The 128,391-nt window shown below is 38.6% G+C and overlaps 3 protein-coding genes across 7 annotated transcripts; 1 reads left to right on the top strand and 2 right to left on the bottom strand.

Moving 5' to 3' along the window:
- Positions 1-441: 441 nt before the first annotated feature.
- Positions 442-1,453, bottom strand: mespba (mesoderm posterior ba). Its single transcript, XM_060883296.1, has 2 exons — positions 722-1,453; positions 442-483 (listed from the first exon to the last, which is right to left on the bottom strand). The coding sequence occupies exons 1-2, from the start codon at positions 1,451-1,453 to the stop codon at positions 442-444; spliced, it is 774 nt and encodes a 257-aa protein (XP_060739279.1).
- A 5,386-nt stretch (positions 1,454-6,839) lies between these two features.
- Positions 6,840-26,160, bottom strand: sv2ba (synaptic vesicle glycoprotein 2Ba). The gene is made up of 13 exons (XM_060884706.1): positions 26,026-26,160; positions 22,850-23,526; positions 18,991-19,171; positions 17,895-18,046; positions 14,664-14,797; positions 13,813-13,902; positions 12,436-12,549; positions 12,255-12,343; positions 11,964-12,128; positions 11,144-11,277; positions 10,846-11,049; positions 10,037-10,196; positions 6,840-9,042 (listed from the first exon to the last, which is right to left on the bottom strand). The coding sequence occupies exons 2-13, from the start codon at positions 23,310-23,312 to the stop codon at positions 8,859-8,861; spliced, it is 2,070 nt and encodes a 689-aa protein (XP_060740689.1). The 5' UTR covers positions 23,313-23,526; positions 26,026-26,160; the 3' UTR covers positions 6,840-8,858.
- Positions 26,161-31,930: 5,770 nt separating this feature from the next.
- On the top strand, positions 31,931-109,724 carry LOC132855584 (A-kinase anchor protein 13). Of its 5 annotated transcripts, none has more exons than XM_060884659.1 (38): positions 31,931-32,144; positions 41,177-41,220; positions 44,315-44,465; positions 50,552-50,839; positions 53,037-53,220; positions 55,087-55,282; positions 55,821-57,699; positions 59,616-59,692; positions 69,371-69,455; positions 71,507-71,622; positions 73,730-74,031; positions 75,559-75,606; positions 75,846-75,911; positions 77,304-77,472; positions 78,272-78,374; positions 80,330-80,372; positions 80,935-81,046; positions 82,722-82,884; positions 86,241-86,302; positions 86,405-86,474; positions 86,567-86,714; positions 87,411-87,517; positions 87,766-87,909; positions 89,380-89,630; positions 91,682-91,807; positions 91,945-92,062; positions 92,667-92,918; positions 93,055-93,131; positions 93,822-94,003; positions 94,320-94,402; positions 94,538-94,720; positions 94,932-95,084; positions 95,890-95,951; positions 96,215-96,259; positions 96,788-96,838; positions 97,210-97,626; positions 106,223-106,538; positions 108,061-109,724. In XM_060884659.1, exons 2-38 carry the CDS (start codon positions 41,188-41,190, stop codon positions 108,117-108,119), a joined length of 6,921 nt encoding a protein of 2,306 aa, XP_060740642.1. In that variant the 5' UTR covers positions 31,931-32,144; positions 41,177-41,187; the 3' UTR covers positions 108,120-109,724. The 5 variants fall into 5 exon arrangements, with proteins under 5 accessions (XP_060740642.1, XP_060740651.1, XP_060740633.1 ...); XM_060884668.1 differs by lacking the exon at positions 31,931-32,144 and adding an exon at positions 35,407-35,557 and having other exon boundaries at positions 96,791-96,838; XM_060884650.1 differs by lacking the exon at positions 31,931-32,144 and adding an exon at positions 35,407-35,557.
- The last annotated feature ends 18,667 nt before the right edge of the window (positions 109,725-128,391 follow it).

Here is a 128,391-nt window from a genome sequence, read left to right as displayed (position 1 = left end):
TTTTTTGCTTCATAAACTTAAGGGACAGAATTGCATTACCCGAGGTTCACTGCTTCAGTATTGCTTCAGAACGTAAGTGCACTCAGGCTCGTTCTCAGTACTAAACATAACTTAAAGTCTTGAAACGTTCACATTTCTATACATTAAAAACAAACAAACAAACATACACAAAAAGCTAGCAGTCAGGATTGTTTAGTTAAAATACAGGCTTTATTATAAATACATATTAAAAATAATTTTGTATTTATTTTGTATTTACAAAAGACAGGCAGGTAACATACATATTTATATAAATTAATAGAAAAATTAAATTATAGTCTCGAATCTAAAGCTACGGTTTTAAACATTCATTTTAATGGACAGCATGTTTGATTTCACAATATGAAGGAGTCCATGAGTTTGGTGTGCCAGTGAGTTTGGTGGTAGACAGTACCGCAGTGTTTAGCTCCAAAAGGCTGGAGGCACGAGCTGATAGCCGTAAACCTGGAACAGAGAGCAGACGGAATATTAGAGATACTATTAAAACAAATTTCTATAAAAAAGAGTATGAACTGATTTTCTTCTGATACAGCAAGCTTTCAAATCAAGCACTTCAACAGTGCAAGAATCGATGCAAGGTCAGATGCGTTTCTCTGAGTTATAAGAGTAGTAGTGAAGAATGGAATTGTGTTTTAATAAACAATCATTGATAAGTGATAACTGATTATCATCGCATTCATACCTGACAGGACTGTGTGAACTGAGCACACTGCTGTTGCTGAAAAGTGTTTGTATCTGGGCTGTAGATCTGTTCCGTTATCTGATCTGAGAGTTGTGTGCTGTACTGATTCATGTCCACTCCCTGCTCTGAGTACTCCAAACTGCTCCCAGTCTGATGCTGTTCTGTATAATCACCATATCCATGGCTTTCTCCCCAATCTGTGCTTGTAGATCTACACTGAAAGTAGCCCAGAATTTCCGAAGAGGGTCTCCATCCATCACCATTACTCATCTGCTTTCTCTGAGACAGATATTCTTCACTGAGCCCGAGCTGATCTGACAGGTACGAGATGTAGCGAATGGTAAGGCGCAGAGTCTCAATTTTGGTCAGTGTTTGTCCGACAGGAGCCACTGATGGAGGCAGGTAGGTCCTGAGATGGTGCAGAGCTTTGGTTAGGTCCCTCATTCTGAGCTTCTCTTTCTCACTTGCGTTCTGACGCTGCTCGCTCGGGTTCTTCAGCCTAGATCTTCGTGTCCTCCTGGCAAGGCCTAACGGAGAACCGGGTGCTTTGGTCAGTCTGGAGCTGGCTTTGTGAAGATTGGTGAGCTTGGGTTGGTAAGACGGTGAGCAGTTGAGGTCCATGGAAGCTGCTGGAGAGACAGTCTCAGGGGAGGAGATGCTGTAGAGCTCAGAGTCAGAGCTCGGGCTGCTCCACCGTCTGTGAGGATGGTGGATAACGCTGGAAGTATCCATACTCGAGAGTTGGAAAGCGAATAAAGGCAGGAGCAGCAGGCTGGAGGTTTTTAGGCTGGACGTTTGGAGAGCAAATGAAGCTGGAAGGTTTTTATGCTGGAAGGTAGGAGAGAGAATGAAGGCAGGACCTGGAGGCTGGAGGTTTTTATGCTGGCCTCGGAGGTGTGAGTTGACACCTCTGCAGCCTCCATGCAGCAGGACTCTGTGTGGGAAAGAGCTGAGGAAGGCTGCAGGAGCAGAGGTGTGAATTCTGACTCCTCTCCCAAACAACAACCCAGCCCAGTTCAACTCTCAGGCTGAATTCACTTCTTTCAATATTTGAATATTAAACCTATGTTTATGTTTGTGTTTATTTTATTTGTGTATGTGTGTTTTTTATATGTTGTTTAAAATAGCAAATACATACAAGGTTAAATTGGTTTATAGATAATCATGTAAAAACTATCCAGTATCCAGTCTGCTAAATGCCATCAATGTACAGTAACTGTGAAAGTATTAACTGAATTACAATGCTTTTAACTTCTTTTAAAATATATTTAATCATCTCAAAAAGTTTTAAAAAGTTTTAAAGAAATAAAAGTAAAAAATATTTTATCCTCCCTACTTTTTAACTCCTTCTATTTTTAAATGAAATGGATCACAAATCGATCATCTGAAATAGAAACATTAAAAAAGTCAGAATAATTCCTGAGCTTTGAAGTTGGTCAGCAAACTTGACCTTAATGAGGTTTAATAATGCCTAATAACCTCCATTAGTGCGTTACACTTGAGGTGTGACATTTACACTGAATAGTGAACAGGGCGTCTCCAGATCTATGAGTCAAGTAGCCATTGACACTGAAGCTGTGAAAACGCAGCGTGCATGGCCAGTCACGCTCCGAATATCTCTGCCTTATTTCATGTTCCAGCACAGCCTATTGAATCTGCCCATGAAAGCATTAAATTACACCGTGTGACATTGTTTCCAATTATGATTCTTATCCTGATGGGCAATTTGTCACTTTTGGAAGTGATAGATTGGATAAAAAAATACATGCTTTTAATTACATCATTGGTTGGTAAAAATCGTAAGTATATTTGAGTCGTAGCTCATATATAAAATGATATCTAAGACTATAACATTCAGATGTATCCAGGGGCTGGAGAATTTGGTCCCTGCAGGATTTTGCGCAGGCATTAGCAAAAAATCAGGGAAATTCTCCAGTATTCAGAGGAACTTGCAATTTGTCCAAAATTACTGATTCTGATTTGGGGATGAGCATTGAGATGAGCATCAGACTTTCGAGAAAGAAGGATTCCTTAATTTAATATTGCTTTTATACAGTTGTAGAAAGGACATTATTTATAACTCTCTGAAGTCACCAAGATGAGGATGCTTCACTTTTAAGTCTGGTTCCTCTTGAGTTTTTCCTTGCCACTGATGCCTCTGGCTTGCTCATTTCATTTTAAACTTGGTCATTTTTATATTTCTGCAAAGCTGTAAAATATAAGTCTAATATTAATCTTGAATGTTTGTATTATATTAATCTTTATATAATATTACACTCTTTCTGTACACTTATGTTCTGACAAGCTGCATTGAGACAATGTTAAAAGCTCTATACAAATCAAATTAAATAGAATTCAATAGAACTGAATACAAATTCCCGCCTCCACCTTGTGTGTGTGGAGTTTGCATGTTCTCCCTGTGCCTCAGGGGTTTCCTCCGGGTACTCCGGTTTCCTCCCCCGGTCCAAAGACATGCATGGTAGGTTGATTGGCATCTCTGGAAAATTGTCTGTAGTGTGTAATTGCGTGAGTGAATGAGAGTGTGTGCGTGCCCTGCGATGGGTTGGCACTCCGTCCAGGGTGTATCGTGCCTTGATGCCCGATGACGCCTGAGATAGTCACAGAAAATAAATGAATGAATGAATACAAATGACCTTTTTAGGTTAATAACATATTTTACACTAAACATATATGTTTATGGCTACCTCCTGGTGGACCAGCAGTCAGATCCTGTGCTCTCAGTGCCATGGCATGGGTTCGATTCCCGGGCAGGGTGCTAACCCAGCCACTGAAGTTAACTTCCAGTGTCAGTCCCGAGCCCTTCGGAAAGGGCATCCGGTGTAAAACCTGTGTCAAATCTAATATGCAAACCACATGAGCCGCTGTGGTTAACCCAAACAGGAAGCAGCCATTTTTAATGTATAAGAAGTTAGCTATTTTATTTAGAGAATTTATACACACCCTGATCTGAAGACTTTACTGACACGAGACTGTAAAGAAGTCAGAGGTAATGAGTAAAGCTCTCTCAGTGATTCTCAGTGACCCAACCAAACTCTGACCTACGCTGAAAGGGTCAAGCATTAAAGGCCCAGCGTCTCTCACGCTTCTCACACGCTCGGCCTCGGTTTTCCCGAAGTCTTCAGCAGCGTTGAGAAATGTGGAGACCTGTTCATCTGTGCAAGTCATTTTTTTTCAGGAATGGTCCTCAGCCTTTCTCTCGCAGAAAGGGTGAGAGAACGCTGAGGAGATTCAGTGTCGTGTTGGGTTTGACACCTCCATGTTTTGGAGGGAAAAGTGAAGCTGGCACCTGTGTGTGTTTTTCCAGTTTTATCCTCCCTCAGCAGCTCATGGCAGCAGTCCTGAGTCAACACACCAGCTAAATGGCCAGGCGCATGTGAAACACGTGTATGCATGTTTGTATATCATTTAGAACCGAGTTTTAATACTGTAAATATAAGCCAATTACAGGTAGCTTAAAAATCACCAGCTTTGTGCACTGACACTCTGGAGTAAGGTAATGTGGTCTGATACATAGCAGATTTATTCCTCTTATGCCGCTTCACATTTTCCAACATCTATTTTTTATTTACTAAAGAATGACATCATTTTCTTAATCCACTTAATGTTCTGACACTTTATTACTTACATTATAGCAGCTATATACAGCTGTTCGCTCACCTGCCTCTATTTTTTATTTAAAAAATAAAATCTTTCTCAGGAAGTTTATAGAGAAAAAAAGGAACTTCTCATATAACTAATAAGTCCTCTGGCCTGAACATTTTAACATTACAGATTAACCCTTTTCACCAGTACACTGGCATTCTGTTCTGTCAGAATGGAAATCAACTTCACTCAGTAAAGGAATCATTTTATTTTAAGTTTGATATAAAAGTTGTCATGACACTGTTGGGTTTCAATTCTGAGCCATTTTTCCCTCTGTTGGGATACATTATAGTGGTGGAAAACAACACCTTCACATTTTAGATGCTGATGAACAACCACTTGGGGCATCTCAGAGAGCAAAAATGGGTTCAATACCACCATAAATATCCACACACCATTATATGTACTGTATATAATAATACATACTTACAACAAACAAACTAAAACTTCCTGAGTGTCTATTTTCATTTCAAGTCTTTAATTACCACTGTGGAGTATGACATGAAATTCAATGCTGAATAGGTGCACAACCAATAATAATATATAACCAATAAATTAACATTTTTTAACAGAAAACTTTGCGCTATCAATGAGTACATGTTGTTTATCAGTTTTTGTGGAGCATCAGCCGAGTGCCATCCTGTCTGCCGAGTGCCTCTGTAAGTTGTGACTATAGAAACGTTAACGTATCAGAACCAGCGTGTAAATATCAGCTTTGAGCTGATTTTGCTGTAGAAAATTCATCGACACCATCTGGCCAATCATAATTAAGAAGTCAGCAGGTATAAAAACAAACAAACCAAACATGCAAACTAGCTACATCTACAGATACAGACCAAAAAAATTGAATCTCTTGTAATTTCACACACCACTGGTCATTTGTGGTTGGTGAAAGTAGTAGACACTCAGGGCTTTAAGAGTCTGCAGTGATTATGAAGTATTTCTGTTCTTACCCAGCCTACTTTAGATAAGAACAGAATATATTCATATAAAAGTTCACAAAATAATTTTTTTTTTCAGACAAATGTAAACGGTGAGACACCTTGTGTTTGTACATCTAAATTCTGTGTAAAGTTATCCTAACATACCTGTAGGTAAAAATGTCACACACTAAAAGCCAACAGTGTCCTGTCTAATTTTATATCAAACTTGTGGCAGTAAAATATTTCATTTGTTCATACTGATTGAAAATGTCTGATGAGTCGATTTCCATTCGAATGCCAGTGTACTGGTAAAAAGGGCTAAAATGCCAGTTTATTACTCATTTAAGTCATTTGACTTAAAGCACATTATCAAATTACTATAATGAAAGTAATAAATCATATGGGAGTTCTGAGAATTAGGAAAATAAGTGTTGACCTGCTGCCATGTCCTTATAGTTGAAGGGAACAATTAGCACAGTTTACACCCTCAGATAATGATAATCCATCCATCCATCCATCAATTTTCTACCGCTTATAATGATAATGATTATGGTTTATCATCATCTTCATGGATGCTATTGAGTATATCTGCCTAACAGATTTCTCTCTTCATTAAACCCTCAGCTGAGCGTGTAATCCTCAGTAACCTTGTGAGACCTCGTGCTGACCGCTGCTCCTGTGGGAAGTTAGGAGTGTGTGTGCAGCATTTTACACCCGAGGTGTGAAGCAAAACAACCTCTTCTCATCCCAAGCATTGCTTCGATTTCACCTATGGTTGCAGTCTACTTTTTAAACTTTTGAACTATATAAGATTTGATTACTTGCTTATTGTTTGTCTTGCTATGACTCCACATTATTCAACTACATTTTCAGTGATTATCAGACACTTTTATTGCAGGACGCTAAAGCGGAAAAAATACGTATCTTCATTCTATTATAAATAGACTACTCTAGATGGTCTAATTATCCCTTGAGGCTAAAACCCTAGGAGTCGGTGTGAGCGGCGATACAGTAATGAGAGTAATACAAGTCAGGTATGAGACGTTGTTGAACCCTTTTAAAGATCCTCATGTACTTTGCTCACTTTTGGGACTCAATATTTTTCTCATTACATTTACTGTAGTTATGGAATAATTCCTAATATGCTGAAAGATTACCTCAGTAATCAGCTGGAACATTACAGGGTTAAATCACTAACTCTATAATGATAACATACATCTGTTCAACATATAGCTGAACATCTAACTGTCACTGTAACTATTTGCATGGTGGTAAGAAGACTAAAATATATAAATACTGTTGGTAAACTTGGTATCCAGATTTCATTTCACACCTCAGCTCAAATAAACAGCTGGAGGCTGAAGTGTGATTTGTTCGTGCGTGTGTGCTGCTGTGTTTTTCCACCTGCTGACTCTCTCTCTCTCTCTCTCTTACACACACACACACACACACACACACACACACACATATACACACACACACACAGGCTATACAAGAGTCAAACTTTAGGCTCTTTATTTTTATATCTGAAAAGTAATAATGAGTTTTGATAATATTTTTAAACTTAAAATATAAAAACAGAGACGTAAGCTGTTTTTTCTTCAGATTTCCCTGCATTCACACCCAATAAACGGTTCTATCTATCTATGCACATAGTATAGTGCAATAACATGTTTCTCTGTATACAAATCATCAGCAATGACAACTTTTCTCATGACACCTAAATATATTTAGTCCAGATCTGTTGCAATACATCTTATACATGTTATACAAACTTTCACATGTTTATTATAAACCATAAAATCCAGTCAGCCGGCATGAATAAACATAAAGAATATAACTGTATGTGAATAATGATATAAGAAATGATTACGATATATTGGTGCCCAGAGTATTTTACATGATGTCACACATTAGGAGCAATTAAGTGGTAATTAAATGCATGTAATATAAAGGCATGAACAAGGATGTTTGGAACATATGTAGTGTGTAGTACTGGATATTGTGTAAGTTCAGTAAAATAAAGTATGTCGTTCTAATTTTATTCTACAAAATTGTATAGAAATGATTATATACATGAATGTAATAGCATTAAATAGCAGGATTTTCATGCATAAACATTTGTGTCTGTTGTCATGTACTAAAGCTATGATGCAGTCACTTTTACACTTTAATACTTGGCACAACAACCAGTCCAGTCCTCCATACCGGTGGAAAATAAACCCTATTATTGATTTTAAATGTTCAGAGAAAGAAAAAAAAATGCTAAGTTCATCAATCGTACATCCAGAACAAAATTACCGCCTTCATAAGCCGACTTTTTATATTCAAATAAGAAGAAATTGATACGCAATAAAATGGAAATCACAACACATAGACTTATGTAAATGACAGCAAAAATACAGATGTACTCTAATAAAAACAAAACACCCACAGAACAGAGAGGAATTATTTCCTGTAATATTATAATGTTATAAACTGGATTGAAGAAATAAAATAAAGAAACAAAAGGAAAGAACAACAGGGGAAAAGGTCAGTGACTTTCTATGAATATTTCAAAACTCAATACACACTGTTCGGTTTTTAGTAAAAAGAGGAAGGAACAGTCAGGATATTGTTGTCGAAGGGACAATCTTGGATGCGTTTCCATAAAGATTTGTAATACTAAGCACTTAATCTGTACCTGGTAGTAACCTGACCCATATTAGTATTAGTAACTAGTTGTTGTAGTAACTATTTTCTACTTTAAATGTTCAGTGTAAATAATGAACTCCTTGTGCTGCTCAGTTGCAGACTTGCTCTTATGTAAATGTCTTTGTTAAGCTGTTTGCTTTTTTAGATTATTTTTTAATTGTAAACCACTGCAGTGATAGCTGGAATGAGATACTGTAGATCTGTGCTACTGCCTGAAGTTTATGAGTTGATTTCCCAGGCAGAGGCAAGGTTGTGCTTATAATAAATGAAGACCTTTAACTGCTCAGCTTTGTGTTTGGATTGGATTTTTATAAATCTCTAAGGACTAACTATCTGTCAAAGAAAAAACAAGTACACTATATGGCCAAAATGATGTGGAATCCTGACCATCATAGCCATATGTGCTTATTTTTATTCCCTTGTTGCTGTTATAAAAAACTCTACTCTTCTGGGAATGTTTTCCACTAGATTACGGAGCGTGGCAGTGTGGATTTATATCCGTTCAGCCACAATTAGTGAGGAGGTTTTGCTTTGTGCACAGATGTCATGCTGGGACAGGTTTAAACCTGTTCATGTCAGTAAAGGGAAATTGTAACACTACAGCATAACATGACATGGTATTTAAATGTGTACTTCCAACTATGTGGATATAAAACACATATTGCCATTATGTTCAAGTTTCCACAAATATTTTGGGCATAGAGTGTAAATGTAATTGAGGTGAATATAGTTTTAACATGTACCCAAATACTCAAATCACTTTTCCAGCAGTCTCAGTGTAAGAAAGTCCAGTCTCCAGCTGGACCAAGCTCTGCTATGAAGCCATTGTTTGGCTTTTTGCTTGTTAGCTGAGTTATTTACTGCAGAATGACTTCGCGTGTCTCAGGAAGCTTGAACGCGAGCAGACCTCCACACGCCATGGCTGAGAAGGACAGGATGATGGGGATTATCTTAGTGATTCCAACAAACTTGGAGAAGACGAAGGTGCTAATGATGGCCGCCAACTTGCTCAGGCTGTTCAGCACACCAAAAGCACTCGCTCTGCAAAGAGAACGAGCGTGACGAAGAGCTCAGTCAATGAGAAATCGCTTAAACATTAATAGAAAGGAGAGAAATAACAAGGAAAATAAGATAAGATATTTATTATGTAATATTATAGAGTATACAGTCTATTATTTTTTTCATTAAGTACTTACAGCAGTAAGTACTTAATATATATATACAGCAGTAACATATTCAGGTTCTGCTGGTATATTCTGTATAGTGACATCATATCTCAAATCTGATTGGTTTAAAGGTGTTGATTTTTAAATAGTTTATAACACCATACAATTCAAATGACAGGTTTATATTGATGTGTAATTGTTTCTATAAAAATGACTTACAAAGGGATTTTTAAAGTGGACGATCCACATAAACGGATTAAAAATCTCTTGGATATTATGGATACCGTTTATTTTTATGATTGCATACACGTTCATGGAGCTTTCAACATTAAAGCTAACTAGAAACTGATTTTAAAAATATATCATGTTTTTAATGAACTAGAACAATTGTTGTTAGTAAGCTGCTGTGGTATGAACTATAAAACACTTCAGAATGCACTGTTTTTGGAAAGTAGGTAACTTTAGGATTATTAAAGCATCACAACCAAATCATCTATAAAAATTAATTCACTAATTAATTTGTTATTATTATTTTTTGTAGTCTGTGTAACTCTTTATAAATTAGTAGAAACTACTGAAGGATATATATATGGCAATAATTTAAAAGTAGTATTCTACAATAGTTTAGACATACAGTATGAACCCAAGAGAGGCTGAGAATTCTCCACAAGTAGCTGATGCTTGCACTCTCACATTGTGTGTTAATGATTGTATATGATATAATTAAAGGTCCAAAACACACCCAATGTAGCCTAAAATAATCAGGCAGACTTAACCTGCGTTCTTAAGCCATGATGAGGAGAAATATGACTACGTAGTTGACGCCATATATTTGTGCTCTACATAATACTCTGTAAAATCTGCTCTACCTTTTAGAGGCTGGATAAAGCTCCACTGTTATAACTTCAATTCCGTTCCAGGCGGCTGCTGATGCTGCGTAGAACAGACACTGGAAAGTGATTACAGCACCGGGACTGAAGCAGAGGAAGAGGAAGAAAGTACAGCCAGAGGACACCAGCATGGCGCTACCTGTGACCACACACACACACACACACACACACACACACATTTAAACATTACCGTATCTATTAATGCAGCTTATTAATGCTTTAGCCACATCAAAAACCATATACTTAACCCCAGTAACCAAACATACTGCAGTTTCTGTAAGAATAAATAAATAAATAAATAATAAAAAAGACTATTTAAGTTACCTGATGTTGAACTGTAATCATTTAAAGTCAAAAAAGTAGGCCAAGAATTTTAGAATCTTGTTATTTTTTTAAACTTGAAACAAGACAAATGTGTTTATTAATTTCAAAGAAAAACTATGATATTTGTAAGTTTAAAATAATGTAAATAATTAACAATTGAGTAGTGAGTAGTTATGACAAGTTATGATCCTCTGTGTTTTAAACTTAAAGCAATACTAAAATGTTTAAAAATGTATTGACTTACAGTATATTTTGTTTACCCTGCCTTTTAACTAAACCTGAAAATTAATGTCTTGTAATTGTTAAAAATACTAAAATATTTGTTAAAATACATTCTAACTGGACAGGATAATTTCATCAAAATGAATTAAAATAGTACCCTTGTTAAATATTTTTAATATTTGTTAAATGTGTTTTATTTTTAGACAAACTACAACCAGAGAAATAATTGACACCAGGGTCACCTATTATTTTAATCCGGCCTATTTTATCCATCAGGAAGCCTGCGATGATGTTGCCTGGTAGCACAGACAAGCTGCCTAGAAAACTGACTAAATAAATCAAGATGTCGTTTTCCTCCTGGAAGTTAAGATGGCAGCCCCTTTTGGGATGAGAAAATGTGACATTGATAAAGTTACAGTCGATGAACTTGGTGTCGGGCCATAAATCTGTAAAGAACGAAGCAGTAAAAAGGACAGAATTAGCGAGCAACTCGAATAAAATTGTCTGATGTAGTTGATATTCTGTAGTGAGTTGAAATACCCGTGTTGTAGAAGAAACTGTTTACGAGGGTGCAGTTCTCAAACATGGTGTCTATTGACTTGATGTCCTCGAAGTAGCAGTCTTCAAAGTGGGCATCTATAAACCTCACATTTGTCATCTCTATGCCAATAAACCTGTACGCACAGTGCCCAGTAATAAAGAATCAGTGAACGATCAGGCTTGTAAGCTTCTTAACTTTATCACATTGCTGTGCTATCATATAAAATTTCTATTTCTGTTTGATTGGTCAGAAAGTATTGATTAATTTTCTATAGCAGCAATAAAATAACTCTGTCTGTCACAACTCAGGGCTCTCTAATCCCAGCTACAGACAACTCTGTAACCCTAATCCTAGTTTGTCAGATAATAAATATAATTAAACACCAATGATAACTAAATTAAAAATGTTACGTAATACATCCATCCATTTGCTGCACACAGAGTCAAGCACCGGGAGCCTGAAGCACCTGGAGAACATCCCACACACACACAGGGTGGAGGCAGGAATCAATCCCCCAAACCCTGAGGTGTAAAGCATGTGTACTAACCACTAAAACGTTCAGTAAGGTGTTCATTTACTCATTTATGGAAGGAGTCTCCAGTGCCAGAGCATTGTATTTGACTGCAGAAGGTTTTACGGCTACTGAGAGTCTTCAGACTTTAATTATTTTCTATTAAAATGACAAACTGTGAAATCTTTAGCATATTAACGACAAATTTTGTTGTTCCTTTTAGTCAGAACTTATTTGTTATTTGCTAGGTTTGTTCTGTACGCTATGTAGCTTGTCCTGTGGACAAATAGAAAGAAACAAAAACATACTGGTCACGATAATAATGGGTCTCCTGGTGAATCTGATTTTTCAGAGAAAAGTTGAAATGAAAGTATTCAATCTTGTCCTTGTGAAATATCTTGGTGTTCGACTCGTACTCTTCATACTGCAGGTGTTTTATCTGGTCAGGAAACCACACTGAAAGGCCGTAATAGCTACATTGCAAATGGAAATATGACAAGATAACAAACATGAAGAAACCTGTAATGGATTATCATTGTAAGACATCTGCCCTGAAGAGCAGTAATTAATAAACTAGTGCTGGGGAAAAGCAATTGTACCCAAAAGCCATTGTAAACCAGACAATGGCAATGAACAGTCCATGGAGTCTCAGTTTAGGGCCTGCAAGTGACATCAAGTTCCTCATCACCTTTAAAAATACATGACGAAAAAAAAAATCACTGCATGGTTTTATAGTCAGGATGTGTGAAGCCCTGGTTTTAGGCTGGATTTACATCATACCTGCTTGACCAGGGTCATTTGTCTGACCATGAATCTCTGAAAGGCAGTTCCAGTCTCGCTCTGGATCTCAATGAAATCATCTTCCTGAGTTTGAGAAGCCTTAAACTGGGAAACCTGACAAGTAAAAGAAAGGGATAGTTAGCATTTTGCTTAAATACAGCACAGCATGTAACCAAATGCAGTCAGGTTGATGGTCCTGAAAAATGCTTAATGCTTAGATTGTTAGCAAGAAGGATAATTTACAGTAAAGATAAATCAGGATGAAGTTTTGGCTATGTTGTAATTAAATATTTGATTTTTGGGACATGTTCTGTTATCTAATTTTTTTTTAATAATTTTTACAACATACTGTTTTACTATAATAGCTTTAGAGAGACCTATACGTTGATTTTAATGTAATTCAAGCATCCTGGCTTCTTTTAAAAGACCATGCATCTGTAAAAACTTCACAATGATATGCAGTGTTATACAGTCCCTCCAGGATTTAGTGATTTTGTGATCACAGAAATAAACGCAAAATCAAGCAAACACTGCGGGAAATTGGAGGAGCTTGAAATTTTTTTAAATGACTACAGATTTTCCGCAGATTTTGGCCAAGACGTGCTGCATGACGTCATCACAACACGCATTCAGCCAAACTCCCTCTTCGAGTACAGCTATCATAGAAAGTCAGTACAGAGGTGTTTTCATGGTAATACTTTAAATAAAGAATCCTGTACTTGCAGTTTTACCAGTTGAAAAAAGCACAAAAAATAATTTAGAAAAACTTTGAAGAAGAAATTGATATAAGCTGCAAAATCAAGCATTCTTGGCTAGAACAATCAGAAAAACACTCCTAGAGAGAATGAATAAAATACAATGAAATATCTCCAATTAAAGTGACTTGTGTTTGGACAGATGGATGGAATGATGAGATTACTGAACATTAATTAGGACTAATTAGGACATAACTTTTTTTTTTATCTACATTCTAATTACCTCTAAACCAATTATGTCTACATCAATGTCACTTACTGTAAAAGAATGCAATGTGCTCAAATTGCCTATGCATAAAAAGGTTTATGATATGATATTCTCTATACTGCACTGTAAAATCAAACCAACAACATACACATCACTGTCTCATTAATGAGAAGAGTATACAATAATGAATGATTAGTGTTAACATACATACTGTGTAATACTTATATTCCTCTTATTCCTTCATCATCACATGTCTGTTGATTCACTATTCTGGTTCTGGTAATATTTAGGTTCAAATGCACCAAATGCTTTCTTCTAAAATGAGTGAAATACACTGAGGTCTCAGCTGATTTGAGCTATAATCTGTGTTAGGGAAATTCTCTCTATTGTTAGTGTGTGCTGTGATTCCCACACCTGAAACACTCTCTCTGGTTCACCTTTCGCTCTCCAGTTGGTGTCATGGACACGTCGCAGGATCATCCAGGCCTCGTCATGCCTTGCATTCTGAAAACACGGTTAGAGTTTAAACTGAGGTGTTACAGATATCTTATAGGCCATATAGGAAGAAAGAAAGAAAGAAAGAAAGAAAGAAAGAAAGAAAGAAAGAAAGAAAGAAAGAATAAAATTCAGAAAAATATACACTAAACTAATAAATAAGGTCGGCATATATTAAGCCGTGTTTGTACATGTGTATATTGTATTAAAAATAACTGTACTAGTAATGACCATAAAAAATTGGCTGCCTGGTGGTACAATCAATTTGATCCTGAACTTCAAATGTACGGTCTTAAATTAACATCCTATAGTGTTTATACAGTACAGTATATCCACTTGGACACAAAGGAACTCTTCCCCAAAATCTGTTACTGTGTAGAAATCCATCCACTTTCTGTACTGATTATCCTACACAGCGTTCCTGGGAAATCCTGAAGCCTATCTTGGGGCTTGGGGCACCAGTTGGAGCACACCTTAGACTGGGTGCCAACTCATCACGGGGCACAACTGCATTCACAGACTTACACATCCATTCACACACTTCAGACATTTCACATATGCCTACAGCACATGCCGTTGAAATATGGAAGGAAACCAGAATGCCCAGAGGAAACTCTGCACACATGACAGTTGGGAGTTGAAGCCCCAACCCTGGAGGTGGGAGGCAAAGTGCTGTGTATAATCTTGCTAAAAATGTACTAATCACTTCGATGTACAGAATCACTGTGAAACTGAACATTTTCTCTACTCTGCCTATATAACATGATTACCTCAAGCAGGTAGCGTGGGCTCTCAGGCATAAACACGAGTCCAGCAAGAGCAGCCACGGCGGGCAGGAAACACACCAACACAAACACTCTCCAGCTGTGGAACTGGAACTCAGAGCCCATACTGTAACCCCATCCTGCAACACAAGCAGAAATATCACCACTTTACTTTTATAACAAGGCTTCTTCTCACATCTGATCTATCTCTATGTATCGCTAATGTTACCCTAAACATGCAAAGATATGGTTCCTTTCCGTTAAGGAAGAAGACATCTTTAATAATATATATATTTTTAATTGGCAAATCATAGGGTGACTAGTAATGTGCACTTTTATTATAATAATAAATACAATAGGGTTCCAGCACATTGGGGGATCGGACCCCTAAAATCTTGACCTACTTTTCAAGTTTGATTTAAAATTGAATAAATATAAGTTAGTAAATATAAGCACAAGATATCAGAGAGCCATTCATTTCATTTCTCATATCTTTAAGAGATATTCATTAAATTGTTTGATAAATTAGGTTGGCTGTTTTATACTAGAATTTAAAACTCCCTGAGGTTTAGACGTTCCTCCCTTATAAATTACATTTCTTTCTAATTCGAGGCTTATTTTTTTCCATGTATGAAGCTGCAAATGGCGAATAAATAAAGAGTGATATTTTGTAAGGAATACAACATGATGGGGCATGAAAACACATTCCGATAAAACAAGCCATGTTTTCTACTTGAGTGGAGAGATAAATAAAAATAAAAAATATTGATTAACAATTTGAAATAATGCCTTCTGGCACAATTATATTGTCAGATATTTGTCAGACTTTGAAGAGAAATATCGTAATTCTACAGTAAAATTTATCTTTTTTCTAGCTTATTACATTTTTTCCTCTTTAAACTTATTTTCCCCATTATTACAATGAGAAGGGTTATAAAACGGTTTAGCCTTTATATTGTGTGATTCGTTTTGTTACTTTTAATAATTGTGTACGATCTTTTTGTAGAAAAAAGAACTGCAGAAATTTTACATATTTTAATCCACAGTAAGGACAATACATTTTTATACGTTCATCAACACACGAGTCGACTTTCTACTGCCGTTGCCTGCTGTACTTCCTTTATATCTTGAGTGACAGATGTATCGTCCAATCAGAAGTAAGACTTCCAATCACAAACTATACCTACCTTTTCAGGTTTGTCTGAAATGTTGTGTTTTCTAAAATGTCATTGTTTTTTCTGATTTGTTATTTTGTTTTCTGCTTTGTTATTTTGTGTTTGAATTTATTTTGTTTTCCGAAATGTTATTTTGTATTCGGAATTGTCGTTGTGTTTTCTACTTTTATCTTTTGTTTTCTAATTTGTTGTTTTGTTTTCTGATTTGTTATTTTGTTTCCAGATTTGTTATTTTGTTTTGCATATTTGGCCACTGTAGCTTTGAGTGATGAAAACAGAAATGATGGTTGAGTTAAGAAAGTTAGTTAGTTACACAGTAACTAAGGGATAATTACTGTGACTAAAACAGAAGTGTCTTATTCCTACATTTAAAATTGTAGAATTTCTGCTACCAATAATGTTAATAAAACTATAAACAGTTGTTTATGCAAGATCCACATCAGCCGCTTGAAGTTAACAAGACAATAAAAAAGTAGCTTGTCATGTTACTAAGAATCTGGAAAACTGTGCCAAGCAACTGACTGTTGACAAAGCTGACCATGGAGATTCCGTGATATAAAATGTATATAATGTCTATGCACAGAAGACTTTATCATATCAACGTTTTATATTCCTTTATGTGGAGCATCCACCATAAAGGTACCTGTTTATAAATACTAATAAAATGACTCTTCAAAACTGTTTGCTTGTCGGTTGCGTACTTGGGAAACGCACTTTTAACCAATCAACCAAACAAACCACCAAGTTTGTTCTTAATTGGTTGTTAATTGGTTTAGTTAGAGAAAGAATGGCAGAGTTTATATCCAATTTGGTACAGAATAGCTATGGAAAAAGTTAGGAGCTGTTCGTTTGCCGCACGAGAATGATGTTCAGTTTGAGATGGAAGGAGGGACAAATATTAGTTGCTAAGTCAGCAATTTTTTATTAGAGATTTTTCCCTAATTATTAGAGAAATTTGCTTTATTAGAGGCCTTTGCTTTTGTTTTCTTTAATTTTACTCTGGATAAGATTAAAATTGCCTTTTGCTTGAAGTTGATTGCGAGAGTGTGTTTGTGAGTGTTGTTAAAAGGGCATTTACCTATAGATATTTTGTCAGCTTGTTTTCTTTGTTGTTGGACAAAGACTGTTCGAAGGACCAGAAAGCATTTCTAAATCCCGGCGTGGTATAGTAATACCCCTGGAAATGTGGGAGAGGGCGTTTGCTACTGTTCCTCGCGTGTCGTAAAATACTGTTTTTCAACAGGTTTGGCTGTGTGTCACCAGGTCTGCGAACAAACTGAAGGAATTGTTTACTTGTACTTATGTAAAAGTGATTTGATTGGCTCTTTGAGAGTGAAGATGCCATTTGTGTTTTTTTTTTTCTTTTTCTTTTTAGGCCACAATGCACCCAAGCTACATCTCAGACCTGCAGTTTGGGGTTGTGACCTTGTATGTGGTCCCAGTTTAGTTTAATGGTTGTGAAGAATTTTGTCTGCAGTATTTAAGTTTCTGCATATTTCAAGTAATTTAACTTTTCTTTTTTTAATTTTAGATGTACTTAGTATTTATTTAGTATCCGTCTATTTAAGTTTAAATATTTATTTGTTTTGTTATTCCATCTCCATTTTTTTGGTAAATACAATTTTTTTTTGTGTTATTCACTAGTCCAGTTGATTTATCGTATTGTAATATCTAGTTATTTTGTTGGTGACAAACCAAAATAAACTCTCAGTAACCTGGTGCTCTGCTGTGTATAGTGAATGTAGGCTCGGGGTGTTTACAGATAGAAATGGCAATATCAGTAAGATGCTTTAATCTAAATGTGAGGTAATCTAAATGTATTATTACGCAATAAATTATATACGTATTATAAAATGTACAGAATTACTGTTCACATAAGAAAGGAAACGATTCGTTTTATTGCTCATACTCATCCCTGTTCACATCCTAATTCATATTTACCCTCTCACTTACCTAAACGGATGCTTCCAGACTTGCCCTCTGATTTTTAAATGATAATTATGGTCTTTATCACCGTGACGATGATTAGCATAAAGATGCTGAAGGTTAATACTGTTATTACCATAATGAGGGATGATTCCCCAGGCACTGAAGGAAGCATACAGGCCTCCCAGCATCCAGAACAGACACAGCCAGCTTAGATGCTCGCCCCGTTTATCCATATGCAGGAACTCAGCGAAGTATGTGTACACTATGGGGATGGAGCCTCCTATACTGTAAATAACAGAGAAGCACTGGGGATACAGTACAGTACAGTGAGTGAACACAGTGATACACAGATGTTTTCTATAAGGGGAATGTGAACTCTAATACACTTATACATGTAGTGTAGTGCTGTACAACACTTGATGAAGCTGTTAACACTTTTGAAAAATGTCTTATTCTCATTGAGAGTTTTGGGGTGTGAACGTGTTAAAAGCAAAAGTATTTCACCACACGTATGTCTTTACTATCAGTAAAAGATTTCAAACTGAAAACAAAGTGTTGCATTTAAACTGATCAACTTAAATAAAGACTTTATGTCTGCTCCCAGAGCTTAATAATGCCATATAATGTATTTCACTCTAACAGCAGGTTTCCTCATTTGAATGAGTGGAAACAAACAATTTTATTTATAAAAATAAATTCTAATCAATCTTTTATTTTCAATAGTGAGAGCCAGAAATCATTTTACCTGAATTTATAATGTGATATAATGTTTTTTTTTTTTTTTTTTTTTTTTTTAATATATATATATATAAAAAAATAACATTTATTCCTGTTTAGGAAGATATTAGAGGGAAATTTGTTGGTGGTACAATATAATGTACTGAAAAGAAAAAAATCTAATTCATTTATAATGTGTAATAAATTATATGTATAATTTTAGCGATTTAAAAATGGTTCCACAAAATTATTTCTTTAAAAAATCAAACAATTTCAAATAAATCCTCACCAAGACACTTTAAGTAGATTAAATGTATGTTTTTTAATTTGTTGAAAGCATGTGTAATAATATCAGCAATCATCTGGCAATGAGTGACTGAGATTTGTCATTAAAATCTACCTTCTATACCTGTAGTGCCTTTGCTTTATATTTCACACAAGCCCAATATTGTATGATCAGTGAAATATATGCATACAGTAGGCTTCCATTTCTAAAGGAAAGCTCGAATTACCCAATTCCTGAGCAGAGTCTGCAGAGGAGGAAGACGCCGTAGCCCTGGGCAAAGGAGGAGAGGAAGGAGAAGATGCAGTTGATGCCTAGAGCATTAAGGAGACAATGACGGCGTCCCAGTTTATCAGCCAGACCACCCCACACTACAGCTCCCAGCATCATCCCCACGTACACGATCAGACCTACACACACACACACACACACACACACACACACACACAGTGTGCATGTATGACATGTTACATCTTACATTTAGATACACAACACAGATATATACCATTAAATTAACACCGTTTCAGTGCGGTTAGAAGAACAAAAACTGTACAAATTGTACCGTATAACTTATTTAAACAAAATATGAATCCTGAAAGAAATAACATTAAATTGGTAATATAGAAAGTATTATTATTTTTTTTATATTGTTAATTGAAATCTTAACTGAAATTTACACAGTTAAAAGTAATCAATCAGCCAAAAGACATTTTCTGTCCAGTCGATGCTTCTTTAGTTTTGCACTTTATACGCAACTATTGCTGTGGCTCAAAGGTCAGGAAATTATAGTTTTTAGAATGATTATAGAAACCGAACCCCAACCCCAGAGGTGTTAAATGCTAACCACTAGCCTACTTTCAATATAAATCAAAATTTTAAGTAGCTCTGACAACAGTGATGATTGTAGCAGTGATCCAATTTCAATAGAGATGAAACAGCTTATATTTTGTGGACAAATAGGTTCTGTTGACATTTTGCACCAGTACAGTACATGCATGGTGCGATTACTGAAAGTACTTCCATTCAGTAAAATCTGTCATGTCATATATACGTCCATCTTTAAAGTTCATTGTTTCTCTTTTTCATCTATTTCATCTTCTGAATTGTTCACAATACTGAGAGCATGTCAAGAGATAACTGAAGGCCTAGTTCTGTAATAACACAATTGATGAAGCGAGAGGGCAGATTTTAACCACTAGAGGTCTCACTTTCACATGGTTTCTTTTCTCACTCTTGTGGAAATGTAGGAGCTGGAACCATTATTTCATGAAATACAGAATTGTTCACTGCATTTCTATTATATCTAGCATTCTATTATATATAGCATTCTATTATACAGCAGATATAACTCCAAATGTAGTGAATCAATCAGGGCCTCTTTGGTGTCTGAATTTTGATTAATTACCTCTAGGCTAACGCATCATGCAAACTGAACGCCTTAACATATCATTTGCTCATAAATATAGTATTACCCAAATCCATTTTGTACAAATCTATGTTGTACCTGATGATTTGTGTGGAATGACAACAGAATGTGCGCTGAGGAAAAAGTGAGCCAGATGTCAACATGGCTGTATACTGGCTTCTTGTCCATTTTTGTAGATACTACAAAAAACAGTTTGAAGGAATTCTCAGGTAAAGTAGGTGCAGTGATCGGTGTGCGGGGAATGGGGGTGGGGGGTGGGTTTGCATGTTCTCCCTGTGCCTCGGGGGTTTCCTCCGGGTACTCCGGTTTCCTCCCCCAGGCCAAAGACATGAATTGGCATCTCTGGAAAATTGTCCGTAGTGTGTGATTGTGTGAGTGACTGAGAGTGTGTGTGCCCTGCGATGGGTTGGCACTCCGTCCAGGGTGTATCCTGCCTCTCTCTCTCTCTCTCTCTCTCTCTCTCTCTCTCTCTCTCTCTCTCTCTCTCTCTCTCTCTCTCTCTCTCTCTCTTCTTCTTCTTCTTCAACTTTGTCTCTGCACTCGTCATTACTCTGCTTTCACTGCAGTTGTGACACTTCCATTAACCTTTCCTCGTAAGTGCACAGGCCAAAAAAAAAAAAACCCTTTGGTCCCTCCATCAGTCCATCGTTGTAGCATTAGTCCACTCAGACGTTCACAGAGATGGCTTCTAAAGGTGCTTTTATCTGGGCTGTGTTATCAGGTCACTTTGTATGAAAAAAGAGAGACTCTTTTTCAACATAGCGCTCCAGAGACAATTTCTTCTATGACAGTAAATTACTTCTGTGTATTACTACATATTAGGCACAGTAGATAAATAAACATGAGTGCATTTTTCTGAATACAGATATTCACAGGTCAAAATTCTGATATGAAAGTGACATTGGAGGTAGACAGGGAAATAGTGGGAGACAACAAAATAAAATGTGTGAATGGAATTGGTGAGTTTTTACTTTCATGTTGGACAGGCTCGGAGAAAACGGTATGTTGTGAACCCATCCTTCATCATTAGTAGTTGCAATAATTCACTAGAATGGACTACTGGGACAATATATTTTGAGAATAAAACAACTGAATTAAAATATAGACAAGGCATCACTCATCGATTTGAGATCAGATACAAAGTCTTGTGATGTAGCTGAAGTTGAAGCATCACTCAGAGGCAGAATTCACACACCATAATGACAAAAAAATCAGGTTTAAGGCACCATCACTTTGTGTTTTAAATCTGAGTAAAGATAAAGATCCATATATCTATCACATTAAACAGATGCAGATCATGTCTGTGTGTTACACCCTAAAAATAATTACATATATATGTACTGCATAATTTTATATCAGTGTTGTAGTGTCTCACTCTGACTTCTCCACCTGCCTCCATCTGTGCTTTACTACATGCTAATGATTAAATGAGATTGACCGTTAGAACCTCTTTCAGGATTAAACTCTCCCTAAAACGATGCAACCGTGTAGCCTGTCAAACCTTTAAAACAGTAAACCTCTCCTTGATTTCTCATTGCAGATCTTTATTCACTCTGCAGTATTTGAATGTTCTAACATTAAACACAACCTGAAGTCCTCAAACTCCACTAAGCAACTGAATGGCATATGCCAAGCATCAGTCAAACTCGAACAAGATTAGTATGCTGTATATATCAATTATACACTGGGAATTCATTTCATGCTCTTACTTTACAGCTTAATGGCTGTTAATGGCTGTATGGGTGCAATAGCACTAAAAAATAGAATGGACTACCTATATATAAAATATATATATATATATATATAAAGAATAAAAGATACTATATATATATATATATATAAAGAATAAAAGATTTGTTTAAGCCATGTACTCAGCAATTGGTGGCTGTGAAAACCTGTGATATGGAAAACTGTTATGGTTTGGAGAGCTTGTTTGTGTTTCCATGGGCTGCTTGTCAGCCATTTTTAGAAACTCCTAAATGCCTCTTCACTCCATCCCTATCTCAGCCTAAAACTGGTAAGCACCCAGCACTGACTGATAAAACTACAGTATTATTAATAACATTGCCGTACAATGTTAGAATGTTAAAACAAGCAGGGAAATGGCAATATTTTATAGTCTCAAACGCTAATTATGCTAATATCAGCGCTTAAAATCCTCAAAAAACACATTGCAGAGAAATAAGGGCAGTACAGTTCTCTTGAACATTCTTACAAAATATCGGACATGTTTATAATCTTATAACTTTGAAACAGAGGAATGTTTGAGTGCTCTTTGCAGTGATGTCATGACAGGGCTCGCCAATGCTAAAGCTAGCATGCTAAGTCTAGTTAAATCACTGTAGATTCTATGGGTAAAGCTTTGTCTGCATTGGCAAGTTTGGTAGGTTGTAAACAAAAAAATATTAACCTTATTCTAATTTCACCTAAGAGACCTAAAATTTAAATCTGGACAAAATTATTTCTTTTCATAAATTTACCTTAAAGCTTAAATATACTATATGGATTATAGTTATGGTTTTTATTCACTCTTTAAAATTCTACTTCTAACTTGAGGATTGCTTTACAATGAATGAATCTTTAAATATAAATCTGATTCAGTGTACATACATGAAAATAGAAAAAAAAAGTCCTGGATTCTATTTCCAAAATTTTCACTTACCCAGCATTCCCTTGTTGGCATTGGAGAGGCACATGTCCTTCTCTGCACTAGGCAAAGCAAAGGCCACTACAAAGCACTCCACACCATCAGCCATGAGTGCCAGGCCCAGCACTGTGAAGAGGGTCCACTGGAAGCGTCCATGGCCACAGTCCTCCATGATGCTTTCATACTGCTCAGCCAGTGTCTCCTCAGATTCTAAGGAGGCCAACTTGGCCTTCAACCTGGCCTCCCGACGAGCTGCTCGGCGTGCCTGCTTGATTTCATCTGGGTGAGGAATGCCCTGATATTCCCCATCATACATCTGATCATCCTCATCCTGCCCTTCAGTGACATCACTGGCTGCATCCTCCTCCTGGCCAGGATAGTCAGATTGGTAGGGGTAGCTGTCCTCACCTTCCTCTCTGTAGGTTTGCTGGCTTTCTCCTTCATTGCCTTGCATGTTGTTTGGGTAATGGCCATCCATTTTCACCACAGTTTTGAACTGCCTTTGTATCCTTCAAATCCCAGCTGGCTGTATTAGCATAATCCTCAGAAGGCACTTTGTCTGGATCTCCGATTCACTTTTCCAGATGTTAGTAGTGATCACAATATCCTATTTATGGGTTTCCTGCTAGAATCTGCAGTTGCACCATAGGCCTCAGAGTCAATTATGGATGTTAAGTACTTCTCTTTGAAAGCTTATATAGAAAGAGAGAGAATATTATTGAGTGTGATCAGTTATTAAAAGAATGTACTTTAATTGGTAGTAAGGTGCCACTATTCACATATAATAGACGTGTACAGTATTGATCCAGTTATACAGATAGTCACAAGTTACTTGCATGTGCGTATAACAAAAGAGTATGTAATACTCAGCTCTATAATAGTCAGCTCTATTGATGACAATCATAATGACCTTCAATATTAAGGAGTTAAAACATGTCAAGGAATTAAAGAAAATAAACCATGACTGGGTCGTGCTATGCGACATAAACCTGAGTTACAGTTCCCACCTAAATCCATGTAATCAATGTCATGAATACAAATAAAGAAATGTGTCATTAAGGTGTCATTTCTGTAGACTCTCCAATTACATCATACACTCTGTAGGAATTTTCTAATACTATGGTGAGACCTCAAAGGAATTAAGGTCTAACCATATGCTGTACACAACATTATACTTTTATTATAATGTTATTTTTATATTTCCTTGGACAAAGTGCAGCAAAATGATATTTTCTTTTGTCATGAAAGAAATGCAGTTTAATGCACAATTCAATCTGTTCATGAAAATGGCCTTGTTACAAATATCACCCCTTGAAACAAATCCTCAGTAAGACATTTTTTTCCGAGAACACTGAGAAGGTTCCCTGCTCTTCTTAGACTATGATATGGTTAAGAAATTGTGTCAAGAGCTGTTATTTAATCCATCTGTACTGTGCGGAATTTCATTCTGCTGAGTGATACAGAGTGCAAAAGGAAAGCGAGTACAAACAGGAAATGGAAATAATGATGCTGATAATAGTCAAAGACGAATAAAAAAGGCAGAGAATTATACCAATAGGATGTCGAACTGCAATGCTTTATAAATCTGATTCTGAAATGAATTTGAAAAGTTGCATGATTGTATAAGTGCTCCACACTTGCAGTGTATATTAGAATCTAATGGAGTTACATTCAACAGCAGGTCTGACTGATGCTACAGTACAGATGCTACAGATGAAAAGGGATTACAAAACAAAATCCCCTGTTTTTACTCTGCAGCCTGTTTGTCTCTGGTGTTTCAGACTTTTACATTAGTGCTTTGAATGACATTAGAGCTAGTAACAATATTTAAGTGTGTTATAATGTATTTTATACAACAGCACTAATAAATTGGTCAGAAATAGTAGGTTTGACTGCAAGACAAATCACAGATCTATATAAAAGCACCTGCTAGAATATGTTATCATTTTTACAGTAACAGCTCATTCCTAGTGTCATACTCATTATGGCACTTGTGGTTAGCACGTTCGCCTCACACCTCCAGGGTTGGGGGTTCGATTCCCACCTCCGCCTTGTGTGTGTGGAGTTTGCATGTTCTCCCCGTGCCTCGGGAGTTTCCTCCGGGTACTCCGGTTTCCTCCCCCGGTCCAAAGACATGCATGGTAGGTTGATTGGCATCTCTGAAAAATTGTCCGTAGTGTGTGATTGTGTGAGTGAATGAGAGTGTTTATGTGTGTGCCCTGCGATGGGTTGGCACTCCATCCAGGGTGTATCCTGCCTTGATGCCCGATGACGCCTGAGATAGGCACAGGCTCCCCGTGACCCAAGATAGTTTGGATAAGCGGTAGAAAATGAGTGAGAGAGTGAGAGAAGTCTTCAATCCCAGTCAGGGGAGTTGTAATGTTTTTAAATTAAGTTTCTTGTTAATATGATGCATTTATTTGCTGAAATAAAATCATAAAAAAGGGATGGAAAGAGTCTTCATAGCTGCTGTAATGTACGTGCTAACAGAAACATGTTTCACCGACATTCCATAAGGATGAAATAATCCTACAATTAACGATTAAAAAAACTGTCATTCTATAATGAATAAAAATATCGCTGTGCTATAAGAGGAATAAAACACTTTGAAAGGTGTGGTACAAAACAGTAGCAATAACTCGACTTTGTTGGGCCGCATCACATCACTCGTTCCTTACAGACATGTACACCACATATAATGTCTGGATCTGATTCGAAGTTGCTTGAATAGATAAAGTGAGTCTGCTTTTGTCTATGGACACCATGAAGGACATGTTTGCTTCAGTGAGTCATCTGTCAAAATACCACAGTGCCTCTGATGTTTAAAAAGAGGATTTTGAAGACCCCTTTGGGATATAATTATCTCTAATATATTCTTAAAATAAGCAGTATTTGGACATAAGGAATTATATATAACTACTGCTTATTTTTAGATCACTGTCTGGATTGCAATATGTTGGATTATTTCTAACACTATTGATCAAGCCAGAAAATTAAATAAACAATGCAACTCGACATATTAAACAGACATATCACCTTTACGAAGGGTCAGATCTACTTAATGCGCCAGTATTGTGGAGAGATACCGCTTTGACATTGCCTTTGCGTTGGCCGCAGGACATACTTTTAATCCTGAAATCCAAAAACGAACAAACGAACAAATCCGAAAAATGAACAAATATACAACTTACCAGCATGTCCATTTCGTTTTGCTACTAAGAGGTTTTCTTAAAAATAAATGGAAGAATAATTCCAGGATCGAAAATTTTCAAATGCAAACCCTGTCGGTTTAGCAGAAAGTGATGGGACAGACCAGAGGATTAGGATGCAATCTCACAACCAATCCCCCCCCCCCTCCACCTTCCCCCACACCCCCAATCAGCTCAACTCTAGAGAATTTCCCTCCGCCTGGAGCTGGCAGGCTGAATGATACACTCTGTTCCAACCAGAAGAACATTGAACTTTACAACATGAAAATAGTACAGAAATAAAACAAAAGCTCTATTGCTACTGTTCTCAAGTCATCTCCAAAAGGTCATTTCTTTTGTGTGTAGTTACTATGTGCCAATGTGTTATAATGGAGGTCTTTGCAGTATCTTGGTAACATCACAAGCTGCATTATTTCTTATGAGTGACAGAAAAGTGAGCCCTGGTAAGGCAAATGCATCTTATCATTGTTATAACATATATATGTAACCATAAATTGAAAATAAGCACATGTTTTTGATAGTATTGACAAATTTCAGTGCTAGAAAAGGATTTAAACCCTTTTGGATGTGCTGTTATTGAACTTTGCATTGTGTTTCACCGATCCATCGTTGATATTTTTTCCTATAACAGCATGCCTCATTTGTGTTACTCCTTACTTGTCTTACAGTAGGATGTGAATTGTAGCTCTATCATACTACTGTATTGTGTTGAATGTTACAACTTAGATGCAAAAGCATGACATTTCATCCCTTTGTTCGTGATATACTTGAGCACTGGCTTTGCATTTGAACCAAGACTTTCAGACTTTGACTCAGACCGGATGTTTATTGCTCCATGCTATTATTATAGGTGCTTCACAACCTACAATATTATATCCTGCTGCAAATCATTAAGGCCACCAAACTGCCGCCATTCCTTTGCACAACAAATTGAGTAGCAATTTAAAAACTTTAGGTTAGACTTCAATGAACTCACTTAGGCTAGGCTTCTGAGCTGCTAATTTGACTTGAAAGAAAATCTATATCAATGCAATGCTGCTCAGTAGGAAATATGTACTGGCCTGGAGCAAAGCCTGTGTTTTTGGTCAGAACGTGCTAACATCTTTCACCTCACACTGTTTACTAGGCAAAACAAATGAACATGCTGTCAAGTGTCCACTCATATCTATTTGGTTTGGCTTGCTAAGACATAACCATGGCTAGGTGATGCCTTGTGCAGAGGTAAAGCTGCCTAATCCCTCAGCCAGATAATTCTACCAAAGAGGATTAGCTCCACCCAAGCAGAGGCATTGGCTAAATTTAGATCACACATTCCCCCTGTTTGCACCACCCCTCTGTTTTTTCATGGTGGTGTAGTTTATCCAATCATCTTTCAGTGATTTAACCAGGTCATTTGTGCGATGTATAAGGTAAAGCCTAAAAAATGGTGCTTAGTGGAAGATGGTTGGTCACATTCAGTATGTTCATCAATAATCAGTGTCTCACACCAAAAATGAGTCTTTTTGTTCCTAAAAACGTTAGTTAGTTAGCTAGTTAGTTAGTTAGTTAGTTAGTTAGCTAGTTAGTTACAGTAGTTAGTTAGCTAGTTAGTTAGTAAGCTTTATAAAAATCTCAAATCATCAATCTATATATCTAGGAATAGATATATAGTATTTTAAATTTTAAATTAATATTTTTAAATGAATTTTAAACTTAAACTGTATGTATTCATTTATTTATTTTTATGCTTATTTTTTTTTTCTTCTTCTTCTTCTTCTTCTTCTTCTTCTTTTATTATTATTATATATTGATTTCTTTTTTCCTCTCTTCTGTTTCAAATACAAAAACAAATACAAATAAACTGAAAAAATTTAATCATTGAGATTAAAGCTCTTTTACAAGAGTGATCTGACCACGAAGGTCACAAAATACACGACAAAAATTAAACACACAATAACAATGAACATAATATAATCATAACAATCTATAATGATATATCACACAGATAATCATTTATTTACAAGTGCCATAAATTCATCCAGTAAAGTTATTAAGTTATAAGTTATTCCACGTTGATGAGGCATTAATGTAAAACTTTTTCATCTCAAAGCCAATGCAGGAAACATGAAATTGAATAATATCATTCGAACAAAGATTGTAATGTTTGTCTTTAACAGAAATAATTGATGATGAATAAGTATTTAACATCCACATGTTGATTTAGAAATAAAACAATACCAGTGTGAGAGAAACCCAGACGATTAGCGTAGATGAGTTTGAAAGCCATAATGAGTTCGAGTTTTATTAGCTTCTTAGATTAAACTGTATCTTGGCGATTTTTTTTTACTTCGTTACCTCATGATTGTGGAGAAAAACTAAACTGTGAAATCACTTGCAAGTAGAGGAGGTGTACAGCTTTGGATAGATAGCTCCATCTAGTGATTCTTTAGGACAATTCTGTCAATTTAGCATGTGAATGTGTCCTTATCTATATATATATACACAGAAAGAAAAGAAATGCTATAAAGACATGACTCATGGTGTATTCATATCCTGCTTTCTATTAAGTGCTATACAAATGAAATTAAATGTAATTAATTATAACCATATTATCATGAAATCAATTTAATGTACAATTCTGATTGAGTTTTTTGGCTGTACCTGCTACCTCATGATAAGACAGTTACGCATGTCCCTAGCTGTAAAAATGGGTAAAAAGGACATTGCTTGAATTTGCTAACATGCAGTATATCTATAATACAGGAAATAAAATGGGAAATTTAACTGATAGTATGATAGTACGATAATATTAGTTTTGCATCCAAGTAAAGAATAAAACAGGACTGGGCATGCTGTAATAGGAAAATAATCAATGTTTGGTTGGTATGATGTGGCTGGAAAACAAAGGTTATACACTAGTTTTATAACACTAATCAGAAGGTGGGGGTTCATGTTTCATCACGGCCAGTTTGCCACTGTCGGTCCCTTGAGCAAGGCCTTTAACCTTATCTGTTCCAGGTTTTGTAACATCACTGATCCTGTGCTCTGGATCCGGATTCCTGAAGCTGGGATATACGAAGAGAATTTTACTGCACTGTAATGCATATGTTACAAATAAACATGGAGACTGCATCCAAAAAAAAAAAAAAAAAGATAAATAAATAAACATATTTTATAACATAAATCATATAAATCTAAAACCGCACCATATCAATTAAATTAAAAATGTTTTATAGACTTTAATACAGAAACAAGTATGTATTTCAACACACAAATTAATACAAATCTATGATTTAAACTATTAATGCCATTATTGTCTGAGCTGCTGTTGAAGAAGATTAATCTACACCTTTTGTATTGTTTGGAGCTTGCAGGTTCGAATCCCGACGATGCCACCTGTAACCAGGAGCCAAGCGAGCAACATTGGCTGTGCTCTCTGGGTAAGAGGGATGGTATGCTTTCTCTCCCTTGTGGCACTAAACAATCGTGGGCATCTATGAGCTCATGTGTGCCCTGAGATACAGCATGAGCTACAGCTCAAAATGAGACAGTGGTTCATGTGTCTAGCTGGATGTCATAAGTGGGAAATGGCAGGTGACTAAACTGGGAAAAATTTGTTTTCATTTATACTGTAACAGAATTGTTCCTTTATCACACTTGGCTTGGATTCAGCAAAATGAATATATGACTAGAGTTTAATCAGCTGTTACACTCAAATGACACTTGTTCATTAAATCTAGTTTTATGACAGTGTAAATGATCGATTAGTTTGATCTATTCTTGTCTGTGGGTAAAAATTACTCGTGAGGTCAGCTGCATGCAGCAGTGTCTTTTCTGCACTTTGCTTTGAGTTCTTAATGCTTTGTGGCAAAGACTCGACCCCCGCCAGCTGCACTTCCTCCCCCAGCAAGCCCTTCAACTTACAAAACCGCTTTTGTAGCAGCACAAAGGCTGCATGTACTTCTTTGTGGCATGCTTGCTCCTCATCTCCCTACTTTTTTGCAGTTCTGCAGACGAGACGTTACAATTCTACACACGTTTCTTCTCCCCTGGCGACAAACAAATGTGTTCAAGTGTGGCTCGGCATGGCTGATGGAAGAGATGCCTTTCTCCTGCTGGTTCCTATTTATCTAACACCAGAACTGCTTGCTTGGGAAGACAGTGGCAATGAAAGGATTAAAAAAAAAAAAGAGCTCCGTCCCTGTGGCAACACTGTATTACAGACAGGCATGTGCTGATACTATATTTCAATCACATGATAATTACTTAACTGATGGTTAATTGGTTAAAGGGTTCAGAAATCTACAATAGACCCTTATGACACTTATCCTTGCCTGAACCCGGAGTTTTCTGATTTTTTTTTTGTTCTCTAAAGCATCAAATAATAACCAAGATACCCTGAAAATAATATTTATTTTAAATTGACAGCTTTTTATTTCCCTTGCACTGAGCTCTGACAAGGTGAAATCCACAGCTGCTTGTCCACATACAGCTCAAATCAGATTCACACCGCATTTGCTGGCATTACAACAAATCCAGATGTCCTTGTGAAACTCCATGTCATTTCACTGTGGCAAATTAAGGAAGCTTAAACAAATAAGGATATTACTTGTTTATTCCTCAGCACATCATTAAGGATTCTCAGTAGGTTAACATTAGGGGCACACAAGCAGACCTCAGGGCAGTGGATTTATATTGAAGTCTGCTACTATCCACTAGAAGAGCTGTTCACTGTCTCTGAATCAACCTTACTGTAGGTCTCTTACCTTTAGTGATATTTATATTTCTAAATACTTCTTGGTGTCTTCCATGCTTTTAATTTTACTCTGATCAAAAATATCTTGTTGATAAGTCAGATTTTGCTTGTAGCTACTAGTATCTTGTATCAAAGTCGTTAAATCATTTTAAACAGATTGTCTGTATGGTTTTGTGACACTCTATTCATTTGTACCAGTGTGCACAAGCAACAGTCTCAGGTTCAAGTTTGAAGGCAGCAGCATCATTAGCATATAAACCATATAAATCAGGTAATTACATCTTATTCCTAATAATTAATCTGTAGTAATGATTGTTTTTGTTCACCTGTTTGAATTTCTTAGCAAAAGGAAGTGTATAAGAGGACAAAGCAAATCTGTGAACATTTACAAGTTAGAAATAAGAAGTGAAGAGAGAGAGAGAGAGAGAGAGAGAGAGAGAGAGAGAGAGAGAGAGAGAGAGAGAGAGAGAGAGGGAGACAGAGAGAGAGAGAGAGAGAGAGAGAGAGAGAGAGAGAGAGAGAGAGAGAGAGAGAGAGAGAGAGAGAGAGAGAGACAGAGAGAGAGGGAGAGAGAGAGACAGAGAGAGAGAGAGAGAGAGAGAGAGAGAGAGAGAGAGAGGGAGAGAGAGAGACAGAGAGAGAGAGAGAGAGAGAGAGGGAGAGAGAGAGAGAGACAGAGAGAGAGAGAGAGAGAGACAGAGAGAGAGGGAGAGAGAGAGAGAGTGAGAGAGACAGAGAGAGACAGAGACAGAGAGAGAGAGAGAGAGACAGAGAGACAGAGAGAGACAGAGAGAGACAGACACAGAGAGAGAGAGAGAGAGAGAGAGAGAGAGAGAGAGAGAGAGAGAGGGAGAGAGAGAGACAGAGAGAGAGAGAGAGAGAGAGAGAGAGAGAGAGAGACAGAGAGAGAGAGAGAGAGAGAGAGAGAGAGAGAGAGAGAGAGACAGAGAGAGAGAGAGAGAGAGAGAGAGAGAGAGAGAGACAGAGAGAGAGAGACAGAGAGAGAGGGAGAGAGAGAGACAGAGAGAGAGAGAGAGAGAGAGAGGTCTCTCTGCATTTTGCTTGTCTCTCTATCACTTCTTAAACAGTCGCGTGCCTCCTCCTCCTCCTCCTCCTTCTCTTCCTGATGTTGCCATTAGAAACGCGCGCGCCGCCGCTGGAGCTAACGAGCTTCCTGTAAGCGCACGAGCGCTGTTTCTCATAACAAAGATCAACAGTGCTTTTTATTTTTAACGACTTTAAACAGCATTTCTGTAGCTTTGTTTTGGAAACTGTGCGATATTAAAAGTTTGTCAGAGCCATGTTTAAGGATCGCCTATGTGTCTGAAAAAGGGAAACATTTGTGATACAATCTTCTGAAGCTGAGGTAAGTTAAGCGATGCAGCAGGAACTAATGTAATAACTTCTGATATACAACTAAACACAGTGAAATGTTCAACTGTTTAACAAACAAACTCACAACTACTAAACTTCATAAAGGTTTGTATCTATCCAGAGTAGAGAGAGAGAGAGAGAGAGAGAGAGAGAGAGAGAGAGAGAGAGACTACATATATATAGAGACAGAGAGACTACATAGAGAGAGAGAGCGTGTGTGAAAGAGAGAGTACATAGAGAGAGAAACTACATAGAGTGTGTGAGAAAGAGAGAGAGAGTACATAGAGAGAGAATACATAGAGAGAGAGAGCGTGTGTGAGAGAGAGAGTACATAGAGAGAGAAACTACATAGAGAGAGAGCGTGTGTGAAAGAGAGAGTACATAGAGAGAGAAACTACATAGAGTGTGTGAGAAAGAGAGAGAGAGTACATAGAGAGAGACTACATAGAGAGAGAGAGCGTGTGTGAGAGAGAGAGTACATAGAGAGAGAGAGCGTGTGTGAAAGAGAGAGTACATAGAGAGAGAAACTACATAGAGTGTGTGAGAAAGAGAGAGAGTACATAGAGAGAGAGCGTGTGTGAGAGAGAGAGTACATAGAGAGAGAAACTACATAGAGTGTGTGAGAAAGAGAGAGAGAGTACATAGAGAGAGACTACATAGAGAGAGAGCGTGTGTGAGAGAGAGAGTACATAGAGAGAGAGAGCGTGTGTGAGAGAGAGAGTACATAGAGAGAGAAACTACATAGAGAGAGAGCGTGTGTGAAAGAGAGAGTACATAGAGAGAGAAACTACATAGAGTGTGTGAGAGAGAGAGAGTACATAGAGAGAGACTACATAGAGAGAGAGCGTGTGTGAGAGAGAGAGTACATAGAGAGAGAGAGCGTGTGTGAAAGAGAGAGTACATAGAGAGAGAAACTACATAGAGTGTGTGAGAAAGAGAGAGAGAGTACATAGAGAGAGAGCGTGTGTGAGAGAGAGAGTACATAGAGAGAGAAACTACATAGAGAGAGAGCGTGTGTGTGAGAAAGAGAGAGAGTACATAGAGAGAAAGACTACATAGTCTGTGTAGAGAGAGAGAGAGAGACTACATAGAGAGAGAGAGACTGTATCCATTCTACATAAGTCCCATAATACTGTAATACTATAGTATGGTTTACTTTAGTACTTTTTCTGAACATACTATTTAGTGTTTATTATTATTGATATTTATTTTGGAAGCGATATTATCATTTGAAAGTTGACAGGTTTAAAACGTTTCAGAAATTCGACTAATTCATATATTGCAACAAATAGAGCTGAACTTGAGGTCCAAATTATTTGAATACATTATTTTGGACTTTTACCAGTTGCAGGTCCTGAAATGTTGTACATTCATCATGTAATCATTTCATATTGACTTATGTGCACTTTAAATGTAAAAAAAACGTGCTTTTGAAATATTTGTGGGCTTTTATTAAAAGCCACCCCACTAGCAACAGGAAAACTTGCACTTTATAACTTATGATATTTAAATTTCACCAGTTCATATTTATATGAAGCTTTCAGGATGCTGTTGGCAAATAGTTACATTCCCAGGAGCTATCAGAGCCTTTCATGATCACTTTTCCTGTTCCTGGGCTGTGTGAAGTTACACATCTATGGCAATGTCCATATGGGATTTCTCTCTGCTTTCGTTCAACGTTTGAGAAATACAGCAGTAGTTGGACTCACGACTCTCCTGTGATGGAATGCCGTCCCATCCAATGTGTATTCCCGGATCAGGAACAGCGTTCCCAGTATAGGCTGCAGATCCGAAGTGACACTGAGTGAAACTGCGTAACTGAGTTATTTCTCACAGCTTGGTAAAAGATGCTGGTAGAGATCATGTCCGTATCAGATGCCAGGTGATAGACAGGTTCTAATATCAGCATCACATTGAAGATTTTCCACATAATACACAGACATGCAAGTTCTAGCTTCACGACCTATTGGGACACATTTTCACCCCCTACAGACAGTACAGCTTTTCACTTGTGTTTGGTGGCAGTGATTGACATTTCAGCCTACATCAGACATTTTTAACCTACCCACACTTCTAGGACAGAGCTGCAGTGTGGGGGGTTTTGTTGCTGTTTTCATCTTACTGTAATATGAACAAAAGCAGATTGTCTTTCATGGCAGGTTTAAAAACAAAAAAACAAAGTAGGAATCCATATAAGTTTGGGTCAATGAGATTAAAAAACAAGCAAAAAAACCCCCAAAAGCTAAACAAACAAACAATCAGAGGCCAAATTGCCATTTGTACAAAAGTCCACAGCGGGAAGATAACAATGTTTGTTCTAAGCTGTTGTGAGGAAGCTGGCTGATGTGATTGCATGTTGTTGCAGCTAAACACCTTGCACAGCAAAACGTCTGGCGTTAAATGAATACTTCTAACACACATTTGTAAACAGTGCTCTCCTTTATGCCTTGTTCACCGAAGGCGTCCATTCAACATAGACGGTTTGGTTGTGTGCTGTATACCTGTCAATAGGTCGTAAACAAACCAGTGTAAGCCAAACATACTCACAGGAAATGTTAGCGATCAACAAAGTGGTGTGATGGCTTATTATTTTCCTGTAACATGTCCTGAAGTGTTCTATAATATCATAGCAATTTGATGAGGCCTATGATTAGGCCGAGATTTTGGTTGCTTATAGCTACATATACACAAGTTGGTTCCTGCTATCACTTGTATTGTAGCCCCTATAAATATTCTGACGTCCCTATGAATTAGCTGTTACTATAAAAATTATATGCACTATAGAGAAATCATGAAATTTGTCCTTCTAGAAATAACACAGTGTAGAAACGAATAGTTATATCTGGTACAGAGCCAAAGCCTCACCTAACGGCTCGGCTGTTTTATTTATTGTGTTCATAAACATAAGCTGATCTTATTGTCAGTTTGGCTAGTTGCTGAACTGGTATTTATTAACAACAGCAATGATGACACCTGCCCTCAGTTGAAGTCTGGGTGTGAGATGAAAAATGTGACAGCAAACTAGATGTAAAGCATTAAGCTGTAAAAAAAAAGAAGAATAAGAAGGAGGTCAATGATGCGTTGCGTTCACAAGAATACAAGCGGTAGGTGAACGTCATAGCAGAACATTAACCTGGGAGGCCTCAGAGAGCAACAAGCAGCTTCAGGGATACAATACGCACACAAACACACACACACCTGAAGTGAATGCTGCTCCTCCCCCATGCAGCGTCACCTCCCTTATCTCCTGCCTCGAGCACAAAGCCGCATTTAGCTTCCAGTAATAACAGAGGGGTGACATAACGTGCCATGCATGGGGAAGACACAAAGACAATCTTTAAGTCGGACTTTTGCGATCAAATGCTGAGTTGTTGGCTCCAACTGGGGTTCTACGCAACACTTAAGGTAAGAGTTCTTTAAAGACAGAAAATGAAAGCTCGTGTTTGAAACTGAGATAGAAAAAAAGAAGTGTGTGTGTGTGTGTGTGTGTGTGTGTGTGTGTGTGTAAGAACTGGTATATAAAATGAACTGCTTGTTTCAAATTAAACCACACTGACACAAAGCGTATGAAGATGGCTAAAAAAAACCTGGAGCCTTTTTGAATGTGAAACCTTTTTCACTTTAAACTGTAGCAACGAACGAACGATCACACAGAAACACGTGCTGAAACCGTCGGGTGAACGCTTAGCTTACGTTAAATGTTTAAAGCTATTAGAGGAAATTGGTGAATGCAATGAAATTGTATTTGTAAATTCTTCTTTATTAATTCCCTAGCTTTGTTTAATGACTTTAACAAAGGATTACCATCACTATCATAGTACCCTGCACTCTTTAGTACAGGAATTAAACCTATATACAGTAAGAAGTCTCAGTCTTACACGAAAATGATACAGTCGCTTATCATGAGACGTTCAGCAATCTGACTCAAATCAGGAGGAGTTTCTCATCAGGAGGAAAAGAGTTTAGAGGAGCTTGAAGCTTACAGATCAGCCTTGTCTGTCTCGCGACGCTCGGCCTAATTCACCATCTGATCCCCACGCCTATTGGGTTACACTACAGCCGAATATCTACTAAACAAGCAACGAGACGGTATTTGCAGTATTTGCACCATTTTACCAGTAAATATTCAGTTCCTTCCTGTTTGCTTTTAGTTACAGGAACACATGATCATGACTTGGCCTTGAAGCAGTGACTGCTGATCGTTATGATCAGATTAGATGGACACACGCTCTAAAGTAAGATAGGAAGCTGCGTTCATGATCTCAATAATCGTTTGCATTCATTACACTTATTTCTCATCCGTCTTTTCGATCACTGCTGAAGAGGTGTTACAGATGTTTCTAAAAATCATCTGGCCAAATTGAGAGCAAATCTATATGTAGTATAGTATAGTGTTTATCTAAGGGCCTTTTTACACCTGGTCACTTTATGTGTTTTCTCTGATCCGATAGCTATCTGATTTGTTAAAACTGTTCCATTTACATTAGGCCACATAAATGCGTCTTGGCGAATCGGATATCAATCCGATCTTTCTACTCCCGCCCAAAATGCAAATATATTTTACCTCATTTCCGGGGTAATTGAAATGGAACACGCTTTGGTGTATGCAGTTTTCAGAATGCAATCAAAAAGAAGACGAAAAAACTGCTACAAAAAACAGCGTTTACTGTTTGCTGCGTTTTCGCTGGTGACAGCAGTGCATTTTAAGACCCAACGAGACACCTGGGTGAAAGGTCACTTGCGAGTGACGTACTTCTGTTTGGGAGGAGTTTAGCGCTGACGTATGTGGCTTGAACAACCACATTCATTTACACCTGTCCAGTTTCATCTGAAATGCGTCCCAGACCACCTGCTGATGTGGTTTGAACGATCAGATTTATATCCGTCTCGAAATCGTTTCGGAGGGCATTTAGACCTGGACTTTTTACCATCGGATAGCTATCAGATTACAGAAAACACATGAAGTGACCAGGTGTAAAAAGCCACAGAGTGTCATGATCTGATATGACACTCACTGATGGGCTGCATGAGCCTGGGCTGGAAAGAAATCAGCTACAGAGTCACTTGTTCATACCAATCGGTGTATTTTTCTTCTGCCCGTTGGTGATTCCTTTGTCTTTTGTGCTACAAAAGTGCAAAAATGACATTTGTTATACGCAAATATTCTGTTATTAAAACAAATCCATATACTGCTGCTTTTTAATCATTCAAAAGACACTGATTTATGTCAGTTTGTGATAGCTCAGAACGTTACTGCAAAAAAAACCTCCCAGACACAACTGTGATGATTAGAAGTCAGTACATGAGATAATTGTGGATAATGATATACTTGTTTAATGTAGCATTCAATATTAGATGTATATAACTATTGCATGTAAATGTTAGGCTTTGGGAAATGATGCAGTGTAAAAGAGCTTCTTTTTATTTTACAGCATGACAGTAAGGAAAGGTGTCAGTAGTATAGAGTGAGGATGATACCTTAATGCTCACAGCAGTAGAAGTTGCTGCTTAGACTCGGAGATGATAACGTTTAGTTGTCCTTTTTGTAAACTCTTTGCGTGAAGGGGGGAGTCACACCTGAGCCACAGAGCAACAGTTAAACAAACTCTGTGGTTAAACATTAACCCCAGACCTTCACTGAGCTTCTACCATTAAACACCACACACACACCCACACACACACACACACACACACACACACACACACACACACACACAAAAGCTGTCTCTCTGTTACCCTCTCTCTCACACACTCTCTCTCTCTCTCTCTCTCTCTCTCTCTCTCTCTCTCTCACTTTCTAACACACACACCACACTACTGTATCTGTCTCTTTATGTCTCTCTCTCTCTCTCTCTCTCTCTCTCACTTTCTAACACACACACCACACTACTGTATCTGTCTCTTTATGTCTCTATCTCTCTCTCTCTCTCCCTCTCTCTCTCTCTGTCTCTCTAACACACACTCTCCACATTATCTGACTCTTTGTGTGACTCTTTCACACACACACACACACACACACACACACACACACACACACACACACACACACACACACACACACGCACACAAAATCTGTCTTTCTCTGTGACCCTCTCTCTCACACACACTACCTGTCTCTTTCTGTCTCTTGCTCTCTCTCTCTTTCTAACACACACACACACCACATATATCTGACTCTCTCTGTGACACTTTCTCTCACACTCACACTCACACACACGCACACACACACACACACAACCTGTCTCGTTCTGTCTGTCTGTCTGTCTGTCTGTCTGTCTCTCTTTCTCTCTCTCTCTCTCTCTCTCACACACACACACACACAGATTCAGTCAACTGCGACTAATGTAGCTTGAGTGTCGACCTAAGAGCCAAAAGATCTGTGAGACTGAAATAGATCTGAGGCAGTAGGAGGTAAAGTAAATAACGCAGTGAATTATAATATACAATCCAGCACTTCTACATAAGTGAGTGTTCCATAGCAAATCAATTCCTCTTTCACAGAATTACGCCAATTCACATCAACATTTTACAGTTAGTTTCTGGCATCAGATCTTTCTTGTGTATTCCGTATATAGGGCTGTTTTTAAATAATCTGTCTGGTTTAGCTCAGGAATCGAAAGGCCACTTTGGGCCACATCCTTGTTTTTGTTGTCAATAAGGAAAAATGAAGTGTTGGGTGGAGCACGGGATTGGAGAGGTGGATTAAAATTAGCTTGGGTGGAACTGGGAGAGATGATACTGTGCAAAACAATGCTATGGTTTTTAGTGCAGTGAAGTATCAGCTAACAACTTCACATTTTTAAGCCCCACAGCAGAAATACAGGGGTTAAATTATTGATTAGGCAGACTGCTCAAATATTTAACTAGAATAGAAAAGATGGCTTCTTTGACTTCCGTCTCATGGCATTCAAAAAAAAAAAACAAAGAGTGATAAAGATATACAAGGTAAAGGAACATCCAGTATGCTATTGGGATGATCGTGGGTCCACTGTACATAAAAACGTACAACAGTGAAGAATACGTATTAAAGAAGTAGTTTCACCTACATTAGACAGACTTGTGTTATCAGGTGTCACTGAGAGGCACAGGGATCAGATGACTCCGAGTTTTAATGTTAAACGTGCTTGTGGCCCTGCCAGCTCAAAAAATCTCCTCATTTGTGTAACAGAGAAACATTCCTAGCAAATAAATGAAGCTCAAAAGTAAACATGATGTCCTGATTGGTGGGAAACACGTGCGTGGTTTTCTGAAGACGTACAGTAGCGAGCGTAACAATAAAAATATACCTACAACTAGTTTACGCAGAGTGGATCTATGAACCATCCAATCAGACAATCATGCAGCAGCAGTGAAGAAGAAGAAGAAGAAGAAGAAGAGAAGAAGAAGAATGCCTTTGTTGTCATTGTATTTTCCTGCATACAATGAAATTAGGTGCGCTGCTCCTGATCGGTGTAAGAAAAACAGACATATAACCACAGACAATAAATTTGACTATAAGACTGTACAGTACACATTTACACATAAATACACCAAGTGATATTCACATACATGTTAGGATCTTGTTAAGATCCATGTTAATAACTTTTGTTAAAGTCCACAACAAAGAGAAGAACAGGAGAAAATGCTATGCGAGCGACTTTGACAACAGCATGGGTTTTAGAGACAAGCGGTCGGGTTTCAGAAAGCTGCTGATGTGCTGGGTTTTAACCAGTCTCTAGTTGGCCAGGCAGTGTTTTTCTAGTCTTGATCCAATGACACTATAGACTCAGATTCCTGTTCTTGACTAACACAAGTGGAATGCAATGTGGTCTCCTGCTGCTGTATTCCATTAACCTCAAGGCTTGGCATGTTGTGTATCTGACTTACTTTTCTGCTCACCATTGTTGTAAAGCATGCCTGTTTGAGTTACTGTAGACTTCCTGTCAGCTCTAAACAGTCTGGCCATTCTCCAGTCATCCACAAAACTGCTCCTAAACCTATTTTCCGTCGCAAAACAATATTGAGGATGAAAAGCCTCAATCAGCAATTTCCCAAATACTCCAACCAGCCCTTCTGGCAGTCACAGTTCCTGTTTTCTTTTTCCTCGATTCTTTAGCTCTTCACCTGTATCTGCATGATTTTAAGCATTGCACTGCTGCCACGATTTATGATTAGCTGATTCAGCAGCTGTACAGCTGTTTCTTTTTCTTTTACATCACAGCCAGTTCCGATCGGTCAGAAACTACCGAGTCACTATTTATTTTTATAACATCAGCTTTGACAGCAGTTTCAGCTGCAAGGTGTTAGTCTACTAAACATATCGCAAAGCATGTTGTTGATGCCATGCGTGACCTTTTCTAACACCATACACAGACTCTAGTCTTTAATAAACCCAGAATTGTTAGCATTAACACAATTTCAGTACTGTTAGAGGAGTTAAAGGCTTTGCGTTATGCTTTATTTCTTAATTATTTTACGCAGAAGTCATAAAGAAATAAAAAACTTTGTCTTGAAATCAGCTCCCGTGCAAGGACTCGGTTCTCCTAGACGAATGCACGTAATTATTATTATATTTACATCTGTATGACGGTACATACTGACACATAGTGTGTTTAAGGGAAGAGGATTATGACAGCAGTATTACTAGAGCTGCCTGAATAGCCTTTTTACGTGACCTTTAATTCCAAGGTTTGGTGATAATTTTACAGTTCAGTAAGAAAATGATAAAACAAAAGTGAACACTACTTCACCCTCAGCCCAATGAAGCAGTTTGAATAAAGCTCCAGAGAAATAAGAGTAGTGTTATGAGAAAAATCTAACGCCCTGTTTTTAGACCAGCATTTATCCCATAGCAGGAAGTTGCCTTGTTTTGTATTGAAGCGGGTTCGCTTTTTTCATTTTATGTATCGACTACTTTTCTTGTCAAGCTTCATGAAAAGCAGAACAGCTAATAGAGAGCTGCAGAAACACCGGCTCGAAGTATTTGGACCCTTACTGGTGCCGTACCTCAAGCCTTTCTCTAACATTGTTTTACTTTCTTTGCAGTGTCCAGTGTCATGAAACTTAATCCACGTCAGGCTCCGTTATATGTAAGTATAGCTTTCAAACTCCTTCTGTGCACCTGCTGCTTTAGAAGTCAATGTAAATTTATAAATGTATCACCAAATATCAACCTCTTTACGTCTTTACTGAGTCTGACTCTTGATTTCACCCGAAAGACGATCAGACACGAGATTCTAGATTTCTAACCCTGTATGCTTTGTTGCAGTTTATCTAGTCGCATGTGTTTAGGTAAATAGATTAACTGAAGGCAGATACTCAGACCAGAGACCAGATTTTGAGAGACTTTTCAAAGACTTTGCTAGATTTATTTATTTATTTTGATCAGTGAATCTCAGGCGTCATCGGGCATCAAGACAGGATACACCCTGGACGTAGTGCCAACCCATCGCAGGGCACACACACACACATTCACTCACGCAATCACACACTACGGACAATTTTCCAGAGATGCCAATCAACCTACCATGCATGTCTTTGGACCGGGGGAGGAAACCGGAGTACCCGGAGGAAACCCCCGAGGCATGGGGAGAACATGCAAACTCCACACACACAAGGTGGAGGCGGGAATCGAACCCTGACCCTGGAGGTGTGAGGCGAACGTGCTAACCACATTCGGTCATTTTAGTTGCTTAATCCTAACCTTTATAAGCAAGGGATTTTGTGTAAATAGACTTTTTGATATAATTTATTTGAATATCCTTGTTCTTATCAGTTTTGCCACATCACACATCCAGGGTTGTGGATTCAGTCCTGAGCTCAGGTTAATCTCAGTGTGGAACTTTTTCACGTTCTGAAAGGAGAATGAGAGCGCAAATGGGCGCGTGATGCCTGGCGCGTGATTCCTTTGTCCATAATTTTATCCTGCCATGTTTCCTGGATGGATCCACCTCATGTAAAAAGCGTTTACTGAGAAACAACAAATGAGTGTACCATTATTGCAAGCAATTCAGAGTTTAATAAAAACCACGAGGACTAAAACACTATTACGATGCTATTGTAAGTCATAAAGGCATAAAAGACAATTACGGGGTTTATTATTCCACTTTCTGTGAGCAGGACAGAGCATAATATTTAAAGGTACAGTAGGTAGAGACTGGAATGAGCTCCATTCTAGAGGTGAAGCAGCAGTGTGTGGATGCTGGATGGGATAATGAGTCTCACCTAATGCATGGAGTGCATCAACAAAGACACGGTCGTATGCACAGGGGTTTCCCAGCTGCTCTGAAATCTGATCCGGTATCAAAGACACCTCACACAGTGCAATTATACAGGTGAAAAGCTATCAGTTCACTCACAACACTGAGAGAACAGCAACGACGACACTGACAGATCACCTCCACTCGTCCTCCTGTCTTTCTCTCGTGGGATCATTCCAATACTGAGTGATGTTTAGTTTCACTAAAGACTGTAGCTGGTTGAGAAAAAAAGCAAGGTGTTTATATGTAACCAATGCATTTTCAATGAGGAAATGAATATAGCATAGTGAATAGAATAGAAATAGTGAATCATATACGTTAACAGCCAACCGATTCATTTGTGAACCATTATTAAACATGGAAAATGATTCAAATCATTATGAAAATCAACAGCTGAGGTTTTTTTGTTTGGTTGGTTATAAAGGTAAAATGTGTATACATTTTGTGACTATATTTCATTCAGTGGTTTATCTTCTTTCCCTAAATCTAGTTTGAAAATCTCTTTTCTATCCGAGCTGTTTGTTTAATCTCTGTGGTGAAAGGTGAAATGTGGAGCTGCCCTCGACCAGAAGCGCAGACGGATGTGTTGCTGTTGTGCATGAGGTTTTGTGCAACTTCTCTTTGTGGTAATCTCTTCAGGTCAACAAGAACACGATATCCTGTTGAACACCTCCTCAGATAACGCTCGTTTCTTTGCTGAATTTTGCCTAGAAACTGGAAGGCTGTTAGGCTAATATGCTGTTATGCTATATAGCAAAATGCCTAATCGCAAAACATTACGACATTGAAAATCTGGCTCATTGTTTAGCTTTTTTTTTCTTACTGTTTTCGCAACCTAGAATCATATTGACTCTACAGCACAGTGCTGTTGAATTCTCAAATCTGATTGGTCACGTGGAGAGTTGATTTCTTGTCAGAAGCAGTACCTCTGGTCAGTACTTTTGGCTTCAAGGGTTGTTTTTATTAATTCACACAGTCTAATAAACGATCATTTCTACATTGTAAAACATTGACAGCAATTTACTGACATTTGATTTAAATTTATAGTAAAAACTGTACAGTAAATATCTTGTATGTAAAATACAGTAATGTTTTACATGATCTATAAAACATAATCCACATAATACGTTTGCTTATTGTTTTTAAGAAGACCTTACATTTGTGTTTTTGAGGACCCAAGCATGCCATCTCCTTGGTTCTGGGATGCTGGAAACACACTTTCTGATTTGTAACTCAAAGCTTGAACCACTGAGTCACTATTAGCAGCTCGATTAGCTTTTGATTCAATCCAAGCTAGCACTGAATTAACTCATGCAAATATATGAACTAGCATCAAAATTTCAACTCAAACAGCATTTTATATTCGCTTAAAATAGCTATAAAGGAGAAGACACAAAAATGATTTACTTTTCAGCTCTGAAAGAAAATATTAGCTATCCCACAGTACATTACTGGAAACCAGTGCACTTGTCAAACTTCTGAATCTGAAACAAACATTTTATTTTGCACTGACTCAGATGCTCCTCATCCAGTGATCAAATATTCACAGGTTCGATTTCTGTAAGCGGACATTTATTCAACGTTATTGGAAGGATTGTCTACTGCCATCACTTTGTTGTATATCAGTCTGTCATGAGCTACGCGATAACCAGGATATCAATACGACTTCTCAGCAAAATGCCAAGCTACACTATTTTGTCGAAGGGACCCTCGTTAGTGTGTATGACTTGTTCTGTCTTAATGCTGCATAAAGTTGTAGAAAGTTTTTTGCCTCAAAATGGAAATGCTGAATTACTGCCATTATCATTTTCATTGTAAAGCAACTTTGGCTGTGCTTTATAAATAAAATTGATATAATACTACTACTACTACTACTACTACTAATAATAATAAGATATTGTAAACCTGTGGTGTTGTGCATTAGGGCAGTTGTGTGCTCACCGTTCAGCTCGGCGATGGCGAGCTGTGTGAGAGAGAGGATGCCGAGTTCTTCCTGATCTTCACCGGATCGACTCAGAGGCATGTCAGCAGCACACTGAGGATCAGCCATGACACCCTACAGCTGGTGTGTCCAGGTAGGTACTTTTCTTTTATTTATGCACAAAGCACAACAAACAGCATTATATAAACTACAGACAGAATTCAGATCTGAGGAAACTCGATCCTTAGGCATTTAGACGTATTCGGGAGAAAAAGCCAGAAAATAAAGAGATCCCTATAGAAACAGAGGAACTTAGTGAATTACTAAACCAGGAAACTAGAGTATGATGACCATACAAGAAGCACATACCTGGATAATAAGATAATAATAAGGCTGCTTGCAATGGCATGGCGATATATCAACCGGTGAATGTTAATAGGGAACAAAGGCCATGGCAGAGACGTAGCTGTAAATAAAATCATTTTGGACGTATTTTTGTAAGTGTGATGAATGCGTGCAGTTTTGCTGGATGCCAAGCAGTAGTAGAATATTTGGTCGATGGTATGTCATCATTTTTTGATGAATTATTCAAAGCATCAGCCAGTATTAATAAAGTATAGTCCAATTCCACTGAAAACCATTCAAACATCATGTCAGTAACAAAAAAACCCTTCTGCTTCTCTTCCTGCAGTAAACCTTAGTTGTTCATCAATCCTTTTCCTCACAGTGTAGCTACTCAGTGATCTCACTTGGTTAATAGTGTTTTTCACCATAGTAGCTGGTGGCCAATTAAATGCGATTCTACATGTAAAGGGACATCGGCATTTGACTTCGCTGTCCTTTTATGAACGTCATTATAAATATAATGAGATTACTGCCCAAAACAATGTTTTTTCACATGCATACAATCAGATGCTGTGTGTTATATTAACCAGCCACAAGTTTGGCACCGTTATTAGAAAATTCACTGGAGGTTTGAACCAAAAATCTAAAATTATTTATTGTGAAAAGTACAAAAAACAGCTCATGATCATGAAAACAAGAACAATAATATTGAGCATCAGAGTCAAGGCAAAAAGAGCCAAACTACAAGTGAATTTATAGCACAAAAAGACAACACACAGCAACAAAAGCTTAACAATTAAACACTCAGAAATTAGACCTTATATATGGGTGGTAAAGAGGAGTAAAATGAAACAGGTGTGAGTGACCAGTGACATGTGATCTGATCATGTGACTGGGTTGGACTGGAGGGCAATACCTATAAAATAAAGGGCAATTTGGTTCTGCTGAAAAAAGTCTAATACTATACAAATATAAAGTACAAATTAATTTGTACATTTGGTAGACAGCCTTATCCAGAGTGATGTACATATGTTTTTATCTCTTTTTATACAACTGAGGGTTAAGGGCCTTGCTCAGGAGCTCAGCAATGGCAGTTGGTGGACATGGGTTTCGAACTCACAACCTCCCGATCAGTAGGCCCACAGCTTAACCACAAAGCGACCACATCCTCCAGAGTACACATTTGTGAAATATATGTTTCACTGTTATTTGTTGACGCTAAAGCAGGGGTAAAAATGTTACCTCCACAGGCATGGTACACTTAATTAATCATAAGATTAGATTTAATTACTATTTCTCTGTTCAATATTAATTTTGAGTTGTTACAGCTTTTCACTTGGTTCATGAAAAAACAAGTTTGTGGTCAGAATCCCAGAATCAATTGTATGTAGCACATTTTATGATCGCTCACAGAAGAGTTCACCTGGAAAGATCCAAATCAAATCCCACATTGGTGGTAGGAAGTTGTAACTAAGAGGAAATCTTGATTGTGGACATGAGCAGTGAGGATTAGTTGAAGTTGAACTCTGTTGTAAACTAGAGGTATTTAGAAGCATTGTTATTGCGCTTCCAGTTTCTCCCACACAGATAGATGGATGACAGAAGTGGATTCAGTGCTCTGCTTGGCATGAGATCAGATGAATTAGATTTCATCTCTGTAGAGCCCCAGTGTGTGAGGGCTGCGGAGGAAGACCTGGGAGGCACGGGGAATTTTAGCCGAGCTCCGGCTGGCGTTTATTCAGTCCACACTTTTCAGCCGCCTTTTAAAAAAAACACAACAAAGCAAAAACAACACAACAACAGCATCCCAGACGGGTCAGCTTTTGCTCCATTGGGTTCAAGTTCACACTCCTTGGCATGTTTATGTGTGTGGGTGTGTGCATCTCACAAGCACTGTTAAGCAGTATGCAGTGAGTCTCTCTCTCTCTTTCTATTCCTCTCTCTCTCTCTAGTAGTCACTTAAAACAGAAAGAGTCTCTCAATAGACTCACTGGAATAAGACACAGGTGAGTATCGTCACATGTCCCCTGCCAGGCACTTGACCATGCTCTACTCTGATTGGCTGTTTCTTATCATTCTACTTGCAGCTAGTCGCAGAGAGTTTCACACTGTGCCAAGTAAATGCAATATAATTTAATGTATCACCGTGTAATCACCATGGGAACAATGACCAGAATATTTCAGTAGATACTAAACAGAATTAACCGCTCCATAATGGGGAACCACAGGAACTTAAAAAAAGCCCATATATATATATAAATATAAGCCCATTTTTTTTTGCTCCTAATTTGTCTATAAAATTGCACACATTTTTTTGTTAGCATTCCACAACCAGAATGGCAAAGAAACAAATTGCTGGAATAAACACACACACACACACACACAGGCAGATTTGCATCGGCTTATCCATTCCATTCACATTAGCTTAACCCTTTTCCGTTTCAACTGAAAGGTGTCCAGAGGCATCGGGATCTGTTTAGTGAGAGAAAGGTTGTTTAATGCAGAAACCCTGCAGCTGAGGCTAGAATACGTCCAAACTCTATGTTTGTGCAGTTGCATCATATCTCTGACTTTTCAGTCCCACTTGGCTTGATTGTCAACAATGTGGCTCGACCATCCTGCTCATATGTCTGCCTTCTCACACCAGCAGAGACGCAGCAGCACTCAGGATGTCAACACAACATGCTCAGTGATCTGATTAAAGGCTCAGGTGGATTGGAGCAGGAAGAGTAGGGCACAGGGACATTTAAAGCCCACAGGGAATACACTCACGTTATTTACATTATCTGGCTGGGTGTATTCGAGTGTTACACAGAAGTAGCAAGGCTAACGTGAGCTTGAAAAGCATTAGTAATAAATCTGAATCAAAAAACTGCCCCTATCTCCTGAGCATTTTAAACATAAAGTCTGTCTCACTTTTTTTTCTTTCTTTTTTTTTCAATGCATTGTTTCATAGTCAGATTTGAAGGAAGTATCATCTTGCTTTTTCACTGAAGGTTTGTTTTTAAAAGCTTTATTCGGACTGTTTGTGAATTCTCTATTCGTGCCTTTGCAGGCAATTGAAGGACAAATCCGGATCAGTTGCTATCTCATCAGTGTCCCAATAGAAGTGCTTAGACAGAAGCAGTTGCGGTTAAGGAAGTTTTAATAACAAGGTGCCAAAAGGTCCAAATCGACAGGCAGCAACAAACAGCATAGACGAGGGCAAGCAATAGCAAGACGAGAAAACCAGAAACAAGATCAGAATAACGATACTATGTGATTTCATTGGGTGTGAGTGAGAGCCACCTTAAAGGGAGACTGTTAGTGAAGGTGGAATTGGGAACAGGTGAAGGCGAGCAGTAAACTGGTGTCTGTGAATGAGGAAGTGAGTCTGTTGCAGCCATTTTGTAGGCCACATTCAAGCCTCTGGTGATGACATTTACTCATGAAAAATGGAGCAACTCGTGGTGAACCAAACAGCATCAGTTTACTAATTATACTACAGTGCTGTTGACTTCTCAAATCTGATTGGTCAGATAGTTGATTAATATTCTTCCACATAATCTAAGATGTACAATAAATATATTAAAAGGCATGTTCTTGTTTAACAAAGAAAATACACTGAAGTCTTGGAAGGAGACTCTGGTGTCAGTGCCCTAATCATCAGTAAGTTTTCCACTACAGGAAAAGACAGAGGTTTCCCAGGAACTCGAGAAGCTGGGAGAAAAAAAGCATGTCTGCATCAGGAATGATGCTTTCTAGTCTTGCAAATGTCACTTAACAGTTAAAAACGTAAAGAAAAATCCTAATCATTGGCAAATTGCTGTGATGTAAGAGGAATAAAGCACATGTCATTTTGCTTGTCAATAATATTAGAAAATATTTTAAAAAATACTTCACATGGATAGTATCATAATAAAATATAGTATCATATATAAAATATCAGTACATGTCTAGTCTGCACACTTCTCTACCCGGCCGCTCAGCCACACATTTCTGTGTAGACAACCTCAGAAACTGTGCCAGCCAGAATGTTTTAACTTTGTGGTCAGCTTGGCTGGTCTTTATGACCCGTGTCAAATGATTTAGCACTAACGCTAGTCCTGGCCCAACACGCCTGGGTGTGGTGTAAAGTGGTTGATGGGCATGGAGAGGAATTTCCTGGGTGGACTTATGACCCCAGATTTAGTTTTTCTGTCTTTATGGGTTTGCTGGTGTCATATTTTGTCAGTTATGAGACGTGTCATTTATGGCATGTTAATGATTGAACATTCTACAGTATGTGTTCTCATTTCCTGAGAGCTGTTGCGTTATGATGACTGATCGCTTCGGTGTTAAACACCATGTCATGTTAGTTCCTTTTTGTTATTGGGTTAGGAATCAGCAAGCTCACACTGTGTGTAACTGCAGACTTGCTCGGTTGGTGCTTGGTTGATATAACCTTGGACTTTGACAGGGTTGTGTGTTGCTGTGTAGGGTGAGACTTGGCTGCCACATTTACAGGAACCACAGGCTCCTTCTGTAGTGGTTATGGGCTGGGTGTGGGTTGCCATACAGATAATGAGTCCACTTTACTGCTGTGAGGAAGCAGATACTTTAACACTGTGAGGTTTATAGGAAAGAAAAAAAAAGCATTTCCCTGTATAACATGCGTCTTCCAAAAATGTTTGTCGGTTTGGCATATGGCAAGTAAACTATAATGGTCTTTTGCAGTAGGTGGAGCATTTTTCATTATATTTAGTCATTACAGCACAATTACAGGTTAGTTAAGAAATTACAATCACATTTCATTATATACATGAAGTCACAGTTGCTTAATAGGCCTTTAATGTTATAACAATTCTATGGCGTTGTAATATGTCTGAGCAGTATTGTCATAAATTGTGGCGCAATACCTCTCATTCATCAGAATAGTGCAGACATACAAGGCATCTCGATCTGAATTATGAATCTGTTGTATGACAACAGCTATTTGATTGCAAACGATGGAGCAGTCTCATCTGTGTGGACGTAATGTAAGCCCATTTAATTGTGGCGACACTGAGCCAATCAAAGCCAAACATTCAGGATGCTACAGATATCTAAGATCGTAGGAAATAAGTGAATAGACAGGGAAAGCAAATCTGTAAAGCTGAGAGATGCTTGTGTATAAGGTTTTTGCAAATAAAAACAAGGTAGTTATTTTTCACAATTGTCTTCCGTGCCATGAATATTTTGGACCTTCACTGAGATGAGGGCGACTCTGTGAGGATCCTGAGGCATCTAGAGATTTACCAGCTCCAGTTAGACTCTGCTATACTAAAGAGGGGACGCCACCTCCACGTGGTCTTAGAGGACAACAATCTCCTCATCCTCCTCATTTATCCAACTGTATATTTATAATCACACCCTCCGGTGTCACTCACATGAGGATGAGGTTCCCCTTTGAGTCTGGTTCCTCTCAAGGTTTCTTCCTTCACCATTTAAGGAAGTTTTTCCTCGCCACAGTCACCTCAGTCACCTCAGACTTGCTCATTGGGGATCAATACAAACACATTTAAATATATCTAATATTAATCTTAATATCTAATATTAATCTTTTATTAATTGTGTATTATATTATTTTTTTTTATATTATTCTTTATAATAACCTTTTGTTCTATGTTTATGTTCTATAGAGCTGCTTTGAGAATGTCAATTGTAAAAAGTGCTTTACAAATAAATTTGAATTGAATTGAATAGAATTGAATATTTATCTGAAATTCTATTTTGGAGCAGATCCAGATAAATCTAGCTCTAATTAAGATTTAAGTTTTTCATTTTGATGAGACGGGTTTCCATTTTCTACCAATTTGATTTGACATATTTTGAGGTTATAAGAATAAAGAATGTCTTTTTGACTCATCTTTCTTTCTGTGTTTTCTCCCTCTCCAGCCCATGACCGCTGCGAGTCGGTGGTGGTCAGTCTGTATTCTGGGAGTTCGGATGGGCTTGTTCATCACCCGTCCTCAGAGCAGATGTGTTTTGTCCAGGACTTGGCCTTGGACATGGCTCAGTTCCTGTTGGGCACAGTTGGTGAAGTCAAAGGGACGGAGGGCGCACTTCTGCTGAACGAGTGTCATATCCCTCTGCAGGAGTGTGAGAAACTGGACCAAAGTCTGGCGCTCGCCATCAAACATCTCACGCTGCCTCCTGACTGGAGTCTTTTAGGGGATAGTAATGGTAAGCAACACTTCATATACAATGTGCGGATCCAGTTCATTTTTGGGAAACCCTTCACACTTATATCGTCATATACAGTAAGACGTTCTGCACATATCTCAAGCCTAAGTGCCACATCCAAAAGTGAAAAATTCTGTATAATGGGATCTAAATTCATATTTCTTTATGTAGGTTTGACTAACAAACTATCAAAGTAATAAAAATACAGTATAAAACAATCTACACAACAAAAGCCAAAGGTAATACAGAATACATGCATTATAGGCTGATATGACTTATATTAGTTCCTTTAAAAACCTGTAGAGGGCGTTTGAGAATCAGAATATGAGCAATATTCTGTTTACTGTTATTATACAGCTCCAAAAGGAAATGTACTTGAGAAAAATTCTGCAAGGATCCTGTGGATGCCAACATCTTAGACCATCCAGAAGATCTTTACTGACTTTTTCTGAAGTACCATCAAAACACTGATGTTGTTCCTATCTTTATCACTGTTTTTTTTTTTTCTACCCATTTAGCAGTCCCATTTGATTACCAGGGTTACCATCAAAATAACGCATGCCATTCTAGGACAAACATTGTGGGTGGATTATGATAACAACACTGCATCCAGTCTTTATGCATGGCGTTTTAAATCTGTGATGCCAAATTTTATGTAAACTCCATCAGTCTAATTGAATGAGATTCTTCTTCTTCTTCTTCTTCTTCTTCTTATTATTATTATTATTATTATTATTGTATACTGTCCATTTGCTACATCCACAATTACATACACAACCTACAGTATGTACTGATGTTTCTAACTATGTCTATGATGTTTCTATAAGCCACAAAAACAGAAGTGGGACAAACTTTCGGTTCCTTAAGCAGTACCTCATGACAAATACTTTCACTCTTTACCAAATGATGAACCCTGAAATACAACAGTTTTAGCCTTATTTAAAAAAACTTAACAACTGCATATTTATTTTGAAGGTGCTTAAAGCATTCAGTAGTAGGATGTGAGTAAAATCATGCACTCTGCTCTTTAGTAGGTGGAGTTAAGTCATAAATTATAGTGGGGTCAAGGTTTGGGCAAAGAGAGTTAACACAAAGAGTGTGCAAAACAGGTCAAATAAACAGGTGAAAACAGTTGAGGAAGATGTAAATAAATAACTAAAAAAAAACTCTGGAAGGTTAACATGGACAGCATCTGACGAGATTTAGTAACCAAACAAAACAATAGGGTGTAAACAGACAAAATGATCACACAACAGAACAGGTACACACATTTGTGTTACAACACAATGACATGATCAGGGAGGAGACTGGAATAAAATGAAAGGTACATGGCAAAACATAAACATCAGGAACACATGCACACATGCAGCGCTCGATGCACTGGGAACTGTGCCGCATGCTGAGAGGCAGAATTGTGACAATGTTTTGATCCAAAGCAAGTTACAGTTCAAGGTCTTCAAAGGTCAAGGGCTTTGATTTTGATCTCCTTCTAACGATGTAGCTCGAAGCCTTCTCCAATGAGGAGAAGGATAAAAGGAGAGAAACAACACTATCTGGTTAATAAATAATAATCCAGCTACATGCTGACAAATTGTTTAAGTGTCAATTTGCAAAAGTATCTGAAAGATCTTAAAAGAAGGGAAATTAGTGCATTGATGTATGAGTTTTCAAACCAGTTAAAAGAATAGATGACGATTTCTTCACCCTGTATAACATCTCCTGTATGTAAACCATTGTGCTGAACGCTATTGAACTTTATTCAAATATGAAGAGAGCGTGTGTAAGAGGCAGAGAAGGTGAGAGAGACAGAATGGCCTTTATGTTTGTATTTTGTAAGAAACCTTTAGTGACCCGGACTTGGTGCATGTCAGGGCAGCGCTGCAATTACTCTTATGTAACCTTTTTTAATTCGAAGATGAACACGTGCATGTGCCATCCATTCATCATTGCACTTACATGCCCAGTGAAAAGGGACATGTTGCTTTGTTGAGTCTAGGCTAAACCTGCCTCCAGCGTCCTGCTCTTTGTGCTGACACAACGGTTACAAATCACACATCAAATGTGTCGACACGCTTCACTATTCGTGAGCCCAGTTGATATTAAAGTGAAAGCAACAATACTTTGACCTGCTGCAAAAGACACTGTGACACTGTGTCGAACTATCTGCTCTCTGAGCATGCTAACATTTGTGTTGTAGCTCTGGAGCCTCAGGAGACGCTACTGCACTTTGCGGCTCGTCGAGGGCTCCAGCGAGTGGCCTCCTTCCTCCTGAAGCAGCCCGGAGCGAGACAGGCACTGGCGCTTCCCAACAGAGAAGGCGTGACCCCGGCTACCCTGGCACAGGGTTGTGGACACAGTGCGATGCTAGAGCTACTTACACAGTGAGTGTTTCGTCACAGCAGAGAGCTCCTACACTCATGGGGTTTGCAAACTAACCCTCGGATTATGTTAAAGCAAACTTTCTCATAATTACGCAATCGCAGCGTACAGGAAATATATACCAATTAACAGGATACAGTTAGCTTAAGGACTTATTAGCTGGGCTTCATTATTAGCAACATAAAGAGCTTTTTTTTTAGTGTGTTGCCCGAATACATGCATGAAAGATCCAATTAGAATAAAAAGCTTAATTTGGCTCCTTCCAGCCTGGATTAATAATTAGCATCCTACACATTTTGAAACCTTTTTTATTTACTGTAGCCCAAAGCTAAGTTTTTTTTTGGCTTACCAAAAAGCTCATTTAAATTTGTGTTGGCTGACTAAAGCCGTTCCTGCTCATTTACAGCCTCAGTCATTCTCTCAGAACCTCAGCACATCATCAATGGGAAAGCTGACGGGAAAATTCTGCAGTGTGTTTTTTACATGTATATACATATTTATTTCACGTCACTTAATTATGATTGGTCAGGAGGTGTTGACTAATAATAAAAGGATACACAACATACACACACATACACATACACATGCTACAGTATGACCACTTTTTTAGGTACTGCACATTCCTGCAAATATCCAATCAACCAATCAGGTGGCAGCGGTTTCACAAATACAGGTCAAGAGCTTCAGTTAAACTTCACAGCAAATATCAGAATTGGGAAAATACAGTATTATCAGCACGTTGTGTGTTCTGAGACGCTTTTCTGCTTGCTGTAGATATAAAGAGTGGTTATTTGTGTTAGCTTACTGTAGCCTTCCTGTCAGCTCCAACCAGTCACCATTCTCCTCTGACATCTCACGTGAACAAGGTGATACTTCCTGCACAACCGATGCTCACCGAAGGATCATTTTCCTCCCTGCACCACTTTAAGTAAACTCTAGAGACTGTTATGTGTTAAAATCCACACACCGGGAGATCAGCGGACACATCTGCATCATTATATCCATTGCACTTGATCCACATAATTGGAAAATTGCACCAATAAGCTGGTGTACATTAGTGACCTCTTAAAGTATTCAATGTGTGTATTTGCAAAAAGTGAATACATGAAGCAACATTTTTAATGAAATAATGCAGGATGAAGGCTTTTTTGTGAGATGCCTTGTGAGAATATTTATAAAGAATTGCACAGCAGGGTTTCCCTTTGGCTAAAGTGTATCTCGGGGGATAAGCTAGAACAAGCGTGGGTTGCATTCTGCTATGTTATGTCCTACTTCCTCCTCCACATGTAAAGAGAGGCTTCTGGGATTATTTTTGCAGCCCGGCATGGGAATATCCCACACAGTATAGTAACACAACAATTTTTGAAGATCCATTTTGCAAGTGCAGAATTATTTATTTAAGTTTTGTGAAAATTCTCACCTGCTGTTCAGTTAAATCTGTGACTGCAGGCATTCAGACTGCATCATTGATTCCTTTATTAACAAATAATTGGAAGATTTTCACACCGACACACACACACGCACACACACACACACAAATTAGTCTTGCCTCCTTTGGTGACATCAGTTTGATTTAGGGCCATACCACTTACTTTCATTCGGTCCTCACTAAATAAGTCCACTCCACCCAGGATTGCACAATCTCTGAGGTCAGACGGAAAGAGTTTCACCCACTACACCTCATATAGAACAAACTGACTTCAGCTTTGGTTGTTGAACTGAGAGCAGACTTGTGATTCAGAGAACTCTATCTTCAGTGTAACTGATTAACTGCGTAATGTTTACAGAGAAATTCTGTTTTGAGTGTGTATAGGAGGCACTCGATTTGTTTGGGTGTGTTTTATAATCAGGTGGTATGTTTTGAGCAGGGAGGAGACAAGCACTCAGGATAGCACAGAGACATGTAAACGGCACTGCTCTGGTGCCTATGTGGTACAGCACCACCCGGATCTGAACACCTACACCCTGTCAGTGGTCACCGAGCAGGGCACAACGCCACCCAGCCTGCTCAAGGACGTGCAAGACTTACGCCACGTGATTCTACAAAACACAACCCAGGTTGAGGTGAGCCATGTTACATTCAGTTTAGACCAAGAGTCTGATAATATCATGAGATTCAAGATTCTGACAATTTTACTAGTTTACATGCAAGCAAATGTAGGATATTGACCATGTTAACTGAGCCGTACGAAGGTCAGGTTTTCCTCATGACTACTCTCTCTTAACGTTTTGTACAAATTTGTGCACAAGTTGTTGTCAAGAATTGCATTTGTAATGAAAATGTTTGCATTCAATTAGAAAAGAATGTCAAATAAAAGCATTTTCTTTAATAGTCCCAGAGTTTTAGACCCCATGTAGCTTTTTGCTTAAATTCTGTCTAACTTTCTTACTCATACAATTGTAGTATATCAAGACAAGCAATAAGTGTCTTAAGTGCCCTTCTGATTTGAACCTTTCATAATGTGTAATCTGCAAGAATGTGAGATATCGAGACAGTGTTTTATATAACTGCAAGGACTGCTGCTGATAAGATTTAAACGACATCACATAGTTGACGTTCCATTACCGGAGAAGCTATACTTTATGTTATTCTGTTATTCAGCTACCACAGATCGGGCAAGAACGTGCAGACGAACCGGAGGCCTGTTACGAACACCCACGGTACAACTCGGTCAACACCGCAGAGGAAGAGTTCATGCCTGATCGTGAGAAAAGAAATGAAAACAATCATCCAGGTCCACTCCAGTGCCAAGAAGCTGAAGGAGGTCGTTGTTTAAGCGCAGAAGCTTCTGCGTCTATCTCAGACAACGGCAACAGTGACGAGGAACGGGCTTGCTCTTGTGAAAACATCGACCGAGATTATGGAGCACAAGTAGAGAGCGTAGCTGCTGGCATACAACGAGATAGCAGTGACAGCTTACAGAGCAGCTCTGAGGGAGAAAGTGCAGCCCCATCCTGTGGAAAGGAGCAAGAGGAAACTGATAGAGCTCACGGTCTGATCTGTGAGGCACAGCAGAGTGCAAAGGGGCCTGGAAGGGAGGTCCGGGAAGAGGGGTGCAGCTTGGTGAGAGCAGATGAAGACCAGCATATAGAGCTATCAGAGTCAGCAGCAGGAGATATGGGAATCACTCAATCTGTAGACACACCTGAATGTTCTGACCTGGAATCTTGTTCCCAGGGAGAAGAAAGCAGGGATAGTGAGAGTGAGGTGGGGAATAAGAACTTCGAAACTCCTTTGGAGCAGGAGGAGACGGAGGGAATAAAAAAGACTTTAGCAACGGAGCAGTCGTGGAATGACGAGCAAGAATCAAACGAGGCTGATTTACAATCGGCAAGTCCATTTGTTTCAGCAGACATGATACATCCAGTGGATGACAAGCATGAAATAAATGCCAGTCAGACACTTGACAGCTATGAACTAGGAACCAAAGAAAAGGAAAGCACTGAAAAAGACAATACTGACGCACAGGAAGAAGATACCCCTGATAGTTCTTGTCATGACGCCGAAACAGAAAGTAGTCCTGAACAATTTGAGACAACGTTCCATCACAACGAGGGATCTGACATCACTCCAGATGAAACATGTCAAAAGAACGATATGGTTGAAGAGCTTCAAGCACTCTTAGGTGCAGAGACTAATCCGTGCAGTTCAGGTTTTGAACTTGCTGATTCATTTTCTGTGACAACTGATATTATTTCCCACAACAGCGCTGACTTACCTGAGCCAGAACCAGACACAGACAACAGGGAAGCAGACTCAACAGTCATAAGTGAAACAACAGCAGGAAGTGAGAGTGAAGGACAAACTTTGGAATGCAGCACTGACGTCTCGCTGGCTACGCTTGGCTCACAGCCTGAATCTTCCACACCATCCAGCGATGACGCTTTAGAACCTGAGGAAACTGAGTTGGTTTCCGCAAACATGGTACAAAGAGTTTCTGCCAGTGACCCGCAGGAAGTCTCACAGCAAAACAGCCTCACACTCGAACGCAAGCCTAATCAGATCTCAGAATGGACAGAAGACAGTGAGGAGAGAAATTCGTTAAAGACCAATGACCGGACAGAAGAAAACTCATCAAAAATTGGAGATGGACCCCCAGAAACAAGTGACGTTCTTTGTCTGAGGAATAGTGAAGTTAATGACCAAGAAGACAGAGCTACTTCTCCAAACTCTCTAGTTTCAGAAGAAACCGTGGAATCAAGAACTACTGAAGGCAGACTCATAATTATCAAGGAAGACATCCAGCCTTGTTTTGACCACAATGAGTCTGTGCTTTGTCATTTCTCTACCGCAAGCCCAGCTGATACCGTAGATGGTTCACTTTCACCCGATGAGTCGTCGAGACACAGAAATGAGGACGGCACTGAACCTGAAGTAGTGCACACAGATTCTGCGGTTAAAGAGTGGACTGAGACGAAAGAGACAAAGGAAGTTGAGCACAAAGAGGAAGTCGATGGACAAATCAAAGCTCACCGGGAAGGTGAGATGAAATTTTCCATTTACACCTTAAAGATGCAATGAATGATATGCAGGCTTGTTCTGATGATATTCTGTATACAGCTAGCTGTGGATTTCTGAATAGCTGGAATGACTTTAGGTTGTGCTTTTATAGGAAAATAATCAGTGATGGAAGAAGAGTTGGCACCTGAGAGTTGATTTCAAAACGATTTATTCCTCTTATACCATTTAACATTTACTATAATTTCTGCAAAACAAGTTAGTTTTTATTTACACTATAACAGATATGAACATGTGTTAGCTGTTGAAGTTAATAAGATAAATAAAAAGCCAATTTGTCAAGTTAACAGGAGGTTCTTCATCACAAAGCCTTTCCTTCATCAGAAAACCTTAACTCCAAAGCTCAAAACACTGTGGACTCCTTCCAAAAATACTACATGAATAAAATAAACCCTGAGTGTAACAATGATGACCCAATCTGTTCATGTAAAGTGTCAGAAATCCATAATAGAATGGACTGGAGTTGCTTTTGTAGAACAGCTTTTGACCAATCAGAATAGAGACATCAAACAGAGTTGTGCGCTAATTAGAATTGTAGCACGTACGTAAAGATCGTGTGCTCGATATCAAAACTATGGTTATTTATCACAACTCTGTGAATTTATGGGAAATTTTTAATTGGATTTTATTGTTGTTTGTTTTTAGTTGAATTTAAAATTTTCTTTTACATCGCTGCATATAGTCCTTAAGGTCAAAGTGTAGCTTATAGTCAAAATAAAATGGCACATTAACGGAGGACATTTTTAGAGCGATAAATACAAACATTGTATACTGTATAATAAAAAAAATGAATATACCAAATTGCGTTTGTAGAGATCATAATTCTTGTTGTAAAAATCTTGTTGAAAGTGTTGTTGCATCTTACTTATTTGTTTCCGAAAAAAAAAAAGCTAGAAGATGGTCAAAGTGCACCGTGATTGGTCAGTGATTTAAAGTATATCTTCCAATGTTAGCTATGTTCGCATACTTTATCTCAGTATCTGACAATATCACAGTCTCAGGCCACTCTTGATCACTGTAATGTACACCACCCATGTTACAGTTGTTAGAAAATAACCCACCGTATAGAGTCCGTAGCCATGTAACGTTCTGTAGCTACTATTCTTTTGTATAGTTTGGTCATAAAAACACAAACGAGGCTTATTAATTCCTGCATAAGGCAACCATTTATGAACTGCGTCATTACTGAGATCATAAAAGCAAAAACATCCTCCTCCTGGCTGGATGCTGATGGAGAGAATGTAGTAAAGCCACTATTAGATCATCTCTGACTCGGCAATGGCAGGAAGAGACCAAACGGCTTTCTATGATTAACTGAAGCACGGTAATTATTTCTTCCCAAACCCAAAGGAATCATTAAAAGTAGCATTTGTAACTCAATCCTGCCCAAGCCAGAAGGAAATGGGGCGTGCTCCTGGATCCAAGGTTATATATTTACAACAGAGTGTAACTTAGCAACTGGCGATGTCATCGAGATAACCAGGAAAAGCAAAGACGACACTGTCTTCCATTCAGCCCTTTTCCTGACCGATTATTTTTGTTCTTCTCTGTCAAAGCAAAAGCACACGTTTACGCCCATGAGGGTTATTGTTACCTCTGTGGAATTACATAATACATCTGACCTATCTGGCCTGGTTGTTTTCAGAAAAGTCTCTGTTCCTTGTATGAGCGGAACGGCTGGGGTTGTTTTTAAATTCATTAATCACTCCCTAAAAAAAAAAAAAAAAAGAACAATATTTTCCACTCCCAGTCTCACCCTCAGGAATCTAAAAATGGGCCTTAGCCCAGAGTACTGCCATGTTTATTTAGCAGACTATGTAACTCTGTTTCTATGCTATAAGACTGAGTGCTTGTCCATGTCAAAATGTGCCTTTCCAGAGCTAAGCGTTTCCCTGGACGTTCAGGTGGACTTGCAAACCGAGACGTGTCTACGAGGGGTGAACACAGTATCTATGGTGAGTACCAGTTTTCCTCATAGCAGGAAGTCTCCTCTTAAATCCAGGATGTGTTAGTCACAAAAGATTTGGGTGTGTGACTGGATTATGCACGGATTAGGATCTTTTCCAGCTCTCCTATGAAAGATTGATCAAAACGAACGCACTTAATATGGAAACCCTGGCACGGGTCTCATCTCATAAACAACAGTTTAAAGTATTCATTTTTGGGATATTTTATTGAAGCTTCTGGCTGAAGTATTTTCCAACAGTATGTTTTTTCTTCTTTAATCTGCATTTAAGCAGGATTTCTTTTCAACGAAAGGAAGGAGAGCATAAAAATGGTACGGCAGGTGACCATATATAATATTTATAAAATTGCACGTCCGGTGTCCAACTGGTGGCAGCATCTGCCCTTGTAAAAGCCACTGAAACAGAACCACCACCATTATCTCAGCGACGCAGCGTCGCGCTTGGCTCCCTCTAGTGCCACTCTTTATATAACTGACACCAGATGTGATTTCTGCATTTTTATTGTTGTCTTCACGTTCGATAAAAATGAAATATGAAAATGCTCAAGCTGCAGTTTAAACAAACAAACAGACAAACAAGCAAACACAACAAACCTGGTTCCATCCATGCAGCCATTTTGTGTACAACGAGACACTGAATGTTTTTTTAACCCCCCCACACATTAGCAGATGTATACACAATACAATCTGATCATGTGCTCTCAGACAGGACGTTAATAAAATCTGCTTCTTATGCTCCGCTCCTCTCCATGGCGACATTTCCCAGTGCTGGGTTGTTTACCTAATGTGCTCCTGAGCGCTTCACAAGTGTACATGAGAGTGTTCCAGAGCTACTGAGCAAAGCAGCTTCTGTTGTCTGTGCCCAGTCAAAGCAAAGCTAGCTGACCTAGCGCTAGCATGTGAAGTTAAGAAGCAATGTGGAAGTGTTTACTTTTAGGAGAGTTCAGACTGGTGGGGGTGGGTGAGAAGACAGATAACAGGAAACCATGTGGCACTGTGTATGTGTGAGAAAGAGTGTGTGTTGTTTCTGTGCTCCATGTGCACATCGCATGTGCATAAATAAAGGACTCGGAGGAGAAGACAGAAGCAGTGTACTCCATCAGAATGCTAGAGCTCCTAAGGGTTTTGTTTAACCACTTTTTGAGGTTTTTATTATGTGGAAAGAAGCAATAAAACTAAAGGAAAGGTTAATTAGCTTTTCTATAAACATGTGAACCAAACCACCAACCGCCCGCTAAAAAAATCTGTCATCCATTGTACATTTGCATCAAGTATCGTCAACTTTGCCTGGAAGCATGACAAACAATCCTAATCAAAATGCAACTATATTCCTGAAATTTGAAATATTTGACCTTATTACAGATTATTATTATTATTATTATTATTATTATTAATCAGATGAGTTATGAGCGTGTAGTGTGACATATTGTGCACATCGGAAATCAGACCTCAGATGTAACTACACACTGTTGTGAAGTTGTGTAGGTTGGGCACACGAGGTGGACTTTGCTGGAAACACACGGGTGTGACTCAGTTATGTGAGGTTCTGATCTTTGATCTATTTTGTTTTATCCATTTTGTTTGATCTGTTTACTCAAATATCAAACTTAAAGCATAATAGAAAAAAAAACCCCCACTACATTCTGTGCACACATTACGATTTCATGCCTTTGATTTGAAAATGAAATCCAAAATCATGTCATGTGCTGCATCAAGTGCTATTTTAGAAGCTGCTGAACACTGAACAATTGAAGAATTTGCACTGTTTCATGCACTGATATATATATCAATGTTATATATGTTCCAATATAATGGTGTATACTACACTACTACTGTTTTTAGTCCACATTTCATTTTCTACAGCGATTTGTCTCAAGCTTATAAGTAAGTGATTGTGTTTTAAAGGCAGTGCTTTAGATACTGGTGAATAATTCCTGTCTTGGATGTTTCTACACAGGGATAAATAAGGCAACCTTACAGACATGAGTTACACACATGAGATTTGCATAATCAACTTATCCAGAAAATCAACTTAAGCACATGCACGTACCTCCCGACTCTGTATACACAGAACTTTGTGTAAATATTGGTATCAATTTTGGATTTAAGTCATGGACACTGAATATGCATAATCATAAAGAATCCAGTTGAACCCTCAGGTGAAACATAAACAGAGCTTTTCTGCCTGAACAATAGCCCAGCCTTCAGTTTGCTCTCCCTCAGGGTGGATTCAATGCTTTCTTGCATGGGATTGTCAGTGTTATGCGTTGACCTCAGGGCCAGCTGTTTTTTCACGCCGTTCCAAGTTTGTCCTGAAGTTTGTATTAAATTGCGTGCAGATTTATCCTGCCAAGCTGAAACTGGGGTTCTTGCTTCTCTCATCTTCAGGGATTATAAGCAGATGGGGAAAATCAGCACAAAGTGTTGCCTTGTATTTAAGCAACCCCTGGGCTGTCTTATCTGCTGCGCTTTTAAGGGCGTGTCTTGTTGTGTGTGTATACACAGCACGCTGCCTAGAGAAGACAGAAGTGCAATAGGATGTCCATTTCAAACATGAGGTCATGCGGACCTGTTATCAATCAGCAACACTGCACAGACTTCCCTGCAACTCAGGAACTGAGCTCATAGGTGTGATTCAAAGGGGTGGGGGTGAAGGGGGAGTGAATACGGGCATGCAGAAGGTGGAAAAGGGTGTGTATGGGTGGGTAGGTTTAGAAGAAGAGGACTTGCAACTGTGTGTGTGTGTGAGAGAGAGACAGAATGAGAGAGAGAGGGGGGAGCAGAGGGCCGAACGAAGTTGAGCGAGTGAAAGGGGCTGGCTCTTCACACAGATGTGAAAGATTAGGAGTCTCTCATTTTTCCAAAAGCTCCAGCAGCAGAGACGGTGCTCGTAAGGGCCTCATGTTGGAAATAAACCCCATTTTACGGATCAACTTTTCCTTAATTTTTTGGGGAAAATGTACGAGAGACACAAGCGGAGGTACAGTTTGTGTGCTAAAAGAGGACGAGCAGTTGATGTGGTTTTAATTAAGGTAAGCAGGATCTGATTATGGTTCATTATTTCTGCCGGATCTGTTCGGTCAGTGAAGCAACTTTCCGTTGATCGGTTCAAACTAAAATATGAACTGTCATGGTGTCTTTTGTGTCCGGTTTAGTGGAGGTTTTATCCAACTGAAGGGTATCCAGCAGAATCACATGTCATACTGTCTGATGTTTTGTGTGTGTTTTTGTGTGTGTGTGTGTGTGTGTGTGTGCTCCACAGTGTTTGTGTAATGAGGGTGAATCAAGCCTGGGAACCTACTACTGTTCACCATGAGAAGGCCGTGTTGTAGAAATGATGCATCATTTGAGTCATTCGTTTTTTTTGTTTTTTTTTAACAATTCCTGTGAATTAATACACACATCAGTAGTGTGTTCTTATATCATGGAGTTTGAAAGGAAAATTACAGATGTTGTGTAAGTTCTTGTTTTTCTTATGCACATTAGCTGATAGTTTAACACACAACAAAATTACAAGCTTTTCTTACAGTCAGCTTGGTTAGATCATCGTGCTTTCCTGTGCAGATGCCTGTGATTGAACAGAGAAGGCTATAATGAACCGGTCAGTCAGTAGACATTCCCCAGTTTGGTTTTGAAACCCGCAACACTTAATGACTCCTTAAGGCAAGATATACTTTTCACTTTGGCTGTGCTGCAGCCTTGCTGATGGCTCGAACACAGAACTGTGGCAGTTATCTATGTGTGTGTGTGTGTTTGAGGAGACTGTACGGGCAAAAGGGGCGAGGGGAATTTGGTGGCAGTCTGGAAGCCAATGTCTCGATCTTAACGGTTTCCTTTGGCCCGCGGCCTGGAGAGACTGATGGAAACGGGGCACTCAGCCAAGTGACTTCATACCACTGTACTTCAGCTGAAATCTCTATGCTTTCAGCGCTGCTGCAGATTTAAGACCGAGCTTGGGAACATTTTAAGAATGCTTCTCTAACAACGTAGCAACAGTGTGGTTACTGGAAGTGTTTCTAGCAACAAAACTGACATTCTTTTTTTCTTTTTTAATTTTTTTTGTTCCCAGGCTTTTGAATAAGACGTGCATCAAGACCGAGGCCTAGGACCGTTTATTTTTATACCATGTGTGTTTTTATTGGGTGCATTTCTGAGTGTTTGGCTTGTGACCAGGCCTGCTAGGCCCTGCACACTCCTCTCCCCAGCACTAAAGATCCGTAATATGAACAGAAGTAGTGCCAGGTTCTGGTGAGAGACCTCAGGCCATATCTGGCAACATGCTGGGTAACAGAAGCATGTACTATGTGTTTGGTTGAAGGGTCTGTAACTGAACACACAGGAGATCTGAAAAAGTTTAAATGAAATAACAGACAAAGCAAAATCATTTGCTATAGTTTACTCTTACCACATATCCCGAAGTGTTTTCTTCCTTTCAACCCACACTACTGTAATCTGCCAACAACTCTATTTTTTATTTATTAATGACCTTAACCTTAATGAGCTTTTTAACCATTTATAGCTATTGTTAATATATTACGATCTGTGAAAGGTCATAACTTCCATTGTAGCAGTTATAAACAATTTTTTTTTTCATTTAATTTTTTTCCCCTCTGCCTTGAGCGTAATCGGATAAAATCCCGAGAAGTCTTCTGTCCTGTGCTGTAAGGCTTTTCCATAGCAGACAACTTCCTGATTGTTACTTACAGTAAATAAACCATTAATAAATAAATAATTTATAGAAATCTTCTATCAGTCATCACCAGCGTATCAATGATTATCCCTCTTTTTTTTTTTTTTTTTTTATTAAATAACACCTCTTTTTACATTTATTTCTTAGAATTAAACTGGTGGCTGGTTCAACATACAAGCTCCTGTGAATTAGTTGCTTCTATAGAAACAATCATATACACCAGCAATTTAAATTAAAGCTGGCAAATCTATCAGAGCTGCCCATCAACACCTACTGACCAATCAGAACACAAAATATTATTGGCAATAGAGTCAAATGACCATAATAATAATAATAATAATAATAATAATAATACTCACTCTCACTCTCTCATTTTCTACCGCTTTTCCGAATAATAATAATAAACTAAAAAATATGTCACTATGCAATATTCTGTGAAATTGTAGACATGGTGATATCTTTTTACAAAATATTTTATATACATACATTTTTCAAATTCTTACTAACTGATAGTAGAAAGCTAAACTGGTGTTAAATCTTTTTACTATATCTTTTGAAATAAAAGTTAGAATCTTATAAACAAATGCATCTATCTACATATCATGAAACATCACCATGTGTCATAGAACAGTCTTCGAGAATCCTGATGATTTTGTCCCTGTCCTAATTGTTAGTGTTTCAGATGATAAGCACTACCCCTGTATTTCAGTATTTTATTCAGTAGGAGCATTTATGGCAACAGTACGACTCCTGAGATAAACTCTGCCCCATTTGGATGCTTGCACAGATGTTGTATAAGGTCATGGTTCTCAAAGTCCAGGGACATGCCGAAGACTGCGATGCTATTAATCTGTGCTGTGGTCCAGTATTTTAACATCTCTGAGTAAAACTTTCCCTGGCTTAAGGTTTGAATAGTAAGAGAAAGGAATTACAGATTCTAAAACATATTGTAAGGGAAGAGTAGATGTGATGCTGCTGAGGTTCTTTTATGGCAATGAGAATGAACTAATTAGATCAAGATAAAGTTATCCAGGAAAACATGCACAATATTGTCAGAATGAAGGATACATAGTACACGGTACACAGGCATGTCACATAAGACTGTTAATCTGTTTACAGTTTTGTATATTTTCAAATGTGTGTGTTCACGCACTGCTAGTTAATTTCCCTAAGTGCATTAACCCTAACCCTAAACCTAACCCTAACCCTAACCCTAACCCTAACCCTAGCTACATATAAAGTACATTTTATTTTCATTGCGTCAGAATCCCTTGCTTTCATTGACCCATACTGACTTATCATCAAGAATAACATATTGGGGAAGCATTGTCATTTTCCTGTACCTAGCGCTGACTGTGGAAAGCTTTCCCAACTAGCCAGAGCTTGCTGCGTTGTGTTACTAGCAATGAAATTGCACTGAAGGTGTTTCATCAGGCTACATGTCTGGAACGAAGATGCTGTAGTTCCTTGTCTCGCTTTACTTTGATTTCCATAAGAAATATTGAAATAATATTCTAAACTATTAAAATGTTAGGGAATTTCTGATTGACATCTGCAACATGTCTATTGTATGGTACTTCTACCATGTCATCACTTCAGGTTTATTTTTAGTTAAACATGCATACACTGCTAAGTGTAATCATTTTATCACTTAAGCGTCTGTATTTTGGGTTTTCCCCTGTGAGACACACTGTGAGATATTAGCAGTGGGAACTGCTGAGAGCAGGCCTGTGTGTGTGTGTGTGTGTGTGTGTGTGTGTGTGTGTGTATGTATGTTTATGTGTATATATGTGTGTGTGTGTGTGTGTGTGTGTGTGTGTGTATGTGTGTATGAGTTCCAGGGCTATCTACCCTCTCCGGAGGCACTTCCCAAGGCCTGTGTGTGGGACAACAGAGGGCTGTGTTCTCTCTCTCGCCTGCCTTCTCAAAGACACACACAGCAGCTACTCAGTAGCACAGTGGTGAAGGTTCCATCAATGGAGCGTTGTGTATTGTACATAGCTTTTAAACAGTGCAGGGATGCTGTGCTTTTTTTTGTTTGAAGCTTTAATGCTGTAAACCTAATTAGCCGTCAACCAAAATAAGGAAACTGTACCTGCGCTCAACCGTAACATTTCTCAGAGCACATTAGAACATTTGCAATCATGGCCGAGCTTGCTTTTATTTATTTTTTTATTTGGAGCGGTCTCTCTCTCTCTCTCTCTCTCTCTGTCTCTCCTCCCACCCCTTCATACACAAACACACACGGTTGCTCTTTTCCATTTTTCTGCTGCCTTCATTCTCTCATGGCTGCTCTTTGTTGTTCTTCAATCCATCCTTGCTCTTGAAAAACCTGTTATCAGCCCTTTTAACAAAACGCTGTTTGCTTGTAACAAAGCGGCAGAGCTACGGCGGTCTGTTCTGCGTCCAGGTGAACGCGCACTTTTGCCTTTATTCTCACTTTCTGTTTTGGGAAGCTTTGTTCCTGTGGCTATTAGTAGCATGTGTAACATGATAGCTGTGTAAACATTACTAATGGATTACACATATTCAACTATTTCACATTATAAGGATCAAACGCTATTAGTGGTATATCACTAAACCTGGTTTATTACGACTGATGCGTTGGATTTCTGCTTAGAATGTGGGGTGAATTTCCAGGTGCTCTATGATGCTAATAGTTACTGTAAGGGTTACTCACTATGGGCAGTTTTATATACAAAAGGGGAACAAAATATGAGATATTTTTTTTCTAAAACTAAGTATTTGAGTCATATCTCTTTCCTTAACAGCACTCCAACACGGATCATCAGGTTTCACACTAACTGCTAGAGTTCATGGAAGGTCAAGCGCATAATGTCATTTAATCGATAGCATATGAGTATCAAATACTAAGAATTTCTTCTTAGGATATTTGTCATAATGTAATTTGTAATAAAAAGAAACATATTTACAGGCAAAAATGAGATACCAACAGAACCAAGTAGCCAGAATAAAACTACAGAGGCAAGTGTCCAAAAAAGTACAATATTACTACACGTGTGCATATTTTAGAGAACGTTTGTGATTGTTGTGCACAAAAATGTTCGATTCGGTTGCTTTTTTTTTTTCTGCAAAATTTATGATTCAACTTGCAGTTTTTTTGTGTGGAAAACTACTTTGATCAGAGAAATTGTGTTGCACACAGCCTCAGAACATGGGCTTCATCTTCTTAAAATCTTCTGATGATAGAGTGACCGCTTTTCTGTCGTGTCACTAATGAGTCAACACTGATTGTGTCGAAACCACATGGAAAGCACGCTGTTGGTCAACATAAGCAAAATGACAGATGGATAGCAAATCTTTTTGAAATCATTTATATTTCTACTTTTAATAGGATATTCGGACTCGCAAGCTGTTAATAGGTCAATAACTGGGTCCATACATGTAATTTTTTTTAGCTTCACAAAATGAATGCCAGTTAAGATTTCTGGTTTTATCATCAGACGCTTGGTCCACAGCACACTGAACGTTTATCGGACACAAACTTTAGACTCTTGAAAAGTACAATCGGATGTCCATGCTTCTATGTATAAGCACTTCTCTGCGCTGTTGACCAACCAGGAAACGGATTTTAAACACCGTGACACAATAAGCTTTTCTTTGCAAGATATGGTCACCAGATCGGAAAAGGTTTCAGACATCACGCCTTTAAATGTTAGCGATCGAAACACATGATTGGCAGTTTGCAACGTCATGTCAACGTCAAGATGTAGGTAGTACCAAAATGTTGGTAAATATGAACACCCTTAACCAGTGTTGGGGAAAGTTAATTTTTTCTTACCTGTCTGACGTGGCGTGGTCTCGTTCAGGTGTTTTTTATTTTGACTGAGACATTCTGCATCGAGCAGCAGCCTATATAACCTACACCTTCATTTTCTTTTAAAAACACATATATAGAATAATAATATAGAATAATATATTCGAAGAACTTGATGAACATAGAGCTATGCATGGCATATAAAAGATCCCTAAACATTCAAAACTCAAATATTTGTGTTAATTTCTAAAAAAAAAATAACTTTGCTCATTACTTCACAAAAATATTAGAAATAAATATAGGAATAAATAATAAATTAAATAATATTATTACCTAACTCTAGTTAGTTGTATTGCGTTACCTGATTTTTTATAATTCAGTCTGGTGTGAGGTGATGTGTGTGTGGACTGTGTCTAAGACAGAGCTGCTTTGGAAGCCTTGGACGAATAGATTGACCTGAACCTCTGACCCTGAGTCACAAATTAAGCGTGGTTCAGGGCAACAATGCCACTCATAATGACCAGAATACCCCAGATATTTAGTGTATTTAGGGCAAATCTAGGTTCATTTGTATATCTTGTGTGTGTGTGTGTGTGTGTGTGTGTGTGTGTGTGTGAGTGTGATTTGATGACCATATAAACACATGTTATGGAAGACATTTCTTTAGCTAATAGATTTATGATGAAACTGAATACGAATAAAAATACCGTGACACTGTGAGTTTGAGATCCTAAATAAATACCCCAGAAAATCAACTTCAGAGGGCAAATATTGGCCCTTAATTACAAGTTCATTACTGACGCTGGTCTGCAGCCATGTGTGAAGGATATATGGGTGAGTATGTGTGTGTGAGACGAGTCGAGGGCTTGTTAAGTGACACGCTTCTATAACCTGATAACATCAAACCACGTCTATAATAACCGTTTCTGCTTCCTTGTGCTATCACCATTCTTCCACTGTCGATTGTTAAGATCCAAACCTGTTGATCTAGTGCCAGAAATACAGAAATCTCTACTATCCAGGCATTATTGCTGCATATTCCTGTACTGTGTACAGTTCCTTCTAAGACAACTTTACGGTACGATGTGTCATTAGCGTCTGTGTGTGTTTATGTGTGAGCGTCGTGTATGTGTGTCAGCCCTCTCTTTCCACTTACACACAGTCACATGCTTAATATTTCTTCCTGTTTCTACTTCCAGATTCACAGAGAAGGGCACTCGTTGTGTCTTGACAGCTCTACACACAGCAGGACTCTAGAAAAGAGACACAGCTCCGCGTCCACCGGTAAGACTAACGCTTTTCTCATTGGACAGTCAGTTCTTTAACTTACAGAGAGTGCTTTTATGATATGACATATATATTATAAGCAAATACTAGGGCATTTGTGTCTAACAGTGCTCTAAATCGTATGGACGCTCATGTATTCAGTCAGATTTTATAGATCAAATACAAGAATGTACATTGATTAGTTTGTATTCGGGATGTAAACACATAGCTGGCATGTCTGTCTGTGGTTATCTGATGTAGCCTTGTCAGTTTAGGCAAACCTGTTCAAGACAACCTTCAGGGTTAAATCCTGATACAGCTACACATACAGATAGTGTTACAGATAGCTTTACAGCCCTCATTTGTATATTCATCAACATGGACGTGACAAGCATTTGCATGTTCTTCTGTTACGTTCTGTATGTTACTCCATTTTTCTTTTTAAAATGACTTTTTATATAAGATGCCATTTAAGACAATCGAGCATAAATGAAAGATTAGTTTTATTTAAATCTCAAAACAATACAGGCGTTTGTTTTTTTTCTTTTTGTCATTTATCTTACTCTTCTTTTTCAAAGTATGTGGCTTAGTGGTTAGCACGTTCGCCTCGGTAGGTTGATTGGCATCTCTGGAAAATTGTCCGTAGTGTGTGATTGCGTGAGTGAATGAGAGTGTGTGTGTGCCCTGCGATGGGTTGGCACTCCGTCCAGGGTGTATCCTGCCTTGATGCCCGATGACGCCTGAGATAGGCACAGGCTCCCCGTGACCCGAGGTAGTTCGGATAAGCGGTAGAAAATGAGTGAGTGAGTGTGAGTGAATTCAACTCTGGACAATTAAGCAGTTTAAGGAAATAGAACACAAACGAAAGGTTGTTATTTTTATAGATATCTCAAAAGTAAACATCTGAATTGAAAAAAAGCATCTTTTAAGCAAACACGCCTTTACTGCAAATTTGCAAGGATGTATGACATCACTGACATTTCCTGCCAATGACAGAATCTATAGAGTGTCTTGTAGCTGCTAAGTAGACATAAATGAGTCAGCTGTGAAGTGTGTGAATGGCGAGGCTGTGCTTACTGAGCCGGGCCTGAGATGCTCAACAGAATGCGCTCATTGTTTGACACAGCTCATCTGCACCAGCTGTGTGTAGGTCTTGTTTCTTGCTTTGATGTTTGAGCGTGGCATGACAGGATGCGTGGCAGGATGTGCTATAGATAACTGATGTTTCTGTTAAAGGGAAAAAGTGTTAAGCCTTATTAAAGGTCGTAAAACAATGATACGGTACACGATGCAGGATCTATAGGCTTCCGCTTTTTAAGCATTATAAGCTTAAAAGTAGTTTTTGCTCCACTCCACGATGATAAGAATAGCTTTGTGTGTCTTTTGCATCAAAAAAAATGAATCAACAAAATGAATCAAAAAATGAATCAACAAAAAAACAGTGCTTTCATGAAATATGGACAAAATGGCAACTCCTGCTGTTCACAAGGCACCTGAGGTGTGTGTGTGTGTGTGTGAGAGAGTGAGTGTGTGTGTGAGAGAGTGAGTGTGTGTCGGAGAGTGTGTGTGTGAGTGAGAGACCGATTGAGAGATAGATAGAGAGAGAGAGAGAGAGAGAGAGAGAGAGAGAGAGAGAGACAGCTGATGAAGCTCTGTGTTGATGCTGTACACGTGAGCCAGGATCTAGCTGTGTTCTCTCTTCAACCAACATTAATGCTGTAGAAATGAGAGACGAATGTAAATAACGAAACTCATATTTTTTAGTGTGCCTGATTGTGTGATTGAATGATGCAAATATAGTGTTGATATTAGCACTGAGGATTCTCATGAGGAGATGTTCCTTTGGGAAAAAGTGATGAACCTCAACAACAAAAAAGACCTTCTGAAGAAGCGATTTGGATTTTTAGCTAAACCTTCTGATTAGAAGTGAATGTACAAACCTAGTTTCAGTGCTCCTCTGCAGGGTATTTATATCGGACTACAAAAAATATCTGAGAAGTGAGAAGTGAAAGTAGCATAAATACACTTTTATGTGTGTGTGTTTGTGTGTGTGAATGTGTGTGATGCAGAGAGTCCTCGTTCTCCAGCTCGACACAGTACAGGCAGCACAACCCTCCGAGATTCAGGCAGTGACACAGATGGCTTCATCAGCACTGATACGGGAGATGACAGCGTCTTCAGAAAGGTGAGAGAGACACTGAGACAGAATTGGATATATGTGGAAGAAAGATGACTGAAAATATGTTTACATCACGTACTTTTGCTTTCTTACAGTTTAATCGAATGAGGATTTCGATTTCAGCCACTCAGCATGTAGTACATATAATACCAGTCAAACCCGATTGGGTGAAATGTGTCTAAAGCAGCAGTTGTATTAAACTTTTATCACTACTATATTATTGCTCCTGGAATGATGGGACTTTCGAGGAGGCGTAACGATTTATTAAACATTTAGTATTGAAGACCGTGAGACTTTTACTGGTTTGTGACAATGGCAGTAAGAGACACAGTTTCTGAACCGTTTCTTCATTTTATTTTCCTGGAGAATTAGAGATCACATTCACATTCACATCCCTCTTGTTTTGTACAGGGTTTAGGGAGGAAGGTCATAATGAAAGCATTACCAATAACTGTATGCCGTATGAGTAGGCTTCAAATTGGAAGCAGGATCCTGGATATAAGAAAACTAGCAAAACCTTGCGATGATGTATAGATAAAGGAGCAGTTGAAAACATTACAGACCGCATCTTAGGCAAAGCCAAAATAAATCCTTGACGTAATTCCTTTTCTTATCCTCACATCTTTAACCATGGAAAGGAATCTTTTTAACAGCTCAGTCACCGTTCATGATAAATATAACTAGAGCAATGTATGAATTTATTCATTTTTATTTACATATCGCATCATTCCAAGCTAGTTCACAGTTTTGGTTCCATCGCTGTGGATTATAATGGAAATAAAGCTTTGAGTAGTATATCTAGATGTCTAAAATTCACTAGAGAGTCTGGCAGATTTTAGCACTAAACAGGCAATTAAGCTGCCGTGACAGATGACTGACTTGTTTAATCAAAACGCTTCAAACAAAACACTTTAACTTTCCATAAACGCATACATGCATGGGATTATGGCGAGCCAATCAGATTGAAGGTTAAATATTCTAAAGCTTTTGGCCAGAAAGTTGCACAAAACATATCAGACACTCTGATGCATGACATTAGCCAAGATCTGTTCATAGTCACTTTTTGACTTTTTTTTTTAATTCTACATGACATTTGTATTTCCTTTAGCATTACCTGCATTGGTAAAATGAGTGGTTATATGTTTCTGGCCGAGTTAAAGCTCGCCCACACGCACGCCCTCATCATAGTCTTCGTTTTCTTTACACACATGCGATGGAAGTCATTCCTGGGACACATGAATAGAAAGCTTTCATCCCCCAGAGTCCCCAACAAAACCCCCACTATGTGTGTGTGTATGTGTGTGTGATGTAGGCCTAAAACCCTTCACCACCTCCACACTCTCTCTCACGCTACTTCTGCACTGCACAAGGGACTGGTCAAAGCCTCACACCCAGCACCATGGGACTGGTTCAGGCTTAAAGGTCTTTGTGAAGTTTGGAATACAGTTTCTGTTTTTATGTGGTGTGTGTGTGTGTGTATTAATGTCGACTTTGCACTGCAGGTCACTAGCGACCGTTGGAAACTTTTCCCCTATAGTCTTATTTCACAGGCCGGGTTACTGTTTCTGTTGTTTCCTGTGCTTTCCTTTACACTGTCCTGATCCAAAAAGAGTAAAACTGTGATTTGTTAAAGGAATGGCTTTACCAAATTATTTCTTCTCTCAGTCATTAGCACTGGCATCTGAATTATTCCATTAAATACACAATATAATATTCTTTGTCAAGGGAACCTGGTCAAATCAAATTGCACCATCAAATTGTTGGCTGACGATCATTTTCTATTCTGAACAGAGGTTTTTTCCAGTCTTGCTTCAGCGTTCATGCTTCAGCGCTCCACGTTCCCCCATATGTTCTTCAATGCTCTTTAATATCATATGTGAAGTGATGACTTCTGTGTAGAAATGTAGGTGTATGTACGTTTATGTTTAGGCTAACTTTGGTGAGACGAATAGAATATATAGAATTATATTTTTAGCCTCTTAATTTGATTCTGTTCAATGAAAGATTTATGTTTTCATTGTCTATACTGTAACTACACACTGATATCTTACAACACAAAAAACTCTCAGTAGACCCGAATCTGTCTCACTCTGTCTGTCTCTGTCTTATTCAGGGCCAGGAGGTTCTAGGCGTGAGCGACAGTGCCAGCGAGGTGTCCGTCTCTTGCTCGTCCACAGACGACACAGCCAGCCTGTGCCACCCGAGTTCCTCCGCCGAGAGCTCAGAGGAAGTACGGCGTCGAGGAGCAGGCGCAGGAGGAGGAGACACAGAGGAGGAGGCCAAAGACCACGTGACCGAAGTGCCGCCGCATTCAGCTCTGCTCCGCTCTTCCGTCCGCTCACAGTCTCCGTTCCGTCGTCATAGCTGGGGGCCGGGCAAAAACCAGGCTGGAACGGGAGACATGAATCAGCGCAGGTATGTTAGAGGATGGAACTTACATGTACGTTGAATTCTGCGCCCTTAACGTCAGCAAATGTGTCTCTGTTCTCAAAGTAGAGTGAATACAAAACCCAGAAAGAACATTTTGGGCATTCTAGCCATACAGGTGCTTTTGTAGGTCACAATAACAGTCGCTATGGTAACGCATCACCAAAGGAAATGTAACACCAACCAACTAGATTTTATTTGGGTGATATACTGCACCATTTTTAACTCGCTGAGATGGTATTGTATATGTGTGTATTCCTGACTTAAGTAAAGCAGTGGTACGAGGCACAGCAGTGTTATTATTGTGCATCGATCCAGCATATATGTGGTGGTTTGGGAAATGTAGGGTTAAAGAAACTTACAGGGTTACGGGGAACATACTACATTTCTGTAACTTGGGCACAATCACACACACTCCCACACCCATTCACAGACAATTTAGTGATGTCAATCAGCCTACAACGCATGACTTTTTAACTGCTGGTGGAAACTGGAGTATGCACACAGGTTCGAATCGAAGCCCCAACCTTAAAGGTCTGTTAATCAAACCCATGCACTTAAATCGTTATGATTCCCAGTAACACATTTACCCATGCCACGACCATGCCAGCGTCACCGTTGTGCTGAGAGACGGTCCGCCATTGATAGACAGACAAAGGGCCAGCTGGCAAACTGCATTGCAAGAGTTTATAATTACTCCAAAATGTATCTTGAGCCTCTTTTCCACTGCTAGGCTGAATAGTTACAGCTGCATTCCACTGTTTGATTCAGCGCTCAAAAGTAAGACCAATATAATATCCCATGTTTAGAATAAAAATGCAGCTGTTTTTTAGAATCTACATGATAAAGTATGTCAGTGTATTGACCCAATATTCAAACCTGTAATTGAGAACACCACTGCTGGAAATGGAAGTGTACTGTATATCCAGCCAGGCTACAGTATTATTAAAAGAAATGGCTGTAATAAAGGAAACCGTATTAAAGCCGTCCTCCGCTCATTTGTTTTTGGAAGGACGCAGCAAATAAATAATCTCCACATAGGAGAAAACGAAATTTAGGGTTTCATAATAGGATTTATCTAACAGCTAGGAAGCATTTGTCTCCATTTTAGATCATTATTCTTGAGGACGTATAGTAATATGAGCTGGGTTTAATGTAGGGTTCTGTGTAGGATTAAATAAATAAAAAGATATCGGAGTTAGACACACTCATAGATCATGAGAGGAAATGAAAGTGTATACATTATCCAACCATACAGTGGGACATTGAGTCAGATGTTATGAATCATCAGAGGACACCTTTCACCCTCCTTTCTTTTCCAAACCTTTTTACTCTCTTTTGCTTTTGTCATCTATAGAACAATGTTCTCTTAAACTCTTTGACTGCATGCTCAGTAATTATTATCGAATGGCCTTTTGTCACCTGCACAGGCTTTTAGTTGTAATAATCTTACTCACTTAGTTCTGCTTTCTCTCATTTTTTTATTTATTTTTTTCTTCATCCGTCCATTTCCAGTTCTTTACGAAGTACCGGGGACCGAAAGCCCATCTTTCATAGAAGAAGGTATCATCTCTTTTTTTTCATTAATACTTCTGTTACTCATTTTCAATTTTTATGAGGGTTTGAAGATAATCACCTTAGGCCTTAGCAATCCTTCCCGTCTTTCAAGACTTAATTCCATTAGCTCATTTTCATTCAGCATGCCTCAGATCATAAGCTTTGAAAGCAAATAATTTTTTTTCTCTGCTTTCACTAAACCTCAAAGTGTCTTGGGTTTTGGTTCATCCTCATCCCTTTCTCAGTCTTAGCTGGTGTCCCATTGAGATCCCCTTCAGTTCTAACCTGGATGAGATTAGCCAGCTTCTCAGGTACAGCATTTGTTTTGTGTGTGTGTGTGTGTATGTGTGTGTGTGTACATGCATATGCTCAGGAAAAGAGCCAGCGTCTGTCTTGTGCGTGCAGCTTTTGCATTGAGATTTGCATCACCTTTTTTTTTTCTTTGCCGTGTAAGACAAAGAGAGTTTGTGCAAATTTGGTTTGCTTCGGCTGAACTCAGTTTAAGTGCAGCGTAAGCTTCAGAGAAGGAAATACTGCTGGAACTTTGCAGCACAGGATTTTAAACAGGATGACTAATATAGTCATTGTTATAACTTGTGCAGATGACAAGTAAGTACAACTCTTGAACAGAACTGCATCTATACACCGTTGTCTGAGCTGATATTGCATAAGTGTGTTCTGACACTATGTCAACCCTTTCATGCACTGTGTACACACTAACGTACACTAAACTTAAGGATGCTTTTAGGAAAAACAGAAGATGTAAATCACCTCTAAATCACTTGGCTGGAATTGACCACAACTCTTGTTACTGATTTCTGTTTTACACTGTTTTTCAGTGCAGTGCAGCATGTCGCTGGCATATCATTGCAAACTTTCTACACAGTTTATTCACACATTAAATTCAAAAATAATTTGTGACCAGTTCAGGTAAATTTAAATTGTTCTAAAAACATTATTATTATTATTATTATTATTATTATTATTATTATTATTATTATTATTATTAATTTATTTATTTTTTTATTTTATTTATTTTATTATTATTATTATTGGAGAGATTTTTACCATTGCATAATGCAACAGAACTAAACTGTGTACATTTTGTAACTTGTCAAGCATATGGCTATATTTTCTTCAAAAATTATATTTTCTATAAATGTAGTCATTTAATATTCTATTCACGTTTTAATAAAATAATATTTTATTTTTCAAATAATACCGGTAGATTTCTTTTAAATATTAGGTTGGTTTATATTTCCATACATTTTCAAGTGATATTTAGAAAAAAGTCAAATGAAAACCTTGGTCTGAATGTATACAAGGGTTTATTTCCATTATATACGATTAGATACTGGATGTTTACAATGCAGTAGTTGCAGGTGTAGTCGTGTGGCCATGATACACATCAGCTGTTGTATAGTGAGATGTTTATATATCGTATGTGATTCTAAAGATAGCACATTGAAGATGCCATGAATAACAACTATACAAATGCTCTTAATAGAGAAGCGATAAGTCAGTCCATTGGTGCACTGTGTGTTTAATGTGTGTATTAATATCCTTGTCCTGCTATACTTCGCGCTTCCTCTTCAACTCTTAATACTAAGCGTTAAACACTTACACTACGCTGTGTATGCTAGCACTCTGGTGAATGTTCAGGAAGCGAGGCGGATTTAAAAGCTTCTCTTGTACACCAACAGTTACAGTTTAGAGGGTCTGGCAGCAGAGAGGGATGATGGGAAACGATGGCAGGTGCAGGGAGCATGTTCCTCTCAGGACCAGCAGAGCGAAGACACAGGCTCCCAGGTGTCTCTCACTGAGGAAGGGCAGGACTCAGACCTGGGAGACAGCAGCAGTCTGGACAGTCAGGTAGGTGATAGTTTTGGTACAGTTTGTTGCCCACCAGGGATGACATTTCCACTCAGCAAAAGTTGTTTCTTTTTCTACTCTAAAAATAATGGATAATGGGCTGGTGAGGTAATGCAGATGTGCTAGGGCAAGGAAACATGCAACGTGTGTGTGTGTGTGTGTGTGTGTGTGTGTGTGTGTGTGTGTGTGTGTGTGTGTGAAAAATACCAGTCTCTGCAATATTAAATAAAGTGAGCAGGGAAGAGGACAAGAGTAGGGTCCAGTAAAACAAAACAAAACAAAATTTAATATATAAAAAGTGACACACACACTCGTTTAGCGGGAATTTAGGAAAGAAGAAACTTGAATTTTTCTAAATAAACAGTCCTAATGTTGCCCCCTTATTTGTGTTTTGTATGGTTTGTTGTTTTTTACCACAGGCATCTCCTAACAATGACAATTATTTTATTCAGTTAATAAATGAGACATTTTATTTGTTTATGCATAGTGTTAAGGAATGTTGGTGAAACATCGCTTATGTATAAGAGCTATTACTAAAAGGCAGTCTGTCATGTCACAGAAAAAAAGCTATATGTCTTTAAAATTTCCTGTGTTCCTGTACATATACTGCACTCGTATTAGATCGAGCGCATTAATCCAAACCTTGCAGCCAGCACTAATATCTGACCAATCAGAATCAAGAACTTAGCGCTCTGACATAAATATTATATTAAGGGATAGTCATTAAAAAACAACAGGTAATAATCAGTATACGTTCTGAAATGGTCAGTGATCCAGATTTAATTTTTTTTTTTTTTAGAAATCGAGAAGATATCGTCCCTTCAGACGCAGCTGTAAGTCTATGACTCTTCCCCTCCGAGAGAGTGTCTCCATGTTGTCCATCAGTCAGAGGGACATTGATGGTGAGTCATCTCTGGCTGTCTGTATCTATTGGAGTATACAAGACAAAATGTTGTAGAGCAAAGAGGTTATTCTGAATTGATAAACATTCTGTTTGATAAACATAATTGGAAGGTCAGCAATGCTCATCATGTATGGTAGAGACTAGTATTACCAAAAAAAGCAATTTTGGTGAAGCACCATATTTTCTTCCTCTATGTACCACTTTTGTGCCTTTAGAGAAATAACTGCTGTTAATAAACTGCTGTTATGGTTTCTTTTATGCTCTCAATTGCCATCGTTCAGCAAAAGCAAGGTTTCGGCAAAAGAGACGGATTTCTTTTACCTTGAACATGGCTCCACTTCTTCAAAAATCGAAGCGTGATTTTACAGTCAGCTCTTCATCCAGTGATGAGGAGGACTCTGTATGTAAGTTACAGCTGTAGAGTATGAGAAAAGTGAAAAGTTTACAATCCCCAAATAGAAACTAGTAGAAACATTGCAGCTAGCTACAGAACTGTAGAATTAGTTATAGCTAGATCAGGCCTTAAATATTGTAACAATACTGGCTCTTCAGGAATGTATTTGTAATTTTAGGCAAGAGCATAAACAAGAAATGTAGGCTTCAGGAGAATCCAGTTTGTTTAGAAAAGCCATTGTAAAGATCCTGTTTTTTTTTTTTTAAACATACGAAGAGAATCACGATTGTATACACTGACTGAAAGGATTTATGTCGTATCATTAGCTATGGATTATATTATCAACTTTAAATCGCTTATTTATTTCAATTGCACACACAAATGTATTACAAAATTTATAAAAGGACTAGATATTCAATTATATATACAAATAATAGAGTCCCACCATTCAAACTAAGGTTTGTTTTTCATCATTTTTGACCTCCAGCTCAAAAATCAAAGAAAATGATCTTTCAATTTGGACTTTCTGCTCAGGAACTCAGGAAGGTTTCAGCAAGAGACATCAAATCAGCATGGCTACTTATAGCATTGACAGGAAACAAAGCAGCAGTTGTTGTTTTTACAAATGAGTTATGTGTGCGCTAGTATTTGCGTTAGACCAATCAACGTAAGGACAGTGAGATTTTTCCCACTTGTGTGGAGGTCAAAAATGACATAATTTGGAGTTCTGAATTCACACTTCCTCAATATTATATTACTGTATTACTGCATTTCCTACATTAAGATTTGGAGCATGCCATGTTTTAGAGGCATTTTTTACCATTTAGTTGTCATTTTGTCATTGTCAGGTCTGTGGTCTTTGCCCTTTATGGGGTATTTTGGGCATCACTAAAAGCAAATTAGCCACGCGATGAATGTAACCGTGAATGTACGATTAAGAGGATTGGCATTAATCAGCAGTAAAAAACGAGTATGGAAACAATCAGCATTACCAAAAGTTAAATCAGTTCAGGTTTGGCCTATGAAATCAATTACATAGCACTTTTAAGAATATTGATAATTGAAACCCACCATTTGTTCGCACCAATCCAGAATAATGAACACAATCAGAGCGTTCAGAGACCACGCTACTGAATCCGAACACAGCTGTGAAATTTTGTTTTTGAGCCCTGCAGTTATTTTTGCCCTCTCGAATCCTCATGCTTTTACTGTGGGTTAAAGATTAGCACGTACTAAAATGTTTACAATATTTTTTCCATCTCCATGGCTGAGTTGCTAACAACAAAACCTTGCCAACTTTCTCCACTTTGTCTTCTTTTGGAACTGTTACTCTCAAAGCCCCCGAATTACCGTCTTTCAGTATGACTGTAAAACCGAGACACTTTTTATTTTTTGCAGGTTTCATATTTTCACTAGACAAGTCCCTGCTTTCCCATGACTCTTCACAAAAGAATTTAAGAATTTTATCTTTCAACAGTGCAATTATATAAGCCTGCATTATTCTGGCTAATACTTTTAAGATTTAACTTTGATTTGATTTGCTTTCTTGCTCTTTCCAGCTATGAGATCCTGTGGTAGCACTGCAAATTCACTGGCCTACAGGTGAGTCTATGGTAATTATAGTAAAAGTGCCAGTGATACTAACATTGTCCTCACACTGCATATCCTAGGAACTTTACATAGTGAGGACAACAATAATAATCAATCATATGAATATTACACCAACTGTAGCATTAATGGCCTGGGAAACTACATATTAAGAGCATCCATTTACTCTATAGACTGAGTTGGCAGATTAGTACGTATTACAATTTGCATATAATCCTGGACATACATCTTTTTTTTTTTTACATAAAAAAGATGTACACATTACATAAGATTTTGTCACCCCTGCACACAGAAGGCCCTTTATATGTCAATATTAGCAAAGAAGTTAGCAATCTGTAATTACTTATCAAGTAAAGTCATTCATTAAACAAATTAAAACCAGGTTTAGTTTCTATTTTACTGTACAAAAAAAAAAACAATAGAACAACAACAAAAAAAGAACTTTCACCGAGGAGGCTTTTTATGAACTTAAGCAAAATTAACTAAAGAAAACAGAATAACTGTATACGCACAAAGCTTTGTGTATGTAGTAAGAATTTTTGTGTGTCTTTTACAGTATCACAGAAGAGGAGCCTGGCCCTTTAAGAGGGGACTTTGATGGGAAAAGTGAGAACAAAGTGAGCCGCACGTTCAGTTACCTGAAGAGTAAAATGTACAAAAAGTCTAGGGTAAGTTCTAACCTTCACGTCTGTTCACTCACAATTCTGACTCAGACGGGTTTATACTTACATGATGATTTTCAGTCTGATTTTTTGCTGTCACAGATAAAAGTCCCATAGAATCTGTTAGTCATGAGTCGAGGCAGGTGGTCTTACAGTAGAGCAATGGCTCACTAGTGTCGGGGATTTAGTGTCACTCTGAGTAAACATAGATGACAGCACATTTCTAACAGCATTTAAAATGCACGAGCGTTAGGTTGACATGAATGAATATTACGATCCCAGCCTACATTGTCAGGCCATTGGACAGACAGTTTCAAAGCAACCACATATTACAACACATTTTGAAGTATGGGCTTTCCATATTGTCCTGTTAATCTACTGATGATTACTCCATGTAATCTGACACAGAGGGGACATTTTATCACACAGTTTGTTATATAATTCTCATACAGTACAGTGATAAATACAGTAATAATATCACTTTATTCACTGTGTTGATTTTTATGTGTATTTTTTCAAAGTACTTATGTAACGCTAATGTGCTGTGCAACCGAGTGCTTATTTACTCCACTTAAACAGCACATCAACTGCACCACTGTGTACTTCTGTAAATGGTGTTACTTTGCACGACTAAATAATAGCCGTGTGAGTCAGCTGTCCTGACGTCAGGGAGCTCTGGTTTAAACGCTTGTGAAAGCTTGAGAACTCTTAGAGTCTCACCCGTCTGTTTCGAATAGGAAGTCAGGCAGGAAGATAAGGCACTGTGTCATCCGTTCGCTTTGTGCTCTATGTAGAGAAGACCTGTTGTTTTAGCACTTTTTTTCTAGAAGGTTAGCATAAATATTGGGGCATGCTGGATATCAGATTTAACTTGAAGCCCTTTACCTAGAACAGAACAGAAACCCAATGATGTCATGAATGTTGCCTTTTGGCAGCATCTACCGATCAGTTTCACTTGTGCACTTACAAGCAGCACTGTATTTTGATTATGAGCTAATTCAGCTGATCCTAAATCAGTCCTGAACAAAGGAAAAGCACCTCCTATGTTGAGCTCATCACTTCCTCTCTGCTGCGTGCGTGTGAAGCCGAAGTGTCTCGGCTCTCAGTATGAGTGAGCCCCCGAAGGCTCTATTCCTCTGACCGTTATGTTGAGTTATAGAAAACTTTTTGAACATGGACGCTACAGTAAGATACTCGGCTTTAAAGAAGAAGAGGTAGGTTGACCTTCGAGCATTCTGTTAGGTCATTAGATTATTAAAGAGTTTGTGTTCATTGCCGTTGTGGTTGGTAGATATTTTGGTAGGCATTTTCACTTCTTTAAGGATGTTGGTTATCTCGACACTGCTCAGACTTTCCCTTGAAATTGTGGGTGTTTGCAACTAGCTTACAGAAGCGACATTAAGATATATCTGTTTGCAATGCAGTGGCCTTGCTTTTGCTCTTTTGTCCACTTTATTGCAAACAGGAAGTAGGCAATAGGGGAACTTAAGTAAAGCTACAGATTACAGTTCTACTTGCAATGCAATGCAAATGTTTTTAAATGCATTTAAATGCTTTAAATGTTTTTTCCACAACACTATTGTGTTGCTGTACACAATGCAGCTGAAAAAAACAATGTGCTACAAAATGACTGATATCGGAATTGTCTCTGTGTTTAAAGTCTTTCTTTCTCGTCATACAGGAAAAAGACAAAGAGAAGAGTCGGGAGAAAGAGAGAGAAGCCAGAGAAAAGGAAAAGAAGGCTGTGAACGGGCATTTGTTCAGCTCTGTGAGCTTGGGCCATGCAGCATTTTGCCAGCACTGTAACAAAACCCTCAACTTTAAAGACACTGTCAGTTGTATGGGTAAGTGAGTGTCACTCTAAATTTTACTGTAGCTTTCTTCCTCCTTCATAACCTGTGCTTTCAGCTCAAGCGCAAATGCTTTAATCCTCCAGATAGGCGCTTTTAGATAATCAATGTAAGAACAGAGATGAAAATCATGTGCATAAGGGATGGAGACAGCATGTCTGCCACCTCACCAGTAGCTGAACTCTCAGGAAAACAGCACAGATTGACATTGCATATGGTGTGACTCATATTATTAAGCACATCAGCTAAGGCAAATGCCTCAGAGTCTTTAGCCTCAAGCAATTCCATTACAGCTTTCGGACCACTGGAATCAGTCTTAAATTGGTTCGCGTTTAATACAGCTTTGCAGACCCAACATGTGTAACTGGGCTTCTACGAGTGAACAAGAAAATCCTACACTCTTTCTCACGGCATGGTCATGTAATTACGTGTTGCAGTTTCCACTGTAACTGATTTTCTAACAGATTTTTCCAAGTGGGTCAGAGCAAAAAACATCTCAGGAATAAACACAACAATAAATGTGTTACTTTATTAGCATACACTGTATTTATTCAGAAAAATGCTGATCTGTTTTGTGTAAATGCTCTATACAACACAGAGGAACAGACTGCAGTGGTTTAATGTAGTGTGTTTTTCATAGTGTTACAACTTAAAACTGAATTGGGATTTTTTGGGATATTTAGTCAATAGTTTGGGGACACCTGGACAAAATGTGTGGTAGCATTAAACCTGATTATGTACCAAACCTGATCCAGCATGACAATGTCCCTGTGCACACAGCGAGCTTATTATAACAGCAAAATTTACATTAAAACCCTGGATTTAGAATAAGATGTCCGTTAAGCACTTACTGTATGGATATAATGGTTGGGTGTGCACATACCTTTCGCTATATTAGGTATAGAATAGAACGGGGCATAGAAGCCTTTATTATCGCCACATATACATTACAGCACAGTGGATTTCTTTTCTTCACATACCCCAACTGAGGAGGCTGGGGTCAGAGTGCTTTTTCTACTCTAAAAATAATGGATACTGGGCTGGTGAGGTAAGGTGAGGTGAGGTGTGTGTGTGTGTGTGTGTGTGTGTGTGTGTGTGTGCAAAATACCAGTCTCTGCAATATTAAATAAAGTGAGCAGACAAGAGTAGGGTTCAGTAAAACAAAACAAAACAAAATTTAATATATAAAAAGTGACACACACACACTCGTTTAGCGGGAATTTAGGAAAGAAGAAACTTGAATTTTTCTAAATAAACAGTCCTAATGTTGCCCCCTTATTTGTGTTTTGTATGGTTTGCTCTAATACACTTGATTAAAAAAATTAAAATAAGTAAGACGTTAAGGAAGGAATAAAGCATTATAGATGAATAACCAAATTCTTTTCTTCACATACCCCAACTGAGGAGGTTGGGGTCAGAGTGCAGGGGCAGCTATGATACAGCGCCCCTGGAGCAGGGAGGGTTGAGGGCCTTCCTCAAGGGCCCAGCAGTGGCAGCTTGGCTGTGCTGGGCCTTGACCCCCAATCCTCCGATCAACAACCCAGAGCCTTAACCAGCTGAGCCACCACTGCCCAATGTATGTGAAATATTAGCTTAAATATAAAGGAGTAGCTGAGTTTATGACCCTAAGATTACTCTATTACTCTATTTTATAACATTTTAGAACACAGATTCTAAGTTATTAGCTAATTATTTCATTCAGCCTTTATATTATGTCATGATTTTAATCGCAACTTGCCGTTTGACTGATCGCCGCAGATTTGAAACTGAATTTGTTCATAACTAATGCACAATAGTCCTGGAACTTCCTCGTCCTACATCAGCGGACACAGTGTCATTTCACAAGGCAGCTTTATTGCTCAACAGCACACCCATTTCTGGTATCCTTCCTTTTTTGCTTTTTGGACTATTCAAATTGAGACCTGCTTCTTTGGAGATTTAGACAGAGAGATATTTTTTCTTATTCATTTCTAGATTTGTTTTTATGACCTTTAGCCATGTAGGATTTGCTTTGCTTTCGTACTTGGTAGGGCCGTTTTCATGAACCGTTAGTTCAGTCCACGTGGCTGCGTTACATTTCTCCCCCAAACGCTTAGTTCTAGCACAGAAATGCCACATGTTCTCATTTCCAGTGTATACTCATTTACAATGAATCCTTTTTTTTCTTCTTCTGTATACAACACATAGGTTCTTCTAATTGTTAACAGAATGATTCTAGAAGCTGTTTAGAGTTTATCTTTCATATTTATCTGTCATATTTACTGAATTTCATATCATTCTATATTAGAAATGATACTGAGATGAATTATTTTTATTATTATTATTAGTGACGATCGCTCCTGATATTAGATATGAAGCTATGAGGGCTGAGAAGGGCATTATATCACAAGGTGTCATCGATGGCATAATAGCGAAGTGGCGCAAACTATTACAGACACGCACACACTTAAAGTTCAGCCAGCTGCTTGTATCATCTCTACGTCTCAAGATGAGGTTGCAGTGCTGAAAAACTTACAGTTCTGTTTCCTATCCTTTTGTGTACCTTGCACTCTGATTGGACAAAAGTATGATAAAGAAAAACACCTAGTTTGTATTCAAATGCTTTAGTTTGGATCCCCCAAAAATGCATTTGTTAATGCACATAATCTGATGTGGAAGGCAACAATGAATTATTCAGCTGGTTTTTGTTTTTTCACTGAAAGACAGTGAGCTTAACCCTGCTAGCCATCCATGCAGTGAAGACGGGAACAAGAAATCGACATCTGAGCTTTCTGAAATGTTGCTAGAACTAATACTTATAGAACTGTTTTAAATAAACTTGACAAAATGAAATAAATGAAGCGAGGAACATTTGGCAAACACTATGTGTACTTTTATACATATATATCACAGTAACTGATAATTGCTGTTAAATGCAGAAGATGATATGGCTGTTCCAGTCAGATCCTTGCTTTTTAAGGAAAGTCTTTGGTTTGCAGGATTGTGTGGGTTGAAGCCAGGATTATTTGTGTGCTTGGTGGAGTTTCCTGGCTGGCACTGTCTTTACCACTTTGACTCTAGGCCAAATCGTAAACCCAAGGCTATGATTTAAGCGAATCACTCTTATTAACCCTTGGGTTTTCCGAACTGAGGGAGAATCTCATGTTACATAGTCATTTTATGCGCACTGATCCAGGATGAGCTTATGGGCTTTCTTTTTACCCATATGGAACAAGTTCACTATATTTGTACACAGGATGTGCTTCCTGTGCCTGTGAAACCACTGATGAATTTGAAACTGATGAATTTTCATAGAACGATCATTAAATCAAACGTACTCGAATGAAGCCTGAGTGTTTGCTCTCTTTTAGCTTGCAGTGTGTGTGTTCACAAGAGCTGCCGGGACAGCATTCCTGTGTGTACCAAAGGAAAGGTAAGCAACGTGACTGTGAAGTCGATTTAAACGTATTTTTTAACTACAAACAAACAAAATAGTATTAGCAATGAATTTGCCTTTTCTGTGTCTTCTTGTCAGCTTCCGAAACAGCCCCAGATTGTAATACAGGAGTCAACCACCATGCCTGGAGTCACTTTAAGAACAAAATGTATGTTGTGTATAATTTCTTTTGTCAAACCATGATACAATGTTCAGTACCGCATTATCTTATTATATGTATTTATTTATTTATTTATTTAGCCTCTGCCACTCGTGAAAGGCCCTGGTCAGCCATTTTGTCTCCAGATGACCACGGCTCTTTGATGGCTGTTCCCCGGAGACACACAAGCATCATGCCTTTCAATAGCAGCAACCTGTCCAAAAGCATGTCCATCAGCAACATTGCAGTGTGAGGATCCAGTTGAATTTTGTATTAATTAAAGAGACAGGACTGTACAGCGCTATCCCAAAACCTTAAAGGAAAACTGGACCCTGAATCTAAATTAAATCTGTTGAAATATTTGTCATTTGTTTAGCGATTTTAGTGCTAATTTGGTGATTGATGCAGTATTTTATTTATTCCTGTAATAATGAAACCCATGTGCGTGTGTGTGTGTGTGTGTGTGTGTGTGTGTATGTGAGTGTGTGTGTGTGAGTGTGTGAGTGTGTTGGGGAGGATTGCCAAGGGGACAGCAGTGGCTCGATTTGGCTAGTTAGCGAACTACGAGACGATAAGCATGATGGTATTAGCATTACATGGTATGACGGTGGTATTAGCATGAAAATGTATCTTTGTCCAAAAAGGTTGTGTGTGTAGTGTGTGAGAGCTGGACATTATAAATGGCTAAAAGCAAACCAAAATCATCTCTTTTGCACAACTGAAAATGAGATATTGATATGAAGTATTGATTGAAGTTGTTCAGGGTTGGATTTGTTTCCTTTAACAGGTGTGATGCCTCTTCCTCCATGCATCTAAAAATCCTTATAAAACATTTTCCGAAAATTAAAAATGAACACTGCAAACAATCATTAACTCCTCAGTATTCAATTGATCGGTTTATAACCACCAGCCGTAAGCACTCACTTGCTTGTTGTCTTCCTTCAGATTTGATGAAATGCCATTAAGGAGTCTGAGATATTTATCCCAGTCCACGGACAATTTGCACAAAGCCAACAAGGTCAACGAGTCCACCGAGTCTCTGATAGATGAAGGTAAGCAGCCTCATTTCCTCCTGAAAAGCCCTTCATCTGTTTCTATTTCCTGGAGCTCCCTCTTTTCTTCCCTAACAGCTAGGGAGCAGGTGCAGGCTTCAAACGATCTCGTGCCTGAAATCCGTTAGAGCAGGCAATTGACCAGAAGCAGGCTACAATTTATCAGTGACATTTGCTGCATGTTCCTGATTCACCATAGCGAGCTTTATTGCACACGCTTATTAAACTCATTTCTGTGTTGTTTATAGGAACAGAGATTGATGGACAGCTGATGGGAGAGTTCGAAGCAGATGCCAAAGAGTTGGAAGCTGACTCGTGGAGCATTACAGCAGACAAGAAATACCTGAAGCAACTGAAAAAGGACGTCGTCAAGCAGCAGGATGTCATTTACGGTAGGGTCAGCTATGGGAAGCTTACTGTATGTTCATGCTAAAACCTGTAAGCAGCAGTTTTCTGATTCATTTGGTTTGGTGGACACTTTATGATGAACGCACTGCAGTAGGGTTACTTGATTACCTGATTACGTGAGTTTTTATTTGTTTTATAGCCAGTGTAGTAGCTGGGAATTGTAGTGTGTCATTTAAACACGTTTGCAATGAACTTTTGTACTGTTTGTATGATTTTTATTTTTTAGTTTTTTATCAAATCTCTAGTTTTTCTGTTTAAATCTGAAGACCTATACAGTATATTACATATACTGTACCATATAGCACTGAGACAAAGTCTGATCTAATTCAGCTGCATTTCCTCTGATACCTTATTCTCTTGTGTGCCATCATTATTTTTTTAGATATACCTTAATAGGTAAACCCGCTATCACCCATTTTACAGAATGCTCCAAACCCTAGAAAATTGGATTTGGGATTTTTTTTTATACAAAAAAATATGTGCACCCTTAATGCCCTCTGAGCATTTATCAAGTTTAAGACTATAAAATCTGGTTATTTACTATGAAATGTAACATTTAAACGCAGTATAATTAAAATGTATAGTCAGCTAGATTAACTGCTCCACATAACAAAGGGTCATATATACTGTACGTTGTTGAAGTTTCAGCTGAGTGTGCTTCAAAAGAGTGCTGTCTCATAAAAAAACACTAATTAGCTAATTAGCTGACAAGCTGTTCACAGTAACCTTTATGTCACAAATGTGCCATTTTCTCATCTGTTCACTTCTACTTGTTTTTGTGGTGCAGTCACTTGAATCGGTAAGATATAAAACAGTTTGCGGTGTGCTCTTATCATTTATAGGAAGCTCATCAGCGTCGCGAAGCGGACTTCCTGTTACCAGTTACAGATCGAATGCTTTTTTTTTTTTTTTTTAATACTAGAGTGTTTTATCGTTCTCATACCACAGCTGTTGGGAAATTGTTACACATTTTGAATTAAACAATGACATGTAGTATCTTTTATCAGTTTATACTTTATTAATAGTCATTTCCTAACCACCCCCACCCTTCCACCACCACCACCAATACAATCCCCCTTTGTTTAAAAACAAGGAACAATCACACCTTTAAAGAATCAACAATGACTGGACTCTTCCTTCATAAAAGTTAGGACTAAACCTACGCGTAACCTCACCAGAGGAACGTCTAAATGTTTTTCACTGTTGTTTAACCTTTCCTGATGTCAGGGTCTGCTTTACAATACTCCGTGAATGAGCTCTACTACAATGATGTAGTAGAACAAGCATATTAATGTAAATCTGTGATTTGAACTGCAGCTTAGTTTTGTCAGAGCCACTGTTTTGGAAAACGAATCAACACCTTCTAAAATTCTGTGGTATTAGAAATGTACTCAACAACAGTATTGGTAAACAACAACTTGTTATCATTGAAACACTGTCTCTCTTACTTCCAGAGCTGATTCAGACAGAGATGCACCATGTGCGTACACTGCGGATCATGGCGGACGTGTACAGCAAAGGGCTGCTGAAAGAGGTGCAGCTGGAAGCCCAGACGGTGGACAAAGTCTTCCCTGTTCTAGATGATCTACTGGAGATGCACACACTATTCTTCAGCAGCCTGCTTGAGAGGAGGAGAGAGGCCAAGCAGGAGGGCAAAAATGGAGCCTTCATTGTCTGCAGGATTGGGGATATACTGGTCAACCAGGTGAGGAGAGCTTGGTGCCTCTGTCATGCTTCATGAAGTCAAATACCAAGGCTGTGGTTATTTTATAAAAACAACATCATATGTCAAATATATTCATTCATTCATTCATCTTCTACCGCTTATCCGAACTACCTCGGGTCACGGGGAGCATCAAGGCAGGATACACCCTGGACGGAGTGCCAACCCATCGCAGGGCACACACACACTCTCATTCACTCACGCAATCACACACTACGGACAATTTTCCAGAGATGCCAATCAACCTACCATGCATGTCTTTGGACCGGGGGAGGAAACCGGAGTACCCGGAGGAAACCCCCTAGGCACGGGGAGAACATGCAAACTCCACACACACAAGGCGGCGGCGGGAATCGAACCCCCAACCCTTTAGGTGTGAGGCGAACGTGCTAACCACTAAGCCACCGTGCCCCCCGTCAAAGAATATATTTATCTGAATTTTATTTTTTTTTTTATTCACTGTGAAGCTATATTCAAATGCTATCATTTTATGAACCTTATACATTTTACAATTTAATTTAGATGGCACTATGTGTTGTTATGAGCCTCGGATCACTTCTCAATTGGATTATAGCCACCTGTACGAGCGGAGTAAATAACCACTAAGGTGATGTTCCAGAGTTTCGAATTTAAAAAAGACTGCTTCAATTGGCATGGCAAAGTAGGATCCAGATGAACCTGGATAATGGCTCTGTTAAGCACATACTCCAAAAAAATCAGGACAAAAGGATTTCCTATTGACTTTGACTTCACACCCCTGGAGATTTAGCAGTAGCCAGTAGAAATCTAGAAAACTAGAAGGAATATCTAAAACAGATGAGATCATTGGAGAGAAGTGAATATTGGACTGGAAAATATAAAGTGCAGAGCCAAAACAGGAACTGATGGAGAGACAGTCAGGATTGAGCTTCCCTGTGTTGTCATTTTGGAAGACCCTGTGTTGATCTTAAGATGGAGAACTTCCTCCTAGAGCCTTATGTAGGTCATGGGACAAAACTGTATGTGGGATGATAAACAGGTTTAAAATGACAACATTTGTATTCTTCTGTTAATGCTAATGGTGGCTTTACTTGTAGTTTGTAAAAAAAAAAAAAAGGTTTACAGCTGAAGCTTTTCCAATAAGATCAGTTCCTTTTATAACAAGGAGAAGAAGAAGAGCACAGGCAGGAACTCTGTGACATCTGACAAACAGCAACTCTATCTGATTAACAAAATGGGATAAAGTACAGATCATGATTTATTTTGTTTAAGAGACACAAAACTTTGAGTAATTACTGACAGTAGGCTGGTATTATTCCAGCGATTCTTTTTATCAATAATGGCATGAAAGTGTATTATGAACAGATACTTTGTGAAAAAGAGGAGAAATATTTGTAATGACTGTCCAGTTTTTCTGAGCCTCTGTCTCCATTGATGTTTGATGATGATCACATGAAGCTCTTGACCTTCATCTGCATGATTTCATACTTTACATCGAATCAGTGTCTGATTAGATGATTGCATGAATAAGGAGGAGAGATCAATATTTTAAGTTAAGAGAGTTGACCCAAATATGAGGAAAATGCATTACATTTACTACAATTACCAGATGCCGTTATCTACAGTGACTTACATTTTATACAGCTGAGCAGTCGAGGGTTAAGGGCCTCGGTCAAAGGCCAAGCAGTGGTAACTTGGTGGACCTGGGATTCAAACTCACTACCTTCTGATTGGTAATCCAACACTATGACACTAGGCTACCACATCCCACATTATTAAACCAAGTGGTGCTTAATGACAGCAACTGAAACCCATCTTGTATTTTGGGATGCAGAAGAGGAAATCACTGTCACTTTTCCTCTAATGAAGAAACAGCAGCTGTGACACAGTTTATAGCTTAATTAAAGCAATTACTGAAGACCACAACAGTGTAAAAGAGGATAAATAAAGAAAGAGAAGGAATGAGATAGACAAGGCAGAGATGGTATAATTGTACATGTATGTATGTATTTCAGGCTTTATAGCACTTCATTGTTCTCTAATATATGTTTTAGTTTTCTGGCTCCAATGCTGAAAGCATGAAGAAGGTTTACGGGAAGTTCTGTAGCCGTCACAACGAAGCAGTGAACTTGTACAAGGAGCTACACGCCAAAGACAAACGCTTCCAGACTTTTATCAGGGTAATCAATTCACCGGCACACTTGGTGTTCCTTTTTTGGCACGGAGAGTGTTTATGCAGCCATTAACAGTTTACAGCTCGCACTAGATGTTTGCTGATTAACATCTGAACTACATGGCGTGTTTTGCTTTGTTTCAGAAAAAGATGAGCAGCAGTATCGTTCGTCGACTGGGGATCCCTGAGTGCATCTTGCTAGTCACTCAGCGATTAACAAAATACCCGGTCCTGCTGCAAAGGATCCTGCAGCACACTAAAGGTGAGCCACTTTATCACAGCCCTGAGATATGGACATCATTCACATGAACAAGCATCACTAATGCTTTAGATCGGAATCTTAGCTTAGACTCCCCCCTTCAAACATCCCCCCGCCCTCCCCAACCACAGACACCAGCTCTGTGTTTAACCAGCGCTGCAGTAGTTCTCCCTCTGTAAACACTTGTGTCTTATGGACAGCTCTGCTGCTGCCCATATGAGGTGCCATGTTTACACACTGTGCATTCTCCACAAAGTAGGACATCTGAAAGAGTTTGTCTCTCAAAAATTGCCAGAGCAGTGTGAGATTTAACCGAACACGTTTTCTTGAGTATACTTGATTTTAATGTCCAATTCATAAAAGGCATACAAGAATCCCTGGTAAAATGGTTGCTTTGGAAATAAATAATAATTGTATAGAAAATCGCAGCTTGAGATGTGTTCAAATCCATCCGTTCAGAAAACTTTTCCTTTTGGAAATGTTCCTTCCAGAAATGTTAAAGTTTGGCTGTTGTTTTTTTTGATCATGCCTGTGTGTGTTTCCGTATGTGTGTGTATGTGTTTGTGTGTGTTTGTGTATGTGTGTGCGTGAACATGCATACACACAGAGAACGAAGAGGACTATGAGGATCTCACACAGGCTCTGCAACTCATCAAAGACATCATAGCTGCTGTGGACAACAAGGTGAATGAGCATGAGAAGAAGAAGAAGCTCGAGGAGATCTATAACCGGACAGACGGCAGGACCATCACGCGCATGAAAAGCGGTCAGATGTTTGCTCGAGAAGATTTGAGACGAGGAAGGAAGCTCCTTCATGAAGGGCCTCTCCAACTGAAAACCATGGCAGGAAGACTGAAGGGTAAAAAAGCTTTCTCTGATTTCTCTGCAATACACATTCTTCCTGAAAACACTTTAATATACTGCGTGTATATACACAGCTATATTGTGTAATCTGTATTTTAATATTACTGCTTTGTGTTTTAACCCTGTGACAGATGTACAAGCCTTGCTTCTCACTGACGTCTTAATATTCCTGCAAGAAAAGGACCAGAAATACATCTTCGCTTCTCTAGTATGTTGTACACAAAATATTAGGTTTTAAATTCAAGGTCACTTTGTGAGTTTATTGACAAGCTGAACGCATTACCCAAGCATTTCATTGCTTTTGCATTTTCATGCTTCTGTCGACTACAGTTTGTGTGATTTATAGACACAATGAGTACATATTCATAGTCCTGAGTGTGGTGTGCTATTAGAAATTGTTTCTGCAAAATACATGTGATGCTAAGCCTTTGGTTATATTATAAATTAGGCATGTATTGATGTAACGTTTGCATAAACATAAAACTTATCTGTTTGGTAAACAGAATTATGGGAGATTGTCTTCCATTTAGGACATACTTAAAGAATCTTCTTTATGATTCTAAAAATGTGTAATCATTTTAAAGACAACTATTAATGCAGCTATAGCAGTAGTCGTGATTATTTACAAATGTATTAATGTTTAACAGGACAACGAGGGACAAATAAATTATAAGATGTCATTGTAACTGTGTACCATTTCAGTTGAACTCAAACTGTTGATGCGTAGTGGTGTTGTTTGTACCTTTCTCTCTTGCTCTATTTATCTAATGACTCCTGCTCTCTGCCTCGCTCTAACTCCGCCCACATCCTCTGTTCATTTTCCTTCATTTACACTCTCTCTCGCTTTCTCTCTCTGTCTCTGTCTCTCTCTCTCTCTCGTGCATTTCACTGTCCCCAGGACCAACGCGCCACCGTTATCCCTCTACAGAAGCTAATCGTCAGGGAGGTGGCTAACGAGGACCGGGGCTTCTTCATCATCGCAGCAGGCATTGAGCGGCCAGAGATGGTGGAAGTTCATGCCACTTCAAGAGACGAGCGCAACACGTGGATGCAGTTCATTCAGAATGCTATGCAGTCTAAGTAAGTACCAGAATATCGGTCCTGCTCACACCCTCAGGGGTATGTGCTTTTTGTATTGTTAGCTAGAGGATTGTTGTTAAAAACAATAACTGAACCTTAGAAATCACTGTAGTACTTTATAGGATACATTGTTCATTGCTGAGGAACAGAAATACACCCTTTTCATTCGTACTGTTTATTTTGGTTACAGGTGTTTATCATTCACGAAAAAGTTTATATGTGTTTATAAGTATGGAAAAGTTGCAGCGACTAAACTGAGCTAAAAGGACTCGGCATGTCTGGGTTGAATTTTAATAAATCGATCGTGCTTTCACAGAGAAAAGGACGATGATGAGGGCATCCCAAGCGAGACAGAGGAAGACAAAAAGATGCTGGAGTCCAAAGCGAAAGAGATGAGAGGTGAGGAAAAATCGAGCTTATGGAAGGTTTATGTTGTTTTAAAAATGATTTGGAGTCTTTTTTTTTTTTTTTTAAAAAAAGGGTTGCTTTAATCTTTTAGTGTATCCGCTTTTCTATTCTCTGTCCTTCTTTCAGCCATGCTTCAGAGAAAGGATGATCAGATCCTGGCTCTCCTGAACGAGAAGATGAAGCTCTTTCATGACATGGGTGGCTCGGGATCACGTGAAGACGCAGCCTCGGTCATCAGGATGCTGTTCAGGGCCTGCAGTGATGACATGCCCAGAGGAGAGAATATCATGAAGGATGCAATTAGAGAAGGTAAGTGATACTTTATATAGAACCTGAAGAGAAACATTTCTGTGTATTTCTGTGTTAGAGCTGGTTATTTTTTTTTACATGAAAGCTGTGTCCCTAGTGCCATCATTAGGGCTCATTTCCACCACTAAATGTCAAGCAGGACTCTTTGGTAACTCGTTTAATGTAATGCAGTTAGTGATGCCGTGTCTCTGTGGGTTTGTGTGCACTGCAGTGGAGATGTTACAGACGCTGGTCCACAGCGGTCTGGGAGGAGCTGTGAGCCAGCAGGGGGCCACTGATCCCGGAAACACAGCTTCAGTGCTTCTGCCTCGTAGATCTGAGACCTTTGGAGGCTTCGACAGCCACCAGATAAACAGCTCCAAACGTGAGACCATGTTCTTACGCTGTCATTTTCGGTTTCGATATCGCAGAAATTGTGCATAAGAAATGTATTAGACAACATCCATTTGTCATCTTCAAGCATTCTTTTATCACTTTTTATTTTGGTATTAATATTGTTTATTATTGGTATGATATTCAGTAATTAATTACAATTTTATTCGTCTCCAATGCAATTCCTTTTAGGGATTATTGGTACATTTGTGTTTTTATTCATTTGTACATTAAAAAGATCTGAATTGTTTTATATTACTTTATTTATTGAAATCCATCATGGAGTCATCAGAGAGGTCCAGGAAAAAAGACCAGGTGGTATTTCATTTTGTAATTTTGATACGCTGCTGAAAACCACAACCCACTATTTGCAAAATTATTATGTTTAGAATTAATGTCATCTGGAATCTAATGACAATTTTGAATTCATTGTAATTGCCTCCATTGGCAGAGCCTTAAAAAAAAATAGGCAAAATATTATGTAATTTTTTTGTTTGCTGAATAAATCAGTATTGAAACAGTTAGTTAAATCTTATATGAAGCACACTTGGCTGCAATTCGTCGATGATGTTGAAATCGATGTCTCCTGTTTACAGAAGCAACAACAACATGTTGCCATGTCTGATGCAGTTTTATGCTAATTGTATTCACCAGTGGGAGAAATTATTCTGAACGAACAGCAACTGTCTGTGTTTCCCAGCTGATCATTTATTTTTATGCTCAAGGATTCAGTGTAATACAATCTACAGCTAAGTGTTTAGTGAGTCTTTGTGGCTAACGTTTATCTGGCTTTGCAGATGGAGATAAAGAGGAGGTGGATGATCTGAGGAGGACAGAATCTGACAGCGTTCTAAAAAAGGTAGTCGATCCATAATCATGTTAGCTAAAGCTTATTTTTGTTTTCAATTCGGAGAAATCCATTTGCTTGCTAGAGCACTGGAAAAAATAAATAAATTAGAAAGTCATTAGACTTTTCATTTCGAAGGGTGTTGGGTACACCTTGGCTGTTTATAGCTCATAATGAGCAGTGCAGCACTGAGCTCATGGCCACTTGCCTCTGGAGTCAGGCTGATTAAAAAGTCTCTCAGCTGGACTGCACTCTCTGCTTTGTTTTCTTCACAGGGGGGAAACTCCAACCTGCTGCTCACGTTGAAGAGGAACAGAGAGGTAACGAATCTGAACATGCTTCACTCTCAATGAGCCGTGTTATCGGTAGTCAATGGCTGCTGGATTTAGTTGCTTAACACACTGCAGTTGGCAGCAAGAACAGGGCTGGTGGCCATTTGTTAGCTCTGGTGTTGATCTTTAATTGGCTGTAAGAGGATATCTGACATCTTATTTTTAGGCTTTTTTAAAAGTTTTAAAACGACACATTAAGTTACATATGAAAATAACAAGTGTAATGTAATAAGTAGACGCACCACCACAGTTTCTGTGTAGACATGTTGTTGTGTTGTCTTAGGTTTGATGCTAGCAAAGTCAACCCCAGCGCTGGTGTGATGATCGCTATGAAATGTGTTTTCCCCCAAACTGTTTCAGCCCAAGTGCTTAGTGAGATCACAGTATTTGCAAACACAGTGAGAGATGTTAAGACCCGTTTTCCTCCTGATATGGAGTGGATATGAAGCAGTGTTTCTGAGTGTGCCGTTATAAATGTCAGTGGGATTAAAGTGTGATGTGATTGTGTTTGTACAGCAGATCCTGAGCAGTGTTACACATCTCCATGAGCTCCTGAGTTCACTGCAGGTCTGGCTTCACTTCTACACCACTATTAGCACTGCACTCAGTCTATCTATCTATCTATCTATCTATCTATCTATCTATCTATCTATCTATCTATCTGTCTATCTGTCTATTTGTCTGTCTATCTGTCTGTCTGTCTGTATTTTCTTTCTTTCTTTCTTTCTTTCTTTCTTTTCTTCCTTTTTTCTATACAGATGGTTGCCTCATTTTAATACAGAAGTAAAAAATATTACAAATATACGAATATGCCTCAGAGGCAGTTCAGTTTTGTGTAACGGAGCCGTGTTTACCATGTAAAGTAAATCCATACATTTTCTAAGACTAAAGAGTATTGATTTGAAAAATGCAGTTCCTTTGTGTGTGTATTTGTGCAGGCCGTGGTGGTTCAGCAAGACACAGTCCTGGAGGAACAGCGTCAGGCTCTAAGCGAGCGTCCTTCGTCACGTCCCTCGTCTCGGCCTCCATCTCTAGTGGAGCAGGAGAAGCACCGAAGTGCGGAGCGCCAGCGCCAGGAAGCAGCTGCTCACGCTGAGGACAGGAAGCGCAGGGAAAAGGAGTGGGAGGCACGAGACAAAGAACTGAGCAGCCGAGAGCAGTTCCTCAGCACCACAGAGGAGGAGGCACAGAAAAGGCGCTCCGAACTAGAGGAGGCTCAACAGGAGCTGCAGCGCAGGAAAGAGGACTACCAGAAAGACCTGGAAAGACTGAGGGACTCACAGCGGAGGCTGGAGAGAGAGAAGGAGCAGACGCAGAGAGAGATAGAGATGTTGGAGCAGCTCAAGGAGACAGAGGTGAGACCTACACACTGACAGAGGCTGCACACTTTACCTTTGTACAGCTCTCATGTTGGGATACTGATTAGTGCACGGCAGAACAGACACTATTCAGAAGTTCACTGTGATTCATCTAGAAAACTCAAAGTTAAAAGATGAAGTAAAACATGATGGCAAGATGAATTATTAAAAGTTAGAATCCATGCTAGAATCCATGCTAATGCCACGAGGACAGTTAGAGTCTATAATAGATTTGTCAGGGTGATTATTTATAACATTTAGAGGGATTTTTATTTGATTTGATAGTTAATGTCACAGTTCTATTGAATGTCCAAATCTGGTGGGTCAGAAGGTGTAAATTATTTGCATTTAGCAGCAAGGCTGGAGATGTATTCCTGACTGTAACATGAACAAAAAGTTAATCTCAGTGCAAGTCTACAACATTATTGTTTCTATAGCAACAGCTCATTCACAAGCACTCGTACAGCAGACTCTCCACATACTCTAGGACTAATAATAAACAGATTTTTAAAACAAGACATTTAAGCTTTTATATGAAAATAATAACACAATGCAATATTCCTCATGGGATATTTTAGTATAACAGTACAGTCTGTTTTGCGTTATTTATTACATATAATAAAAAAAGAGAAGAGAAAGAGAGCATTTTTCTTCTTCGTCCGATCTTCAGAAAAATCAGATGCAGATTTCTGTCAATCCTGTGACCTTTATGTGGCCGCTGGAAATGATGCGCAGGACCAACAAATACAAATGGGGTTCTTTTTTATTCCCGAAAAGTAAGTGTATTGGAGACAGAGAATCAGCCCTCAAAAGGGTCATGAAATGAAAAATAGAAATAAAATTAAGAATCCAATTTGACAGGTTTTTCTCTATTTAAATCGTGATATACAAATCACCTTTCCAAAATAACCTTAATGTACTCGTTTCTTAACTCTACTTGGTCTATTTTCCCCAATAAACAAATAATAAAATCAATAACCAAACTCATAAAAGAAATAACAAAAGCAATACAGTTTACTTGTAGAAGTACTAGAACTTAGTAACAAAAGTAAATCACTTTAGTAGCAACAGTATTCCCAGAAGTATTACCAAAAAAAAAAGTAATACGGTAGTGGCAGGACTGTAAAAGAAAACAAAACATGTTCCACAATCACACCACCTTTAAACCTCAAATAAGATCTCCGTACATTTTAAACAATATACATTTTAAACAAAACCATTACTCACTTTTGGAACACACGCACACGCAGATCTTTCCAGAACAGGCCCCAGGTACACCAGGTGAGTTAGCTTCGTGCTAATGGCTGCACCGTTACACATAGGCATCCGCACGCATACACACGTCCAAATAACTCGGTACTTTTAATGAAAACTCTTCATAAGATGATTTTCGCTCACCGAAACTGGCACGTATTGGATAAGACACGCAATCCAGCGCAAAAACCCAATAAATGGAGCACAAAACACATTTATAGCAGCACATGCAAAAAACTCTGCTCCTCGTGCTTTACCTGTCCGACATGCACCGCGCTCGCGCAGGCGATGACGTCACACGCACGCCCTTAAAGGGACCCGTTTTCTTTTTCTCTAATTTATATTGTAAGTATAATAGAAATAAGGGTCATTAATCACCATCTGGTTACATTCTCCCCTGCACCAGGGTAATCGTCCTCGATTACTCAGCTACACTCAGAGTATTCTTAACTTCTTTAACAGCCTCACGAAACAAAACAGAACTCAACTCAGCCAATATCTGTGAAACCGCTGCAGGAGTTAAAGTACTACTGACAGATCTAGGTTCATGATACAAATTGGAATGCTGTCCAGCATTAGGCCTCTTACTACATCTGCGTGGTGCAGCAACCGGCAGAGTCGACGCTCTAGCAGCTGCCACTGGAATGTCTTCAGCCTCCATTGACTCAGTGGATGCTAGTCCAGCACTACCAGGGTCTAAATTTACCATGTCTACACTAGGTTCCATCCTGGCACTGTGGTCCATATCTGGTGCACCAACAGGCTCAGGAACAATAGCTTGCACAGTATCTGTAGGAGACTTCTCCATTATCACAAATACACCCTCGTTCAACTCCTCAGAACAAACTTCTTCAGCAGGCTTAGACCTTTCCTCTGCACCCTTCCTCAGTCTCCTGGGTGCAGGAGTAGGGAGAGTTACACAACGCTGAATGTCAACCCTGTTAATTCTCTTGGTAGGCCCACCCTCTAATGGCTCCACCGTGTAGGTGCTGTTAACAACCTCGACTACCCGATACACTGTTGGACTCCATGCATCTTGGATTTTATTGCGACCTAACGGTCTGTTTCTCAGGTACACAAACTCTCCAACTTTAATCTCTGGGCAATATACTCTGTCTTTCTGCAAGGCAATGCGTTCTGCAGCCTTCTGTCCAGCATATTCCCTAGCTCGCGCATGTGCATCATTCAGACGCCTTTGGTGAACCACCAACCAATCATGCTTGTCAGAAATCTGTTCCTGCCCTAACAGGGCATCTACTGGTAAGTAAGGCTCTACCCCAAACAGTAGATAATAGGGTGAATACCCAGTCGTCGCATGCGGTGTTGCATTATACGCATAAACGAGTTCGGGTAAGTATTCTGGCCATCTGCGCTTCTTTTCAGCGGGCAAAGTACGAAGCAGGTCGTGGAGCGTCCTGTTGAATCGCTCACACTGCGCGTTTCCGGTAGGGTGGTATGGAGTGGTGCGGCTCTTTTTCACCCCATAGAGTTTACAAAGCTCAGCCACCACTTCACTCTCAAAGTTACGACCTTGATCTGAATGCAGACGCTCAGGTATGCCATATTTCATAAACCACTCTCGAAGCAGTACCTTAGCTGTTGTGTCTGCTTTCTGGTCTCGGGTCGGGAATGCCTGTGTGAACTTCGTAAAGATGTCTGTAACAATGAGAATGTTCTCTCTACCATCTGACGCAGGTTCTAACACAGTGAAGTCAACAGCAATTACCTCCAGTGGCCTAGATGCCAGGAACGCTTTCATAGGAGGCTGAACCTTTGGCTGTGGTAACTTAGTCATCACACAGCGTTGGCAATTTTTAATCCACGCCTCCACATCCTTATGCATCCCTATCCAAAAACATCTGCGCCTCAACAACAGCAAGGTACGCTCAATACCTTGATGGCCCATAGAATCGTGTACAGATTCTAGGACTGACTTCTTTAAACTGGAAGGTAAAAGGAACTGATAGCATTCTCCATGCCTGTTTTCCTCACTAACACGATACAGTAGGCCACTACACTCCTTGATACTGTCCCAGTATCTCAGCAGTAACCTAACCGATTTCGGTAGAGTTTTCAGTGTCTTACCATTGGGTCTCTTCCTGCGATCCCAGAACTGCTTAAATACACTAAGCACCGGATCCTGTTGTTGAAAACTATGCAACTCATCAACTGAATAGCCCGGAAAGGTAGGCGTATTCTCCTGATTAAGGTCTTTACACCAATCAGCGTTGGACTGCACAGCCCGGATTTGCCGCACTTTACAACTACACAACCCCGCGGCAACCAGTGCTGGATCCAGGTCTGTACCACGGTTGATCCTACCGCAAATGGCTACACATTCATCATATTCTGCATCCTCTGATACAGGCTCAGGCTCCCCTGCAAAAGTCTGCCTAGAGAGTGAGTCAGCAGCTGTATTCTGATGACCTGGACGGTACTGTACATCAAAATCAAAGACAGATAATTGGGAAATCCACCTTTGCTCAATCGCCCCCAAGCGGGCCGTCCCCAAGTGACACAACGGATTATTGTCAGTGATCACAGTAAACCTGGACCCCAACAGATAACCTCGAAACTTCTCAGTAACCGCCCACTTTAGAGCGAGGAGTTCAAGTTTCATGCTACTGTAATTTCTGTCGTTTTTCTCAGCGTCTCTTAAACGACGGCTTGCAAAGGCAATCACACGTTTTGCGCCCCCCTGTAGCTGATACAAAACAGCGCCTAACCCATGACTGCTTGCGTCAGTCTCTACAATGAAAGGTTTCGTAAAGTCCGCTAACCCTAAGACAGGTGCGCTCGTAAGCTTATCTTTAAGGCCATCAAATGCAGTTTGACATTCTTCGGTCCACAAGCTTTTCAAGAAGGCATTGGCTTTGCTAGGACTTCCCAGGTTCAAACATGCATTCACCACATCATGGAGGGGACCAGCTATTTTGGAAAAGCCCTGAATAAATCGTCTATAGTAACTACAGAAACCAAGAAATGATCTCAACTCCTTGAGAGTGGAGGGGACCTGCCACTGTTTAACGACTGCCACTTTCTTAGGGTCGGTGCCTATGCCCTCCCTGGATATTTGATGCCCTAAGAACACAACACTTGACTGCAGAAAATGGCACTTCTCCAACTTGACTTTAAGTCCCGTCTCTTGCAATCTCCTGAGCACAGTCTCCAGTCTCGTCATATGCTCCTGGAAAGTGGACGAATACACCAAGATATCATCCAGGTACACTAGCAAAATCTGAAATACTAGGTCATTCATTGTGGCTTGCATAAGCCTTTGGAAGGTTGCGGGTCCATTGCAGACTCCAAAAGGCATACGTAAGTATTCATATAGGCCAAAAGGGGTTGAAAAGGCGGTCTTATGCCTGTCCCCTTCCGCCATTGCCACCTGATGATAACCACTTGCTAGATCGATTGTGGAGAAGTAACATGCCCCCCGCAAAGCATCAAAGCTCTCATCGATCCGCGGGAGAGGAAATGCATCTCTCTTGGTTTTCTGATTTAATTTGCGATAATCTACACATAGCCTGATACTACCATCTGCCTTACGCACCAATACGATTGGCGACGCATAAGCGCTATTACTCTCCTGTATCACGCCCTTCCTTACCAGCTGTGAGATGTGTTCTTTTACTTCACGGTACTGATTAGGCGGGACACGACGGTAGGGCTGTGTAACAGGCTCCTCATCAGTTACATGAATCTCGTGTTTGACCCTGTCTGTATAACCGAGGTCTTCATCATCTTCAGCGAATACATCAATGTACTTGGTTAACAACGACCTGAACTGAGCTTGCTCATACTCACTGCCTCCAACATCAATCTTTTCCAAGACTGCCTGCACACTGTTACTATGCTCATCTTTTACATTCAGAGTCACTTGTTCAATGTCAGCTGAGATTCGTTGAAATTTTACCTGACACTGCCGTGCGCTGTCTACACATTCTACCTTCGACAGAATGCCCAGCTGGGTCCTAGGTGACAGAAACACATCCTCCTGAGAAAGATTCACAATCTTAATTGGTATACAAGGTCTGTTTAGGTCAACAAGTGTGGGTACAACTACCAAGTCACCTGGCAGCGGAGTGCTGAGGGGTTCCAGCAACATAGGGCCGCCATCACCTCTATTGAAGCCTGTGGCTGTGATTGTCACCACGGACTCAGCAGGTATTCGTTCTGGCCATTTCCCAGCTACCCGTAGAACAGATTTTCTATCTACAACACAAGTCTGTGCCTGCTGGAAAACATGTCTCCAGTCAGAATCCAACTTTCCCCCTAAAGTGGTGTCAAATTCAGCTTGGACAAACTGTTTACACTGACGAATTATGTTCATACCCACAATGCAAGGTACACTATTCCCTGGGCTGGAAATGTTTTTCACCACTAAAAACCCACAGTCAGACATCTTAATACCCATGGCCTCCACCTCCAACTCTATATATCCGAGGTAGGGTATGTCAAGCCCATTAGCAGCTGTAAGCTTTAACAGACCAGCCATAGAAAGCATGTCATCATCTTTACCATATAAATAGTCTCGAAAGAACTGCTCAGAAATGGTGCTTACCTGACTGCCTGTGTCCAGTAAGGCCTGTGTATTTACACCGCCAATCACAAGCCCAACCACCGGACACGTTCCGACAGCCCGTTGCAACCACTGATCACTGGACGCTGGCAAATCTTTTGAGTCTGTATGTCGCCCCCTAATTGCCCGACTCACAACAACCGGGGGTCCCCGTTTCCCGGAGTTTCAGTGGGCATAGGCCTGGCTGCTCTAACACTTCGTTTCTGAGGGCAATCCTTTGCTACATGCCCAGCAATCTGACACCAGAAACATATTGGTTGTCCATCATCTGTAAATTTTAGGGGTGCTTTAGGCCTATAGGTTTCTGCTCTGGTGTTACTGCTTTGCACAGCTAGGTTCTTTACCGCTTGGGTCAATTCACTAATTGCTTTACCTTGCTCAGCTACTACCTCTAGGACATCTTCAAGAGTGACGCACTTAGTTTCTGGTACCCTAAGTGCTGAACACTGTGCCACAGTAGCACTACACCGAGATCTACTGGTCCTCAAACCTGCTGGAGGCTCTTCTAAGGACCACAGTTGTGCCTCCTCTCGAACGTCTATCATTGTACTCCTCGGGTGGTCTCTTACAAATTTGCGCAGCTCTCTCCTCAGAGAGGCATCCCGGACCCCCTCTACGAACTGATCCCTTAGCACCTTCCTCTCTTCTGCAACAGCGTCAGGGGAACATTTCGTAACCAAGCTAAGGGCTTGAGCCAAGGCATGCGAAAAGTCTCTTAGATTTTCACCCTCTAACTGTTTACGACTGAAAAAACTGTGTAGGAGCTGTGGTGCGCTACGTCTGTCTCTAAATGCTTCTTGGAGGTATTCAAAAAGATCTGTAACCTGATCATCATCAGTACCACGCAAGCGCACTTCCTCCAGAGCAGTGCCTCTTAATAGAGAGATAACAAAATCATACTGATCTTGGTCAGACTGGTGCCTAGCGCGCAGCACCCGCTCCACTTCCTCTATAAAATCATCAACTGACCTTCCATCTTTTTCTATGTCACCGCAGAATGGCGCTATGTGTCTCTCTCTCGGGACATACACAACAGCTCTCTTATTTAGTGCTGAAATTGCTGCCATCGTTTCATCATGTTTGCTTTGCAGTTCTCTAATTTGTGCTGACCAGTCAATTCCATCAGAAGTATCATCTGGTTCTGACATTGTGAAAACTCAGTCCTTACAAATCTTCGTACACAGCTTTGCAAAGGATAAATGTCCGATGTCCCTTTAATATGATGTCACAGTTCTCAAAGTCTCTTGAAAGTCTCTGATACGCTCTCACAGGACTTCGGCGACACTCCTCTTCACAAAAACCCTTTTCCCAGCCTCCAGGAATCCTCCGTCTGGTCTTCACCACTACCGTATTACTTATTACACTGTAGGCAAAATAAAAACTCAATTCTCTAAAGTCTCTTGGAAGACCCCACTCCTGGTACCAAATTTGTGGCCGCTGGAAATGATGCGCAGGACCAACAAATACAAATGGGGTTCTTTTTTATTCCCGAAAAGTAAGTGTATTGGAGACAGAGAATCAGCCCTCAAAAGGGTCATGAAATGAAAAATAGAAATAAAATTAAGAATCCAATTTGACAGGTTTTTCTCTATTTAAATCGTGATATACAAATCACCTTTCCAAAATAACCTTAATGTACTCGTTTCTTAACTCTACTTGGTCTATTTTCCCCAATAAACAAATAATAAAATCAATAACCAAACTCATAAAAGAAATAACAAAAGCAATACAGTTTACTTGTAGAAGTACTAGAACTTAGTAACAAAAGTAAATCACTTTAGTAGCAACAGTATTCCCAGAAGTATTACCAAAAAAAAAGTAATACGGTAGTGGCAGGACTGTAAAAGAAAACAAAACATGTTCCACAATCACACCACCTTTAAACCTCAAATAAGATCTCCGTACATTTTAAACAATATACATTTTAAACAAAACCATTACTCACTTTTGGAACACACGCACACGCAGATCTTTCCAGAACAGGCCCCAGGTACACCAGGTGAGTTAGCTTCGTGCTAATGGCTGCACCGTTACACATAGGCATCCGCACGCATACACACGTCCAAATAACTCGGTACTTTTAATGAAAACTCTTCATAAGATGATTTTCGCTCACCGAAACTGGCACGTATTGGATAAGACACGCAATCCAGCGCAAAAACCCAATAAATGGAGCACAAAACACATTTATAGCAGCACATGCAAAAAACTCTGCTCCTCGTGCTTTACCTGTCCGACATGCACCGCGCTCGCGCAGGCGATGACGTCACACGCACGCCCTTAAAGGGACCCGTTTTCTTTTTCTCTAATTTATATTGTAAGTATAATAGAAATAAGGGTCATTAATCACCATCTGGTTACATTTATAATACCCAAAATAGTTCATAGAGGTGAATGTGCTTAGGTTACTGGGTTGAGCAATATCATATAAACAATGACTCATGGGAAGGATTCGTCAAGTATTTAATGTTTCATTGAGTCATACATTTATGAAAAAAGTAGTATGATTATCTTGATTCTATTGCAAGGTAAAGTGTATAAAAAGGTTATAAATTTATTTGATTCAATTAAGTGAAATATGTTGTTGTGAAGGACACTTTATTGATGTTTTGTAACCTTTATATCCATATTTTTAAATGTATATTATACTATTATTACTATACTATATGTAATATTAGTAGAACACAAAGTAGAACGGAAACACACTGACAGGCCAAAAGCAGTGATTGTGATTATTTTGGATTGCATTTTTTATAGAAGAGGGTGAACAGGACTCTCTCAAGCACCTCAGAGGACTCATTAAACATTCAGAGCAGCAGCTCCGTGGAACAAGAGGTGAAGCAAGAGAAGGACGAAGGCGAGCAGTCCACCAGCCCCAGAAAGAATTCTCTCTCCAGAATGGACTCCAGGCAGAAAGGCCGAAACCTCAACGCCTTCAATCCATTCGCTCCTAAAGCCGTGAGCGCAGAGAGCCAGAAACAGATCCCCAACCGCCTCCTGCAGCTCACCAGGCCCAAAGACAAGAAAGACAAGAAGAAGAAGAAAAGCAAGAACAAGTCCACACAGGAAGCAGGTAACATTGTTAATCATAAATCAGCATAAATCAATGCTCAATATCTAATCAATATCCGATGAACGTAGGCCATCTGTTGTACGCTGTAGCAATAAAAACACAAATCTTTATCTTACTATTTATTGGAATAGAGCGTAAGAAACTCTTCACATGTTTGAATGTGACATTAACACAATAAAAGTAGAAGAGAGCTTTGGGTCATGTTAATAAGTCACACAAAAAGCCAATTATCTAATGAGCTCATTTTTAAAATACTCATAATATTGGAAAGTACAGTAAATACATTTTTTGATTAAAGCTTAAAACTTTGAACATTTTACCCTCAAAACGATCCAAAATCCGGTAGCACTTTCTTCAAACCTCTTTTCTACAATTTCATGTTTATAAAACATTATTACTGTTCCTGGTAATAGTTCCCTAACATAATAATTCCCCAAAATGCTAACATTTTGATCAACACTAATAATGCCTCATACCGCTATAATAACGTGCTACAAAGTAAATCCCTTAATAATCAATTTGTAATTCAAGTGCTATTAGTTATAATTCCTTGAACATAATACTAATGACTTTGCATCGTAATAAAGCTAAAGTAATATTTATTAGCAATTATAAAACATTTCAAGTTTTCAAGCTTTAAGTATAATGAATAATATGATAAATTGTTCCTCATTATATGCTGAATGACACTAGTGACATATTTATCGAGTTTTTAAATCTGTAATGTCGCCTCCGGTCCCTTCCTGTATACTAAAATAACATTATACAGTAGTATTGACGAGTGTTTTGTTCTTAAATCATCCAGGAAATCCTAAAGACACATGCAGTGTCTTAGCACATAGATTTGTTTAACCTTGAAGGGACAGGAAGCTACTGTAATTGAGACATATGTGCGTCCCTGTTTTATTTGGAAGCAGACAGATTCAATTCAAATAAAACTCAGTTCTGCCGGAGTATCAACACAAACACAAACGCAAGTTATACACATAGACTACACACAGGTCATCATTAATTTCCAGTACAACACATGGCATCATAATAAAGAACGACGCTTTCTTTACAACATGATTACAACTTTTATTCTTACTATTTACAGCAGTTTTTGGAGCTTTATGAGGCGCTAGATGCTTTATGATGTACTCGAAAGATGCTAGCAGACAAACATTACCAAACTATAACGAGTCATAAGCAATGGTAAAATAATTTATAAACTGAAAGATTATTTCAAATATTCCAAATTAGAAAAATAAAGACCAAAATGTGCTATTGTTTTGTGAGCTTCATTTATTATTATAACTCTTCCCGACCCCTGAAGTATCCCGGATTATAATAATCGAGTTTTCTGTGACTTCCTGTCTCTTTACATTGTACATGTGCAGTTATTTGTCTTCCAGTTTAATAAAGGCCATTTGATTGTTAGTGAAATGAATGATGACTAGCTATAGGTTTAACTGTTATTTATGTGTTGAATCATTTTTTTGTTTTTACTGACTATAAAGGTCACGTCTGTCTTTTTCTCCAGAATCCCATCTGCTGCCCCTGACTGAGCCTCCGCTGGATGGAGATATTTTTTTCTGCTGATTTGGCCTTCGCTACCTATCAACTCATAATTCCCTCATTCTCTAAGCTATCTGCACCGGCTGAATGTATAACTCAGTGCAGGATGCTGCCAAAGTGCCTGCGCTGTGTCTCTGGCACGCTCCGCCATGCTAATTGGGCTGAATTCGCCCTAAAATATTTTTACGTCCTGCATATGTGGCGCGTACACATGGGACATGTTTCTGTATGTGCAATTCACAGAGTGATGCTCACTTCTGAATGTTACACACTCAAATGGACTTCATCAGTCTGACCTCAATACGCATAATGCCCCAGAAATCTTTTTTTTTTTTTTTTTTTATATTGGAAGACAAAATATAAAAAAGGATTAAAAAAGTCTGTCTTTTATTATTGAGAGAAGTGGATAATAACACCAATATGTTGACGAAACAAGGCTCTACAATAATTTGAGAACTTCTCTCTGAGATTTTTGTTCTATCAGGCACTTTATAGACCTCCAGGAAAACAGTGACAATCAGACAGACGATTACAGACATCGCTGGTGGTGTGGTTATAAACACCACTTATATACTGTACGTATACATCATTACGTTTCACAACTTGCGTGTGATTATAAATACTGTGGAGCATCAGACGGATTTCTTTTAAAACAGGGCTTAAATGAGTAAAACTGTAAATATTGTAGAAATCAGAAATAAAATGACCTGCTGGACAGGGAGTGTGTGTGTGCGCACAGAAAATGCAACACACTAAAAACTGCCGCAACTACGCATTCACACCAGTTAAGCATAGAGCCTAACAATCGTAACCACTTTCATTCACTTAATGTTTTTTTTTTTTGGAATAATACCCTGAGATGTTCACTCAGTCACATTACAGTCAAAGGTGTAATTGTACAGCTTTTGTAGTCTTTGACAGAATCTATTCATTAGACGTCCCACTTTGACTTGAATTGTGCATCCCAAGCATTTCAAGTGTTACAGCTAGCACTCGCTTGCACTGAACGGCTCGACCCAGCAGTAAGGGACAGAGAGTACTTTGTTGTTTATCGTTAAGAGAAGTCATTGTACCTACATATCTGTGTTTATGTCACCCTAAACCCTGAGGTCATCAGATATTACACTCTAATGAGAGAAAATGGTCCTTACACACAAAAAGGGAATGAAATATTTTTCCTCTATGGCCTTAAAAAATCGAGGATGTCTGGAGTTTTGGTCCTGGCTACGCTTTTTTTTTTGTATGTTTGCATATACTAAACAGGGCAAGATAAAATCAGGCAAAGTATTTATAACTGCTCCTAAAAGTGTGTAGCTTAAACAAATTATTGATATGAAATGCACTAATACACAATGCAGCGTTTTCTCAGGAGTGCAAAAAAAAAATAAAAGGAAGAAATATTCAGTACTTAAAGGTACAGTATTGTTTTCTTGCTGAATTATCAGAAATAAGGGACAGAAATAAGACTGTAAATATTTTGTGAATGATAGCAACTGTATAAGAAAAGACCATATGTGTGTCTAATTTGTAGCTGATTTCACTATTTTGTAAGAAGACTTTATTTATCATTGACCTTTTCGAGGCAAAAATGTAATATTGGCCTCAAAATAATAAAAAGAAATGTTTAAACAAACTGTTTTGTTTCTCTGTCTAATCTTTTTTTAATGAATATGTCCACATATACACACTGTTCAGTTCAAATATCAATTCAATTTATTTAAATAGCGCTTTTAACAATTCACATTGTCTCAAATTCGCTTTAAAGAAGTATAGAAACAGAAGAGAAAATAAACAAACAAACAAATAAATAAATAAATAATAATAATAATAGAAATAAACAAATGAATACATACAATTTAAGTTTAAAATTAATTTAAAAATATTAAATATTAAAATTCTATACATCTCTAACATCTATCCTTAATGAGCAAGCCGGAGGCGACGGCAGCAAGGAAAAACTCCCTGAGATGATATGAGGAAAAAACCTTGAGAGGAACCAGACTCAGAAGGGAACCTCATCCTCATTTGGGTGACACTCAAATAATAGGAAATAATGTAAATGTAAATAATGTCATTTCTACAACAGTTTATAATAGTGAAAACCGACAGCTTCTGAGGAACTAATGGGTCAGCGCAAACTCTTGAGTTCACCACTGACCTCAGACTAATTCCTGCCTAACACTAACAGGTTAATATGAACTCAAATCCAAACGTTCAGTGAGTGTTGGTCATTAATGATAAAAGTCTGTGAAGGTGGGCAGGATTAAGTAGAATTCTTATCGTTTATATCACGACACTACTTCATGTACATGGAGTAGATCTAGAGAACGATCCTTCCATGTGCCTTTAATAGTCATTTGTGGGTACACTTTAAAAACAAAAAGGACAACCATGCCACGTAGCTCCAGGCCTTTGGCGAGATGTTCAAGCTGTGTAGAATGATCAGTAAGTGAGTGTGTAGAATGATATTTGCACACCATCTGTCATGTCTTTCTTGACAATTACTGTATATTGAGTAAAACACATTTGACAGATATAAATGAAGAGAGCTATAGCAAATTTCGGGACTTGACTCTTCTCTTTGCACACTTGATAAATCACATTCCAATACTAATATGTCTTTGACACATTTCCAGGATGCAGCTGTCAGATTGGGTGTATATTATATATAAAGTGCCTACTTGTCTTAGCAGTATTGTGATGTGTGTTTCACATCTGGAGCAATTACACAAAGCAAATAGAAATGCTTGAATAGTAATCAGATGGCATGAATGCTTGTCGTCTCTTTGACCTCTGTAGAGGACGTACGTTAAGAGAAGTCACTTGCTGTCCTCTGGAAGACTATTTAATGTGCAACATCAAGTCCACTTTTTTTTAAAAAGGTGCTTCATATGATCATGTATATAATGGTCACAGAATAAGCATGACTGTTGCAGGTGTACGTCGGTGTCTTATTTAGGGACATCACAAAAATTCAAATCACAACTCTTAATGAATCCTCTGGTTATTGAACCACTACAACAGCAATCATTACAGAGTCTACAAAATCATTACAGAGTCAAAAGTTTATGTATCACATACACAGCTATATCCAGTACACAACTTACAGGGAAATGAAAAAATACAGGCTGGATCCTCCAAATTCGAATTGAATAGGAAAGTGAATATTGTTCAGAATGTGCAAAAGCTGGTGTACAAACTGTGCAGTTGTTTTTGTGTTAGTAACAGTCAGAGATGGGGGACTTGAGTCATATGACTTGACTCGAGTCTGACTTAAGTCACAAATTTGAAATCCCACATATTCACAAATATGTATATTAAATACATTCACAAATATGTATATTAAATAAAACTGAAAGACATTTGAAATACAGGACAAATGTGCCATGTATTTCGGTTAAATAACATCTCTGAGCTCTAGAAGTAAAACTGATCTTGAAATATAATCTCTGCTTTGTCATTGTGAGACATCTAAAATATTCCCCCCCCTATGAGGCATTTAGAGTATCATATTTGGCAGGAACTTGTATCAGCTGCATTTCCTGTTTCCTGAAAATCATGGGAAGAAGGAAAGCAACCTAAATGAATTTCTGTACATAGTTCGAAGATTCTTCATGTCCTCGCACCGACAGCAGGGATGCTAGGGGTTGCAGCGGGGATGCTAGTTATCCCTAATATGTCCATTAATCCTGAGCTTTAAATAAAAGTCATCTCTTTTACTTTCAGCCCTGTTAGTTATGCACCCACTGGTTCAATGCAGGTTTTCTTAGGTTCAATGTTGAAACAAGGAAACTGCATGAATAAATGAATGAATGAATGAATGAATGAATGAATGAATTTGTCATGTTGTTTAATCATTTTTGTAAATCTGATTATTTCACCAGACCCAAACTGAAGGCTGTATATCTGACAGTAGCCTGAGATCTTTTGCTCTGCCAGACTGTTTCTATATTTCAGTGCCAGTTCCAGCCCAGCCTGTGTGCTCTGTGTGTGTAAATGGCTCGTTCCAGCCCTGTCTGTCTACTTGGTGTGAGTATACACTGCTTGTTCCAGCTCAGTCTGTGTGCCTGGTGTGTATCAGCAGCTGCTGGCTCTGTAGACGTGCGGACGTTCGCCAACTGTTCAGTACGGAGCAGTGAAACCTGTTGCTAAGGTAACAGTCCGTCTCGAGCACAGGTACACTGAACTTGTTCAGGAGTCAAAGAATGACAATGAATTATGAAAACTGAGCTGAACTTCCCCAGGATATGTTTACTGTCCAGGAAAGCGACACAGGAAGCAGAGCTAATGAAGCAGATTCATTATCAGATGTTTTTGCATATGTCGACTTGTGCTGACAATTCTAGGCTAAAGCTGGTTGTTACAATCACCATGACTATATTTCACTACTGTATCTCTTACATTCATGCAATTGAAATAAAGAAATAAAATCCAAGCAAAAGTGTCTAGTCTTCTGCAGTTAGCCATTTTTACAGTTTTAGGTTAGAATGAACTCGGGGAGATTTTGTCTGCTACATAAATATTAAATTATTAGGTCAGGAATAAAAAAGATTCTCAGTACGCCACACTCTCTCTCTCTCTCTCTCTCTCTCTCTCTCTCTCTCTCTCACACACACACACACACACACACATACACACACAGCACCATGTCGTTGATGATTATAGATCAGAGCACATAACATATAACAGCACCTTGGGGTTAACCAACTGAATGATGTTTAGATGTTTGTATAATATGGAAAAAAAATTCATCATTTTAGAAAAATAACCTACGCTTACTCTACAACACAAAGTTCTAGTACTTCTGTGAATCACCCTGGAAAGCATGATATAGCAAAATGTAAATTACAAGTGATCTGTCAGGAAAGGCAATACATCATTACACACTGGCTCCGCGACTAGATATGACTTTATTACCAACCAGACACAATCATCCACAGACTGGGCTGTGAGCTACTAGGCATTCCAAGCTCTATCCTCTAAGGGCATTTTTGAACCAGGCTGCTGATAGGGCAATATTAAAAATAAGAAGATGGAAACATTAATACATCAAATAGATTATGCTTTGCCATGTGACAGTATTTTATTAATGCTAATACTGCTACAACTGTTATTTGATTAGATTTTATACATTCTATCCAGAGCTCTTTCTATGCTTCCAGTATTGCTGTGAACAAATATTTTAAACATGAAACATGTGAGTGTCAAAGAAAGGCATAATCAGCATTGGATGGCTGCGTTAAGTTGTTAACGAGTCAGATTTCTGAGTCAGAAGAAGTCGGAGTTGAGAATCCTATGAACACTGTCCATTGCAGGGCAACACACACACACACACACACACACACACACACACACACACACACAAACACACAAAAACACACACATACAGGGCTGTGAGGTAACATCTCTACCTGCTGTGCCACTGTACCACCCACAAAATCCACCTTAAATTTCTGTTTTTCTTCAAGTTGCTTGTAAAAGCATGTTTCAGAAAGGTCTCAATATCGTTACAGCATCTGCAGTGTGCTACTGCATGACCTTTGATATAGTATGGATAATAATTTTAATAACAAACTAACAATCAAACAAACTAATAAATAAACACATTTCATAATCCATTGAATAAAGTGTATTTTCATGCACAACATGAAGCAGAACCCATTACCTGTGATGTAAAGCATGCCCTTGACTGGCTTATTGATTTTTACAAAATGGTTATAAACAGTATGATAACAGCCAGTGTTCAATTAATAATAAAATCTATTATTAAGAATATTCTCTATTTACATACTTTGGTTGTTAAGCAACATGAAAGAAAAAGATTAGAGTGTAATTGATTTGTTGGTTTAAACTCTGGCTCAATGTTAATGCAATCAAACTTCTAAGGCATATTGATCACTTAAAAAACCTCCACAAATGCAGTATTTTTTCAATATTTATTCTTAAGGTCTTTTCTTGATGAGACCTAATCAAGATAAATGTGATAAAGGTTTCTACACACAAAGTCTTAGTACAAGGTTAAAAGGTTTACACAACACCCAGGATTACTCTCATAAAAAATGCAGGTACATTTAACTAACAATTTACTTTTTGTAGATAGTCAAGCTAACTCAAACTGGAGTAAACTTTAGTACCAATAAAACAAGTAAGTCAATTTCACAAATCGTTAATCATTGCTTCTCCTTGCTACTCCTATTTCCCTTCGGCTACTCCTATTTCCCTTCGGCCAACTAGATGCTAAAATCCTGAGATAAATGCATTTAAAAACCCCAATCTTCCTAAAGACGGAAACTAGCCGTCTACTTAACTAGGCTCCCTGCACACTTGAGCCAAAAAATCCCTTTCTAACACTTGATCTTCCAAACATTTCACAAAACTTGTACCTTCAGTAATTAAAGCAAAAGAACCCTCTGAAACATTGAAAACAACCCATTGATAACACACAAATTCAATCATAGTAAACAAGAACACATACAAGCCGAGTCTATAAACCAAGCCCTAGCATTAGTATGCAACCGGTTCAGGTAAACATTAGCCGGGATCGATCTTCGGACCTTCTGGGTAACGTCGATCTCTCGCATTTCGCAGATCAGACCTAAACACAGGGATCCAGTAAGTGCACTACTTTTATTGATATAAATTATGATTAACATAACTTACATAAAACATAACGAAACAAAACATGACTAGAGCCTGGAAACCTGAATAACATGACCAAAATATAACTAACAAACTTTAGGCTCACACATAATGTTATGATGAGATACACATTCATGTGTTCAATGACTGTGAAGGGTACTACGTGATAGACATATAAAGCAGTGCATTAAGGGAAAACAATGGACAGGTGAGAATGTTGGAAAACAATAGAAAAATGGTGTGGCAACACCTACTGTAAACTGGAATGACAGTGAACAATGATTAAACCAATTGCCAGCCCTCCTGGTGGTCTAGCAAGGAATTGTCTGAGTAACTCCTGACAGATATACAGTTGGACGTATTTACTGTCAAATACTTTATGGCATTTGAGTAAATAATTTCTTTTTTTTTTTTTGGCTAAAATTCCAAGATGTGAATTTATCATAATTATTGAACCAATAGAATTATTTTCAAGAGTCATTTCAAGTAAGCCAGAGTCTTTTGGAAAGTAGATCTGCTTTAATACCGTACATCATTGCACGAGACTTTTTGATAGTCCAAACTCCAAGTCTGCACAGTTGATGCCTCAATTACGCCTAATAGAGTCCACTGGGAAGGAGCTGCACCACTGGTCATAACAGCAGTGAAAAACACACTCTGATGTCCTTTTTAATAATGTTCCAGTGCTCTCGCTTCTCATCAACCCCAAAGAGCTTCCTGCTTTCATGTCATTTAATGTTTGATGTCAAGCTTTCTTCATGAAGGCTCTATTCATGAATGGGGTTTTCTTTATAAAGTTTTTCTTAACAGGCTTTCGGTACTCTTATTTAATTATATGTTGTAGCTGATAAGAGAATCTGGACGAAACAGAGCCTAAATTAGCATGCCTTAGAAATTGGTTGGCGCCAGATATGTCATACATGTCAGATACATTCCTGGATAATTTAAGCAAAAGTCAGACTATCTGCTTTCTTTAATCTATTTAACCCAATGAACAATAATAATATTGAATCAAGTCAGACTCAGAAGAAATGTGTTATATTGTAGGTTATTAAGCTACACGACTACACGATCCGCAGGACATTTGAAGCTTCATTTCATCATTGTACTTCACTGAGGATTGTTAGTGTCATGAAGGAACGAAATGATCATTCTCTGACTTCACTGACCACAAAGAAAAAGCTGAACAAACTTATTTCATATTGATATTCATGACATTGAATAAACATGACATTAGATTTCTCCAGTTTCTTATAAACCAGTGATAACTATTAGCTAATGATTGTGAATTTGTAACACTACTAAGTAATACATCATACCATGTTACCTATTGTTATGTTAGCTATAGCTTTTATATAGCTTGCTAGATGTCAAACAAACTTTGCTTAGGTATGTGTATTTTATGCCCAATGTTAAGGCCATAAACTGGAAGGCGTAGTCATATTATGCCACTTTATATGGATGCAGGTTTGAGTTTTGCCTTACTTTAGATCGCTATCCCAATATAGTCAATGGATCTATTGTTTCCACGCCATTATAAAAGGTCTGGCTAGGTCTAATGTTAACATTCCAGCTTTAATAATAATAATAAGACGTCATTTTATCATTCATTTGTCTACATCGTGTCTCAGTAGAACTCATTACATTAGATTCTTTGCGTTTGCTGGAAACTTCCATTAAACAAGATAATGTATGGAATAGTATTTGAGTAATAAAATGACAAACACAAAATAATGGATTGAAGGATTGAAACCAATGTAATGTTGTTATGTTTCCATTTGTATTTTTAGTTGGCTTTTTTTAAATATGTTCCTGAAAGGAAAAGTGTTTTATGCCACATCACACGTTATAAAAAAATTGTTTAGCAAATTAAAAAAAAATAAAAAAGTTTTAGCACACCAGCATGAGACTGAAAACAAAACTAAGGTTTTAAGTGCAAAGAGTAGCAAAAACCTATAAAAATGATTTTCATGTTCAAACTTTTGAATTGTGTACTCTCTCTCTCTCTCTCTCTCTCTCTCTCTCTCTCTCTCTCTCTCTCTCTCTCTCTTTGAAGCTCCTATATCTGCTTACTCAAGTATGATACTTTCTCTGAGTTATAGATTTGAATATTAAATATAGATTATAGATTGATATATTCATCAGGTTCACCCATATAAGGGGTTTCACAGAGATGGTAGAGTTCAATGTATTTCACTGTGCTCACCTCATCAAGCCCAGCAAATAGAGATCATGCTTGCACACATTATTCCCCAGTGTGAAGGAAGCATAATTTTAGCCTGAGGAGATCTTCACCAAGATATAGTTCAGAGCTTGCAATCTGTGGACACAGCTTTCCCTTGGATGAGCCATATGGCCACTGTGTGTGAGGCTCCTCTTGAGAAAATAGAAGAAAAGTAGGTCACCAAGCAGGAGCACTACAAGGTCCTATCAAATGCTTCCCACTTCTGTGACAGAAAGTTTTGCCAGAGTGCATCAGTCTTACCAGATTCTGATACAGGATCACGATATTCTCCAAATTTAGTCTGAAAAATTCTAACTGATCGAGTTAGCCTTTAACAGAACGTTTACAAGCCTCATTTTGCATAGTGGATGACTTTTTTGACAAATGGCTGCCATTATATTTATGTATTAATCTATAATTAATCTATAGATCTGTAGTTTTTATTCTTTTGATTGAAATTATTTTCTCATTGCCTATAATCATTGTTTAAATTTGAATTACTTTATGTTTATCATGAACTTTCAAATTTCATGGTTCAAATTTATGGAAAATGTTTATTTAACACCCACGAAAAGCTGAAATAACTATATTGTATATTATTTATGATACCTTAAGATACCTTAGTTGTCTCAGAATGATGCAGTTAACATTACTTTGATGTAGAGTGGGTGAGTGTGACACTGAAAACACCAAGGTTACACACACACACACACACACACACACACACACACATACGCAAACACGCACACAGACACACTTACTTTTCCTACTTTAAATACTATATATAACTGTTCGGCTGGTTGGTTGAGTTTATAAAGTTAAATTTGAAGATGCTTCTGTTGATAAAAATGTTTCAATAATTTTAATTATGCAAATAAACATCAAGAGTCTAGAGTTTCTTACCTCAAACAATCTCTTGTTTACTGATTCATCGAATTTCTATCAACTTGGTGCCATGACCCGGATCTCGCACTAACACCTATGGTGAGGCTCGTCTTCATCTTTGAACCTAAAGTAAAGGTGCATTTGGTGGGATTTAGTAATGCTGAACATTTTGGCTTCTGCTGATTTGACATTCCAAACATTGCAAATGCACTGCTAGACATGTTGGTTAATATATAGACCATTTTAATAGCTTGCAAGAAATTCATTGTCAAAGCTTAAATAGACTGAAATTAATTTTTTATTTTTATTTACATACTTAAGCCACAATAAAAGCAAGTCAGATAGTCAAGTTGCATTTCATTTTATTCACTGTCTATCAAAGATAACGTGATTATTCAACATCTATTTTTTGCAGTTCGATTAAGAATCGTGAGACTAGAGAACACAAAATATCATGGTTACTGATCAGGAATCTAAATCTACATCCATATCTCTGTAAATCCGCTTTGTGGCAAAAGTCACAAAGCGTGAGTGGAGATGGATGCAAATGCAGTTCACTTTTTAATAAGGGCAAAGGCAGAGGAATCCAAAACGTCAAGCAAAATCAAGATCAAAACACAAGCATGGGGCGGACGATGAGCAAACAGAGTAGACTAGACAAAACAAGCTCGTAAATCAACAAACAGGCAATAATCCAACAGAGTGCAAAAACAATCACTTAGTAGGCAATGCAGACACAGGAACACTGACTGTTTATTTCACAAGATGAAAAGGAAATCAGAGTGCTTATATACTGTACTCTGGTCTGTACTTGTGAACAGGTTTGTGTAATGAGTAAGATGGTGAACTTGAACTTGCTGGGTGTTGTAGTCCATAACGGTCTAGGGTTTGTAGGGTTGTAGGGTTGTGTTGCTGAAAGTTGTTTCCCATGTTGCCATGGCACTATAGACTACAGATCAAATTAAGTTTTTAGATTAAAAAATCCAAATATACTTACTTAAATGGGCTGTTTTTAAGAATTAAATTACGCATTATACCAATCACCTGTCACTGTACTAGATTACAGAATACTATTTAGGGCAAATGTTTGCACTGACCAAAGAAAACATGACTTAATAATATAAATAGTGACAAAATGATATCAATCCAAATGTTTCCATTTTTTCCTGTCAGGATTTGCTTGGTCATTAGCTCATTTGCTCTGAACATTAGGGGGCGTTCCGGCAGTGTGTTGTCACGTGTCTCGTCGCTACTCACCTGTTTGTAATTGATTTATTATCTTGTCTATTTATTTCCCCCGCATTGTGTTTAGCTATTCAAAGTAAAAACAAGTAGGGATTTGTATTTATCCCTAATGATCAAGCCTGAGGCATGTGTGGCAAGGAAAAACTTTCTTAGATGAAACCTTGAGAGGAACCAGACTCAAAAGGGAACCCAACCTCATTTGTGTGACACTGGAGGGTGGGATTATAAACTGTTATAAACACCAGATAGTGTGAATTATCATAAACAGCAGAGAGCATTATTACAAATAATGTCCTTTTTACAGCCATATACAGTCTGAGAATTGTGTAGGTAGATGGCATCACAGGTAGATGGCATCTTCCTTTTCTTCTGGACATATGCTTTTTAACTCTACTGTATGCCTCCTTTAAATTTATAATAACTCCTTTAAAGTCTATAACCTATACTGTAAATATGTTTCTGCTTGACAAATTCAAGTTCTCCCAACTGGTCCTTACTGCACATGCTTGCAGCAGGTCACTCAATACATTTGCTCATAGGTCTAATGGGATGAACATATTCATCAGCAGCCCCTGCATAATGCAAGAGCATGAGAGGATGAGGATGAGGAGTTCTGTTAATGCTATATTGAGCCTCACAGGCTTGTTAGAAGACGAGTGGGAACACACAGATTACAGGGTAGTTAATCATGTCTGTAATGTGCTCCTGTATCTCAGCCAGGTTAATGGATTCTGTGTGAGCTCTCGCAGCATTAGGTGAAGATGTTCCATGATTCACTGTCTAGAAATGATAAATGTTATGACTCATTGAGCCATAAGGTGGTCGTCTACCAGAAGAAACCTGTGGATTAGCCTTTACTTACACTCTGCCAATCGGAAGTATCAATCAGCCAATCAGAAGTGTTTGGACAACCTATATTTTAATATAGTTTTATAATGAACTCATTTTAAATACTGAAAATTGTTCAAATGGAAGTTGTATGCACTGTATACTGTATGGAATGGGAAAATAACTGTTATGGGTAAAAAAGCAGTTTCGTGATGGTTTACCAGTCAAATTTGTTTATTTTCCTCTAACAGTTCAACCCTATTAGTAGTTAAATTTAAAGGTGCAAAACATATGAAGCTATATTCACTTATTCCCTTACCAGTTTCTCTTTTTCACACTCTTGATGTTAACTGAAAATATTAAGGCTTCAATTCCATAATATAAATTTGACAACTTTCCAATCAAAACTGTAGGCCAACACCTTAACCACTGAGCTTCCACTACTCCGAGAGAAATATACAGATAAATAGAGATACACCAAATGGCTATAGCACCAAAACCATTTGTTTAATACTGTGTAGGTCCTTCTTATGCCAACAGATCACCAGATCGAGATATGGACTCCACAAGACCTCTGAAGGTGGTCTTTGGTATCTGCAACCAAAACATTCACAGCAAATCCTTTAAGTCCTATAAGTTGTAGGACTCCATGGATCAGACTTGTTTGGCCAGCACATCACACAGATGCTCCATTAAATTAAGGTCTGGGGAATTTGGAGGCCATTTCAACACCTTGAACTTTATGTCATGTTCCTAAACCATTCCTGAACAATTTCTGTAGTGTGGCAGGGAACATTATCCTGCTAAAAGAGGCCTCAGCCATCAGAGACCACTGCCATTAGGGAATACCAGTAAGCTTTGATGCACTGTGTGTCCTGACACCTTTCTATCATAGCCAGAATTTACTTTTGCAATTTGTGCTACACTAGCTCTTCTGTGGTATTGGACCAGGCAGACTAGCCTTTACCCCCCACGCACATCAATGAGCCTTGGGTGGCCATGAGCCTTTTGTTAGGTACTAATCACTGCATACATTGAACACCTCGCAAAACCAGATATTTGGAAATGCTCTGACCAATTCGTCTAGCTGTTACAATTTGTCCTTTGGTAAAGTCACTTACATCCTTACTCTTGTGTATTTTTTCTCCTGGCAACACATCAATTTGGAGAACTGCTTGTTCACTTGTTGCCTAATATATCTCAACCCTTGACAGCTCCCACTGTAACAAGATAATCATTGTTATTTTTTACCTGTCAGTGGTTATAATGTTATGGCTAATCGGTATATATATATATATATATATATATATATATATATATATATATATATATATATATACACACACTTGGGCTGCAAATATTTCACAATCCAAAAGAGGGAAAGAAGCAGAGATGTACATATAATCACCTGTAGGTGGTGCTGTCTCTGTGTGCTGAGCAAATATCTGTACAAATCTGTCTCCCATACAAAATTCTGTTGATTTACCATAATGTAAAATCAGACTTAAATTCATGAGGTTTTCTTCATACAACAATCACATGGCCCTAATAGCATCATCAAGTCCACATCCTCATATTGGATGTGGGTGGAAATGTAGCAGGAATTCATGCTCACTTTACCTCTGAAGAAGATCCTCATTGAAGCATCTACTTGTTGATCATGTTGATCTGGATTGATTTTACAGTTGGTGGGCGATATATGGCCGGCTCTTCCTGACTTGAAAGGCTTTTCCTCTAAACGACTGCCATTCTTTTAATGGCCTTCACCATTATTTTTTGCAAACAGTTTATTGGCTTTTACGATATGAAGACAAACAACACACGGTATTACAAAATCAATAGGAATATGGCACCTCCCAGGGGATGGAGAAAAAAAAAAGGGAAGTGAATCAAACCTGATCATTCACAGGAAGACATTTGACCAGTTATTTAAAGTATGTTATTTATTTTGAGGTGAAATTAAACCATTTTTACTCCAGCTATAGAACTCAGCTGGTTCTCTGCTTTTTGGCTACAGACTTATGTGGCAGACAGACACCAGAGAATGGAGATGTATGCAAGTGGTGCAGATTCTGGCCTTCCAGAAAATCATACAGTATAAATATCACATGCTTCACATGTCATTATAGATAATACAGTTTGATCACATGCAAAATGCTGTTCAAAATGTTATGCCTGAAATAAAAAATTAACTCAAATACACACCCATGATGTCATCAAAATAATATACAATACATAAAACACTAGCAATAAAAGCTGAAAATGGATTAATTGCATGTAAAATATGAAATTGCATTAAAATGATGCATAATTTGTTTAGAAGATGAATCACATAAAAAAAAAAAAAAAAACAACTAATGAATCATTGGGAAAAGTCAATTGTGAAAACAATTGAATCGTATGTTAATACATTAGACTTCATTCATTCATTCATTCATTTTCTACCGCTTATCTGAACTACCTCGGGTCACGGGGAGCCTGTGTCTATCTCATGCGTCATTGGGCATCAAGACAGGATACAACCTGGACAAAGTGCCAACCCATCGCAGGGCACACACACACTCTCATTCACTCACCCAATCACACACTAGGGACAATTTTCCAGAGATGTCAATCAACCTACCATGCATGTCTTTGGACCGGGGGAGGAAACCGGAGTACCCGGAGGAAACCCCCGAGGCACGGGGAGAACATGCAAACTCCACACACACAAGGCGGAGGCGGGAATTGAACCCCGACCCTGGAGGTGTGAGGCGAACGTGCTAACCGCTAAGCCACCGTGCCCCCACTATGTGCATCAGAAAATAAAAATACATTATGTAAAAGAAAAAAAACTCCACATGTGAATCTCAGCATGAGAAGGTTTACAGCTCAGATATGACATTTACTAAAACTAAACTATTTCCTTTTAAAAGAATAAAAATAATAAAATGTCTTTAAATGTGTCTTTAGATTTGTTGTGTTAGCGGCATCTCCTAGTAACTCGTAAAGCTGTGTACAGTTCAGCAGCAGGTTATAAATTGTGAAGCTGTTGTGAGGCTGTTAGTGTGTGATATCGTGTCGTTTACTGTCCCTTGAAATTTTCATTCTTTTAAAGACACCATAAAAACCAGGAAAAGGATTGTGTGCAGATGTGAAATACAAATACACTGCTCATACAAGGAAATCACTGCTTTCAAGCATTTTTATAAATTTTATGTGGCTTTGAAGGACAACAGATTTCATTCTCTGTCACATATTAATATCTTAGGGAAGATACAACAGGTTGTTTTTTTCTCCTCAATATGGCAGCTGGTATAAGACTCATTTTTCCCAGTGAGACTTTAACTGGGTTTAACTTGTAATTTCCAGACACCACAAATTATTTCATCATTTCGTCAGTTAGATATTTTTAAGAGTATTTTTGTGGAATGGTGGAGGTGGATGCCAATACACACATACACACACACACACACACACACACACACACAGTTCAAAGCATAGTGTATATAAGGTATATATATTACGACAAATAAAACTGCAAAAACAATAATACCTTGAATTTAGTCATATGTTTCTTTCACAATTTACTTTATTTATTATAATATTATAATTATAATATAATAATTATAATTATAATATGAATTAACTAATCTAAGATTATTAAGCCTATTAAGGACATTTTACTATTTTTTGGCTTTCAATCCTCTTAGTCTATTTTTAGATTAAGAAAATTTAGCTTCTTTCTTGACAGTTATGCTTAAAATAGGAAAATATTCTACCAATAGAACAAGAACATTTAAAGCCCAAGATTAGTAAAATATGTCCATTAATAGGTTTAATAATCTTAATTTTGTTTAATTGTAATCTTTAAATAGGAATTATTTAATCATTTTGACTCAATATTTTAACTCATGATTCAACATGTAAAGAAACAACATGTTCAATTACTTCACACGTTTTCCCAAAAAAGAGCTTTTCAGTGTCAAAAAGCTCAGCTCAAATACTTCAAGCCTCATGTGCAGATTTGTTCAAGTGAAAGACTTTGTCTTGTTTTTATTCCTGGTGATGATGGTGTTTTTAGAAACTGTAGCGTCTGCTGTCAAGCAGCATTTTGGTGTCGTTCCGGATGATTCCTACGTAGTCATTTGCCGTCCCTGCAGAAACACACACAATAAGCTCTGTGCATGTGCACTATGTAGTCAGTAAAGTATGTGGTTTGGGACATGCCCACGGTAGGGTGCATGTTCTTAACTGGGAGGAAACCAGGAACATAGATAAAGGTTATAATGGGAATGTTGGCAAGATGACAGAAGTATACAAAATGTACACCTTTCACTGAGGAGTATCCAAGCATCATGAAACGCACAGAACAAAGTGTGTTTATTTCTTTGTGTGTGTGGTGTGTGTACTTCTCTCTCTTTGGTTTGAGTATACACACACACACACACACACACACACACACACACACACACACACACACACACTTACTTATAGGCAATTTAAAATGCGAGGAAATGAGAGAACCCTGAGGAATCCTATGCAATCATGGGAGAAACATACGCAACTCCACATACTGTAGTAATTAAACCAAGCCCAGGATTGGACCCTGAAGCTGTGAGGCAGCAACACTAACTGTTATGCCACAGTGACTCCATTCCATATGTTGTGAAATGAAAATAAAAACACGCGTATTATTCGGATTTCAGGTAGGGCCTAGTGTACTCAGTATGTGTTACAAGCTCCCACTCCAGACTGTAGTGAGTAGGCACTGACACTATTTCAGGCGATCCACTCGGTCCGTCTCAAATCATTTCCTTTGCACAGAGCGAGATGACTCATTTAGTAACTCTCTCATTACCAGCAAACCAGATTCATGTGCATCCCACAGGCAACAAAAAGCCTTTCACTTTCCTTCCAATTACGCCTTAGGATTGAGTTTGTTGCTATTGGAGAATCTAATCGTCGACGATGAATAGCTGCTTGTGTGGAAATGGGGTGTTGTGTCTGCGCTGAGCCTCATCTCGAAAAAAAAGTCAGTGGTATGCAGTTTACAACTCAAGAGGGTAATGGGTAAATAGGATGTTATCTTTTGATACACAACTGGCATGAATCGTTTACCGGGATACACTGAGGAACGCAATGAATCAGCTTTCAAAAACGAATAATGTGTCATTTTCTGTGATTCACTGTGCTCACACTGAATTGGTCACCATATGATGTTATTCATGAATTCCTGCCTGCATCTCAATATGTTACTACATGAAATCTTGAATTTCATTACGCAGGATGAATCGATTCTTCTTCTTATTATTATTACTATTATTTTAAAAATCAGCAACACAACAGCAAACCGCTGCAAGATAAGCAGATAATAGTGTAAAGTAGCGATCATGTCTTGGTTTAACAATTCATTTGAGATGCAGTTTTATTTGATTAGTGATCATGTCTTAGCTCATTGCTATTAACTTAACAAGCTACATGAAGGTTGAACCAGTATTTGTGGCTTTGTTATAGCCAAGTCTTATGATTCTAAATCGTTTTAGTATATGATGCCACAAAATAATTAACTTTCAACATAATTGCTGGGCTCTGGGAAAATGCCTGGACCTAGAATGACACTCACTCCTCCCCATGTGTCCTCTGTCCTCTGTAATGACACGAGCTTTTGGCTCTGTTCCTGAACATTTCCTCTACCATGCATTATGTGCAGATTTCAGAAACAATCGTACAGCGACTTCATGCTCTGATCCGCTCTCACACTCCCATTCTTACTAGCAGTCAATAGATTTGTCAGCATTAATAATTTCAAGGGACTCATTTCTTTGACTCATCAGTAATGTCTGCATCGTGACTGCACTGAATCTATCACACAATTGAAGAAGAGGGAAAAAATATGTTGCCCTGGTGATTCCTGTGACATCTGTCAGATTCGCAGCATTTTTTTCATTTGCAGAAAGTCACATTTGTCCTGCTATCCATCATAAACGACAACCTGGCACATGTAAGATATATGAATGAATTATGAGTTACTCACCTTCTGGTGTAAGAGTTAGAATGAATACTTGAAGACCATCATGTACAAGATTATTGTTTATGGCAAATGCTGGAGCACCGATTAGCTTTCTATCGAAGGTTCTATGTACATTATGTATATTTTTATTAAAAATCAATGCTTTTGTTTTTTTATTTATTCAGGTTTGTAGTGTTCTGAAGATGAATAAGGGCTTTTACAGGAACAAAATCGCAGACTTTAGGCATGAAATAGTCCGAACATTGAGAGCAAGCAGCCAATGTGGGAGCGAGAAAGTGAGCAAGATTGTAATCAAACAGAAGTCAGAATGAGAGTGAATATGGTGTGTGAAGAGCGGTCAGTTTACCCTTAACAATGAAATGAAATTATTTGCTTGCTTATTTGGTGGGAAGCTATTGAATGATAGATGATAAAGTTATCCTCAATGCCATGTTGCTGATTTAGAGCAGTGTGTCTCAGTTCTGGTCCTGGATTATCAACGCCCTGAAGCTTTTTACAAAATTTTACCTCCATGAGTTTACAATGGGGGGGCACGGTGGCTTAGTGGTTAGCACGTTCGCCTCACACCTCCAGGGTCGGGGGTTCGATTCCCACCTCCGCCTTGTGTGTGTGGAGTTTGCATGTTCTCCCCGTGCCTCGGGGGTTTCCACCGGGTACTCCGGTTTCCTCCCCCGGTCCAAAGACATGCATGGTAGGTTGATTGACATCTCTGGAAAATTGTCCGTAGTGTGTGATTGCGTGAGTGAATGAGAGTGTGTGTGTGTGCCCTGCGATGGGTTGGCACTCCGTCCAGGGTGTATCCTGCCTTGATGCCCAATGACGCCTGAGATAGGCACAGGCTCCCCGTGACCCGAGGTAGTTCGGATAAGCGGTAGAAAATGAGTGAGTGAGTGAGTCTGTGAGTGAGTTTGCAATGAAGTGGATCACAGTTTCATTACATGAACAACAGTCTAAATAAAGGGATTCAGTTAAATGAATTGAATTCAATTGTAAAATGGTGAAAATTAGAAATTAGCTAGAACTAATAAGATTTGTGGGTGTTTAATAATCCTTAAACACCCACCATCACGTAATGAGATGCTGAGAGGATGAAAGATGGTAAAATGGTTTAATGGCTTAAATGTCCAAGCAAACATTTAAAATACGGCAGGTTCGAAGTCAAAGCATGGTTATAACTAGGCAATCAGCAAACCACATTACCTGGGCAAGGCAAAAACAAGAAGGAAACCAGGAACAATGTCCAAAAATACACAGTGTAATGACTTTGGCTTTGTAAGGATGTAGTGATAAACGACACAGAATGAAAACTTTACTTCACCATGTGCTCGGTTAGTAGAGTCTTTTGCTATTGTGGTGAGGCTGTGTGTGTGCGTGTGTCACCTGTAGGCTGGGGTGTTTGCTGGTAAATAGAGTTTGGGATTGGTGATGTGACACCAGTGTGGTGTGTAAAAATAAATGAATTTGTTAATAAAACAAAGACTTGATCTAGGCTTATCACATAATTTGAAAATGCTTAAAAAAGATCCCTGTAGAAGTTCTAAAAGAAATACATTTCTTCCAGGGCAGAAATAAGTAACTCTGTTTGAGAGGCAAGAGCATAATGATTTATACAGGTAAGTACTGTATATATGTTTGGTCTGAATCTTACGCTTGTTAGCAATCAATAAAAAACCTTAAAGCAAACTTAAATCAACCCTTCAGTACATCTGCAGTTGAAGAAAACTGTAGAATTACTTTAATATATGAAGCAGGATACCATCAACCATATACAAATAGCAATACAGACATAATATTGGGGCTGAAAAGCTAAGAATATTGGATTTTGTTTCTCACTTGTCCATGATCTGAATACTGAATCCACTGAACAACAACAGATTTCTTTGGCTGAAATTTAAGCCAGGCCTGTCTACAGCTGAATTGATGTTTGACATGTTCAAGCCTGCACTGGGGAATTTGCTTTTCTGTCTGAGTCTAAATTTAAGCACGTCCTACACTTTACCTTCATCGAATCCATTTTCAGAGAGCAAACTGACCATTACGTCTACAGACAGCATTGAATTTACAGCCCACAGAAATAAAAGAGCATTGCTTGAAGGATGATGTATGCTATATAAATGAAATAACTGTAGTTAGGTACCATGTTTACCTATTTTGAGCTGAAAGTTTTTGGTGTCATTCCTGATGTTCAACATCACTATATACAGTATAAGGTAAGGTAAAGGTAAACTTTTATTGTCCCCAGTAGGGAAATTTGTCTTGGGCCATCACCCCTGCTGCAATCATACAGAACATACATTAGATATATACAATTCACAGGGTATTGAATACATAAAATAGCAACTATGTCCTAAGGAGAAAAGTATGTAGAAACCAATCACACCAATAACTGTTTGTTGAATATCCCAGTCCATAATAAACCACACTTTCCTGCTTTAACAGCCTCCACTTTTCTAGGAGGACTT

This window comes from Tachysurus vachellii, chromosome 1, assembly GCF_030014155.1.
Source record: "Tachysurus vachellii isolate PV-2020 chromosome 1, HZAU_Pvac_v1, whole genome shotgun sequence".
Lineage (NCBI taxonomy): Eukaryota > Metazoa > Chordata > Actinopteri > Siluriformes > Bagridae > Tachysurus > Tachysurus vachellii.
This window is presented reverse-complemented; position numbering and strand designations above follow the sequence as displayed.

Bases quoted from the DNA above. Each gene is read 5' to 3' on its own strand.
- mespba (XM_060883296.1), bottom strand. From the start codon at position 1,453: ATGGATACTTCCAGCGTTATCCACCATCCTCACAGACGGTGGAGCAGC. The intron at 484-721 runs GTATGAATGCGA...TCTCTGTTCCAG, and splicing joins AGTTCACACAGTCCTGTCAG to GTTTACGGCTATCAGCTCGT.
- sv2ba (XM_060884706.1), bottom strand. From the start codon at position 23,312: ATGGATGGCCATTACCCAAACAACATGCAAGGCAATGAAGGAGAAAGC. The intron at 12,344-12,435 runs GTATGATGTAAA...GTATTTTTAAAG, and splicing joins AAATGACCCTGGTCAAGCAG to GTGATGAGGAACTTGATGTC. The intron at 12,129-12,254 runs GTACAATTGCTT...TTTGCAATGTAG, and splicing joins TGGTTTACAATGGCTTTTGG to CTATTACGGCCTTTCAGTGT.
- LOC132855584 (XM_060884659.1), top strand. From the start codon at position 41,188: ATGAAACTTAATCCACGTCAGGCTCCGTTATAT. The intron at 81,047-82,721 runs GTAAGTTCTAAC...CTCGTCATACAG, and splicing joins AAATGTACAAAAAGTCTAGG to GAAAAAGACAAAGAGAAGAG. The intron at 97,627-106,222 runs GTGAGACCTACA...CATTTTTTATAG, and splicing joins AGCAGCTCAAGGAGACAGAG to AAGAGGGTGAACAGGACTCT.